A 111,623-nucleotide genomic window follows, 5' to 3' on the forward strand; every position below is an offset into this window, starting at 1 on the left:
TGTGCTTTTAATCGAATAATTTGAGCCAGTAATCTCGCAAACGCCAGGTTGCGAGAAGATAATAAGCACACATGTGACCATCTCGAATATGCGTCTATTAGGACCATAAAGTATCTAAAAGATCCACATGGTGGATGAATAGGTCCACATATATCACCTTGAATCCTTTCTAGGAATTCAGGGGACTCAAGTCCAACCTTTACTGGTAGTGGCCTTAAAATTAACTTTCCCTGAGAACATGCAGCACAACAAAATTCACTAGTTTTAAGAATCTTCTGGTTCTTTAGTGAATGTCCATGAGAGTTTTCAATAATTCTCCTCATCATGGTTGTTCTTGGATGACCTAATCGGTCGTGCCAAGTTATGAACTCATTTGAGTTTAGTAAACTTCTGGTTTACAATGGCATGTGATTCAATTGCACTAATCTTGGTATAATACAACCCAGATGAAAGTGAGGGTAATTTTTCTAATATAACTTTCTTATTTGAATCATGAGTTGTGATACATAAATACTCATGATTTCCCTCATTCATCGTCTCAACATGATATCCATTTCAGCGAATATCTTTGAAACTCAAGAAGTTCCTCAGAGACTTGGCAGATAATAGTGTATTATTTATTATAAATTTTGTTCCTCCAGGAAACAAAATTATAGCTCTTCCGGAGCCTTCTATCACATTGCCTGAGCCAATAATAGTATTAACATATTCCTCTTTTGGCACAAGATGGGTAAAATATATATCACTTTTGAGAATAGTGTGCGAACTTGCACTATCTGCAAGACATACATCTTCATTACATATCCTTGCCATTCTCTTCAAAAACAAATAATAATAAAATGAGTAGTATGCACAGTTAAATTGAATACTTGATCAAAATTATTTTTCTAAGAAACACTGTACATAAAATAATGTCATATACTAAAATTTTATTTTAAAATTTGACACATTTAATAATTTCAAAATTCATAAACATTAATATTTCATTATTTATGTACATCACATTTGAAACTTAAATACATAGAAAATAAAACTTAACAATAAGTTCTTTACATTATTTATTTACATAGATACTTCACAATCCCACATATTAAACTATTCCATCATTGATCAAATGACCAATATTTCCTTCAGGATCCTCAAAGAAATCAGATACATCATAATGAGTGGTGAAGTTCTCAGCATCATTTGAAACAAAATTTGTTTCCTTTCCTTTGTCGTCCTTTTTCAAAGATGTCTGGTAAAGATCGACTAGGTGCCTTGGGGTACGACAGGTACGAGACCAATGGCCCTTTCCACCACAACGGAAACACTTATTCCCTGTTGATTTATTCTGCCTGATATTCCTTTCTTTATCCCACTTCTGGTGAGATCCTCTCTTTTGAACATAATTCTTTTTCCTTCCATAATTTTTCTTATTATTAAAACCTTACCATTTACCTCTTCTGGGGTAATTTGCCACATTTACTTCAGGAAATGGGGCAGCGCCAGCTGGGCGCGCTTCATGATTTTTCAATAACAACTCATTGTTGCGTTCAGCAACAAGAAGGCAAGAAATTAACTCAGAATATTTTTTAAATCCTTTCTCTCGATACTGCTGCTGCAGGAGCACATTCGAGGCATGGAAGGTTGAGAAAGTTTTCTCCAACATATCATGATCAGTTATTTTTTCCCCACACAATTTCATTCGTGAGGTGATTCGAAACATTGCAGAATTATATTCATTTATAGATTTAAAATCTTGTAAACGCAAATGCGTCCATTCATATCGGGCTTGAGGAAGTATCACCGTTTTCTGATGATTATACCTTTCTTCAAGGTCTTTCCAAAGATCTGCAGGATCTTTTAATGTAAGATATTCATTTTTCAATCCTTCGTCAAGATGACGACGAAGAAAAATCATGGCTTTAGCTTTATCCTTTTGGGATGCATTATTTTCAACCTTAATGGTATCTCCAAGATCCATTGAATCAAGATGGATTTCAGCATCTAGTATCCATGATAAATAATTGTTTCCAGATATATCAAGAGCATTGAATTCAAGATGAGAGAGTTTCGACATAATGAAAATTTGTTACCTGAGTCTTCCTAAAAATTTGATCAGAGTCTCGTGTCGTGCTGATAACGTGTTGTGAAAAAAATAAAAGATATATTAAATATAAAATAAAGATGTATTAATATAAGACTCTAGCATTAAAATAATTAGCTCAATAATGATTTGTATATATATAATAATATTATATGTTGTAATATATATATATATATATGTATATATATATATATATATAGAAAATAGTATAAAAAGTAAAGAGAGAGAGAGAATTGCATAAATATATATATAAAGATAGAAAGAAGTATTAAAAGTAAGAAGAGAGAAAATTGAATTTGTTTATAGTAAGAGAAAGAAAGAGAATATTATTATATTGCTCTGTGTGTAATCTATTTGCCTCGTCCATGCTTTTAGAGGCAAATAAATTCAACCTTTCAAACCATATTAATTATGCTGTCATGAGAATTTATTTCTTTCACCATAAAAAATCAGATCCATCATCAATGAGCATCCATCCTTATCCTTGTTGTAACAGAGATATTGATATTAAAGTTAAAGAGAAATTCATTTCAGACACTCAAGTAGGAGTAGATATATGCCACTTTTTAATTGATATTTTTTTATTTTTACATTATATATATATAAAGATAGAAAATAGTATAAAAAGTAAAGAGAGAGAAATTTGCATAAATATATATATATATATATATATATATATATATATATATATATATATATATATATATATATATATATATATATATATATATATATATATATATATATATATATATATATATATATAGAAAGAAGTATTAAAAGTAAGAAGAGAGAAAATTGCATTTGTTTATAGTAAGAGAAAGAAAGAGAATATTATTATATTGCTCTGTGTGTAATCTATTTGCTTCGCCCATGCTTTTATAGGCAAATGAATTCAACCTTTTAAACCATATTAATTGTGCTGTCATGAGAATTTGTTTCTTTCACCATAAGAAATCAGATCCATCATCAATGAGCATCCATCTTTATCCTTGTTGTAACAGAGATACTGATATTAAAGTTAAAGAGAAATTCATTTCAAACACTCAAGTAGGAGTAGATATATACCACTTTTTAATTGATATTTTTTATTTTTACATTATTCACATAATAACATTTTAAAAAATTTAATTATAAAAAAATTATTAAAAGATCATCAAATTTATTATTTGACCATTATTTATCTATTAACTCAATTTTATTAATCTAATTTTTTAATTGACAAATAATTTTGCCCTATTTTAAGAGCAATTGTTTTTCTTTTGTCATATTTTATTAAATGTTTTCTTTTATTAATTCCTTAAAGTACCCTTAATCAAATCCAAATTTTATTTTCATCATTTAGTCCGCATCACTACAAGAGAAACTAGAGAAGAGATAACTAAACATCATTTAGGACAATTTACTATAATAAATAATGTAGGATCTTTTATTATCAGAATGTATAAAATGAAAAATAAATACTAAAATATATATTTTTTTATAATTTATATAAATTGTGATAGGAGTTCTACGGTTTACAAATACACGTAATTCGTTATAGGGATGTCGCGGATTACGTGCTAGGGGAAATAAGCATAAACCGCGACAGGGGTGTCGCAGTTTATGCGTGAATGACTATTGTGCATAAACCACAACAGGGGTCTAGCAGTTTATGCGTTAGTGAGCAGTTTGCATAAACATAAACTAAAGTAAGTCTATTGTTAACAAAAACATACATAACACACACCTAATTCCATGGAAATAAACTAAGTACAAACACATATAATACAAAAGTACATAACAAATCTGATATACAAATCTGACTGATTTCCTCGGCTCTAGGATCGGCAATCAAAGAATCCGGTGATAGAAACCTATGGATCATTCTGTACCACCATCACAGAAAGTCTGCGGAGGACCTGGGATCAGACACCCGTGGGATACTTAGGACAGCATCAACCCTGTTCTGGTAACTAAGGTGCCATACCTAATAATAACTCGGGAACCATCTGTCCCTACCCCTCCCATCCTTGGCATGGAGCCAGTCTATATTCGAGGCCGGCTCAGGCTCGTGCTGAACGCCACCCAGCTGTGACAGCATCCTATCCTCCTGGTGCCACTCAATGACGGCAAAGTATATCAAGCAAGTACAGCACCCTATCCATGATTACAGTAGCTGTAGGGGGCCTGTCAAGTTTATCACATTTATGTTGCCCATCCGACACATGCAACGATATAGCCAGGCCAACGCTGTCGACCCCCAGCTATAACTGCCCATATCATCAAGTCTCGCCACAAAAGGACAACCACCGTATATGAACCTGATTTCCACTCTTGTCAACGAACAACTGAGTGGAAAGCAGCATCATAATATAAGCCCGTGCATATATGCGTACGGTCTCCTCCGCAGCATCATCTGGCAGCATCCTAAACCTCTCATGAAACCAGGTGAAGTAGACTGTATACTGCTTTATCTTATTCTGTGGTGGAAGCTCGCCAAACAGTTCCTGAAACCACTCCCACACCGGTTTGCCTTCTTCCATAAGCTTCTAAAAATTTGTAAGGCACCGGATACAGGTAAGCCATCCACGGGCAGCTCCAGCTGGTATGTTACATCCTGCAGCGTGATTATGCACTCTCTAAAGGGCATATGAAAGGTATGCGTCTCAGAGCGACACCTCTCAATGAAAGCGCTGGCTAAGGCCTTGTCCAACCAGAACCACCTGGCATTGAGTCTCGCTAGATGGTACAAACTAGCCCTCTCCAGATAGGGTACAATCCTGTCAAGCAGAGGCATGTTCTGCTGCCTTCGGACACTATAAATACACCTAGTCGGTTGGAGCATGTGACATAAAAAACCAAACATATAAAAAATCCAACACTAATTTAAAGTAATATAACACAAAAAATACAATATTAAAGTTTAAACAGGTAATATACAGTTCTTATTTTCTAAATCACAAAATTCAATGAAAGGCATACCTTAATCTAAATTAATTAAATACTAAATTTTATGATTTAAAATAATAATTTAAATCTAAATTTAAATACTTAAATCACAGTCATAGGAAAAAATATTATACGAAATACATTAACTAAAAATAACCAAACTAACCTCTTCGTTTATGCTGTCAGCAACGTGCGCAACGCCGTTGAGTCTGTAAAGACTATGTGCTTCCGTCGTAGTCCCGACTCCGATCTCAACTCAACAAACCCACACTTTTCTCTCTTTTCCTCTATCTAGAAAACCTCTCTTTTTCTCTCTAAAAAATTTTACAACCACCACAAATGTAATCCACGAGGCTCCTAAAGCGTATTTATACTAACGCATAAATCGCTAAACCCTGTCGCGGTTTATACACAATAATCATTCACACATAAACTGCGACACCCCTATAAGCTATAGCGAATTACGTGTATTCGTAAATTGCGAGATCACTGTCGCGATTTATATAAATTATGAAAAAAATGCATTTTGATATCCATTTTCTATTTTATCCATTATGGTAATAAAGAATCCTACATTATTTATTATAGTAAATTGCTCCAACATTTATTTTACTTTTCACACAATAATAGAACATTTACACCATAATTGTTTGAGAAAGTATCTTAAAAAATAATTTTATAATTACTTCCTAATTTATTTAATTCAATTAGTTTAACTACCATTATGAATTTAGATCTTCCAAAATTAAAATTCATAAATTGATAAAATAAAAAATTAATTATAATCAAATATGTAATTCTCATCCTATATAAACTCCATTGTCTAAATCTAAAAAATAAAAATAATTAACTTGTACTTTACGAGTTTAGAAATCTTATCCAACAATTATAGTATGTTAGAAGAAGTAAATTTTCAACCCTTTGTAAGAGATTTTCTGGGTATTAAAACCTCGAACTTTTTGGATGAACAAAACTTACTTTAGAGTTTAGATAATCCCATAAAATGGTCAAAACCAAAAAAGATAATCCCACAAAAAAAAAAAAAAAAATTGAAGTGATTGGGGGAATTGCAGAGTAGAAAGAAGCAAAGAAGAAGAAGAAGATGGTGATCAGAGTAAGATAGATAAGAGCTCAAGAGTGAAGAGTGAAAACTGAAAAGTGAAGAGCTTCAAGTGTTTGTCTAACCCTAACAATAATCTTAAGTCCTCTTCCTCTTTCTCCATGCGCACTTCCACCCACACCCTCTCACTCTCACTCTCCCTCTCCCTCTCCCTCTCACATCTCCGCCACTCCCCCTGCCGCATCTCCCTTCCGCCTCCGTTACTTTCCCGCCGTCCCCGCCAATTTCCCCGCCTCTCCGCTTCCTCCGGCACTTCCGCCGCCTCCGTACAACAACAAGAAGAAGAGTATGAATCGCTGCTGCCGGAAATCGAGGCGTTCGAATTCGAGAGAAGCGCGGGGGCGGCGGAAGATATGAGGAAGGTGTCAAGTGCGGCGGAGGTAGAGGTGAAGGAGCTGAATGAGCTGCCGGAGGAGTGGCGAAGGGCGAGGCTGGCGTGGCTGTGCAAGGACCTTCCGGCTCACAAGTCGACGGCTGTGAAGATACTGAATGGGCAGAGGAAATGGATGAGGCAGGAAGATGCCACGTATCTCGCCGTCCATTGCATGCGCATTCGCGAGAATGAAACTGCTTTTAGGGTCAGTTCACTTTTCCTCTTCACACTTAATTTCTTATTACTGCAACTCTTATTTACATGTTGGGAAATTTAATTGCTTTAATTCACTCTCAAGGTATACAAGTGGATGATGCAACAGAGTTGGTACCGATTTGATTTTGCTCTTGCCACTAAGCTAGCTGATTTTCTTGGTAGAGACCGAAAGTTTTCAAAGTGCCGCGAGGTATTTGATGATATTATCAATCAAGGTCGTGTTCCTAGTGAGTCAACTTTCCATATATTAGTTGTTGCTTATCTTAGTGCTCCTGTTCAAGGTTGTTTGGATGAAGCATGCAGCATTTACAATCGTATGATTCAGTTGGGTGGTTACCAGCCTCGTCTCAGCTTGCATAATTCCCTCTTCAAAGCTCTTGTCAGCAAACCCGGGATGCTTTCGAAACATTACCTTAGGCAAGCTGAGTTTGTATATCATCATTTGGTTACAAGCGGTTTTCAAGTGCATAAAGATATTTATGGTGGCTTAATTTGGCTGCATAGTTATCAGGATTCCGTAGATAAAGAACGGATAGATGAAATAAGGGAAGAGATGGTACGTGCCGGAATTGAGCAGGGAGGGGAGGTGCTAATATCCATCTTGAGGGTTTGTGCAAAGGTGGGGGATGCGGAGGAAGCTGAGAAGACTTGGTCCAAACTTCTTCAGCTTGAGATTGATCCCCCGCCTCATGCGTTTGTGTATAAAATGGAAGTCTACTCGAAGGTTGGTATGCCTAAGAAGTCTTTGGAGATATTTAAAGAGATGCAGGAGAAACTAGAGACAACAAGTGCTGCAGCATATAACAAAATAATAGAGATACTATGCAAAGCACAAGAATTGGAATCTGCGGAATCCATTATGACAGAATTTTTGAATAGTGGTTTGAAGCCACTGACACCATCTTATATTAGTTTACTAAACATGTACTACAATTTGGAATTACATGATAAACTCGAAGAGGCATTCTTCCAGTGCCAGGAGAAATGTCGTCATAGCTGTACTGTATACAGTATATATTTGGATTCATTGGTGAAGGTTGGTAATCTTGAAAAGGCTGAGAATATATTTAACCAAATGAATCGCGATGGATCTGTCGGTGTTAATGGCCGATCATGCAACATTATCTTGAGTGGATACCTGTCCTCTGGAAATCACTTGAAGGCTGCAAAGATCTATGACTTCATGTGCCTGAAAAAGTACGAGATTGAAGCCCCATTGATGGAAAAGCTTGACCATCTCTTGAGCTTGAATAGGAAAGTTGTTAAAAGACCAATGAGCCTGAAGCTAACCAAAGAGCAGAGGGAAATATTAATTGGGTTGCTTTTGGGTGGTTTGCAGATTGATTCTGATGACCAAAGGAAGAATCACACTATCCGTTTCGATTTTAAGGTTAATTCTAGCTACCATTATGTCCTGAAGAGTCATATACATCGCCAGTTCTATGAGTGGCTGCATCCTTCTTTTAAGCCGAGTGGTGACATTGACAATGAGAAGATACCAAACAAGTTTTGTACCATTGCGAGCTCTCATTTTGGCTTCTATGCAGAACAGTTTTGGTCAAAGGGTCAGCCAACGATTCCAACACTTGTCCATAGGTGGTTGTCACCATGTGTTCTTGCATACTGGTACATGTATGGAGGCTGTCGAAATTCGTCAGGGGATATCCTGCTGAAGATAAAGGGAAGGCGCGAGGGGGTTGAGAACATTGTCAGAAAGTTCAAAGCCATGTCCTTGGACTGTAAGGTAAAGAGGAAAGGGAGGGTATTTTGGATTGGTTTTCTGGGAAGCAATTCATCTTCCTTCTGGAAATTGGTTGAACCTTATGTTTTAGAAGATGTAAGGGTGTTTCCTGAAGCAGGTGACCACACATTGGAGGGGGGTTCAATGGAAAATGAGAACATTAATTTCAATAGTGATTCTGACTGATAAACATACACCACATTCATGAATCATGATCGGATTTGGAGCTGCTTTTAGTCATCTCACTGACACTGAAGTGGCTGCTATGTTGCAAACTTCTGAAATACCCCTTTTGTATATTCTTAATCCCCAATTGCATAGAGAATGGACTTTCATTGTATTAGTTATAAAAATAAATTGAACTATTATTGTTATTCTACATATTAATCAATCAATAATATTATGTAGCACTTCTTGGGATATTCATGAATCTTATTAAGACTAGATTTTTATTTCATTTATTTCAAGTAATAATAGTAATGTTCAATTATTTTTTTGATTAATTTTTTTATATTTTATATTTTCATAAATAAATAAAATGACGAAAATAAACAGGTTTTTATTTTTTATTTTCCAAAAAATCCTAAAATTAGGAAATACCGTAGCTGAAAATAAAATAAAAAAACATGGAAATGAATAGTTCTAAAGAAATACAAGTTTGGGCTTTTAATATAATTTTAATCTATTTCTTAAAAAATATATATAATTCCCTAAAGCTTTAAGTTAAATGTTTCATTTTTTTATTTAATTTAATAGCGACAGCGATATTTCTTTGGGTTAATTAGGAGGAATTTGGGTTTCGTGGTTATTTCAAATCAAAAGAGCAAGGATTCACTATTTTTCAGTTTTCACACTACTTGCGCTTCTTTGCCATTAAGTTTGGTCGAAGATTCTAGAAGGTCTTTAAAGTTTCTACTGCCATCTCAACTCTTCATCCTCTTCCTTCTACCCTAACACCGAACTTGAACTTGACTTCACTGAATCTCAGACGGAGACGCAGAGGCAGGGGCAGAAAGGGTAAATCAATAAACGGAATTGAAGATGGGAAGACCAAGGTGCTTTTTGGACATTAGCATTGGAGACGAATTAGAAGGAAGAATAGTGATTGAACTCTTCGATGACGTGGTTCCCAAAACCGCTGAGAATTTTAGGGCTCTCTGCATTGGCAACAAAGGCATTGCTCCTAACACTCATGTGCCCCTTCATTTCAAGGTCTTTACTTTCTTTCCTTCCTTCTATTTTCCCACTAACTATAAAGGTAATAACTTTTCCTTTCAATAACATGTAAGGAGGTTCCTTCCAACTATGAAGATTCTGTATCTGTTTTAATTTGTGATGTTTTCTTTGCTGTTGCGGTTGCAGAAAGGGTTTAAGTTGAAGGTTCCTCTTTTTTCCAATTGTTTTTGAAAGAGGACGTTGGAAAAGACGATTGTGCCCTTGACTATGTGTTTATACTACTATTTGCTATCTTATTTTGATTTTGAGGTGGTTTATGAGACTCCTTTGCTGGAAAAAGTGTTCTTTGATGGAAAATAAGATAAACATCAAACACTAATGCTAAGCTATAGGGAAAAAAAAAAATCCAGAGCATAGTATAAGAGTATCACATTATTCTCTTATTAGTAATGTATGCTTTTTGAATTATAATTTATGCTTTATGATGATTTTACATTATATGTTAGGATATGATTTGTGAGTTATTATTGTATGCATTTTGCTTTGCTCATAATAATACAAATGGGACGGACTACTTCCTGTTATTACTTCCTTCCTAGTGTAATTTTTTTGTTCTGACATTTTTTGGACATCTGAAGACTAATTGCATCTGGTTGTTGTCTGTTTAAAATGTTGAGGTAATGTGGGTTCGGTGAAAGCTAAATAGAGACTGGCTTGTGCCCAAATCACAGGGTTCTAATGAAGTTACAATGGTTCCTTCTTGAAAACAATGATATCAATTCGAAACTTTAATTCATATTGGTTATCTTTTCAGGGTTCTTGCTTTCACCGTGTTATTAAGGGCTTTATGATCCAAGGAGGTGATATATCTGCTGGAGATGGTACTGGAGGAGAGTCGATTTATGGACTGAAGTTTGAAGATGAAAATTTTGAGTTGAAGCATGAAAGGAAAGGGATGTTATCCATGGCGAATTGTGGTCCCAATACAAATGGGTCTCAATTTTTTATCACAACTACCCGAACTCCTCATCTAGACGGCAAACATGTTGTATTTGGGAAGGTAGTCAAAGGAATGGGAGTAGTCCGCTCGGTTGAGCATGTGACAACTGGAGATAATGATCGTCCTACACTTGATGTTAAAATCGTAGATTGTGGAGAAATTCCCGAAGGAGAAGATGATGGAATACTTGACTTTTTCAAGGATGGTGATACTTTCCCTGATTGGCCAGCAGACCTTGACGAGAGACCTGATGAGCTTCAGTGGTGGATGTATGCTGTAGACTCTATTAAAACTTTTGGAAATGGGTATTACAAGGTATCGCTTGTTATGATTCATCTCATGTTGTTAGTTTTGTTGTATTATTCCATACTGTTAAATAAATGATCTCTTTAAGAGTTTGAATGGGAGATTGTTCTTCAGCCTATAATTGTTCCTTGATTATTATTGTTGGCTCAATTTCCTTCCGGGGAATTTTTTCTTTTTTTCTGATAGAAGCAAGACTATAAAATGGCTCAAAGAAAGTATCGCAAGGCTTTGCGCTACTTGGATGTTTGTTGGGAGAAAGAAGGGATTGATGGAGGTATGCTAGCTTTTCCAACAAATGAATGAATGGATTATATAGTGATTATTCTGCAGATGCTCACCACTTCATCCACTTATGGTAACATCCTTATGATTTTGCAGAGAAAAGCATAGCCTTGAGGAAAACTAAGTCTCAAATTTTTACAAACAGTTCTGTAAGTTTAAGTTACTATTTCTATACTTCAAAATGCATTCATTTTAATGCATTTTCCATCAAGTCCTGTTTCTAATCTGCATAATAGAACTGATTCTCTTCCCCTGCCCCCCCCCCCCCCCCCTTTTCTTTTTTTTTCTCTGTTGTGTTTGTGCTTCTCGTTAATGTTGTTTTTCTGCTATACAATTTTGTAGGCATGTAAATTAAAATTAGGAGATCTTAAAGGAGCATTATTCGATGCTGAGTTTGCACTGCGTGAAGAGGACAACAATGTCAAAGCATTATTCCGGCAAGGACAGGTTGATATCTGAATTGAGGAGGTTTTTTGGCTGTATTTTATTAAATCTATCCAACTTTCCTTTATGATAACTGTGTGGCTTTGAACTTACCAGGCACATATGGCACTCCATGACATAGATGCTGCAGTTGAAAGCTTTAAAAATGCACTGGTCTTAGAGCCAAATGATGGTAAGTTGTGATTTTGTATAAGGCTTTAGTTAGACAAGAACTACTAGGTAGCGTTTGTTTTCGGAGACAGAACATAAAGACATGGACAACTAATGTTTAAAACGTATTTGGAGGCAGAGACATGGACACGGAACACATTGTCTTCAGGACACTATTTTATATTTTTGTGTCCACTCTTTTACGAAGGAAAATGATGGACACGGGATTTGAGAAGGTGGACACGGACTTTTTTATCAAAATTTTTTCTCTTTCTATCTATAGATATTTTTTATTATTCTACTATTATCTCTTCTTATTTTAGCGTCTTCTCTACATCGTAGTTCTTCTTTCTCTGCGTTCTTTTTTTTCAGATACTCTCTTTTTTTGGTAGAATTTTTTACTTGACTAGATAATTAATTTATTCCTCTTCGTTAATTCTCTTCTCTATGGCATGCTATATTAACAGAGACTTAATTCACTCTTCTACTTTACGTTACTTTATTTATTCTTAATTTTGTTACTTTAATACCATTTTTATCTTATTAGTTCATAAACCAATTCTTCTTGTAATTTTCTGTACTCCTACATACTCTTATTTTTTATTAAATTAATTTGTACTTGATGTAAAAAATTTGGAATCACATGACTATTTTAGTCATTTTGCATAATATTTTAGTTTTGTCCATATCTATTCAAACATAATACAGGACATTACATTAGTGTCTTGTCCATCGTATCCAAACACAATACACAAAAAATAATTTTTAGTGTCCCCGTTCTATTGCCTCTGTCTTAGTGTCATGTCCGGTCCTGTCTCCAAAAACAAACGCAGCCCTAGTTGTACTTATATAGGTGGACATTTAATTTTGTCATCTATCTGGTAGGTTCATGATTTATCAGAAGTGTTCAATTATTATTTTCTTTATATGAAACACCTTTTCAATACAATCTGAACATAAATGAAATTAACTGTCATTTTTATTAAGATTTGAATCTGAACAATAAGTAATAAATATCTCTTTAATAATGATGAATGAAATTTTCCACTGAACTCGAGATAAAATGTCTTCCAAATTTGATTGCTTACTTGATACCTTGTTACTTACAGCTGGGATTAAGAAGGAACTTGCTGCTGCCAGGAAGAAGGTGAGTGTATATCTAAGTTGAGCAATCATGAAGGTGCATTATAAGCGTATTGCGAATTTAACTGGTTATATTATGTTGTAGGTTGCTGATAGGCGTGACCAGGAGAAAAAGGCATATAGCAAGATGTTTCAATAAGCATTTCCCGTAGGCTAAGCAAGGTAACACTCAAATAAACTTTTAGGGATATGAATTACCTTGAACCTGAAAGACAATTTACTGTAAAGATATCAATTTGCATGTTACCTAAACTTCAAAAGTAATTCATGTGAAGCATTGAGATCTACTTGATTTCCTTTTTCATTTTCAGTACTTTAGGGCGGAATTGGTATTTGCTTTCATTTTCTATCTTCCATTATTGTTTATATTTTTTGTTCTTATTCAGTGATTTATTTTTTACAAGATTTTGTATTTAAAAAGTGAAAGCATGATATAAAAATAGAAAATAGGTAATCTTTTGTTGACTTTAAAAATAGAGAATTGGTTTATGTGAAGGAAAGATTGAAAGATATTCTTATTTTCGTTTTTTATTTTCACTATTTATGTAACAATTGAGAACAAAAACAACAAATGCGTGAAGTTTTCAATTTCGAATAAGTTCATTTCAGTCTGCACTAATAAATCATTTGGTTCCAATTAGTTTTCATATAGCCTTCCATGACTGATATTTGTGTTTCTTCCTTTCAGGCTCATCTTCAAGGGTGGAAAGCTGCATGGAATGCAAAAGATACTATCTTGATCCCATCGTTATTAGAAGTACCAGAAATTAAACTGAGGACTAACAAGTGGATTATGGATTGTTACTATTCTTAGATGAAATTTTCTGCTAACAATTTTGCCTTGGCGATTCTATTTTTTGAAAAGCTTTCAAGCTTTATGGGTCATCAAAATTCCCAAGTTCGGTTTTTGTACACTTCTCATTTTATGATTTTAGAGAATTACCAAGTTACTTAAAGATCTATTAGGAATTCAGTCCCTGAAAAATGCAATTGACATGAGCTTTAAAAAAAAACATATCATAGATTTTAACCCGTAATATTCATATTGTAGAGGTTTTGGACATTTATTTCCTGCTATAGAATTTTTAAGGGTTTCAAGTCATGTAAAATTTATAAATTTAGGGTTTTATATACTAAAAAATATGCTCATCTTGTAAGGGTTTTAGCACCCTACTACTGAATTGTTTGGGATTTCAAAAGCTTAAATACAAATTTAGGATTTTAAGCCCAAAAAAATATACTAAAACAATATTGCAAGTTTTGAAAATTTATTACTATAAATTTTTTAAATGAACAAATTATTTTTGTAATCAAGTTTAACAAAATCTTCTTTTCTTTTTATGCATATCTTTCTTCTTTTCAATTGGTTTTTATTATGCCAATAAGTTAATACCAACTTTGTTAAGCTTCGTTTCCAAAATGACTTAATCATGTAACATCGTTGTAAATTTATTTCGGATTCAAAGAGTAAGTGTATAAATTTGGAGTTCTAAAAACATATCTTGCTGAGTTTTGAAAGTCCTACCACTAATTATTTAGGATTTTGGATTTTGGATTTTGAATCTCATGAATATATGATTTTGTGCAAGTGTTATCCAAACAACATGAAAAGATGAAAAAAGTCGGGAAGCGTATTATCCAAACAAGCCTATTATAGCCTCAACTTTGTACACCGAATCCCGCGTCAGTCACATATCCGCACTCATTCTTTCACATAAGCACCCAAAATAATAATAACAAAAAAAAGAACAAGTTTCATGTTAGAAATAAAGCAATAATACACACACAGAAAACAAAAATGGCACCTACAAGTTGTAACCATCAACACCCAAATCCCTGAGCGCATCAGTGGCAGCATCCTTACAATTAGCGTGTGTTTGCTTGGCCTTCCTTATGTATTTCTCAACTCCATTATTCAGCAGTACAGTCCTGTCCAAAGGGAACTTTGTTAGTGTTTAATTAAGAAAACTATGACGGAAAGAAAGAATGATTTGCATTGTTTATAAAACTTGCCTGTTCTCGGGATTTCTTGCTACTAGATTTCTGATCATAAGACAGGAGTTTCTTTGCATTTGGGCTGCTGCAGGGAATTTCTGCATGGCCTGAATAGCAAGGTCACCAGCGCCTGCTTCAACAGCACGGGCTGCATTTTCTGGAGATCTTAACGAAAGCACAGAAATGATGGACATAATCTGCATCACAAATAAAACCGATAAAATGGAAAGCTTTGAGATGCAAGATATGATACAAATCCAAGTATATCAGGAAACTTTTTTGTAAAAGTCTCTGCAGGACATGCACTGGATTTTATAAATATTGGCAATTATAAGGATCAAATCTATCAAAAGACAGGAATCTGCATAATAAATCTGAATTTCAGCATTTCCTTCCACATTTCAAAAGTAACAGTAGAATCAGTTAATTCACATCCTTTGGAGTTTGGATTAATAAAGCTACCGAAGCATAATGATACAATTAAGCATAATAAAGAAGTAAAACCATTTGGAGCAGCACAATTTACATTAAACCAGGAAATTTTCACTAAATCTCTACAAAATAGTGTCATTAATAGTTTGAACTATTTCACACAAGCTCTCAACAGAAATTGCAGGTTTGTACCTCTTGCAAAACAGAAGGGTCATCATTAAACCTGGCTGAAAGTTTGATTAGCTTATCCATCCCGCCTTTCCCAACAATTTCACTCTTATTTGTATCACTTCCTGCCAACTGATTAATTAAACATTTAAGATACAAGGTGAGTCTTTCAACATTAAAAAAGAATGATGTTACATTCAAATTTAGAAAGATGTTTTGCTAAAGTTGACAATATCTTCAAAGTTGGGTGTAGTGTGGAAAATGGCAATCATGTAACATATGCGAGGACCTTACGGTTATAACAGACTCAGCTCCAAGTGATATAGCTTCCTTTTAACAAATAAAAATCTAAATACCAAAATAAACTTTGGCTCAAAAGAACCATAGGCAGTAGGAAGACTATTATTTTGCATAGAACCGCCCCCCCCCCCTCCTCTCTCTCTTCTTTTTCTCTTTTTTTCCCCCTCCAGGTGCCTTTGAGGAGAAATGGTTTCAACTTATACCTTCGAAAGTAATGAGCAACACACTTTGGCCACAGCTTTGTTGCCTTGCTCACCACTGTCCTCTATACATCTGAGTATTGCATCAATACCACCTATTTCAGAAATGGATTTACATATTTCATCCTGCAACGTAGAATATAAATACTCAACAAAAGCAGCACAATAAAATGCAGAATTATGTCTCAATTTGAAGATGTTAGACAACCTACTGTTTATGACAACATAGCAACTCCAAATAGTGAAAAACTATATAAATATAACAAATCAAAATTAAAGCCATAGATTGATCCATGATTACGATGCATCAATTTCTATTTCTATATTGTCAAATATGTCCATTTATCCAACAAATCATCTTTTGTATTGCAATATAAATCTGATATTTCTGGTTAGCTTATTATCATACAACAGAACCAATCTTATAGGTGCGAAGGGAAATCTTCCCATAAGCTCAAGTGAAATCTCCTTTATAACAATTCACAAAAAAGAAATGCCAAAAGAAAACAAATAAAATAAAATTGCAGCAACTCAACCCTTGGAATCATACATTCATATTCATATGCATAGACAGCATACATAAAAAGATTACGGGCTTTCAATGGGAATGTTGAGACTATCAAGGATAATGATGACAATTTTGTAGGACCAGTCACCCACAAATATCACCTAAAATCACCCAACTGAATTACTATGATCTAATAGTGATTTTTCCATTAGTTTTTCAAACCTCCTCAATATTTCATAGCTAATATAGGATTAGATTTTAATTCACTTACATTTACAGCAATGGCCTTCAAAGTGATGCATGCTGAAACTAGGTCAGGGGAGCTGAGTCCTGCACGCAGAGAATCCACAAGAGCTTCTGCAATACCAATCTTTGCAAATTTTCTTGCATAACCATAGACCTGAAAATGGAATATGATACTTTTAAGTCATGATATAGCATAATGCAAAACCTGAAGTTAGGATAAATGGAGAATACCTATTCACTAATCATTAATCACTAATCACCAAATTATTTTTCTAAGTACGTATATTTCTTCTTGTATCTATGCCTGACACTATTTCTTCAACCCTGAACATATACATATTCAGGGGAAACTTACTTGTGAAGCTACAACTCGACTATCATCGGGTGTTAACAATACACGAATAGCATCATATAAATTTTGAATGCCAGCATTCTTATGTATGGACATTATCTCCATGATTAGCTCATCAACTTTCAACTCCATGAATGATTCCTTGAGAATCTCATCACCAGTTGCTGCTGAAGCCACAACGCCAAATCCACTATTTAAGACATCTATATTTTGCTTGTTATCATTTAGGAAACCAATTATCATCCTTGGTCCATTGCTGATCTTAAATGTTCCTGTACTTTGAACATCTGCAGTAACAAGGACATACAATTTATGGTAGAAAGAAGCATGATATAAGCAATATATATTGAATTTGAAGATCAGCAAATTAAAAAATCAAATACAATACTAAGGCCAGAACTTTCCAAGACTTAAATTGTAATTTCAGATAATACTATGACATGATACTTTTGTTAAAACAAGATACAACACCCAAGAAAATATTGCTTTGACAAGTGGAAATGAAAATTGTAACAACTTCAATTAAGAAAATTTTGCATTTTTGGGAATGGAAAATGAAAAATTATTAAAGAGGAAGCAATTAGTCAACAACCATTTGAACAGCTCATCAGCCTCATTCAATCATCCTGCTTGAATAACGAAATCATCGTCACACATAACCAATTCTTATTCTTAGTATATATAACATCTGAACCATTTTAAGTGTAACTACTGAGTTCCTGAAAACAATAAATCACAACTATACAACCAAGTCTTACATTGCCTATAAATCACTGTCTCACACAAACAGAATCATTCTGTTTTATCTAACTTTTGGATCGGCTACTAAAGATTTACATCAAAGCAGAGCATGAACAGATTTCCTCAGACAATGAATTAAAATTTCAACTTCTTTGGAAATAGAAAACAAGAAACTGAAGAAGCATCAAGAACATCAGGTGATCCTCACCATGAAGCAAAGCTGTCAAAGCATTGAAAGCCGAAAGAAGCGCCGCTTGAGAAGTAGCAGCGGGAATCTTAGAAGAAAGAGAGCAAAGCAACTCCACCGCACCATTCTTAGTGGCAATAGCAGCATTGGCTTTGTCTTGAGAGCACAAAGCTCTAAGCTCATCAAACGACACCCCGATGTCAGTCCAAACGACGTCGTCTACTGGATCACGAAGCTGAGAAGGCAGCTGCTGCTTGAGCTTATCGAGGCACCGGATGACGGGACTGGTCTCTCCCGGAAGGCAAGTCACAATACCTACAAAAAGAAAAAAGTAAGAAGGCAAAACGACAGCGGGAAATGAGAAACGACACGAGAAGAGAGAGAGAGAGACCGGAGAGGTTGACGCCTTGGAGAGAGAGGGTGTGGATGGCGTCTTGGAGGGCCTCCGAAGGCTCCATTCCGAGGTCGTCAATGTTCTCTCTCACCAGCTCGTCGAACGCTTCTTGCGAGATCGAACGAGCCATCGCTATTCTCTCTCTTCTCTCTCACTCACTCACTCACTTCACCTTCCGCTTCAAATCTTTTTGAATTCTTAGCCTTTTTTATTTCTTAAACTTTTGGTCATTCATATAAAAGAAATCTTCAAAAAAAAAAAACTATTTAAGTATAAAATCATCAAATTAAAAGATTAAAATATCTTAATTTTTTATACAAACTCGTATAAAATTGCGTTAAAATATAATGATTTTTAGAAACTCTTCTAGAATATGCATTCTTATATTTTATAAATTTTGTCTGACAAAATCGACCTTTAAGAGGCTAAAATATTTCTTTAGATTCATTTTGTCAAAAAAAAAGTTAATCTTTACTAGTTCCACTTCTACTTATATATATATTTTTCAATATTTCATTTCATTTCCTAAGTAACCCAAGCCACACTTTTACCTGAGGTTTTGCATAATTTCTCAAATTGTTTCTCAGGTTCTTTCCTTTCCATCATGAACTAGAAACATGACAAAATGGAGATCCACAGCACAAGTATCCTTAGATGTTGATTTCGGAATTTCTGGCAATAAAGAATTCAAAACTATGACCAATGGATGATATATAATAAAAGACACTTAACATTATGAATTAAGAGAAAAAAGCGAAAGAATCCAATTGCATAGTTTTAGTGCAAGGGAAAATGAATGAAATAGCAAGAGCCAAGAGGGGACTCAGTAATGGTTACTTGTTAGTTAGTTAGTTAGTTAATTAGGCAATGCAAGTTGCAACATAACTGATAAGCTATATATATGTTAGTTTGGATTCATTATTTTCACCTTCTCAAATTACACCAAATTTTACAAGGATAACAAGTTACAGAAGGGAATTCATTTTTATTTGTAAAACTCCATCACTGCATCAATGGCACTTGAATCATTGCAAGCAACCTTAAATCTGGAGAATCCCGACCTCTTGCATAATTTCTCATATTGTTTCTCGGTTCTTTCCTTTCCACCATGAACTAGAAACATACTGTAATCCATGTCCACAGCACAAATATCCTTTGATGTCGACTTGGGAATTTCTGGCACTAAAATTTCCAAAACTATAACCTTCCCATCTGCTGGCAAAGCTTCGTAGCACTTTCTCAAAAACTTGACACATTCTTCATCTCCCCAGTTATGACATACATGCTGATCAAATAATGACTTATTTTAATGGATAGATTGATAAAGAAATTTGAATGATTCTTTTGCAGCTACAAACCTTGATCAAAATGGCATCACCTTTTGGAACACTTTCAAACATGTCTCCCCCGATATGCTCTATCCCTTCATGTGTAAAATAAAATAATTACCTGAGGGTGGAAACTTCAGGTGAAGTCGATTTGAAGTCGATTTTAGGTGAAGTTATCAACTTACATGAGATCATCAAATAAATTAGTGAATATAATAATGTGGACATTACCTGGATGAGGGGGTGCGTTTTTCACAACATGAGGCAAATCAAAATTAATTCCTTTAATTGATGGATATTGGAAGAGAATTTGTTTGAGGACTTGTCCATATCCACCTCCTACATCAATTAACGTTGATATTCCATCAAAGCCTCCTTTATATGCATCAAGGATTGATTTCACTCCTAAAGGCCCTGCTTGAGACATTGCTTCTCCGAAAAGGTTACCTAACTCTCTGTCTGTTTCCATATATTCAAATGCCATCTTTCCATACATTCTTTGGAAATGGTTGTGATTGTTAGCATCCAATATTGCATCTTTTGTATCTTTCCTATTTTGAAGAAAATAAAAATTATTTAATTATCCTCCTAATTACTGTGATGCTTTTGTTTTATACAGATTTCATCTTTAATGTATATTTTGAATTCCAACACGTATTTTATATTAGTGACTAATTTTCATGGCTAATTTTAGTGTACACGATATTTATCGATCGAGGAGATCACATATTTTAATTTGTTTAGTTATAATAAAAATTGTGATACATATGAGTTTGTTTGGGCACCATTCTTGAGAAAAAAAATTAAAATGATATTTTTTTAAAAGATTTTTTACAAAAATAAAAGTGATTTTATATAAAAAAAAAATTTTCTATCAATTAATATTTAGATAAAATAAGATAAAAGTACTTTTTTTTCATTTATTACGTGAAAAACATATTTTTTTAATAAAAAAAGTGCTTGTTTGGCACTCATTATTTTGGTAAATTTTTTTTTTTCAATAAAAATGTTTTTTTTAGTATGTTTGACAAATTTTTAATAGTAAAAGTAAAAGTACTAAAAAAAATATTTTTTTTGAAAAGCTATAATTTACATCTTTTTTAAAAAGATTTTTTTCATGTAATAAATAAACAAAAAAGTATTTTTATATTGTTATACCCAAACATAATTGATAAATAAAAAGATCTTTTTGTATCATATACCCAAACATAAAATTACTTTTACTTCTTGATAAGATCTTTAAGAAAAACTAAAAAAAAATTGTTAGAAGTTCACTTAAACAAACCCAAAGATCTTTTAAAAAAAAGATGTAAATTGTAACTTCTCAAAAATAATATATTTTTTATTTTTTAATACTTTTATTTTTACTATTAAAAATTTATCAAAAATACTAAAAAATATAAAAAAAATTATTGATTTAATGGCACCCAAACAAGCACCTAGTCTTGTCAATAGCAATATTTTTAGTAGAAAAAAAATGAGAAGCTAACTAGTATTAACTGTAAGACAAATGCAATAAAAAATGGTAATGATCTAATTAAAATGCTTAATATTGAATAAATAATTAATAATAGAATTTGAGAAACAGTTACCAAACATGACGATATCCTCGATAGATTAAAGTTGAGAGTGCAGCCAAGGAGTTTTCCGATTGATCATGACTACGTCTAAAGTATTGTCCAACAGGGGAAACTGCATAAACCCTCTCAGTGTCACCGTCTTCATTAATGGTGCGAATGGAGCAAGAGAGAAGAGAATGAGCCACCAATGATGGCAGCATGCGTTCAAGTCTACTACCCATCTCACTGTGTTGCTTTGGAAGCTTAGACGCAATCTCAGAAGCTGACATGCCTAACGAGCTCTCTGCCTTTGATATGATCTCAAACAAGTTCATATCAACAGCAGCCTCCAAGACTGAAGAAAACACTTGAGCAAGTGCTACTGAAGAAGCTTTAGTCAAAGCATCATGGTCAACCTCCTTCTGGGAATTATTATTGCTGGAACTCATATTGTTATATAATATATATATACTGATTTATACTTTTATAGCCTCTCTTTCTATGATCTTGCTTAATTCACAAACGCTCACTTTATATATAAGCATATTACCAAACTAGCCTACAAGCTAGAAATATTTAAACAAACTTTTCTACATATTTTTTCCTCACTTAGCTTGTTATCAGTTATATTAGTAATTAAAAAATTTGTTTACAAAAATAAAATTTTAATTTTTTGTGAATTTATTTTTTCGTTAAACTAAAAGGTTTAAAAAAATTAAATAATAATAATAACTAAAGATTATATATTTACTAAATCGTTAAAAAAACAATTAATAATGTTATAAAGTCAACTTAACTTGTGTGTATTTATGATGATAATACTTAATAGTGATAATGACGACTTAGATTTTATAAGAATTTAGTTAACATGTGTCTTAAAAATATATGATAAAATTATTGTTAGTGAAATTTTTTAAATATTTTTCTAATAAATACAAAATAAATATATTAAAAATTTAAATTTTTTGTATTTTTAATAAAAAAAATTAATTTATTATTTTAACATATACTTTTAAAACATCAATTAACTAAATCCTATATTAAATAATGATTATTGGTGGTTGTTATGCATTGGACATGGTGGAAATTCTTCGTTTATTTAATTAAAATACTATATATATATATGGTTTAATTTATTTTTAATATATATTTTATATTTAACATAAATTTTATATTAAGGGTAAAGTACTAAATTAGTTCTTTACGTTTGGGCATAATCCTATTTTGGTCTTTAAGGTTTAAAGTGTCTTATTTAAATCCAAAAAAGTTTCATTTAACTTCAATTTAATCCCACCATGAGGTCAAAGACAAATATATAATTAACGAAATGTCCTACATAACAGCAATATAAGAACAAAGTCGATAATTTGGAGAATAAGTACAAGTTATAGAGGCACAAAATCAACCGTAGATGCATCAATACATGTATTTACATTTTTTTTAGTTTTATAGAAAATATTTCATTTTAATTATAAGAAAAATAATAAATAAATGTATTGATGCATTCCCGGTTGATTTTGTGCCTCTAGAACTTGTACTTATTGTCCAAATTATCGACTTTGTTCTTATAATGTAGGACATTTCGTTAATTATTTATCTTTGACCTACAGTGAGACTAAATTGAAGCTAAATAATTTTTTTTGGATTCAAATAGAACACTTTAAATCTTAAGGATCAAAACATGATTACTTCCAAACGTAGGGAATCAATTTAGCATTTTACCCTTATATTAATAACTAATTTTAGTAATTAATTTTAATATATACTTAATTTAATTATTTTCTATACATAAATTAATATACAAAATTTGAGGCATGTCACACGTTATATTTTAAAATACATACCGTTGAAAGTTGAAGCACTCATTTATCCTTGTTAGGTGCAAATGCAATGCGTATATTCGTGGTTGCCCATATTATTTATGGAGTAATATTACTGAAATTGGTTATTAAAGTCAATTATCAGTATAAAATATGTATTAGAATATAAATACACATTAATTTTATAAATACATATTAAAAATAAATTAAATCTCATATATATTTATACATAAATACATTAATAATTAATTTTAGTAATTAATTTTATCAGTATACAAATAGTATTTTTATTATTTATGTGCGTTGATTATTGAGCACTTTGAAAAATATAATTGAGGATAATTTAGTGCAAAACTAATATTAAAATCAATTATTAGTATAGAATACATATTAAAATAAAATATATATTAAAAATAAATTAAATTATACATATATTTATATATAAATATATAATAACTGATTTTAGTAATTAATTTTAATACACAAATAATATTTTTGAATTGAGAAAGTGCTTATGAATAATCATGTCATCAAAGATTAATTAAATTGGACGGCATCCTAATAAATATGTATGTATATATAAAGAGGGTGAATAATATAAATTAAATGAGCTTTCTTGCTTATACATCATTGCAGGTCACGAGATAGTGAGATACACATTGTAGCCTTTTCTTAATTTCGGATGCTAACAACAGAAAACTCATCTATCAATCTTCATCATTAATCATGTGTGGTGGGTAAACTCTATGTTACAAAAAAATAAAGATTGAATTCCATGCAATTTAGTAGCCACAGAGTTTGTTTCAATGTTTTGCAGAAGAATTTATTAAAAAAAAAATTGAAGAGGAATGAAAAGCAAGAAATTAAGAAGCAAATTAATGCAAGTGGATAAGGATTTTAATGTGGGACAACCTGAATAGTAGAACTAGACATATATGAAACTTTAATTTGACGCCATCATCATTATTCAGAATTAATACATATATTTAAAACATAAACTTTTAAAAATTAAAGTTGCCATTTTATTCTAATTTTTATTTGTAAAACTCCATGACTGCAACGATAATTGAGGAATCATTGCAAGCAACCTGAAACCGTGAAAATCCTGAGGCCTTGCATAATTTCTCAAATTGTTTTTCAGTTCTTTCCTTTCCACCATGAAATAGAAAGATAAGAAAATCCAGATCCACAGCTTGAGTATCCTTAGACGATGTTGATTTCGGAATTTCTGGCAATAAAGTATCCAAAACTATGACCTTCCCATGTGGTGGCAAAGCTTCATAGCAGTTTCTTAAAACCTTGACACATTCTTCATCTCCAAAATTATGACATACATGCTGAAATAATAACATGTCAACTTGTTAGATTTTATTAATATAAAATATATTGATGACTTAGATAATAAATAAATTTGAATTATTATAAAATGCTAACCTTGAGTAAAATGGCATCACCTTTTGGAACATTTTTAAACATGTCTCCTCCAATATGCTCTATCCCTGATCAATGATCATGCAAAATAGTGCATGCTATCTAAATCAATAATATTTTTTCATTTTGTATTTGGCATACATGAGATAAAATTAGTGATAAAAAATTGATAAAAATCCAGGTGCAGTCAACTTCACATAAAGTTAATAGTTAAGAACGGTTAAATAATTTAACTAATTTAATTGAATTTTCATCTAACAACTCTCAATTATTAACTTCACATGAAGTCGATAAATTTCCATCTAAAGAATTACCTGGATGAGGGGGTGCATTTGTGACAACACGAGGCAAATCAAAATTAATTGCTTTTTGAATTGATGGATAGTGGAAGAGAATTTGTTTGAGGACTTGTCCGTATCCACCTCCAACATCAACTAACGTTGATACTCCCTCAAAGCCTTTATATGCATCAAGGGTTGATTTCATTCCTAAAGAGCCAGCTTGTGACATTGCTTGCTCGTAAATATTACCTAACTCTTTATCTGTCTCCATATATTCAAATGGCAACTTTCCATACACTTTTTCGAAATGATTGTCATTGTTAGCATCCAATATTGCATCCTTTGTATCTGTCCTGTTTTTTTTTTTTTTTAAATAAGAATCATTAAAATATAGTAATATACATATTTTCTTTCTTTTCAATTTTTATAACTTTTCTTCATATGATACTCCTAGTCTATATATATTGTGTTATTTGGTTTCTGACAAGTAAATTGAAATTAAAATGTGGTCAATAATGTAAAGGACAAGACATAAATAAAGAATCGATCTCACTAAGAATCAATTAAGGTAGTTAATTAGTTAAAAAATAAGTCCATTATAAAAAAAAACAACTCTCTATTATATTATTTTTTTAAATTTTAAAATTAAAAATAAATTATTTTTCAACTAGTTGGTTTTAAGTTGGCTACACCTTAGATAGTCCTTTAGGGGTTATAAAATTTATTATTTTTAGTTATTATTTTGTCATTAATTCAATTTTTTTTAGTCTAGTAATCCAACAAGATATTTTATCCTATATTTATAAACATTTATTATTAACTGAAGGTCAAAGCCAATAAATTTTGATGACCCTTTAATATTACTTATTAAATAAGAAAAAGTATAGGGTATCAATATACTATCTACTAATTTATTATCAATAATAATTAATTATTATATTTTAAACACATGTATAAGAAGACACATTCAGAAAATACATATATAAAGACACTTCCATTAGACACAACCATAAAAAAAAACATTTTTATTAGACACATTCACAAAGACACTTACATTAAACATAATCATAAACAAGAGTTATAGCATAAGTTGACAGAAATGTTATTGGTAATATAGCAGAATTGATTAAGTAATAGCAACTATATTATATGTATACCAAAATTAAATACTAAAGTCAATTATCAGTACAAAATATACTTAGAATATAAATACATATGAAAAATAAATTAAACCAAACGTATAATTATAAAAACTCATTTTAGTGTATGGATAATATTTTATGTAGTAATATGTAAGATTACCAAAGATGACGGTATCCTCGATAGACTAAAGTTGACATTGCAGCCAAGGAGCCTCGTTGTTCATGAGTAGTATAGTATTGTCCAACAGGAGAAACTGCATAAACTCTTTCAGTGTCACCGTCTTCATTAATGGTGCGAATGGAGCAAGTCAGAAGAGAATGAGCCACCAAAGATGGCAGCATGCGTTCAAGTCTGCTACCCATCTCACTGTGTTGCTTTGGAATCTTAGATGCAATCTCAGAAGCTGACATGCCTAACGAACTCTCTGCCTTTGATATGATATCAAACAAGTTCATATCAATAGCAGCGTTCAAGATTGCAGGAAACACCTGAGCAAATGCGAAGGAAGAAGCTTTGGTGAAAGCATCATCATAATCCTCCTTGGTGGTTATTGAACTCATCATATTCATATATGCTACCTACTTTAATTATTATTACTCTTTAATTAAACTCACTCTAATTTAGTGTATGTAGTAGTCAGTACTCACTCATCACACTCTCTCTCTCTCTCTCTCTCTCTCTCTCTCTATATATATATATATATATATATATATATATATATATATATATATATATATATATATATATATATACGCTAAGAGATTTTTTATTCCATAAAATTTGACTACATGCTCTTTCAATTAAATATTTGTTTGTGATGAATGACAATTTTAAAATAATGAATGAATGTTTCAAATTAGAGGAGGGAGTAATAATAATCTACCTAAATCATTTATCATATATATATAAATAGGAAAAGTATGAGGAGCTAATAGAATATTTGTAACGGAGGTTTATGGAATATTAGAAATATAATAATTAGTATTACCTTTTTCTGTCAGTTGAAGCTTTTGGGATGAGTAGTATCATGACATGGTATTAGAGAGCTAGATTCGAAAGATAAAGAGTTTGATTCTTGGTGAACTCCAAAATCAGTTTAAGTTTTTGGAAAGATGTTTATTATCCGTAGTACTTAGATGATTATTCTAGATATTATGGGAGATGCTCATTTTATAACTCAATAGCCCATTATACACATTGTATAAATAGTCCATTGTCTCTTTAGCGGGATCCGTATAAATATACCGTTTAAAAGTTGAAACATTCACTTAGCTTGTTGGTACTGTTATTCGATGAATTATTGAGCACTTTGTCAAAGATTAAATTGAACGGCATCCTAATAATTCATTAAAAAGTTGAATATAAACGTAATGGAGCTTTCATTGTAGCCTTTCGTCAATTGCGGAGGATAACATTTAACAGCAGAAAAGTCATCTTTCTAGATTATTCTAGACTGAGCTCATGCATATGGACTTTAATTTGTTTGGTTTCTGTTTTTCTTGTTTATTTTTATTTTTCAGATCCTGTCAACGAGAAAAAAAAGGAAAAATAATATAAAATATGATTTTATTATTTTTATTATTGTCTCTTTTCTTTTATAAAGCAACAAAACTTTTAATAAAAATAAATATAAAAATTGAAAATAAAAATAAAACACACACCGAATATATGTTAAATTATTTTTGAAGGTTTCATTTTTTGAAGAATATTCCAAAAGGATATACTGTAAAATTTTCTTAAATATTGTAAGTATTTTTAATTTTCGTAATTATGAAAAATATTTGAATCCATTTTACTATGTGGTGAAATGGAGTGTGTGAAAATTATGGAACATCTATCTTTGATCAACACAGTTAAATTGGGAACTTGAGATTATCTTATCTATATATACATAAAGTTGATAGTGGGTAATAAACAATATGGCCAAGTCTTTGGTATAGACACCAACGTAGTATCTATATGTGTAGATAATGGGTGGCAAGCTGTGGCGATGACATGTGGTATATGGAGGGGACAACGTGATCAGGCCTTTACAGGAGTTGCAGGAAAAGCTGATGGGAGCACGTGAGAGAAGGTCTTTGGTTAGATGGGGTAATTAGGTATTAAAACTAGTAATCAGTTTTTGCTGATTAGGGGCCCAAGCCTTGTGGCCCGTTTTTTGTTGTTGGACAAAAATATTTTGATGCCTTTTTTTAATCTGTTAATAAAAAAAAAGGACCCAGGTAAACCCCAAACCTTCCTCGTGACCCAACCCCCTCCCATTGTTCCCTGAAACAATCATTCATACACGTACAGGAGAAAGCAGATTCAAAGAAACCCTCACGGTGTTGACCTCCGCCTAGCCCCGCATGGTCGCCGACTGAGAAAGGTCCTCGGCGCCGACGCCGTCCAAGGTACCAAGCACCGCAGCTTCTTCCTCCATCCTCGTCGCCTAACCCAGATCCTCCATTGTCACCGCCTGACCCAGTAACTCGGCAGGTCCTCGCTGGGTCTTCATCTTTGCTGGCTTCTCGGCACGGACCCAGGTTAGTGGCTTATCGTCCTCATCTTCACTGAGGGTGTGGTCTTCTTCTTGAATTTTTGTTTCTTTTTTTCTTCAAGTCTTCTTCGGTCTTGCCTTGCATTTTTGTTTTGAAGTTCGGGTCTTGGATTCTTCTTCTTCTTCGATCTTCGGTTGGGTCTTGGTTTGAAGTTTGATTCCGTCTGTTATTTGCAAAATTAGTACTGTGGAAATTTATATGTATGGTTGCTATGGGTGAAAACTCACTCTGTTAGGCGGAGTTTACACTGTAAGGTTGCTAATGGCAGAAGTTTACTCTTATGCTAATGGTGGAAATTTGTATATTGTTGAATGCTATAAGCAGAATTTGAATGTCTCTGAAGTACTTGGATTATTGGATTTGAATGTCTCTGATTCATTGAGTATTGATTTCTGTTTTTGATATGAAATTTGTGATAAAAGGTAACTGGCTTCTCGTGATTATGAAATTTGTGTTTTCCCTCAAGTTAATTTTGGTTAATGTGATTTAATTGGGGTTTAGGGCAGGAACCGAAGAGGTTTTTTTAATTGGATTTGGAAGGTGAAATTTGGTTGACTTTTGGTTTAATTTGGTAACAGTGTTTATGATTGGGTTTATCTGGTTTTAATTCTTTTTGAAGTTGGTAACAGTGTGATTTCCCTAAATATTTTTTAATTCTGGTTTATCTGGTTTATCTGGTTTATCTGGTTTTAATTCTGGTTTTACTAAAATATTTTTTAATAAATTATTTTTTTATTGGTTAAATTGTATTTTTTAAAAAATTTAATAATTATATTATTTTTTTCTAAAATATCCTTCAATAATTTTTTAATTATTAAATTATAATTTTACCAAAATTTTCGTTAACAATTTTTTTATATTTTACTATTAATTTTTCGATATCTATATATATTATTTTAACATTAAATAAAAAATTTTAGTAAGATTATTTTTCAATATCAATATATATTAATTGTTATATATATTAACAGTGGTAAAAAATTTTTATTTAATGTTAAAATAATATATATTGATATCAAAAAATTAATAGTAAAATATAAAAATAATTGTTCATAAAAATTTTGGTAAAATCACAATTTAATAATAAAAAAATTATTGAAGGATAGATATCTTAGAAAAATAATTTAATTATTATTTTTTTTAAAAGTATTTTAATAAAAATACAATTCAATCAATAAAAAATAATTTATTAAAGGGTATTTTGGTAAGTAAAATTTAATGATAAAAATAAAATTTTTGTTAATGGATATTTTTTTAAAAAATAATTTATTTTTTCTTAAAAATGGATAAAGTTAACACAAAAAGTTTTAAATGGATTAAAGATGAGGTTTTTTAAAAGTTAGAAGGGAGGAAAATGTACATTTATAAAATAGAGGGGAGAGGAGTGTCATTTTAACATCTCGCAGGGGAGGGGAGTGGAATTTTCCCTAAATTTTATGTTACAAATATTCAAATTCCATACTATTTAAATTACTTATATAAGTCTCTTATCACTATTCCTTCAAATAACATCAAATTTAGCACTAAAAATTTATTTTCAACTACACAACATCTCAAACTTAATCAATGGAGATAATTATGTTAAATGTGAAAAGTGTAAGAAGAAAGTATATGAAAAATGAGATAACTACATTTGTAGCACATGTAATCAAACACCACAATACTCTGTATACTTTTCATAATCCCATCTATCAAATTATTAATTACTAACCAAATACTTATTTTAGGTTCAAAATTCAATTAAAGGTTTCAGATCAAAATGGTACAACTTTTATACTATTTGATGGCGAAGCAAAAAAAATTATTGGGTATAACTACTTCAAATTTAATGGCACTTCAGAAAAGTAATGACATTAAAGCATCACCCTAATTAAAAAATCTGTACAACCTCACTTATATTTGAAGTCAATGTAAATGATTTTAATCTTAAAGAAAGTTTTCAACAATACACGATTACAAAGATATTTGTTCCAACAAAAAATACTAAACTTCAACACCTATTATAACAAATAAAACATGTAATACTAAAAAAATTACTTATTTTAAACATTATTTTTATTTCTAATTTAAATTATTCATTGATTATAGGAACCAACTTCGTCAACACTAATATCATCAGACGAAGATCACATATCCATCAAGAGATTAGGGAGAAAGAAAATCATACAAATTCAAGACACATCTTCGGAAGAAGAACATATTTGCAAAGATGGAACAAACAACACAATAAAAAGTGCATATAACTCAACAATTTATAAAAAACATGCCTTCACAAGTACCTACGATAGAAAGAAGAAAATAACAACTCTAACAACAACTAATAAGAAAAAGAGGACGAGCGTCACATAAGAAGACTAAATTTATCAACTAAAACAAATGCAAAAATCAAACTACCAAATAAAAATGTCATTCTGTACATATAGTTTTAATATCCAAATCTTTTGTATTACAAATTATTTTAAATAAAATACCTTTTAAATTTAACTTTAATTTATACATTTAATTTAATTCTACAAAATATAACAATTTTTAATATTTATTACCTACTATTATTAATTTATCATTAATTTACCGCCCAATTGCGCGGGTTTCATTCTAGTTAATGTTAAAATGAGATGTATTATTTTATTTGGGCCACTTTTTTTCTTTTATTTACAGGTAAAAATTCAGTGAAGTCAACTTCACGTGAAGTTGATATCTGAGAATCGTTAGATGAAAATTTAGTTAAATCAGTTAAATCATCTAATAGCTCTCAGGTGTCAACTTTATGTGAAGTCGACTGGACCTGAGTTTCCACCTAATTTACACCGTAAACTTTAAACTAAAGAAATACAAAAGACACAACATTACTTAAAAAGGTTAATGCAACTTGCGTATTATTTTCCGTCAAAAAAACCTTTAAAATTATATGAAAGGCACCCTCTTATTGGGGGGTCAATTATGAAACTATTTACATGAATGTCTAGAATATACATGTACAGTTGATTAATCTCTTATCAAACTATATATAGCGAGAATACATCAAGTGAAGAGTTAGCCAAGTTCCCCAATGGAACGGAACTTGAAGAATGTCCTCAAATGATTCATGGACGGAAAATTCTAATAGCCTTCGTGACCTGAAGCCGACAAAAGGGACACTTCGATACTGCTGATGAACATCTTCTACACAATACGTGACCACAAGGAACTATAGTTATATCAACCTCATTACTCAGACAAACCCGACAAACCCATGCTGCTTTTGCTGTATCAGCTTCTTTTGTTGCTTTTTCAACCTTTTCCTGTACAAATCATTGCATTATGATGTGTCATCTCAAAGTTGCATCAGATTTAATTCAACCAGTACTAATGAGCATTGCTAAAAATCAGGAAACGACTCTCTTGAATCACAGCAAAATGAAGGTTTAAAAAAACAGTATTTTAAGCTAATCAAGTAGCACATGACCCATCTAGCCACAAATTGCAAATTGCAAATTGCAAACTGCAAATGCTACTTCAAACACAATCCATGCAATTGCATGGCTCCATGCGATTCATCATACAGTATATATGGCAGGCTCCGGGAATCACATCAAATCGTGAGTATCATATTGCAATTCAAGCAATAATAAACACTTTGGAAAAAATTAAGCCTTTTTCCACATCACATAGTCACAGATCACTCAACATAAAAGGGACAGCCCCGTGCATAAGTACTATGTGTGCGTTGACACAGAGACCGGGGAAGGGTATAATGTACACAGCCTAACTTGATACTCACTCAGAAAATACTACTAAAAGAATGAAAAACACCAACCTGCTCCAGCAGAAGTGCTGCCTGAGATTCTCTAAGATTTTCTTGCAAATTTATTGTTCTCTGAAGAAGGGCCTGCTTCTCCACATCCATACTGATGCCAGCAGCTGAGAGTATTTCATTCACAGCCTGCACCAGTTCTCCAGCTGAAACTCTGCCAGATTTTTCTTTCTGAGGTTGTGCCTGTTCACATAGCTTTGTCATTCAGACATACAAGCAACGGAAGGCATGTCACAATATGAACAGAGACTTCTAGGCCAGGACTAACAAGATATGCATAGAGCACAAAAAAAAAAAAAAAAGAACTCCTAATTAGTAAAAAGATCAGAGGGATGAACCTGAGAGTAGATTTCTCTCCTTGATGAACTCTCCGGGAGTCCATCTTGAGGCCTGTTACTGTCAAATACTACTGGGCTTTCATGCACCAATGCTTCTTGCAGGGTACTGGTTGCTGATACACTTTTAAATGAAAATACTTGTGATGAAAGGAAAAGTTGTGTAACCCCTGGTGCAACTTCAATCTTAAATCTGTACAGAGCTTGACCTGCTGATGGCCTTACATCCTCAGGAACCTTACCATATTTCAGTTTGTCTCCCTGTTGAGAGCGCCAAGCCACTATTTCACCAGAGTAGAAGGGCCTCAACGGATGCAGCTGAACAAGACGAGCATCTTGTGGCAATATTTCTTTGCCGACAAAATGACTGGTTCCATTTATGTGTTCAACTTCTTTCTTGTCAGAGCAAAGGTTTAAAACATTAACAACTGAAATCTCAGATCCTTCAGGACATACAAACAAGGATCCAATAGGCAATATAATAGGAGACCCTAATACCTGACTTACTACAATAGCAATGAGATCAAAAAGGGAAATATAAGTTGGTGGTTCAGCAACTATAATACAGGATTTTGATTGATTCGTAAAATAGAGAGTTTGATGTGCAGAATCATTCTCCCACTCCGGGATAATGAAATCTTTGGCTGCACGTGTGACATCTACCAAATTGGGCATGAGGAAAAACCTTGTTTTGAGATGCTTAACAAATTGCAGCTTTTCTGCACAAGAGTTCAATAAACATTCTATTGCATCCAATGAAGGGCTTTTGAATCCAGGAATGTGACTGTCCATGCTATTAACAACAGTCCATACAGCACTTTGAAGAAATCTGCTTAATAACTTCTGCTTGACAGTTCCCAGTGAAACAGATCTAATTGATCCCAAAGATTCCAACTTGTGATTCTCATCTAGTTGCTGAAAGTCCAAACAGAAACTTCCAGTAAGTAAAATCCATATACAAGACAAATCATAGAAATAAGAAAAAATGATTACTAGCAGGTGAGAAGGATATCTTAACACAGGGAAAAGATTCTGAATTGTTGCTACCTCTATGACAACTTCAGACAATTTTTTGATTCCCAAAACAACACAAACTCTCTCGGGAAGATCCTCATGGACAAATCTAATTCTGGAAGTATCAATACATTTGACATATCGAGAACCATAAGAATCAACGTAGACACAAGAAGCTGAATGAACAAGTCTACAGCCATCATCAGGTACAATGGCTTCTGATTTCCAGTTGGATCGATCAAATGAATTTCCCTCAACAATCTGATCACAAATAAAATTCAAAATTTCCATCACAGCACGGAGCTCATTTGGATTTAGATGCTGATATCCACATGCTTTTTGAAGATTTAAGAGAAGATCTTTTGCAGCAGAAAGTGTTAGCATTTCCTGAAGTCCCAAATCTTTAAGAATCTTCACAAATGGGAGATATACGGAAGGAAGTTCAAAAGCAAAGGGAGACAAATTAATAGTTAAACGAGCAAATAAAACATCAGCAGTCACCAGGCGTGTTCCATTTGCAGCAGGTACAAAGGCCACTTTCCGTAGCTCTGCCACATCTGTAAATGCACGAGTGATTTTAATTTCATTATCATATGCATTCATATTTCACAATGTAAATACCATCTTTTATGCTTTTATACATTTAGTTTGGTGTCATTATATCACCAGTTTCAGCAAAACAACTTAATCAACAGTGCATTTAGCATTGTTCATAATTTTATTCAACATAATAGGACTTGGAATATTGAGATTGATTTCAGCAAAACAACTTAATCAACAGTGCATTTAGCATTGTTCATAATTTTATTCAACATAATAGGACTTCGAATATTGAGATTGACTGACCCTTCCTAAATGTGTGTGTGTGTGTGTAAGGGGAATTGGGCCAAGACTATTGTGATATTGAAAATAAGTAAGCAAGAAAGGTCAAGATGCATGAATGTGGATTGTGTGTGAAAGGATATGGTCTATATGGTATAAGTGTAAGACATTCCTTTCCACTAGAGCTAGCTTTTGGGGTTCTTCTAATCTGATATCATTCACATATCAGCATTGTAGTGTGAATAATACACGCTATTCATCTTGTTTCTTGCCTATCTTTGTGTGGCTTCTATTAGTATTATTTTAATATTTTTTGGGATCACAGACGAATTGATGGTTTGCTTTTGATCCACCCATTTTGACCAAATCCAACACATTCAATTCCTACATCAGTTATCAGTATCTGAAACGTTATGAGCAGCTTCATTTCTAAAACTGGAAATCCACGAGCCTCAGCTCAAGAGTTTCCAACTTCCTTTGTAACCATTAAAGTAGACAAAAAAATGAGAAAATTAGTTCAGCCTGAAATATTATCATAAAATCACAAGTGCAATGTAGTATTAAATATCAACTGTAGTTTATCATACTTCAGCATGAAAGACACAGACAACGTATTGTTTAATCTACATTGAGCCCAAACGTAATTATGAGAAAAGTGAAGCACCTGAAGAAGACAGGGAACCCCATATTTTGTCCAAATATTTCAAAATTTCACAGGTACATTCTTCAATGTTCATTGCTGAAGCAATGGGCCAATGAGAAAGAGTATCTTCACCTCCATTTTCCCCGATTACCTGGGGAGAAACAATGTAAATATGTAAACAAAAATATAAGTTCTACAAATAGAAAAAGCAAAACAAAAGTATGATTATTACTTGCAAGTGCTTTAGGACTGTAGAAAAAGCTGGAGGACTCTTTAGATGGAGTGATCCCCAAGAATATTCTGGGGGAGCAACATATTGTCTAGATAGAATGGGAGCACTACTCCATCCCAAAGGCCAATCTTTGAATATCATAGCTTCACTATATGAAGCAAGCACCCTCTTGCAACCACCATTGGGAAATCCCAGTTCAGCAGGTACACATGCAATCTTGCGAAGAAGATCACAGAAGTTGTTGCTAAAGAAAAGAGCAAAGTTGGAGAAAACAAATTCAATTACAGATCCCCCTAATGCCCACACTTCCGCTGAAACTTCACTACGAGAGTTGGAACTGTCACCCTCAAAATCATCCAAATCACCTGATTTTGTGCATTCAATTCCAAGAAACTCAACTCTTTTGGCACATTCAATTATTATATCTACTTCAGTTGCAGTTCGAAGGCCAAGTTTCCTTAAAATTCGAAGCCAGCCATCTGTACCAAACCTTTCTCCAGGAAATTTTCTCCTCTCACCAAAGAAAACAGATATCAAAATGGCATCACCAGGATCAAATAGTTCCATGGGCTTCAACAAATCTGATGAAAATTCATCAGAATTTCTTACAAACCTTGTCTCTTTCAAAGCATCAACCACTGACTGATCTGATTGAAGATCATGCCAATTTTTTAAAACATATATTAAAATTTCGTCCTGCTCATTCTGAGGCTTACTCTCAAAGACTGGTAAGCCAAACCGTACTAAGATCTGTTGATCCTGCAACTCGAGCACCCCAAGGGCTCTAAGAAATGAACCCTCCTTTGAATTTGTGGCATATGAAAGGCAACGCTCATCATGTGGTTTGAAAAATGAATTTGAAGGGATCATACACTGATCTTGACCTTGCAACTTGGTGTAAGAACCAAGAACTGTTTTATATATTGGGAGAGAACGCAAAACTTCAATTTCTTCCCTTGTGTAGCTGACTCCATTTGAAAAGAATTCACCAGAAAAAAGTGAGAAAAGTTCACCACAATTTGAAGCTGAGATGTTGGTGGGCTCAGTGAAATATCCAGCTTGCTTAGCTGCCACGAGTTTGGATGCAATAACTTGGCCTAGTGATTTACCCAGCATTGGAAGACAATTGCATGAAGCAGCACAATCTATAAATTCCTCATCAAATACAGGTATGTTACACTGGTTTAACAATGGCAACAACCAGGGGTAACTACTTTTGAATCTTCCAAAAACTGAAATGTACGGATCAGCTGTTTCAGCATCAGAATTATTATTTGTAGATGTACTAACCCTTTCTGTAGAACTCTCTCTGGATTCCCTTTCTATAGTCTCATTCATTAATGGTGGGTGCTCCAAATGAGGAGGAACAAAGACAAGATTCCGCTCTCTTACACGGCATAAGACTGGCCTGCCAAGGAAAGCAGGTATTAGAGGCCAATCAGAGAATAGAGATAACTCTTGTGATCCCCTCATACTCTTCCAGAATACTCTAATCCATTCAGGTGAAGGACCTCCTTGACCACCAGAACTAGTCACCTTCTCCCATGAAAGCCAGGGGGCCATATTAGAACCCATTACATGGGTCACCCAATCTTCATGAAAAATTAGCTTCATGTGATTGGCCAGAAGATTAAGGGAAAAGTTCTGTAGTTTCAATAGTGCCTGAAGGTAAAAATTACAGAAAATGTCTACCAAGAGAGGTCTGTCTAATACTTTAGGATGAATAAATTTTTCTCCCAGGGCAACCATTAATGATTGCTGCTCCTTATTCCCAACCCAAAGTTCAGTTAAGCCCAATTTTTTCAGATGGCTAGTTGCAGTTGGACATGGTAAGCCTTTAAGTTCTGCAGCAACTGATAAAAGCCTCGGGTCCCTATTTTGACTTATGCCCATCATAGAATTCCTGTAAGCCAAGGGTGCTCCTGCCCTGCCAATATCTTCAACAACTCCCCGACCAAAATCAAATAAAGCCTTCCCTAAACTTGTCATCACTTCCAATGCATCGCCAGAACTAGCAGCCCCCTGAGCATGAGTAGATATACCAGTGGAGGTATGGATATAAGATTCCTGCTGAGAAGTGCTTCTCACATCAGTTTCTTGACCAAAAGCATTTGCGGTTACAGGGTCAGTTGGTGCATTATCTCTGGGCAAGCTGGTTTGCTGAAAATCTGATAAGCAGTACTCAAGAACATCTATATACATATCAACTGATCGCAAAACAATTGACTTTGAAGACACTTTAAGGAGATCGCGAACCATCTTTGGTCTAATTTCTCGCACTGAAAAACCTACGGCTTGAATTTCAGTCACCAATTCCCAGGGTACTGAAAAAACAGGATAATGCTCCTTTACAAAGCTGCAAACGGTTGCTGGAAGTAGATTACCACTCATCCCATTCCCAGGTTGTGAAAGAAACATGCCTTCTTCGGCCTTCACTAAGTTTCCTGAGTATAGCTGCCATACAGGAAGTTCAACAATACGAGAATAAAATGGATGTATCACCCGCTCTTTTAGGCATTCCCAATCTGCTTTAGGAACTAGCGTCACAGGAGAAGCAGTGTCACTGTGATCACCGACTTGGTCACTCTGACCAAGCCTTTCAAAAGATCGTGGCCAGAAGGAGTATATCTGATCTCCATATGCCTTCGAAGAGACACTGATTGCAGGATAAGCACTAGAATCAATTACAGAACTTGAAATGTCCTTTCTAAGCTTTTGAATTTCCAAAATCATTTCAACATAAGAATCACATACACAAGACATCAGCTCTCTGTTCCAAGATTCGATTAATTGATTTCCAGCATCATATCGCCCCTCGGCAGAAGCTCTTCTGTCTTGGTATTTAAAAAGATAACGGCCTCTGCTATGACGCACAAGAAAGCAACCAACCACGGTAACAGGCATGTTCATACAGCCAGACAAAGGAAGAGGGGACATGATTGAGCTCACTGAATAAACATTGGCATGCTGACCATTTCTTGATATAAGTGCTGCTATTCCAGCAACAGGAGTCAAGTTATAAGCAAGATACCGCCTATGCAGAAAATTTAAATATTAAATAATGATAATATGGTAATTATAAGATAAATCACTTCAAACACACATATCATCAAACAATACCTATCAAGAGCCATATTTCTAGTTTGCCCAGAACCCAAGCTGAGTACTAGAAGCCATCGATCAATGATTGTAGCTCCTTCTGAATATAAACTCACATCAATGACATGCATCTTTATAGCAGAATTGGAGCTGCCAAACAGTCTTGACAATTGGAACTTTCTCCATTTCTTTTCCGAAAATGGATTCCTCATAACAGAGGATGATGGATCAATGCTTACTGAAAAATTCTGCAATGGTTGTGAACTTCCTTCTTCCCATGTTGATATTGACACCTGATGGCATGAAAATTTCAAGTTAGTACAAAATATTTGATGAAAAGAATTCCTGATAAGAACTCTCTTACAGGTAAAAATAATTAGCAAGACAGGTAAAAAGATATTTTTTTAGAAGAAATTTGCAATCACAATAGAATAAAGAGTGATTAATATTACTTGAGAATAAAGAGACGAAGAGTTATTAGTGAATTACTAGATAATCTCCAATCAACATACAAGAAAATATGTATGAGGTATTAACTACTATTTATAAGACTGCAATAATGAAGTTAAGCTATCCCAATATCTTATATACATGATTATATCGTTATTATTCTTACTATATAACTATTATTATTTTGCCTACATAATCAACATTGAGCAGATTAGTAATCACATCAACACATGATAAGAAAATAAGGAAATGACGAAAATTCCCTTCTGAACACGTATCAACAAAAGATTCTTGAGGCATTAATATTCCATTAATCACTTCACTAATTGTTAGTAATTGCACTTGCAAAATTCACAACACATCTATTCAGCAGGAGAAAGAGAGACATCAAATTGAGAACTTTTTTTATGAAATCACTATGGATATGACTCACATTTCTTCTTTCCCTTTAATACAAATGCCTGAAAACCTAGTATGCTATGTGTCATCTATGTCATTGTTCGGTGTATTTGAGTGGAACAAAACTCTCATATTTGTACTAGATTGGCCGTCTTGCTTCAAATTAGTGCACACGATCAATTTTTTAGGGCATTCTCTCAAATATGTAGAGATTGGAGAGTATTAGAAATCGGGATAAGATCGTACCAAATAAAAAATATGATCTCTTACGATTAGTTCTGATTTTTACTATTACTATAAATAGAGGCTAGCATTCCTCTCATGTAACACATCATAAGAGTAATATGCTCTTTATTATTTTCTTGGTTAATCATGGATTTTAACAGAAAGCATTGTCCTTATGATGTTTTTATGTCTCTCACTTCATCTGTTGTTAATCTCTTGTCCTCCAAGCTCTATGTATTATTCTTCTCCTCTTGTAAATAGTATTTATTCTTTTAACTCCCAAAAAAGAGGACGCAATGGCAATGCTATCTATCTATCTATCTATCTATCTATCTATCTATTTATAACATATAAAAGTTGATACCAACGAGTTTAAGCCATCTTTTCTTTACTAATGATGCCACGCTAGCAATCCTAATGACTTGGCAAAAGATGAAAATCAACCAATCACCTTTTAATAAAATATTTTTAAAAAATTAATATTATTCAATTGAAACATAAAGTACTAATTAAATGCAATAAGCATACATTAAAAATTTCATAATAATAATTATAAAAAATTTTAGTTACAAATATTCAAATTCTACAACTTATACATGTTAATTATTACTCTTCATTTCTTAATCTCTCATACCAATTGTCAAAAACACTTATTAAAATACATTGTATAGTATAAATAATTTAGCTCTCCGCGTATCGCGCGGGTCTCACTCTAGTTTTTTCTTTAATCTTGAACAGAAATTTTGTTATCGAGTTTTTTACCTACAATGCAATCTCATTTCCCTAGCAAAAAGCATTACGCCTTCACCACATCAAATCCCTAGCTATCCCTTGCCTAAATTTATCCTAAACCTAGCATCCACTGATCACAACCAAATAGACCCTCAACCTAATGCTTGTCCACATATATCCTATATGAATGTTTAATAACCCAACCGCATACCCATATTTCCTAATTCTTTTCCTATCCTGCACCAATCTACAATATAATAGTTGTAAAGCTACCTGCAAAACTGACTTCAGAAATAGGAGTGCTCTAGATCCATACTCCATGAATATTTCAGTAATATGCTTTATTTTGTCTGATCCATGGTCAGGCCCAACCTTCAAGTGATTAGATGATAGCGGCATCCGGATAATGGTAGAATCCGATAGCGACCACAAATCATGCTGATCAATGAGCATTGGACTAAATTGATCACAAAAGCGTCGTGTCAGATCAGTACCTGAAACCTCAATGAAACACCAAAAAGTTATACAGTACTTAAGTGAGCATTATAATAGAAAAAATATATATTTTTTAAAAAAGGTGGAAATAATAAGTATGTCAAATTTAGAGAAGGGGGGGGGGGGGATAATTATGTGCTTGTGAAACAAATCATTCGTCCAAGGAAGAAATAAAGAAGTGCAACATAACTGCTAATATAAACTCCAGAAAGGGACTAAACAGCAGTTCTTTTAAGTGACAAAATCTAAAAACCACAAATAAAACATCAATGAAAGGAACTAAATTCTAGAACCATTTGCCCCTACCTTTAGCATCAAGTAACAACTCAAATGATTGTGTCAAAAATCTTTTACTTAATAGGCTCAATTTGATTATCATTAACAAACTGGGTCCAATTTAGGATTTCATTATTTCAACTTTATTTATCAAAATAACTTTGAGAAATATTTGGATTATATGATTAAGATGTTCTGAATCCAAAACAAACTAATCCATACACAATAGGTGGTTAACTTTTAAACTTAAAACAATTTGGCCAAAATTATAGTTTTTGAGAGATAATGACAAGAATTTCTTGTGAATTGTAAGTTTCTTAACATTAACTAGGACAAACTGTGGAACATTGATATATATGGGCAAAGAGGTATAGAATGAAAGAAAACGACTAAAATGAACTATCACCATTGGAGTTTTATCCTCTCCCCATTCTAAGAATTATTGAACTATATTGCCCTAATATTACCAATTTCCTAATTGTACTGAAGACGTACATGTTTTAAATAATCAGATGATATTGGCACCATAGTATCCTTAGAACCAACAATATCACACCTAGATAACAACATAGAGTACTTAAAGATGAAAATGTCATGTTGCAAGAAGTAACACCATAAAAAACAACAAATCAAGCTGAGAATGGAGTAACCAAAACTAATTTACATGAATTTAGATGAAGAACATGCCGCATAGTAGCATACCTATCAAAGAAAACATCTTTGCTGAAGGGGCATTAGTTGAAGGTGCAGCAAGTACCATACCATGAGGATCAAACATGTAAAAGTAGCCACCAGAAATGACTGAGAGAAGGTCACATATAGAATAGCAGCAAACTAGTCCTAAACCATAGTTTAGTGTGTTCCCCCGTATTCTCCATGGAGGATGGAGCTGGAAATTGCTAAATTCCTCTCTACTCAAGCAGGCACCTTCGAAGATCGCTATCAGAGCAGGACCTTGGTATTCACCTGAACAAAATTCCACGTTAAGAGCAATTTAGGAAAGTTATCATAAACAGAATGCAGCATCATCATTTCACAGGCAAGAAACAGATAAACTTTGAAAAGACATTAGCTGATATACAACTTCGATTCAACCAGAAGGGCATAATGAGCTTGTTGACACTCTGCATAATTGATGTTTGAAACTTTTGTGCTTTCTAAGAAAAGGACACCAGTGTACAATGCTGTTCCCATTGTACATTTAGGAATAAAAAATGTTGCAAAATCATACCCGCTTAGGTGAAGAAGCAATTTTTGTGACTACAGTTAGTAGCCACTAAGTTAAAAAGTAGCAACCTCCCTGTTTTATGAGGACTGGAAACATATTATGCCACTTGATGTGTTAAGTGTTTAATGGTCACATATGGAGAAGGCCAGGTTGAAGCAGCTTAGAAGGCTCAACAGGAAATGTGAACTTAAAAGGCTGTGGCCTGCTATCTCCCAAATGTAGGGAGTTTGAGACAATCACTTAGCTATGAACCCATCCAAATGGCTGCACTCTTGTGGGGCAGTGCTTCATTGATTCCTTTCTTTCCCTTTTTTCTTTTTTAAAAACAAATCATGTAATTTTTTTCATTTTGACACAATGTTCTGTTTTTGCATTTTCATGTGGTTGACTTTTTAATGAACACTTAGTTTGGAATCTCTATCTTTTAAGTGTTGGGGGTACACCTTACAACCTTAGATTGTCACTGTGAAGTATCTGGTTGGAGCATAACTCTTATTTCAAACAAGCTTATTTTATGGGATAGACAGTTGGCCTCTGATGTAAACTGGTAATCTTTTAGACAAAGTCCCCTCTCAGATGCGTTGAGAGATTGGAAAGCTATGTTTTTTTTTTTTTGTTCTTTTTTCTCTTGTTAGGGCGTATATAGAAAGAAATTTCATTAGAAGGGCAGAAAAATAATCGAAAAGTGCCTTAGACAGCTCACAATGATACAAAAATAACAACTATGTGAGCCAGCCCATATTCTACTTATGGGATCTTCTTGTTGGTTTAGAATTTGTGAGGAAACAAAAAAATAAATTGATATCTGCATTCCTGTTGAAAGAATTGCATACATATCCAAAAAAAAATTGCATATACATCTACCTTGGAAGAAATATGGAAAGTTAATTGAAAAATAAATAAGAACATTACCTAAATTGTGCTGCAGCAAAGACTGACGAGGATGTTCCCTTTTATCATAAATCAGGTGCAATCTCTTTGCATTGCAGCAATCTGCCAACTCAAGGAGGTCAAACAACAAAAACTCAGTGCTCCCATACAGGGCCAAAAGATCATTTACTTTATTATAATCCATGCAGGGTAGATCTTTAGTCATATCTTCATTGACTAAAGAGAGGCAACGAACTGACTGTACACCCAGCCTGTCTGCCAAATCATTGCTGATACTTGGATGTACAAAGTGTCTGCCAATAAGAGAACTGTTTTCCAGCCAAGGTGCGTCATTATACACAAGATCTCCTGCTGGCATCAGAATTCCAAAAGTATCAGGAATCAGCAAGGGCCCATCAACAGGCTCAACAAGTGGCTTCTCCAGGCAACATTCTGCTATGGCTTCAAGGACACAACAGACAAAATTTAGCTGATCCATTGAAAGAGGAAGTCGTTGCACATCATTCTGCAACCTTTGTAATACATGAATATAATCGGTAATACCAAAACTCAATCTGACTCCTAACTTTAGCAACAATTCTTTATACTCTGTGAGTTCAGATGGAACAACATACAAATAAGGAGTAAATTTTACAGGGGAATCAAATGCAAGTGCATTTGGTGATACAAAATCATCACCAATCCAGACCCATGAAACACCACTTAATCCTGCTTTCAGTTCATTGAACTTATCGCTGCTAATATATTCTTGCAATTTTGAATAAAGGCAAGGTATTTCCTTTTGTAACTGAGCATCAAAACCAGGATCCAGCAATGAATTCATCTTAAGCTGCTTATAGGACTCAGATAGCTCAATTAACTGTCTTGATAAAACTGCAATTTCTGGGCAATCCATCCACCCAAGTTTAGTTTGTAGATATGTCATGTCACATTCACCGTCTAATATGTGCATTGAAGACGACACTATCCACATTTGTGATATAGGCCTCACAATCATGGGGGGTGCAATTTGGTTATTGGATTTCAACCATGGAAGTCCCCTAACAGGTGGATCAGAAATTACTGGACACCAAGAGATTTGCTTCAGTTCAGACCAAAATTCCTCCTCTGCCATATCATCAGTTAAGCTGCATACAAAAGAATCAACATCTGTTGGGGAGTTCACATCCTCTTTAGGAAAGCCTTCATATACAACAGTATCATCAATTATACTGCTGCTTCTCACAACCATGGCAACCTGTTGATCACCATTATAACTTTCACCTTTATTTGAGAGCCTACGGGCTAGTTTAGCCAAAAAAACCAGTAACACTCTACCATGGTTGGAGGCTTCAATAGCCCCGGAATCATGCAACATGCCAACTGATCTAGCGCAGTCAAGCAAACCAGTAAATCCCAGAGTTGTCCTAAGTCCAAGGGTAACTAAAGTATCTAAAATTTCAGGGTCTGAAAATTTGTCAGAGGGGAAAAAAGCATCCCCATGCAGCATCTTTTTAAGCTGAGGAACACGAGGATCATAAAGCCTGCAATAACAATCTAATCAGCAATTCAAAACAAAATCACTTCTAAGCAACTAAAGTATTTGTCATGCAATTCAGGATAAAATATAATATCTGATACAATTACAGTACATTTTTCTATTAAGTAATGGATCTATAACCCATTCTTGTTGAGTCCAACTCCAAGTCTCCAACGTGAGCTTAAACATACATTGTTATCAAAGCAGGACTATTTCCCATAAAATTTAACCTGCATATCACAGATATACCTTGAATTGTAGACCATAACCCACTCTCGTTAATAACAGTAACTGAAATCAGTAATATGCCTTTGTGTTTGCTGAGAGAATTATAGTTCACAAGCAATTACATGTAAGGGAGAATAGCAGCATGTTCAAAGGGTAAAAAGCAGAATGGTTTCATTTATGAGCTTCATGATGTAGTGGATTTTTAATAGTGAGTATAAGTCAGATACCAAGAATCTGCAAGGAAACTGAAAAAGATGAAGTGTGCAAAAATTGATTGTACACCAAATATTGTATATGCAAGAGACAACTAACACCATAAAGTAATCCATAAAATGGAAAATACATCTCAAGTCTCAGCAACTATGGAAGGTCAGAAAAAAAAATAATAAATAAAAAAAACCTTGTAGATATCTAAGATGTTTTTCTACCATAATTTTTATGATTAAAATACTCAAAATGTAATAAAACCATCAATTATTCCAAGAAATAAAATAAGATCTATCAAATAAATAAAGAATTTAAACAAGATCTAAATAATAATAATAATAATAATAATAATAATAATAATAATAATAATAATAATAATAATAATAAAATCTACCGAAGCAACTGTGTCAACCATCAACATATAAATTCATCTGAATAATTTCAACTATGGTTTTTCTTGACCTTCTTCTACATCTACCTATTAGACTAACATGTTCTACTATCCTTACTAGAGTTTTCACTGCCATTTCACACACATGACCAAACCACCAATGATAAGACTTTACCATCATTTCAAAAAGGGTCAAATCCCAACATTTCTAATAAATTCTTCGTAATTCTATCTTGTCTACTATCCATTTTTCTAATGTAACATTCTCATCTCTATAACATTAAGGGCTTTTCTTCTTGTTTTCCTTTTTATATTTTCAGTCTCACTAATTTAATTGTAAATATGATTAACAACATTACGGGTGAGAGATATAAAGATACGTTACATTGCAAATTTGCATAATGTTATTCCTTCAAAATAACTGTGGCACACTGGCAATAATTGCATTCAGAAGTAAAATCACATAAGTCATTTATATAATAAATGAAAACATCTTTAAGATTTATTTTCACAGAGAAAAACTTCTAAAATTACCTAGACGGTTGTTGCCAAGTTCCATTAGCTGCCATCACAAATGGTATGGTTGGAAGTGAAGATTTGAGAGAGGTATCCTCTTTAATTAAAAGCTGCACATCATGCAGAATAACTGAAATGACTTCTTGCTTCAAAAGGAACTCTGACATGTGATTGATTATGTGATCTTTGTAGAATTCCACCTTTGTTGGTTCTTTTATCTTTAAATACCTTCTCATAATGATCCTTTCTGTTTCTGATTCAGTTCTTATGAAGCTATCATTTAAAAGATCTTCACGAACACCAGTGGGACCAAGCCATTTCACAGGGTTACACAAATTTACTAGTTTCCTGCTTTTGTATGACTCAAATATAGGGAGGTGTTTGATGGTATCAACATGTGTGTTATCAATTTGCTCTTCAGAGAACCATTTTGACTGGAGAACAAAACTCCGCAGTTCATGTAGTTCCCCTTCAGATGCATCTTTGAAAATCCCCTCAATATTCTGCGGGTCTCCAGCAACAGCCATGAACACATTCAATACACCCCTTGCGGTTGATGGCTGGACAAAATGTTCCAGTTTTGGATGATCTAACTGCAGGTCATTTCTCAAAAATAAACATCCAACCTTCAACAACAAAGAATACATCTTTTCACTCCATCCATCATTTTTTATCACATTAGAATTTGGTATTAACTGCATCAAGTATTCATCTCCAACAGGCAATATAGGCCACTTAGAGAACATTAAAAGATCATCACAATATGATTTCAGATAATTCCATAGTAGTTGCAACCATTCTAAACTGGGTTGGCCATGAATACCAGGAGTCCAGCTTACTTGTCTAGCATGTTGCCACTCTCCAGGCAGTATTTTCACCAGAAGCTTCTCAAGTAACTGGCATGACAAGAAAGAAATATTTGTACCATCTGTTTGGGCAATGTAGCAAAGTTTTCTATGAACCTCTTCTGGAATAACGCAATCTATAAGCTGATGTGGAATCGAATCCTTGAGAAGGCCGTACTCATCACCACGTGCAATGTAAACTCTTTCTCCAACACCCTTCTTATCAACTGATGTAAAGGAACCATCTGCGAGTGGTAACAACGGCAAGCCCAACAGACTATCGCACTGCATGTTTTCTTGCAAGTCATGTAAGCAATACTCAAGGGACAAAATCATTGCAACCCTGTCCTTGAACTCACGCTTCCTTTTGATCAACAAAATCCTTAACAGCTTTGGTGTTAGAAAATGCAACGATGGACAGATCTCCTTAAACCTTTCTACAAGTGATTGCGGAAGCGAAATGACAGGCAAAGAAGCACTCGCCAATGCTTTAATAAGTTCTGCTGCCTTAAGGAAAGAAAAATCTGGAAATATAGCATGTTTGGTTGAGATCCATTGGCCACCTCTAGCTTCTGTATATAATACACAAAGATTGAATTCAGCAATAAATTGGTAAAGTTTCCGCACTACGGATGCCCAAGGTTCTAACCCTAATGTTGTTGGCCACAATGAGAAGAACAAATTGCAAGGACCAATCTCTGATGCTACCTTCTCAAGTAAACGACCATAGGCAGGGGCAACAACATTTTCAAGGAGGTAAATATTCCACTCTGAGCGTTTTCTTCCAACCCCAGTCATATCAGAACCAAACCAGATATCCCTGCGATTCGATGATAGTTCAAAATATGCATTTACATGTGCAGGAAGACCAGTAGTTATGGGTAAAGGTAAAAAGCAGAATGCACGACCTTCAAAATTTTCTGGTAGATGCATTGGCAAATTGGCAGCTTGTAATAGATCAGGAAAAACCAGACAACGATCCTCCCCCCCAGAACTATCAGCCAGGTCATCACCAAACTTAACAGTTTTCAAATATACAGCAACACATGCCCAGGGAATAAAATTCTGACTCTGACCATTGGATGCTTCAGAGGTTCCCTTTTGAGCATTCCTGCCACCTAAACATTCTGTGGTTATCCAATAGTGTGAACTACGATTAGATGTGCTTTGCTCCTCAATTAGGATCTTCTGGCATTTATACGGCAAATTTCTGTCAATAGAGCTTAGCTTCTTCAGAAATTGAACTCTATTCATTCTAATGTGCTTCTCCTCCTTGAAAAAGTTAAACATATCCTGGGCTTCACTAGCTCTGATTTCAGGCTCATCGACACAGGTTCTGCGTACACGGTGCAGTAGGTGCATTTCATGCCCTGTCCCTTCTTTCACAAAAATAGAAATAGATTTCACATTACGCAGAAAAAGTAATGTTTCAGAAACAACCTCAGAAAAAGCAGCAAAGAGAGATCTGACATCTTCAGGTGTATAAACTTCCTTTTTAATTTGGCTGCGAGAGGCAACACCTGCAGTTCTAAGAGGGAACCGAAACAGAGTACCTGGAAATGGGTGTTGCAAATCACAGCCAAAATGTAGCAATGAAGAAAATTGATCGGGAAATTGCTCCAAAATCTGCCTCCCCACAAACTTAATTCGTAAACCCGGGTGGGAAGGAGATATTCCAGGCAAATTACAGGCATGAGGGTCAAACATTACAATATTTTCTCCAGAGACAAACATGGGAATGTCTGTAAAGTGGTAGACACAATTAAATCCTAGTCCAAATCTTCCAATTGCAAAAGCCTTCTCAAGTTTACTCTCTTGGCCAATACGAGAAATGGCATAAAGATCTTGTGGACTAAAAACAGAGTCATTGAAACAATATAAAGCAGGACCTTGCCAGTCAGCCATTTCTGGAGAAAGAATAGAAGAAGTCCCGTATTGAGACTTATCCAAAAGAAATATTACTTCAGAAGCACCTGCATCTTCTGCATTTTGTACCATCTCAAACAGAGTCCCAGGTCCATCAGCATACATTTCAAGTATGTGCTTAAGCCTTGTTGTCAAAGCTTCATGCTGTCCAAAAGCCTCAGCAGCTCCGGACAAACCAAAATTCACTGAGTCTGCACTCTCGGCCAGTAACATCCTTCGAAGAGACCGAACACCAAGTTTTTCTGCTACATCATTAGATATGTTTCCATGCACAAATTTTTGAACTGTTCTCTTTGCATTCCAATTTACAGTCGCTGCATTGCCAAAAGAACCATTCGGATCTTCTGAACTTAGCAACCAGGGTGCATCATTAAAGACCAAGTCATCGGCAAGAAACAGTCTACCTGATATATCTGGTAGATATACCTTGACATTCTGTTCATGAAGATAGACTTCAGCTAGCTGGTGAACTATTAGAGTGACTGCCCGAATCTCATTTGGGTCAAGCGGAGATGATCCTTTCTTTACTGCCATCCTAGCAAGGATATTGGCATAGTCAGCATGTTGCAAGCATTCCCGGATACCAAGTTTTAGAAACAGATTTTTGAAAACTGCCAAGTCAACTGGAATAACACGAATATACGGAGCCAAATGGAGAGGACCATCAAGGACTACCTCATCAGAGGTTGCAAATCCATCTCCCACCCATATCCACCGACAGCCTTCAAGAACAGCTTTAACAATCTCAATCTCATCCGATGATATCATTCCTGTCAAAATTGAGTATATCCTTGGCATTGCCAGGGCTAATTCCTGCCTAAGTACTTGATCAGTCACAATCTCATTATTTTTTCCAAGCTCAAGTAGTTGAGCAGCAATTACACCACCTCCTGGTGGAGACATCCATCCCAGGTTATATGACAAAGCTGTGGAAGAGCATTCACCATCCAATATCCGCATGCTAGCCGAGACTAGCCACAAATCACTTAGTGGCCTCACAACTTTTGGAGGAGCAACTACAGATGATGTAACCGGCCATGGTAATGAGCCAAATGGGGCAGAAACTAAAACTGGGCACCAAGAAATCAACCTAAGATCATTCCAGAACTTTTCAAGATCAGATTTTGGGGTGCGCGACCTAAAGGCAGTTGCTGCTCGTGACAACATTCGGTTAACTGCTCGTTTATCATCAACTTGATCAGGAAACCATTTCAATGCATTAACTTCTAGGTATGAGAAAAGCACTTTCCCTCTCAAATATGCCTTTTGTTGATCCCCATGCATCAAATGCTCTATACACCGGGCACTTTCTAAAACTGTATCTGGAGAGACAGAAGTTCTGAGCCCCAGGCTGCGCAGAATATCAAGTGTTTCAGACTCCTGGAAAGCACCAGAAGGGAAACTATCAGAGTCTTCTAGTAATGCATATAGTTCTTCATTCCTTGGATCATACAAGACTGAGGGACGCTTAAGAGCACCGGTGAGTGTTGGGATAAATTCCAAATTTCTCAAAGAGTCTCTGATCGATATGTCCTCAAGAGATAAAAGTGCCAAATTTTGCAGAACAGATAACATTATGCTATCACGGACCTCAGCTTCCAATTCCCCAATTCTGTTAAACACGTGCTGCTTGTAAAATAGTGCTTTCCCCATTCTCTCAACTCCAAAATACCTTGACAGAATATCCTCTTCAATATGTGGGGATCTGACAATGAACTCTGCACCCAGAATAAACTCTGGCACATCCAATGGTGATAAGTACTTACGAGGATTTTCTAGGTCAGAGAAAAGGGAATCTTGAGCAGACTCTCTGTTGTAGACTTCGAATATATGTAACCTCTTGCAAAACCTTATGCTAACTTCATCCACAGAGCGTCCAACATACCATTTAGGATCTAAAAGAAACCTGCGGAGCTCATTTCGCTCTTCAGCAATCAGGTTATCCATTGAAACTTGCACAATGTCATTATTTGAAACTGCATTAGAAATTGATTCCAAAACACCCGATGCACTTCCGTTGCATATATAACTAGATAAATCCAGATATTCAACTACATAACTTGAATTCAATATATCACATCCAATTTTGACAAGGATATTCTGCAGTGTATCAGACAGATTGCTTCCACTGATAATTTTCCGTTGTTCAGAAGGTCTTAACAAATGTCCAGATGTGGATGGTAAAATTGGCCAATCACTGAACAATGGTAATTTTTTACTCTGCTTTCCTAGATACTGCCAAAATAGCAAAAACCATGACGATGTTGGCTTTTGACAGAGTTTAGGATCCCATAACACTTTACTTTTATATTTCCAGTCAGCTGGCATAAATGCAGGGAATAACTGAGCAAAATGGTGAATGCTACAAAGGGAAATATTGGTCTTTGAGGACTTTGCAATAGCAGAGAGTCTGGTCAATATATCGGGAGGAATGGCTCTATCAATTACTCTACCTGAAACTGGCTCCATTAGTTTATATTCTAATTCATCGCAAACAAGATAAGAAATTCCTTTCGATGCTTCCGAAAATGCGGCAAAATCACCATTTGCTAAAGGAAGTAAGGGCAAGTTGCACATCTCTTTACCAACATCATCGTCAACCAAGTCCTCTATGCAATATTCCAACAATAGAAGCTTGTCTGGTTTGCTCAAGTTAAATGTTTCACATTGCCTAAGATATTGGCGTACTGTACTAGGAGTAACCACCATGCTGGAATTATATTCTAAAAGCATGTCAAACAATGAGTTAGGCAAATGCACAACTGGCATTCCTATTTGAATCAGAGCCAAACCTAGGTCCTTGCTTTTAGTGAATTTTTCATCATGAAGAAAAGCTTCACTTGGTGACACCCATCTTCCTCCATCAATATCTGAATGTATAAGGGGAGCATTGCCAATGTTTTTGTATATTTGTTGAACCAAAATGCTCCATGGTTCGTCAAAAGAACCAGTAGGCCATAAAGAATAGTACATTTCTGTAGGCCCTAGTAAATCTGTCAAACCAAGCAGCATACGGATAAAAGTGGGAGCCACAACATCTTCCAGAAGAAGCCTATTCCAGGTAGAACGAACTCTTCCGCCTCTATCCATGTCATCCCCATACCAAATGCCACGACGGTTTGATGAGACTTCAAAGAATCCATTGATATGTACACTAAGCCCCGTTCTAACAGGCAATGGAAGGAAACAGAATGCACGACCAGTTCTGAGAGCATTTTTCTGTAAAATATAATGCAATATGAGGCATTGACCATAGAGGTATATTTAAAAAGACATTCAAAAAAAGCATGTGGAAATTTTGATTGCACCACAATTATCTTTCACCAAAACTTGGTGAACATTTTATGCCAACAATTTTTATTTCATAAATCAGATGCAAGAGAAGAATGATTGCTTAGTCAGGACCCTCCTAGTGCCACCTTGAAGACCCAGACAAGACTTCAATTTTCACTTCTCCAATGCAACACATTGTTCAAGCTACAGTGGCACAACCATGTAGAGGCTTAATTTTAGTTTTTATTCTGACACTATATATGAGTTAGACTATAAATGCTTTTCAGATCTAGAATTCCATGTTTAAGACCTCTGTTCTATATTACGCAGTGTCAAATGTCTAACAGATAAGGTTTAGTTTCCTAGCATAAGGTATCAGAAAGAGATATATTCACTTCAGTTACAGCAACAGAAAATAGGGGTGTCAAGCAACAGTCAGCAGGTAACAGCCAGAAGGGATAGATCAAACAAAAATACCAATTTCAATACCAAAAGTGAAGCACAAGCCTACAATGGAAAGGAATTAGCCATATATAAGAAGTTTGCGAATATAATGGCCAGTTTGTTTTAAGGTTTCTGTTTTCATTTATAGCGTTTTATTTTTTTAATCTTTTGTAAAGAAAACAAAAAGCTAAAACAATGAAAGGGATAAGATTTGACTTTTTGTTTTTATTTTGTTTTCTTTGTTGTTCCTATTTCATCTTTTCTTTAACAGAATCTTAAAAATAGAAAAGACTGGGGAAAAAAAATTAAAAAAAGGGCCATGAGCAACCATTTATTTGCCTCTACCGAGGCACCCAACATCTTAAGCTTTTGAAAGAGATCATTCTCAATTAGAATCAAAGTTTTAATGGACTAAGTGATCTACAAATTTACCCTTGCTAGCCTCATTCTTCTTAAAATAATAAGTTGAATTTCAGCACAAAGACAGTGCAACTATGTATTGTAAGCACTGCAACCTGAAGGGCTCTTGCATGAGAGGGCATATGAAGATATAAAATCATCAATTTCAAATATATAAAGTGGGTACAATATCCTACAAGCAAAAAGTAAGGAAGAGAGCAAAAATCTAAAAACAGAAATGTCTCAAATATTAGGGAAGAGCTCAAATCTCGTTTGCTCTACCAAGCATACACCTCTTGTTTGAACAGCACCATCAGCGCATTATTGAGATGAAGAAAAATACATTTTAAAAACATTCAATTCAATAATATTAAGAGAATGAACATGTATTCAAGATTATAGTATTCCTCTATTACTTAGACCCAAAAGTGACAGCAATCCTTGCACTGCTCTACAAAACCCCTTGGAATTGTTAGACTAAACAGTCATGTATGCCTATAAGGAAAAAAAAAAAGCTGCAATAAAATCAATTGCTGCACTGGACAAACAACAAAGGCAGCAAAATGAGGAACTACTTTCAACTGTATTCGGATTCACGACACAGATGGAAGCTAATCCTACGCATGCTGCTAGAACCAAAAGCATGGTGACTGTTAGATATAAAAGTTATTCATATAACTGCCAAATTAACCGTTAGAAGAGAAGGTTCATGACATGATATCAAAATCCATACTATCAATAACATTAACACACAAATGGTTGTTCAATTACAAAAATGGTATGCTCCAAATGTCCAATCCTATGTGTGAGAAGGGATGTGAATTCCCACATTGCTGAAGATTTAAGAATATAGTCAAGATTTAGTTTTAGATAATTCATGCATCCCTACTCCCCCAAGCTAAACTTTTACGGTGGAGTTAGGCCCACAAGATTAAGAGTAATAACCTGAATTATGTATCGCAATGCATATTTTCTAACAAGCAAGTTTTAAGAAATAGGAGTAGACATTTGGCATCCATTTGGTGTAAAGCTCATGATCTTTATAGAGGAGTTTCCCTCTTAGACATGTATAGAGCTTGGAAAGGTATGCTTCATACATATCACATATTTTGATTGTTTTTTTCACTTGTATGGAGGACCTCGCATCCTCTTACTTGTATTTTTTTTTTTTTAATAAACAAATAACATGACTAATGTGCATATGTGCAGAGAAGAGAGAGAGAGCACGAGCAACAATGAAAGATAATAAGATATGCAAATTACATTCAGTGAATTATCAGAAATGCATGCCGCAATTGATGCCCATGGCAGCAAGTGAATGTCATACTCTTTGGATGCAGTAGAAGCAAAAGAGCCAATCCTGCTTGATTTTGGGGACATGGTTTGCACCACATAAAATCTCTCAGTTTGCCTCTCAGTTTCAACTCCTCTTAGTGACTCACTTAAGAAGTTCAATGAGAATGCATCAACTTCATTACTGGTGTTTGAAACTTTGGATAATCTGAGCAGTGCCTGCCGGTGCCACACTAAGTCATTTGTCACTGAACTAACAGAACATGAATGAATTTTCTTGGGTTCAGGTTCTCCAGTATCCCATACATATATTTCAATGCGCAGTACACTCTTTAGAAAGAGAAGAGTCAATATTCCTTCTTCAAAGAGCTGATCAAACATGGATGAAATGTCTTTGGGTGTATATGCTTGTCTTGAGAGCTTACTACTGGCAGCCTGGTCTGCATTCCTCAAAGGAAAACGGAACAAAGTTCCGGCAAAAGGACGCTGCATGTCACACCCAAAACCACAATAGGGGAAGAACTGGTCCTCATATAAGGAGAGCACGGATGAACTGGTGAAGTCAATCCGCTTCCCAGGATTTGCCGCCGAAACTTTTGGAAGATAAACACCCTGAGGATCAAATAACACCACATATTTGCCACTCACAAAGGAAGGAAGATCTGTCAAATGGTAAACTGAGTTGAATCCAACCCTGGAAAACAGCATGAGAACAAGAATGAAGCCAAAAACTATGAACACCAGTGATACATGAAGTAAAACCACACTCATTATCTCAGATTCGGCCATGCATTATTGCGTACAGTAAAGTTCCAACTACAGCAACTTCACAGATATCAACACAACACAACAAAAAAAAAGCAGAAAATCACTAAAGGCAAACAAATTCAGCTCAAGGAATCAAAACGAAGCAGAAGAGAAGAGAGGCGAAGTTAGTATACCCGAAGCGGCCGGTCTTCCAGGCCTGGCCGTGCTTGCTGCTGCCTCCAATCTTGGAGATGCTGACGAAATCCTCCTCGGTGAAAACGGCGTCGTTATAGGCGAGGAGGGCGGGGCCCTGCCACTGGGCGAGGGTGTCGGAGAGAAGTGAGTCGCGGCGGTGGGAGCGGCAGTCGAGGCAAAGGGAGACGGTAGTGGCGCCAGCATCGTCGGCGTTCTGGATTAGCTCCTTGAGGACGGTGGTTCCCTCGGGGTAGTTCACAAGCACCTCCCTGATTCGGCGCGTGAGGTCCACCGTCTGACCGAAGTCTTCTAGAAAGATGGAATCAGAAGACGTCATTGCGAGAATCAAATCGGTGGAGTTTGAAAGGAAGGGAGCTGGGTTGGTTGGTTGGTTCTATGGGTTTCGAAATCGATTGTACATTGAATTACGAATGTGACTGTAATGAGAATTTGCTTTGATCTTTTCTTTATTTTCAAGTTATTGTTTCTGTGGTGAGACAGAAGAAGTGGTTGAAGGGGAGGAAGAAGAGTTGGGTTTCGGGGTGTGAATGATCTACCGTCTTCCCATCATGAAGGAGCCAAACAGCATCAAGCGTGTTGAACTCATCATATACGAATCTTTTCAAAAATATAGTCAATAAATATTATATTACACGTCTGTCTAAGATACATAATAAATGAACACAATCTTTCTTTACTTAGGTTAATATAAGTGTTTTTTATTTTTTTCTACTAGAGATATCTTGCCTTATAAACATTAAAAATGCTATTCGTATAAACATAGATATTGCTCCAAATCAACTAATCTTCCTACTCTCTGGGAGCTAGTTTGGAAAGACGCATGAGCCATCAGCAGAAAGATATCTCATCACTTGTTCCAAATTCAATGCAAACTGTTAGAAACAAAATATTTTTCGAATGGATTTTATTTGATTTTAAATCAATTGAAATGAATTAAATTGGAAATAAATTATTGCGTTTAGAATTAATTTGATTTAAAAATGATATAATTATCTAATTTTATAGTTTTATTTTAAAGTTACCACGTCAATTTTTATTACCAATAATGATTATAATTTTTTATTTAAATTAAATAAATATATAAATTACAGAAATACATAAAATATGAGGTGTTCCGTCCTGAGTACGCCGAGGTATGTAGCTTTCAGTTGAACACTGGAACCATAGACCAAGCTATACGTCGTCCAGGCGCAACGGTGTGGTTCGACCCCGGCTCTCTGAAACACGGCGATGGGAGCACCTGCAAAAAGCACTCCGACGCTCAAGTAAGTATTTGAGGAGAATGAAGAATAATGAAGTGAGAATGAATTCTGTGACCTGCCTTTTGTGAGTTAGAGGACTTAGATTTATAGGCATGTTGTGTTAATGATGGAATTTGCTTCCTCCGAGATCCTTGGCGAATGCAGTTATTAGTATCTTTGACTGGTGTAGAGTCGTCCTTGGATAGTGTAGTCTGTTTTGAGGATAAGGTTTGGGAGATAATCGTTGGGCTTACGATTGGTGATGTGCTGCTTTGATTGTTTCCGTTCTTTAAGGTCGGTCCACAATCTTGGGTTAACCGATTTGATAGGGGTACACGTCATAGCCCCCAAGGTCGTCTAGTGTTTTGTATGAAACGGTAGGCGAGCTTTTGACTTTCGCACGTGGCTAACTTGTGATTTTGTTTTGAAAAAATTTTGAAAAAGGGTTTGAATGGTTTTACTTGCGTGTCTTCGTGAGTCGTGTCACCTTTATTGTTTCTTTATTGCCTTTTGGGTTTCCCACGTTTCTTAGTGGGTGTATATTAACTTACCTTCTACAATAGTGGGCTTTGCAATAATAGTTACCTTGTGTGTTTTGGAAATTACGCTATATTGCTTCCTCTTCTTGCCGTTTTATTCTCGCTATGTCTGCGAAAGGTTAGATTTTCTTCTATTTTCTTTTACTGCTACTGTTTCTTTTTTCATGGCGGGGAAAAGTTAAAAGAGAAATTGAAGGCGGTTGAAGTTAGAGAAGATGATCCATATCATTGGGTTCATGATGATGTCAGAACCCGTTCTTCTTCTTTTATTAGTGTCGAGTCCCTTTCTGAGTTGAGGGGTCTGAATTTTGTTAGGGGTGGTTCGGGTGTTGTCATTGAACTTCAGCCTTGTTCCAGTAGTGATAGGGTTTGTGAGAGGAGGGGTGATTGGGAGTATTTTTATATGTATACCCCGTGTATGATTGAGCTTGATATCAAGTTCCCCTTTTCTTCTTTCGAGTGTGATGTCCTTACTCAGCTCAACTGTGCATCGTCTCAGTTGCACCCCAATTATTGGGCTTTCCTTCGTGCTTTTCAATGTTTGATGGATTACCTTTCATTTCCCTATTCGTTGTCGTTATTCTTCTCGCTTTTTCAAGCGAAAGGCGTGCGTAAGGGTTTGTGGGTCTGTCTTAGCAATTTTCCGGGTCGATCTCTCTTCCTTCTTTACAAATCATCTTTTAAAAATTTCAAATCTCTCTTTGTTAAAGTCCGTTCAGCCGAGTCTGAGTATCCTTTCTATTTGGACGATGAACTTAGTGAAAAATTTCCTCTTTATTGGTGTTCTGAGCCGTGCCAGATCCTTGAAGCCTCCGAACGGAGTGAGGAGGAGGAGTTTATGATGGATTTTCTTGTTGAGAGTGTTGCTGCTGGGGAGTGTATGTCCGTTTCTGATATTTTGCATTTGTGTGATTCGGGTGATAGTGAGGGTTTGAAGGCTTACATAGGTAATGTTTTTGGCTATACGTTGTTTATGTTGGTTCTTGAGTTTTTCTGACCTTGATGTTTTTTTGTAGGTGGCCGAGCTCCCTTGTTGGATCCTAACAGGTTGCAATCTTTTTTGAATAAGAAGAAAGAGAAGGGTGTTGGTGGTTTTGGTGACCGAAAGGGTGCTGGGGAGCAAGCCCTTTCTTCCGTTGCCCATCCTGCTTCTTCGTTCAAGAGAAAGAGGGATGATGAGTCCTTGGAGGTTATTTCAGAGGGCGGTCAGGAGGCTTTGGGTGGTGGAAAGCTTGCTTTTGATCGTCAGAGGAAGATTCATGGCTTCATTGCTGGATCTAGTTTCCAATCCCTTTAGAGTGAGCAGTTCAACTTTGCTTAACTCTCTGAGAGGGCGTCACAGTATCCTAGTGACATGCTTATGACTCGTCGAGTTGGTGTGGAGTCGCTTGGCAAGTTTGTTCAGGTGGTCTTTTTTGTGCTCGCGTTGGTTTCCTTTGTGTTTCTTAATTTTGTTTTTTACCTTGGATGAGTTTTTGTAGGTTGTTGCCTCTCGCTTACTCTGTGTTGGCCGTACTGCCGAGCTCATTGGTGCCGAGCAGCAGGAGGTAGTGGATAAGGCTGCTGTTTTGGAAAAATCGTATAAAACGAAAATTGCCGAATTGGAAAAAGTAGTGAAAGAGAAAGAGGATGCTATTGTTAGTGCTACTGCCCGAGCAAAGGAATCTGAAGAGGATGTGACCCGACTGAGGGGTCAGATTCGTCTGTTACAGGCTGAGGTGAAGGGTAACGACGTTGCTAAAGGAGAACTCACAGCCCGAGTCCATGAGTTAGAAGAAAATGGAATGGAGATGTTTTCGTATGGCATCGAGCGTGCTGTGAGCCAAATCGCTTTATTGGCTCCGGATTTTGATAAGGATCAGCTTGATATGACCAAAATTGTGGTGGGCAATAAATTAGTTGTGGATGGGACTGTGGAGGAGCATGGCGAGAATGTTCCTCCTTCTTAGTTGTAATTTGATTGTTTGGTAGATTTTGTGATGACTTTGAGTTTTGGCAGGCCGATGTCTTGCCTTTTGGACTTGTGTTATTTTTTGTTTGTAAAAATGACGCTTTGTTTTGGCTGACGTTTGGTAGTATGACTTCGTAAGTGCATATTTTGTTGATTTCGTTTTTTATTGGTAGGCAGTTTTGTGATTGAAGTATTGAGCCACGATTAAATATGTTTGAACATTTTGTGCGTCCGGCCTCGTTAAAACCCTCCTTAGGCAAAACCCTCCTTTCGGGAAAAAAGCTCTAAGGGGAAAAAAGAGTACCTTCATTCGCTAAATTATACAAACTATGATCTGTACATTTTTAGTGAAGAGATGTTCCAGTTTTCTGGTATTGTGTTGCCTTGCAACGTTTGAAGTTGATATGCTCCCAAGCCGAGCACTTTTATTACTTGAAATGGGCCTTCCCAATTTGCGGCGAGCTTGCCGTGTGCTGGAGGTCATCTAGCTTCTTCTGTTCGTCGGAGTACTAGATCGCCTTCCATAAAAGTTCTCGGTATTACCTTCTTATTGTGCTTTCTTTCTGCAAGTTGTTTCTGGGCTCTTTGTCTAATGGCGGCGATTTCCCTATCCTCCTCGGCGAGGTCGAGTTCGGCCCTTCTAATATTATGGTTGTGTTGGTCGTTGCATAATTCGGCTCTTAATGTCGGCACCCCGATTTCCACTGGGATCAATGCTTCTGAGCCATAGACTAATTTGAAGGGTGTTTCGCCCGTAGTGTTGTGTATTGTGGTGTTATAACTCCACAGGATTTCCGGGATCAGCTCGGCCCATTCTTCCTTCGCGTTATCGAGCTTTCTCTTTATTGCCTGCAGTACAACTCGGTTAGCGGCTTCGGCCTGCCCATTAGTTTGTGGGTGTTCGACCGAGCTAAAATGGTGCTGTATATTGAAATTTCTTAAAAATGAGCCGAGTTTATTGTCTGTAAATTGTCTACCATTGTCTGATATAATTTCTTTTGGTATTCCAAATCGGCATATTATGTTTTTCCATATAAAAGATCGTACCTTTTCGGCTGTTATCCTTGCTAAGGGTTGTGGTTCTATCCATTTTGAGAAGTAGTCTATAGATACTAAAAGGAATTTTACCTGTCCTGGCGCTAATGGGAATGGGCCGAGGATGTCGAGCCCCCATCTGTGAAAAGGCCGGCTTACCTCCATGCAGTGCAATACCTCGGCCGGTTTTGTGGAGATGGCTTCGTGTTTCTGGCATTTGTCACATGCCTTGACTTTTGCTAAGCAGTCTCTCTTCATGGTCGGCCAGTAATATCCTGTCCTAGCTATTTTTGCTGCGAGAGCTCGTCCTCCTATGTGATTTCCGCATACACCCTCGTGGATTTCGCTCATCACTTCTCTTGCTTCATCTTTGTTTAAGCATTTTAGCAATGGTTGCGAAAAACGGCGCCTGTATAGCTCTCCTGCTATATTTGTATAGAAGCTTGCTTTACGTCTGAACTGTTGTTGGTTGGGCTTGGTACTGGGTATGGTACCTGTATTTATGTACTCCAAAAAAGGTGCTCTCCAATCATGGAGGCGGTTAATGTTTTCTATGTGTAGTAGTTTAGTGCTTGGTTTCGTGAGTGTGAGTTGTGATAGTGCCGATGTTTGTGTATCTGCTCTAGTGGCGGCAAGTTTGGACAATATGTCCGCCCTAACATTTTGTTCCCTATGCACATGCAGTATAGTAAATGAGCTGAATTTTGAAATGAGATCCTTTGCTATGAGCCAGTATTGCTCTAGCAAGGGATCTTTTACCTGGAATTCACCTCGGATCTGTTGAACCACCATGAGGGAGTCACAATGTGCTGTCAGGCTTTGTACTTGGTGGCTTAGTGCGAGCTTGAGTCCTGCTATAAGGGCCTCATACTCGGCCTGGTTGTTGCTTGCTGGGAAGTGGAACTGGAGTGCCTGTTCGGCTATTACGTTGTCCCCTTCTTTGAGGATGACCCCTGCTCCACTTCCTTCTCGGCTCGATGCTTCATCGACGTGCAGTTCCCAAAACTTGTCGTGTTCGTCGGTTGTTAGTTTTGAGATGAAGTCGGCCAGTACTTGTGCTTTTAAGGCCGACCTGGGTTGGAACTGAATGTCGAATTCTGAAAGTTCAATGGACCATTTGGTGAGACGTCCGGCCAGTTCTGGTTTCGTTAGTATTTGTCGTAATGGTTGGTTCGTCCTAACTACAATTGTGTGGCTTTGGAAGTAGTGTCTTAGTCTCCTCGCAGTGGTTATCAGTGCCAGGGCGAGTTGTTCTATCTTCGGATATCGTTGTTCTGTTGGTTGCAGGACTCTGCTGACGAAGTACACTGGCCTTTGTATTTTCCCTGTTTCGAGGACAAGAGCCGAACTTATAGAATAATTTGAAATAGATAAATATAAATATAAAGGTTTACCAATTTCTGGCCTTTGCAGCACGGGTGGTGCTGATAAGATCGCTTTGAGCTCGGAGAAAGCCTTCTCGCCCTCTTCTGTCCAGTGAAATTTTTTGTTCTTCGACATTGTTTGGAAAAGGTGATGTGCTCGGTTTGATGCCGCGGGTATGAATCGAGATAATGCATCTATCCTTCCTGCTAGTTGTTGCACTTCTTTTATTGTTTTAGGGCTCGCCATATTGAGTACTGCCGAACACTTTTCGGGGTTTGCCTCGATTCCTCGTGAGTTGAGCATGAATCCGAGGAACTTTCCTCCTTTTACCCCAAAAGCACACTTTTCCGGGTTCAACCTCATATTGTATGCTCGGATTTGTCTGAATAGCTCGCTGAGATCATCACAATGTGGTTTTTCTTTGATGGTCTTGGCGACCATGTCGTCTACATAGATTTTCATGTTACGTCCTATTTGGTGATGGAAGACCTTGTCCATCAAGCGTTGATAGGTTGCACCTGCATTCTTTAAGCCAAACGGCATTACTCGATAACAAAAGTTTCCATGTTCCGTTATGAATGCTGTCTTGCTTTGGTCTTCAGGATGCATGAGTATTTGATTATACCCAGAGTATGCATCCATGAAGCTTAAGCTTTTGAAACCTGATGCGTTGTCTACAAGCTTGTCAATGCATGGTAAGGGGTAGGCATCTTTAGGGCATGCTTTATTTAAATTTGTAAAATCGACGCACATGCGCCATTTACCTGAGTTTTTTCTTACCATTACCACATTTGAGAGCCATGTGGTGAAGCGGATTTCTCTGATGAAGTTGGCTTGTAAGAGTTTGCTGGTTTCTTCTAAGGCTGCTTTTGATTTCTCCCCTCCTAGGTTTCTTTTCTTTTAAGCTATAGGTCGGCTTGTTGAGTTGGTGGCAAGTTTGTGACAGATGACGTCTGGACTTATTCCAGGCATGTCCGCTGGGGTCCAAGCGAACAGGTCAGAGTTGGCTTGTAGTAACTTTATGAGATCCGACCTTTCTTGGTCTTGTAGCGCCTGACCGATGTATGTTACCTGTTCTGGTTTTGATGTCAGTTGGATTTTCTGGAGTTCATCCGTTGGTTGCGGTCTTTCTTGTGAGTCTCCTTGGGGATCAAGCTCGGCTAGGGATAAGACTTCCTCCATAGTTTGTACTGTTTTGACCTCATGTTGTTTCCTTCTTGTATCTGACCTTTTTAGGCTTGAGTTGTAACACTGCCAAGCTTGTTGTCGGTCTGAGTGGTTTGTTGCTATTCTGCCGTCTTGTGCCTGAAACTTAGCACATATATGAAAAGTTGATATTACTGCTCTGAACATGTTCAGAGCAGGTCTCCCGAGAATAATATTGTAAGGACTAATGCAGTCAACTATCAGGTATTGTATGTCGAGGGTTCTGGATGATGGATTTTCACCTATTGTCGTTTTTAGCCATATATAGCCTTTTATTGGTACTCTTTCTCCGGAGAATCCTACTAGTTCTCCGGAGGAGGGTTGTATGAGTTTTTCAGATAAGTTCATTTTTAAAAATGTAGAATAAAAGAGAACGTCTGCACTGCTACCTGGGTCCAGAAGGACTTTTCTTACCAGTAACTCCCCTGTTTGGATGGAAATCACCACTGGGTCGTCTGCATGTAGTGCGGCCGAGGATATGTCTACTTGGTTAAAAGTGATCTCAAGGTCCTCCGCCTCTTTGTTATTGTGTGGAGTTGTTCCTTCGATTGCTAGCATAGTGCGGTAGCTTCGTTTTCGTGCTGAGGCTGTTTCTCCGCCACATGCGAATCCTCCTGATATGCAATTAATGACTCCTTTTGGGGGATTGTTGTTCGGCCATCTGTCAGTTTCTTTGTTCCTCGGAGTTTGTTCCTCATCTTTATCTGTCCTTGCTCCTTTGTGCCTCGTGCCTTCGATGTATTTGTCAAGGAGTCCTTGTCGGGCTAATCTTTCCAGCAAGTCTTTGGCTATGATGCACTCGTCGGTGGTATGACCATATTTCTGATGGAAGGCGCAGTGCTTGGTCCTGTCCACGAATCGTTGGTCCTAGTAGCTTCCGGCCCTAACGGGGGGTTTGATGATTTTGGCGTTGAGTATTTCCTTGATGATCCTTTCTCTCTTTGTGTTGAACCTGGTGTAGTTGTCAAACTTCGGTGTAAGTTTAAACATTTTTCTGGCGTCTCTGTTGTCCTCTGATCTGATTGCTCGGTTCTCTTCTTTTCAGGGTTGCCTTCTGTCTACTTTCTCAGCCTCGCGGAGTTCTTCAATTTCCATCTGTCCTGCGGCCCTTTCTCGAAATTCCTCCAGGGTTCTAGGTTTTGTGACGGCAATCGTTTCTCTGAATTTTCCGGGCTTGAGGCCGGCTTTTATGGCATGGAGATGGACGGCAGGATCTAGATCAGGTATCTCCATTGTTGCGTCAGCGAATCTAGTTAAATAGTCCTTCAGGCTTTCTTGTGGACCTTGGCGGATGGTGCCGAGGTAATCTGACCCGTGGACATAAATGCGTGCAGCCACAAAGTAGACTGTGAAGGATCTTGCCAATTCCTCGAAGGAAGAGATTGATCCTTCAGGTAGTTTTGAGAACCAAAGGAGGGCCGCACCGTCGAGGTAGGTTGGAAAAGCCCTGCAAAGAACAGGTTCATTTTTAGGTCCATTAGGTAGTGTTTGTTTTGAGGTACTGAAACAGAGACTGAGAGACTGAGACTCAATATCATGTTTGTTGGTTCAGAGACTGGTACTAAAATTTGTGTCTCTATCCCTAAAATTTCAGTATTTCAATACCTCCAAAAAGTAGGGACACAAGGGACTAAAATTTTTAGAGATGAAAACTGAAACTTTAATAACATTTTATACCTAAAATACCCTCATTTCAATTAATTAATTCTAATTTTACTGTTTGTGCAAATTAAATTAGAATTTTATTTTTGTTTTAGTTTCTGTCTCTCATTTTGCTCCAAACAGAATACTGAGATTTATTTCAATCTCTGTCTCTCAGTCTCTGTCTCTCAGTCTCAGTCTTTCCGTCTCTGTCTCTCCACCAAACGCTACCTTAAAGAACATCATAGACTGAAATTTCTTAATGTGAGCCCGAGGGTCACCAATCCCCTTATATGGCTCGAGTGAGGAAGGTAATGTAAAATGTTTTGGCATTTGGTAATTGGTAATCTCCTCGGAAAATGTGTTATCCAAGGTCAGTTTCTCCTTTGGCGGGTCGATGCTCAGTAAGCTCGTGTTGCCTTTTCCGTTGTGTCCATTGTCCTCTTGCTTGTTGGTATTATTCTGATTGGATAGCTCAGTAAGTCTTTTTACTTCTGCTTGTAGGTCAGTTAACTGGGCCATAAGTTTAGCCTGAGAGGGTTGAAAGACTCCGTTGTCAGCCATAGGAGCTGTGCAATCCTGCGTGTAAAAATATGAAGCAATATGTGGTTAAACAAAAGTGGGGTTAGCGTAATTTTCTGGCCCCACGGTGGGCGCCAAATGTTCTGTCCTGAGTACGCTGAGGTATGTAGCTTTCAGTTGAACACTGGAACCATAGACCGAGCTATACGTCGTCCAGGCGCAACGGTGTGGTTCGACCCCGGCTCTCTGAAACACGACGGTGGGAGCACCTACAAAAAGCACTCCGACGCTCAAGTAAGTATTTGAGGAGAATGAAGAATAATGAAGTGAGAATGAATTCTATGACCTGCCTTTTGTGAGTTGGAGGACTTAGATTTATAGGCGTGTTGTGTTAATGATGGAACTTGCTTCCTCCGAGATCCTTGGCGAATGCAGTTATTAGTATCTTTGACTGGTGTGGAGTCGTCCTTGGGTAGTGTAGTCTGTTTTGAGGATAAGGTTTGGGAGATAATCGTTGGGCTTACGATTGGTGATGTGCTGCTTTGATTGTTTCCGTTCTTTAAGGTCGGTCCACAATCTTGGGTTTGTTAGCCGATTTGATAGGGGTACACGTCATGAGGTATTTACAAAAAGAAAAGTATAGAAAGACGATGAGTTTAGTGAACAATATGAACAATAGAATTAAAAAAGAAATTAAATCAGATGGTAATTAATTTAATTAATTTCTAATCATTTTAAATTTTGAATTTTTAAAAAATAAGGATTTGCAAATGGTGCAGTTAAGTATATGGTAACCTCCTTTCTCCGCGCGTGATTTTCGTTCTGTAGAGCTTTTCTCTCGTCCATTCTCTTCGTTCTAAAGCCGCCAAAAACACCAGTCGCCGCCGCCCAAAACACCAGCCGATGCCGCGCAGCTCTCCACGAACGTTCGAGCAGGCACTCCCTTCGTGCACATTGCGTCCCTCGCACAGCCCACCAACACGTCGACCATGCAAGCTCCACCACAGGCCGCCGCCTCCCGTTGTGCTGTTCGTACGCCGCCCTTCCTCTCACCGATTCGACTCCTCCTCCTCTTCCATCTCTGGCCGCTGCGCATTCGAGTTCGAAGCCCACGGAGCAGATTCGCAACCTCGTCTAGCCGAAGTTGTCGTTGCGTCGCTGCTCCATCGCTGGATCTCCTCCCATGCTTCCATGCGTCAGCGTCGACGCTCTCCACCCCGCAAATGTGTTCGATATTCAATTCATTAGGTATGTAAATGGTTATTTTAATTCTTAATTGGATGGTTATTTTGTTTGATTCAGTTTAAGTATATACAATTAACAAATGTTGGATGGTCATTTCACTAGGTAACCGGATGATTATTTTTATAACTACATAAATGGTTGTTTGATGATGATCCCGTGATGATGATGGGGGAGGGGGCTACATGGGGTGGACGATAATGGCCAGTGAGGGAGCTTCTAACAGCCGGAGAGGTGAAATGATTGATGAGGGTGGGGTGGCAGACGGTTTGGGGGGAAGAGGGTGTTTAGTTGAACTCCTTCGATAAATTAGAGTAGGAATAGTTACTTTTTTGAAATAACTGTTTGAGTTTTTTTCTTCTTCTTATATTGGACCAAATTCAAAGCTCATTGTTCACATTGTTAAGATTTTTCATTGTCTCCCTAGAAGAGTTGTTATAAAAATATGTTCTCGTACACATCTCGGATGCTGAGGGCCATATTAAAATTGAGCATGTCTCGGCATTTGAGACCTCGTGCTATGACCGGGCGACGCCGAGACATATCTTGGGTGCACCTAGGATATGTGTTACCATAAAGATCGAAGACTGAGCACCCGTGATATATGGAAACTAAGAAAGGGATCTCAGCACCCGAGATAAATACAACTTCTTAATTGGAGTCTCAACATTCGAGATATAGTCAAGGGTGTAATTTGGGTCTCAGCACCTGTGATATGTATATTATGGTTTAGGTGTCTTTACACCTAAGATATACTGGAGAATAACTCTATTTATAGAGCTCATTCCTCAACCCTCTCTCACAATTCACATATCAATCTTTTCTTCCTCTTATTTCTGTTTTGTTCATATGGAGAATAATCAATTCTTTTTTGTTGTGGTTTATCCCAATGGAATAGTCAAACACGGTGATGAAGGAGTAATTTTCGAGTCTAATAAGACTGTCATGTTGCGCACCAACCAGGTTGATACCTTACATGCGCTAAAGACGGTCATACTGAGTAATATGGAGGGAATATGTACCAAGGAGGTTGGGCAGGTTGCATATATATTTCTGCACGTGTTTCCGAACGATGGATTTATCAATAAGTCATTTTGGATTGATAGGGATCAGCATGTGAGGATAATGTTTGACGTACATGCACAGCTAATGCCACAACATGTGATGGAGTTGTATGCTGCGGTCTGTGACGTGGCTGTTGGTGGTGGCCATCTCCTTCGAGTTCTGAAGTTGTCCCATTGGAGACCACACCGATCCACTACGCCTAGCCTCATGATAGTGTCGACGAGTACGACAGTAAGGGCGATTCAACTTATGTTGCTGGGTTCGGGTTGTCTAGTGATACAACTTTCGCTGATGAGTATGTGTTGGAGACTCCCACCGACGGTGTTGGTCAGCTTCTCCTACCTCCCTCTTTGGCCATTCCTCGATTATCAGAAGTTCCTAGTCATTATCTCACTTTGAATTTGAACACAATGCAGCCAAACTATCTTTTGAATGTCGATGACTGGGAGGATTACAATATGGATGGTGGAGTGGAATTTCGAGTTGGCCATAAGGTCGATCAGGAAATGTGATGTAGTTCTAATGGCAGTGAAGAACTATAATATTCGATGGAATGTGGAGTACAGAATTTTAGAGTCGAATAAGCTTAAATACCACTATCGTTGCAAATAATTCACCAACAATTATCCATGAATTCTTCATGTGGCACTACACCAAAATTTGAATTACTGGTAACGTTACAATTTATTTTAAATGCATTAAAGTCTATTACGTTAATTTTGTGTTTTACTAAATGTTGACATCCACAAGTAATTTGTAAGAAGATGCATAAGTTTGATGGAGCACACACCTCGTTAACACCAATCATGCCTCAATATCATGCTTAGCTAATAGTAGTTTAATTTGCAAGTGCTGAAAAGGATTTATTTGAAGAAGAAGATAAAGAAGAATGGTAGAGAATAATAGCAGACATCAATTGTGAACCTTAGCTCTTCATCATTCTCAAGAGGTTTCTGCATCTTTACCACTCCTATCATCTATCATAATTCCAAGTCTAAAGCTAAAATTTTAGTCTCTTCAATATTTTTAAAAATTTAAATTTTTTTTTTTAAAATTAAAATTTTTTAGTAAATATTATTTTATATTCATATTTATTTTGAATCAAATAGAATATTGAGATATAATTCAGTTATGTATATTTTATACTAAATATAAGATGCACTTTATATCAAATATAATACATAAACTTAATTTACTTTTGTCGATTTTTCTTTCAAACGCAGTCTTATAATATATTATTTTGATTACAAGCACTACAATATAGATAAAAATCATGACCATAGATATATAATAATGCCAGAATAAATTACAATAATGCCAAAATAAATTACAGTTGAAAAGTCGTGACCTAAAGTAAAAAATAATAATCATAAAATATATGGTCACGCTTTTTACTTCATGATCATAAACAAAAAATGTACATTGAAGATTATTTAATGGTGTTAATTCTTAATTCTAAATCATAAATTATATATTTAAACATTAAATTGATTAATATTAATTAAGCAAAAGTTGGTTATTTATATTTTTTATTTAATTAGTATTTTATTATTTAAAAGGGATAAATAGCAAAGTAAAACAATAATATATCCTTTGAAATAAATAATTTTGTTAATGATATAAAGTTGCTTTATATATATAAATATATGGGAGCCACTTAAATAAAGATGTTAAAAACATCTTTTTCTAAAGATGTTTTTTAAAAATTAAAATTTAACACATATAATCAGTTAAATTATATTATTTTTATTAAAATTAGAGTGGACAAATCAGTTTAGCACAAAAATTAATAAATTAAATTTTGAATTGGTGTAAATTAATATTTTTTATAAAAAATTACTATAATATTCCTATTATAAAACACAACTAAAATATCTCTATTATATATATATATATATATATATATATATATATATATATATATATATATATATATATATATATATATATTAATTTTAAAAACTTTAAATTCTAACCTTATAACAATAGAGAAAAAGGGCTAGAATTTAGAATTTTCAAAATTAATATATATAATAAGAGTATTTTAATCATTTTATATAATAGGGGTATTGTAGTAATTTTTTATAAAAAATAATATTAATTTAGACATATTCAAAATTTGATTCACTATTCATTTATCAAATTAATTTTTCTGACCTAATTTTGATAAAAAAAACATAATTTAAATTATTATATGTGTTAAATTTTAATTATTAAAAAATATCTTTAAAAAAAGACGTTTTCTGCATCTTTATGAAAGCATCCCCCTAAATATATATACCAAGTCATTGGTTTACCGGCTTCATGTTGAATAGAATAACCTCAGAAAATGAAAGGATGATTGATGAATTAATTAGTAGTTTAGTACAGAAAATGGCTACAACATAATAACATGAACAATTATCAATCAAATAAAAATACACTATACTTTTAAATTATGCACTTAAATCTTAATAATATTAGAATAACTATTCGCACACATAGTAAAATGAACATATGTTATATTTATTGTTTACATTGTTTCGTATTTTTATTGTCTAGCTATACTTTTTCATTAAAAAAAAAAAGAAAAAGTGAGTTACCAAACTAAGCAGCTAATTGGAGGGGAATAACACGCACAGGTTGAGCCTTCTCCAAAGTAAGACCAAACTTTTCATCCATGTCCATATCCTCAGCTTCAAGCTTCCAATCAAAACAGTTGATAAACAAACCCAACATCAAGAACAACATCCTCATGGCCAACGGCAAACCGGGGCATATCCTTCTTCCAGCACCAAACGGCGTGAGCTCGAAATTGCGGCCTCTGAAGTCGATCTGGGATCCTAAGAAGCGCTCAGGCGAGAACACATGCGGATTTTCCCACACGTTTGGATCCCTTCCAATAGCCCAGACGTTAACAAGAACTTGTGCCCCCTTTTGCACCGTGTATCCCTGGATCTCAACATCCATTTCTGCTTCGCGAGGGAGCAGCAGGGGAACTGCCGGGTGCTTTCGGAGTGTTTCTTTTATTACTGCCTGCAAGTATGGCAGTCTTGCCATGTCTGATTCTTCCACTACCTTACCTTTTCCAACTATTTCCTCTACTTCTGACTTCGCCTTTGACATCACCTTTGGATTCTGCAGTAACTCTGCCATCGCCCATTCCACTGTAGATGTTATTGTGTCTGTTCCAGCCAGAAACAAGTCCTATACTAGCACAATAATGCAATCAATTACAAGTGTATCTCTGAAAAGAAAAATGGTAATCCGAGGATGAGAAAGATTCCAGAGCCAGCACTTTTATTAAAATCTAGTTAGCATTTAACTATTAAGAAAAGAACGTGTAATTTCACACCATTAGATATAATTTCATACCATTAAAAATACTAATGATGGTTAATTGATGGCTACAACTCACAAAATGTGCTCGTGTGAAGATAGCATACCAGCGAGAGACGCTCAATCTTGTCCTTATACATGTCTTGAGCATTCTCATTGTGGAGCATGAGATCCAATACATCATTCCTGGGACAGTAACCACCGTCACTCCGGAGGCGCAACCTCTCACGAACCAACCCTTTAAAGATTTCCAGCAGCCTCCCAAAGTAATTGCCCGTCCGCCTCCTTATGCCCAGGGGGTCCACCGCCTTCAGCAGCGGAAAACAATCCGCCACGTTGGGCCTCCCAACCTCTTTCATTATGTTGGTCACGAGCTGCTTGAACTCCCCCGCCACGTCGGACGACCTAACAAGGTCCTGAGAGTAGAAGGTGTTGGACAACAAGTTGATTGTGGTCATGAAAGCGAGCCTACCAATATCCACTACTTCGCCTCTAGAGCTGCTGTCTTGAACGTCCGCCAAAAGTTGTCTTATCTTTCTTTGCCTCAGCTCTTGGCTGGCATCCAGGTTCTTGCTGGAGAAGATCAAGTTGTTGCATATCTTTCTCAGGTCTCGCCAGCGTGGCGAAACCGGCATAAACGGGATGCTGTAAGCGTCGTGGCCGGCGCCTTTCATTGCATCTGGCATCTTCCGGTTCGAAAGGTGCTGGTCGTGGATTTGGAGGGCTGACTTGGCTGTTTCGGCGGAGGACATGACGACGGTGGTTACTTGGCCTAGCTGGAGGCGCATGATTGGGCCGTGGATGGTGGCGAGTGTGGCGAGAGTTTGGTGTGGCTTATTGCCGAGCTGAAGGAGGTTTCCGAAGATGGGGATGCCCTTGGGTGCTGGTGGAAGCTTGTGTTTTGATGGTTTGGTGGAAAGGGAACGACCAATGAGATGGACGACGGTTGCGGTTAACAGGAACAGGAGTACGGAACTCATCACTGCGTCCATGTTATTCTACCCAGATCTGTATGTTTGAGATAGACAGAAAGAAAGAAAGAGCTGGAGTGGTGAGGAATTGAGGACCATTCCATTAATTGTGGGGGTTCGAATGCAACAATTAATAAATGTAAAGTTTGGCTGTTTTCTGATAATTTTTTACCAAACATTTTCATTTATATTATTTTTATTTGAAAGTGATAAATAAGACATACACATTACATTATTAAACATTTTTGTATAAAATATTTTGACATGAGAAATGTTTTTGTATAAATTAATTTTACTGTGATAGTCCTCGAATACAAATTAAAATAATTATTGAAAATTTCACCCCTTCAAATATAAGTTTAATTTGTATGAGTTTTGATAAGAATCTTGTTTCTTATTACTCCATATGATGTTGATGATAATTAATGTCAGAAATGATAGTTTGCGTTGACAGAGATATGATAAAGATGGAAGAATCAAACACTTGAGAGGTTCTCTCGACAAACCAGCAGCATATTTTATGATTTATAATCATCAATTAGTTATTAATAGTATTTTTAATAATGTAAAATTTCATCTAATAATAGATAATTATTTATTTTTCTTTTATTAACTAAATGTTGGCCAAAATTTAATAAAAGTGTTTGGTAGACTTTCACTATCTTTTTTATTGTTTATGTCTGTTCTATGTGCTCTACCGTTTTGGTGGTTGTGCTGAGCTTTTTCTTGTGTTAAAATTCAATAACTCAACTTCTGGAACACATGGCTTCCTTAGAAATCTGTTGAGACTCGTACACTACAGAAGCACGTGTGATTAAACAAACAATAATTATGTGCACTTGCAGTTTTTAATTCTTATATACTAGTTAGTCAACTTTTTTGGAGTCTAGATAGCAACACTAAAATTAATTAAAAGTATGAATTGTTTTTATTACAACAAGTAGTTATTACAGGCATGAATGGGATAAAAAGAATCAACTAAAAATCTCTTAGTCTAGGTAGAAATTGTTTTTTGCCCTGACTGAACTATTTGTCATTTTTTGTCTCTTTAGCATTCCTGTAAATATATATATGTTAAATTGTTAACTATTGAAAAGTGCCACCTATATATCTTTGCTCTGTCATAATTTCCTGAGCTTACTAACCTTTGGAGTGAATCAAGATGACGAAAATGTATAAAGTAAGATAATCTATATGATATGATGTTGGAAATTTAAATCAAGCTTATCTACTAACATACACAAACATAACCTCGTTACTTTTTCTTTCATACATTTGACACATACTTTAAAACAAAAGAAGTTCTCTTTTCTAATTTCTAATTCAAAACATTTTCTTTCGTTGATATTACTAGCACACACGTACAAAACATAAAGGAAGAGGCTTTCCGTCAACTCATCAATTCAATTTCATATTGCACTCACAACGCACCAATCTCTATACTAGATACATTCTCCAGTAAAAAAGAAGTGAAAAGTCTCAACATGATTCACTTCACATTCGGTACAACTTCACTTGAAGAACAAAATCATATGCAAGCCGGTATTTGTGGGTAAAAGTTAAAGGACTGATTTAATTGGTAGCTTTTAAATAAAGGTAGAAACTCACGTGGACTTATATTTATTATATTCATGTGAAATTGTTGGTTAAAAATTGATAGATAATAATTTAATTAAATATGTTAGATTATCTAACGGTTTTCGACTAATAATTTCACATGAAAACAAATGTATGTGAGTTTTCATCTTAAATAAATGGGGTTAAGTATGATTTTAGTCTCTATCGTAGACACCAAAAATTTATTTCGTCTTCGATCTTTTTTTTTGTTACAAAATAGTTTTGAAGATTTCAGTTTGTTTTAAAATCATCATTTTTACCAAATTTTTTATTTTTATTACCATTTTATCTCTAACTAAAAAAATTATAAAATAAAATAAAGAAAAAAGAAAGAAAGAGAACGATCGGGGAGAGAAAGAGAATCGGAGGGGGAAAATGAGAGGGGGGCGGGAAGAAAGAGAGTCGGGGTGGGAAAGGTAGCGCCGCCACCTGTGATGGAGGGTGGAGATTCTCCATGTCGCCGTCATCCCTGCTCCTTTCTTCCTCAGCACACACTCACGTCGCTGCCACCACCGCATTGCCATTCTCGTCGCAATTTGCGGCGTCGCCACCACTGCCGCAGTCCTTTCCACGCGATTTGCCACTACCACCGCAACTCTCCTCCCCTCGCGATTCGCAGTTCACCGCCGTAACTCCTCCTCTCCCACCACCGCCACAACCCTTTTTTCTTTAATTTTTCTGTTTTTGCTTCTGCTTCTGGTGTTGCTTTTGTTGTTGCTCTTATTTCATTATCCATTATTATTGTTGGTGTTGTTCTTCTAGGTATTGTTTTATTGTTGTTGTTGTTTTACTGTATTCTACTTTTGTTTCTGTTTCTGCTTCTGTCTGTTTCTGTTTCTATTTTTATATTTTGCAGAAAAAAAGGGAAAGGTATTTTTGTCCAAAGGACAATTTTAAAACAAACTAAAATCTTTGGAACCATTTTGTAGTGAAAAAAAGATCGAAGACAAAAAAAATTTTCAACCTATACCTTAAGATAAAAATCGTACTTAACCCTAAATAAATGTCTAGCAAATTAACGTAAATCCTAATTTTAAAACCTACAGAATATCTAAAAGGCTACAATTTATACCAGCAAAATTTTGATTCTCTCAACTATCTATTTTTAGATTACCGTAACAACCTTTTCAACTAACAAATTTAATTTATAGCACCCTACTAAACTACAAGAGTGAATACCCCAGATATATTATTATAATTATAGTATATACATTCCTATGAATGAAACTAAACTAATTAAAAGTAATAAACTTAAAATATTCTACTTAAAGAAAAAAAATCTAACTTAAAAAGTGTAGATTAAAATAAAAAAAACCCTTAAGTTAAAAGCTAAAAATGATTAAATTAGATTTGTATAATAATAATAATAATAATCTATAACAATATATGAAGCCAATACAGAGAGTTGACCATGACTTTGGTGTCCAATTTTTTTGGACTATATTAACCCTACAATAAATTATTTAATAAAGCAAATTATAAGGACAAAATAGACATAAAATTTGTTTTAAAAAATCTAATAACTTCCCACTAAAATAAAAACAGTTTTGTTACTTCTATTAACTTCCCACTAAAATGAAAACAGTTTTGTTACTTCTATAAATATAACAACGCATCTTCCATTGCCTCCATCCACTGCAGTTTGGATTTTACTTTTCTATATTTTTCTTGCTGTTCTGTTCTTCTCCTTTCTTCAACACTCTCGCCTCCATCTTCTTCCAATGCATTCATCCATTGCAGTTGCAAATTTCATTGAGTTACTACTTTTACGCATAACATTCACTTATATCTCTTCTTTTTAGTTTACTTATCTAATTTATATTTTCAGTCATTTCTATGCTTTTTTAATTTATTCCCAACTTTTGACGTATGAAAATAGTACTGTATCTCCTTTTATTTTTATCAATTTAATGTAAAAAAAATTATTTTTTTTGTCTTATCAATTTGATGCAGAAAGAAAACAGTTTCTTTTTATTTGATATCTGTTTTTATTTTTTTATATGTCTTTGACTATTAATGATTGAATGAAAAGTTTCATAAATATTTTGTTAATTATTTTTAAATGCTTTGTAATAATTTTTTTTTATTTTCTAAAATATTGATTATGTAGAATATTATGTTCGAAATTTGAATACATAAATATTTACTTTAAAACTAAATTAAATTATTAATTTTGTCTACCACGATATTATTTTTTATTAATTATTAGTTTGACAGTGATTTTTCAAATAATTTGGCGACCTAAAATAAGAATTTTGTTAATTGATTTTATTAATTTCTTTTTTATTTTTAATCTATTTTACATTAGATAATATTATTTTTTATTAATTATTAGATTGACATATAACATTTAAATGTGGCAAGATAAGAACTATGATATACATTTTTTATTGTTTCAACCTTTATGATTATTTTCTTCTGTTTATTTTTCTATTTCATGAGCCATGTAAGTTTTAATTTATTATTTTTTCTATATATATATATATATATATATATATATATATATATATATATATATATATTATACGTCTAACAACAATATATAAAGCCAATACAGAGAGTTGACTATGATTTTGGTGTCCAATTTTTTGGACTATATTAATCCTACAATAAACTATTTTGGAAACTAAATTATAATGACAAAATAGACATAAATTTTATTTTGAAAAATCCAATAACTTCCCACTAAAATGACAGTTTTAAAAAATGTAAGACAGTCTGTAAATTGCTAATAAATACAAAGAAAATGGACTGGTATGAATATCAATATCTTCACATTCTTCATCATCTTCATGCTTTGTTTAATTCTATGTTAGTTTTAGTTTATATCGTTTGTTCTATCAATATCTTCATGCTCTGTTAGTTTTAGTTTATATCGTTTGTTCTGTCATTGTCTTCATTCTTTATCATGTTCATATTTTGTTTAATCTTATATTAATTTTAATTTATATCCTTTTGTTTTGAGTACGTTATCCTTTCAGTAGTTTAGTTTTTACTTTTCTGTATTTTTCTTGCTATTCTATTATTCTCCTTTCTTCAACACTCTCGCCTTCGTCTTCTTTCATTGCCTTCGTCAACTGCAGTTGTTAATTTCATTTAGTCTTACAGCGGTTACTATTTTCACATATAACATCCACTTATATCTTTTCTTCTCTTTAGTTTACTTATCTAATCTATATTTTCAATCATTTATCTGCTTTTTTAATTTATTCTCAACTTTTGACATATGAAAATACTACTATGTCTTTTTTTATAAATTTAATGTAGAAAGAAATATTTTTTTTGTCTTATCAATTTGATGCAGAAAGAAAACAGTTTCTTTTTATTTGATATGTGTTTTATGTTTTTTATATGTCCTTACCTATCAGTAATTGAATTAAAGAGTTCTATAAATATTTTGTTAACTTATTTTTTTTAAATTACTTTGTAATAATATTTTTTTAATTTTTTAAATATTGATTATGTAGAGTATTATGTTCAAAATTTGAATACATAAATATTTATTTTGAAAATAAATTAAATTATTAATTTTGTCTACCACAATATTATTTATTTTACATATTGGCTAAGTTATTTGATTGGCATATATATAGGACGCAAGAAAATTCGCACCCATCAAAGATTCGTTAAAAACATTAATATGTTAATTTCCTAAACTATCTAAGCTATTAATTATGTAGAGTACTGGATTTGATATTTAATTATATAGAGTACTATGGTTGACATTTATTAATTTCCTAAATTGTATTGCAAAAAAATTAGTTAATTTTATATTTTTTATTTATCACATAATTAACATATAAAAGATAAAAAAAGCCTACACCTATCAATAGAATGAAAATTTCTCACACATATTTTGTTAACTTCTTTTTTTTTATTTGTATTCTATTTTACATTAGATAATATTATTTTTATTAATTATTAGTTCGACATATCACACAACAAATGTAGCAATATAAAAACTTTGTTAATTAATTTTTTAGAATTTTGTTAATTGATTTTGTTAATCTCTTTTTATTTTTAATCTATTTTACATTAGATAATATTATTTTTTACTAATTATTAGATTTACATATAATAACATTTAAATGTGACAAAATAAAAATTATGTTATACATTTTTTATTATTTCAACCTTTATAATTATTTTCTTCTCTTTATTTGTCTAACTCATGAGCCATGTAATGTAAGTTTTAATTTATTAGTTTATATATATATATATATATATATATATATATATATATATATATTCTATTTTGTAAACCATTTTATTTTAATAGATTTTTTAATTAATTTATTTTATTGTATTTTTCTTTTACTTTAAAAACTTTAAGGGTCTAATGATCTTCCGTTTAAACGATTCTAATTGTACGATCAAGAAGTAGTTTAAGAGAATAGGTTTGAATTTTGGTAATTTATTAAGTCTAACCTTTATACAAAAAGTTAAAAATATTCTGAAATCTGAACTTAAAAAACTATTTAATAATAAAATTGAGTTTGTTCAAGATTGGAGAGAGAGAAAGAAAAAGTTAAATTTTTTAACTAATTACAAAAATTCACTACCATCAAAGCCATTAAATTTGAGTATATTAAGTAAGGATTAATAAGAAGCAAACCAGAACGATAAATCTAAAAGTTTTTTTATCTCTCTTTAAGTAACTATTTTAAATAGATAGTATTCAAATAACAAACAAAATAATAAAAAGATTCGCATTAGATTATGAAAGTTAATCTCATCCTTATAATACAATGGCATTATTTCAAAACATGTAAAATAAAATAATAAAGTACACTTAAATTAATGTGCACAATAAAATAAATGTAAAACTTAGATAATATCAGTCAAATATGAATAGCAATGGTTGCCTTTTTGTTCCAATGTACTATATTAAATTGCGACTTAAATTTATAATTATTAGTTTAAAAACTTACAATTATGTATTTTTTTATTATTTTAGTTAAAAGTAATATATTTTGATATTGTTTTTTAGGATTATTGACATCAAATTTTGATAATTTGAAAAAAAAAATTAAATGCTTTATGTCTTACTTCTTTTAACAAAACTTCAACAACTCATAAAAGTTAACAGAATAGATAGTTATAAATCAAAGTGATAGACAAGATTGAAAGTTGCGATAATAATACTTGGTGATAATTAATTACGGTCGGGTGAAGAGAAGGTGGAAGGAGAAGAAAAAAAACGAGAAAGGAGAACAAGGTAATATAATAATGGCGATGAGACCATGACAAGTATGTGTATAAGGAATAATAATAAGAAAAAAAAAAGTGTTTGATATAGTAAAGGGATATAATAAAAATATAAAGTAATAATTTTGAAAAATAACAAAATTAAAGATAATTTAAAAAAATTAAATATAAAATTAAAAAGAAAATTAAAATATTTTTTATCAATTAAAAATATGCATGAAGATAAATAGTGTTTTAAATATAAATTTTTATCTTGACCTCAAATTAAATACTATTAAAAAATAAATAACTAAACTTAATGCCGTTTATAAATAGTTAATTTGTAAATAATGCTTTTAAATTTTTATTTTGATTTTGTTACCTATAATAACAACATACTAAATTTGTTTAATATCTTATTTAATTTAAATTTATGTTTTATACGTTCTAAAAGTTAATTTCATAATTTGGATAAAAATTTTAAATGCTTTATTTCTTACTTCTTTTAGCGAAATTTCAACAACTCATAAAAGTTAATATAATAGATGGTTATAAATCGAAGTGATAGACAAAATTAAAAGTTGCGATAATAATACTTGGTAATAATTAATTACGGTCGGGTGAAGAGAAGGTGGAAGGAGAAGGAAAAAATGAGAAAGGAAAACAAGAAAATATAATAATGGTGATGAGACAATGACAAGTATGTGTTTAGAGAGAGATAGTAAGAGAAAGAATAGTGTTTAATATAGTAAGGGGATATAATAAAAATATAAATTAAAAATTTTAAAAAAATAATGAGATTAAAAAAATCTAAAAATTAAATATAAAATTTAAAAAAATAAAATATTTTTTAACAATTGGAATTATGCACGAAGATAATGAGTTTTTTGAATATAAATTTTTATCTCGGTCTCAAATTAAATACTATTAAAAATAAATAATTAAACTTAATAACGTTTATAAATATTAAATTTGTAAATAATATTTTTAAATTTATATTTTGATTTTGTTATACATAATTTTTAATTGAATAATATTGAAGCGGTTATATAATTATTTTTATGGTCAATAAATCTGACAGTTTTTCAAAACTCGAAAAGTTATTGATAAGAAGATGTATAATGAATTATGAATGATTTTTTCTAAATACACAATTTTTATACTCTTCTATTTTTTTTATTAATTATTCTTACAGTTTGATATTTAAAACGAAAAAAATAAGCATTCATATTTCTTCTATCTTTCACTATTTATAAAAAAATGAAAGCCTCTTCATATTTAGATTCATATTTTGACCTACCACTTAAAAATTAAAATATATGAAGACAAATATGAATATTCATGACATTTAAGTAAAAATTATTTTTTGTAAATAACTAACATATATTTTAGTTTATGTATACTCTTTTTAAATTAGAATAATGTTATTATCATTTTTTAAATTATATTTTTTCTGATAATATATATACCTCTCTATTGCGAGCTTTTATAATTTAATATTTAAATATTTTTTATAGAAATTTTAATTTTAATAAAATATGATATAAATAAGATCACATCAATATTAAAATAAAAAAATACTTATCTAATAAATTTAAAAAAAAAATAATATATTAACAAAAAAATAAAATTAATTTCTTAAAAATAATAGAAAAGCGGCTGAACAGGCACGATAGTGCCTGTTGAGCCGCTAGTAATAATAATAATAATAATAATAATAATAATAATAATTACGTGTACATTGAACTGAAGTGTCTAACAATATGTTCATTGTAACTTATGTAAAATGCGCGAAAAATAATAACTTATAATGCGGGAAAATATATTTTTGGATGCGGGAAAAAAAGAGAAAAAGAAAGAAAGAAGAAGCAGCAATTGCAGCTTCCTTCCAGTTTCATTTGTTTTTCCCGAGAAAGTGGAACAAAACGCTGACCGGTATTCAGGAAACACAAAAAGCCACCCAGAAAACCTCCACAACGCGATTCGATTCACGAAAGGGATGATCCCTCATTCTCCAAAGAATTCCCAATTCCTCCTCTTGTTTTGTTCGATCTATAATTTTCCCCCCTCTAATAATCCCAATCCCAATCGCAATCCAAATTGATTTCTGAGGAATACGAATCTGAATAAATTAAATTCAATTATCGAAGCAAAACAAACAAAGGAAATCTGAAATGTGTTTGGATGGTTGTTGAATGTTGGATAGGATTAAAGAGATGGAAAACGGAACAGGGAAAGAGCAGAACAATGAGGATCAAAAAGTTTCGTTCTATTTTGATAGTGATCGGGAGGTTAGCCCCCAAGCGATTGGTGCATCAGCATGCATTGAGCACCCTGTCTCCAAGTTTGACACTTTGGCTGGCATTGCAATCAAGTATGGTGTTGAGGTATTCTCATTCATTCTTTTTGACTTTTGAATAATTGATGAGGGAATGGTGATGCTGAAGCTCAAAGTTGCTTTGCAGGTTGCTGACATCAGAAAAATGAACGGACTTGTCACGGATCGTCAAATATTCGCACTTAAAACCATCAACATTCCACTGCCTGGAAGGCACCCTCCTTCTCCTTGTTTATCTTATGATGCAACCTCTCCAGGGTATGTTTTTTCTTATTGGAACATGGAACAGATCAAATAGGTTTTCTTTCTTGCATGGAACATAAACCTTATCATTTCTTCAACAAATTCAATTCAATGTCAGATTTTGAGTAAAGTAATGGTTCATATAAATTTAATTCTGATAATGTATGATTATTGATTACTTTGAGCCATTGATGGCCTTGAATGTTTTAACCTTCTTCAGACAAGGTAACTCCAATCCCCCTTGCACTGATGCTGGCCACCTTGAGCTGTTTGAATCATTCCATTCCTTGAAAGGCAAGCCTTCCGAGCCCAAGGTCTCGCAAGCAATGAGCTCCTTACAAGGTTTCTATGGACTTAAACAGGCCACTAATTCCTCCGAAGACAATTCCCACTCGCCTAACCGACCTCTGCACCAACACCGCAAATCCAGAAGTTTGGTGGATATAATCTTGGCAGAGGTCATGGAAAAGGGGCATGTTGAAGAGGCTGCACAAGTGAGGCAAGAAGGGGAGTTGGAGAAATGGAATGATAAACTTATCCGGAGGCGCCAGAAATCTGAAGCTGACTTTAGTAGGATACCGGAATTGCTGTTGAAAGAGGATAGCAGCAGCGCTTCTGTTGGTCCTCCATCGAGAACAGGAAAGCGCTTGGCTCTGAGGCAGAAAGTGGGTAGCAGAAGTGCATTAACAAGTGATTCTGAATCAAGTGGTATCATGAAAACAGGGGATGCTTCTGAATGGTCATCATCATTATCATCTGGGGTGCGAAAATCATACAGCACACCGTGCTTTCAAGACCAAGATAACAGTTGCACCTCATCCATTTGGCCACCCTCAGTGTGGACCTTGAAACCAGATTTACAGGTTCTACCGAAGCCTCGAAGAAATAAAGCTGCACTTGACTGAATTACATCAATTTATCATAAACAATTTTGATCCCATTTTGTGAGGTTATGGAATCATTAGCTGCTGCAACCTATCAGTGAAGGAGAAGAAAAAGAAAACCAATATGCCACAAGAAATTACATCAATGTGTTGTTTATTGTAACAGTGAGAATGCAATGCAATGCAGGGTCAGGGGATGAAAGGAAAGTATTCCTTACCCTTGCATAGTTGCATTTGCCTTTATATTTTTCTTTGATATTTTTTATTTTTTATGTATAGATTCATGGTGTCACAATCCAAAATAAAAATGGGATACTGTAGGGGTTTTGTTTCCCCTTGTTTCCTTAACAAACCTATGAAAAAATCTCATTCAAATGAACCCTTAAAATGTAAACAAACATCTACACGAGTACACCACTTTCATTAAAGTAATGCATGAATCACAAGAAAGCAATGAGGTCTTTAACGTTTAACATATACAGGATACAACATGAACTTTTAAATTTAAATTAAGATAGGATAAGAACTTTTCCATAAAAATATATTTGTATACTATTAGTTTTCTTTCTTTATTTTCTTCATTATGTGAATAATTTTCTTTTGATTTTATAAACATCTTTTGAGACTTTAGGGGGTAAAATAAATATTTAAATTATATATAATTTACATAATTTTTTTATGGATATAATTTACATAAATTACTATAAGATCATTGTTGTTTAAGTTGAATGTGCTATGGGTTCCGTGGACTTAAGTTTCCATGATTCTTTTGACATAATTAAATTCCTAACCTGAACTTTTTAAAAGACATGATTTTAGTAATTTAAATTTCTTTATTTCTGATTTTTTTCATATAAAAATTAGTGGCAACTTTGTTGCAACTCTCATACCACCCTCCAGACATGAGAGGTGAAACACAAGCTTTTCAATATTTTTCTTATTTTTCCTTGAATTTCTTAATTGCATCAAAACTGATATCATGAATTTGTCGGCAATTGCTCCGGAGGGTAAATTTCACAATGTAATTGAAGCATAGATCCACCTATCTGTATATTTACTTCATATTTCATGCTGTGATAATATTACAAAGGATGATCTCACAAAATAATGGCCAAATTTACTATAGTATAAGTATTTTCTACAAATCATATTTTTATTAAGGCAGAACAACAATAATCTATGGGATCAACTCCTATAATTTACAAATGTTACTTTTCTTACCTTATACAAAAGTTTGTTCCCAAGTGAACATCCATACAATCTAATGAAATATAGATCAAAATAAAATGTTAATTAACAGGAACTCTGAGGCCTATTCTACCTTTTAGCTATCAGAACCAGTACAACATGGATGGCACTTAATAATAGCAAGAAGGGGGGGGGGGGGTAAAGTGGGTGAATTTACAGCATGCATGGTGTTTAATATTTTGAACCTATAATAATATATAGGAAATGAAGCCACCTTGCAAGAGCATTAAGAATAGTCATGTAAAAATTGGAAGCCTGCATTCTCAAGAAGTTCTTCAGGAGGCTTTACTTTTGAAGTAGTCTTATCTTTGAGGGAGCTAGAAATCTCCTCAACAATAATAGGGATACTGTAAATTGATGACGAAATACCAAAGGTTAAACAAATTTAGTTTTTAGTTAAAATTAAATTATAATTTCTTCAAGATTTGATGCATGTATATTTAAGCCTTATATCAATAAAAATTTTAAGTTTACCTTGAATTGTCTTCTAACATGTAGGATTTACTATCATCTTCTACACCATCTGTCATTAGCAGCTTCAAACTAGAGATGACCTACACAAGAAAGTTAATATAAATGATAGAGTAAATGCTAAGCATAGAAAGTATCCTTTATATATATATATACTTTCTCAACTTACTTCAGATGATACACTTTGGCTACTGTCATTTTCATTTCCATCCCAGTAAAGTGTACATATTCTGTAAAGCTGGTGAGAACTAAGAACCTGGAATTAATTACCATATACAAGCAAACATTAGAGTCAGATAAACATTGCATTGCATAAGGATAATACATATATATTTGATACAGCTACACATATTTGATTTCACAGTTAGGTTTACTTGTGTAAATATACTATAAAAATTCATGATTCATCTTTCAAACAGCAAGTAGACTAAAGAGATTTCTTTTTTTTGGTCCAACATAAGAAATGTAAGAAATAAAATAAATTTTTGTTTATAAAGAAGATTTAGACAAAAGTTTAAGTAACAATTCTTTATTAGCTTCATCTCATGAATTAATTATAGTTGTGTATGTAAAGATTAGTTGTTCACATGTTAAGGTTTTGCTTTAAGATATGCCATTCATAGATAGATTTATCTTTCACATGTTGTAACTCATCACATTAAGAGAGGGAGGAAAAAAAGAAAAAAAGAAGAAATGAAACTTACAGGGCATAGCTCATTTGTAAGACCATCATATGATAATTCATCCTTTTTCTCTACAACCTGGAGAAGTAATAGTCGTGCTCCAATTAAAAATAGAATCGGTGTTGAGAATTTGGAATCTTATTTTACAATACAAACTCAAGCATTTAAAGTTATTTTTGTTTTTTAATGATTTCTTGCTAATCTCTTAAGCAATGGAAAAGGAAAAGATCATATGTCTTGAATAATATTTTCATGAACGCAACAAGCTTAGTAGTACCTTTCCACATTGAAATAATTAAGGTATAACTATAAAGAAAAAGAGTAATTAAGTTGAAGCTAATGAAGATATACCAAGAATCTAACGGCTTGTGTTACATGTTTGAGTTCATCCAAAGTTGTGCCAGCATACTGCAATAAAAGTAATTAGTAGGTAAATTAATTATAAATAATGATTATTTATTAGGATATACCTCTTCTGTTGCTTCAGTAGACCACTGTTCTAGTTCAGCCAATCCAGATTTGAGAAGTTGTCCATTGTTGAATGTGCAACATTCTCTTTGTGAAACAAGGCTGCAACCAAATAAAGTATTTCCAATCAAGTCAACTCACATGCTTAGCTTGTGACGAGGTTAATTTGTTATCACACACACACATAAGAAAATTAACTACCTATTAAAGATTTCCGCATTGATATGTTGAAAAACTTGGCTGAATATCTTCTGAACGAGAACTGGATGCACCTGATACAAAATGACAAAGAAAGAAGTAATAAAAGGGTTCGAGAATACAAATTCCATATCATATTTATATTAATATGAAAAGACATACATGGTTTTCTTTGAAAATATTGAGAAATCTGTTAATGCATTGTACAATGGCAGTCCATGAAGCAGCTGGATGGTTGTTATCATCTGACTTTCCATGCGCCTGAAATAATCATAATCATAGGCAATAAGAAAATGCATCAAATAGAATTTATTAATCAATTAATGGATGGTAATTAAATTAATACCTGAATGAAAGCAGAAATTAGAGGAGATATGTCTTTCTTCAAATTTTCTCTAAGAATTCCATAAATCTTCTCAACGTAAGCTGCAAGTTGCTGCTTGAAAAGTAAAGCAGGGTACTTGGCATCAACTTGATGCTCCACATCAAATGAACCACTGGAAAGACTTTTCGATGACCGAAATCCCTGAAAAGTAAGTGTGTATTATTATTATTGTTATTGGAATCCTCAAGTGAATGATTAGATATATATATATATATATATATATATATATATATATATATATATATATATATATATATATATATATATATATATATATATAGTGTGGTGTACTTGAGTGACTCTTCCAAAGAAAGATGTTGGAGTGGGTGGCTTTCGTGCTGTAGGGACTCGAAGAGTTCGCTGGAGATGGAACAACAAAGCAGATGTGTTGGACAACCAATAAGCCATGCAACCATTGTTATCTTGATCCTCTATTGCAGATCCAATCAGCTGAATAAGACGATCAAATATACTTGTCTTTTCTGCTTCAAAACATTTCCAATGTAGCAGACAGTTATAAAGGGTGAATGCTGCCACGGGTTTTCCTTCCGAGAATCCAAGATCTTTTTGGATGCACTTGAAAAGAGTTTCGATGCTCTCCTGCACACAGTAGTCAAACACATGAAAATGTGACTCAGTTAGAATGATTGGAATGTGAAATAATAATTTCTTGTAGAAGCATACAAGATGCCTCTCCATGTGAGATGTCCTTACTTTGCTATCGGCATCGGTTCCAAATGTCTTTGTCTGGCCTGAACTTGCTGATGTTGATGCCTACGCTCACCCAAATAGGATTTTCATCACAACTATATATACATACTACTGTGTCTGTCAGTATATGAGAACAAAAGGCTCAATATCTTATTTAAATATTACCTGATTACTACCATTTTCCGATGACTGTTACACCAACAAGAGGGATTATCAGGATTAGTTTTACGAATATAAAACACTCATGATAGATATTATATTGTTTGTTTGTTTACTACCTGAGATGGATTCTTTTCTGACATTTTCTTTGATGATGAACTCGAAAGGCTTTTCTGCCTTAAAACTTGATTCTCAGTTTCCATATCAGAAACTTTTTCTTCAAGCCTAACATGCATAATACACAAAACAACTTATATATAGCATATATAAGAAAAGGATCAAGTAAGTTAAAAATGAATACTATATATAAAGAACCTTTGCATTGATGTCTTTAGCTCAATTATCTTGCTTTCGGTCTCTATGATTTGATTCATGCGTTCCTCACTAAGTTTGCTACATTCTTCATATTTCCTTTCTGTTTCATTAATTTTCTGTTCAAGTGAACTAACCTGATCCTGTAAAGATTAAAACATAACAATAGCTTTGGATCTTATATTATATATGACATGCAAGCCCAAAAGCTTCAGATTTAATTTGACCATTATTTTTAACATATTGTATACCTTAAGAAGTTCCCTCTCCGAACTAAGCATATTGATCACTTCATTCTCAGTCATATTACTGGGAATCTCTAGCGTGCTTTTCTTTTCCAATGAATTAACCAAACCCTGTAAAAACATCAGATATAACAATATATACTTTGGCTTTTCGTGATTTAACCACAAGAACACTTAAATTATATACCTTGAGTTGTTCATTTTCTGCTGTAAGCTTGCTAATCAATTCAATATCATTATCAGCTCCGTTAGATTGAATAACTTGCATAGGTGTTGTATCGGCAGTTTTAGGGGCCTGACGTTCCTTAAGAAGCAATGACTCCATCTCATGCAAGGAAGCTTGAGTTTCTTTGAGTTGAAGCTCCATCTCATGCAAAGCTGATTGTAGTTTTTCATTTTCCTGTGTCTTGGCTTCCTCAATATCATAATTATTAACCCAAACAATTATGAAAAGTCAGCAATAGTACATACATACATATATACAACTAAAACAAATTTAACTTCATATACTTAGATAAATTACATACCCTCATTCTTCTCTCTGATTCTAGAGACAAACTCAATTCTTCCACTTGCTTTTCAAGTTCTTTTTTTGCAGCTTCAAGAGCCTTGGCTTCCTTAGCAGCCTACAAAAAGTTTAAAATAGATGTGATTTTTTTTTTTGGAGAATATGATATATAAGAGTTAAAACATGTTTTAATGCACTAAATATTTGTTTATAGAGTGAGTGAAAAGGGTAAATTCAAAATATAATCTAAAAAAAAAGAGTGTGAATCACCATTCTAAGCTTTCGAAGTTCTCTACGAGCCATGGTTCTCCTCCATGAACATTGTGCAAAAATAGCGGCTTTCTTTAAACGTTTGTAATGAGAACGAGCTATGTAACCTCTACCGTGTCTCTGAAAGATAGACAATTACATCAAATGAATTGAGAGCATGTGCTTATAATAAGAAAGATTAGAGATTGTCAAACATTTTCAATCATTATTATTGGAAAAAAAAGGTATAGAAATGGTTGAGGTAGATAGTTGTTGGCTGATACCTCAATGATTACAGCAGCTCTGGTTAACTTCCTATATCTGAGTTGATTTCTAGCAGTCTTGCCTCTCATAGCAGTCTGAATAAATACAGCTGAAGCCTTGAGGGCTTGGTAAGCAGTCTTGGAAAGATGCATGCGAAGATTCTTTTGAATTTTCACAGAAGCATCTTCCCTCCTCATTTTTTCATAATGAAAGCGTGCTAGTTGTCCTCTGACTACCCTTTGTAGTTGTATTGCAGACATCCGCAATGTGTTGTAGTGTTTTTGGCAAAGATATGTGCAAACTTTTCTTTGAATAATGGTTGCAGATCTTCCTAATACTTCTGCTCTACAGGCATCTAGTTGTGCCATTTGTCCTACTCTCAAAAACACTTTTGTCTTTCCAATCTGTAATGGCAAATAGTCCAATCAACATCATTTATGATGGTTGACTAGTTAGCAAAGCCAAAGCTACCACTAACATCACCTGATAATCTTTAAGGTTCACTTTGTCAAGAAGCATCTTGCAACTGGTCATTTCATCAGGGCTGTAAATGCATACATCGTTATATTCAATCAGTTCATGATATAATTCAGATAGATGAGATGATCACAATTCACAAAGGGAAAGAAAAACATAAATATATAAAAATACCATGATGTAAGAACCTTAGGTTCTAGGATACTAAATCGTCGAATGAATTCGTCAAAGTTCTTCCTAGTAGGATATCCGGCACAACTAATTCTTATTGCCTCCATTACTCCCTGTAGATAGAATGAATGAATGAAGATATGATGGATGATCTTAACTGATGTATTATGTAGTAGAATTGAATCCTTACCCCGCATCGTAGCTGCTGCAACACATTACTGTTCTCAAATATTCCAGGCTTAAGAAGGTTGTTGGGCTTTACACAGCGAATGTAGTGTGGCTCAGTAGCGTTTAGTGTTTCCAGCAGAGACTGCAGTTGTTGCTTAAACTGAGTTGCAACAGAAGCAAACTTGGTTGATTTGGAAGTTTCCTCAGGCAAAGGAGGGAACAACCCTGAAACGAAGTTGCACTTTGAAGCATTGAGTAAGGCAGCATGCTCTGGAACAACATAGTCTTTGTTCTTATCAAGGAAAAGGTCTGTTTGATAAGTCACCTGTAAATTCATATTAATTAATTAACCATTTTTTATGATATCACCATCATAGCATAGCATAGCATCCTACTTCACTTACATCACCAGCATAGTGGTTTACTGTGAAATCCGTACGAGACAGCTTTGGCTTGCTGAACCGTTTATTGTCTTTAAATGTTTGATACAGCTTTTCGGCAAATGTTTCATGGGTTGATCTTGGAAACATGCTACAAACATTAACCAACATGCATTAATTTTACTATTTCAAGCGTTTGAGATGGTTACCAGAAATTAATTATTATTATTACATACCATGCCTCATCTAGAAGAGCGATAATGCCACCTGGTTTCTGTGGTTATGAATGCATATAAATCAGAAAGGTGAAAAGAAGAAAGACGGTAAATATTAAAGAGTAGTATAGCAAAACTATGCTAGAATGAAAAAGAAATCTTTTATAAATTACACACCTTTTCTATGAGATCAAGAACATCTTGATTATCAACGAACTCTATATAACTCCAATTGATTTCTTCCTTTGTATATTCTTCTTGCTCCATTTTGAAGACATGCTGCATAATGTAATAAGCAAATGCTAAGTCAATTGAAATATTTTACCAAGTGATCAAATTCCAACAAATGGAGAAAAAACAGATTTAAACCTGGTTGAAATGCTGTTGCAATTTCTCGTTAGTCAAATTGATACAGAATTGCTCAAAACTGCATAAGAACCATTTGTAGAGTGTAATTTTTCTAAGTAAGAAGTTAATGATATGAACTAACGCATCATTATCCACACATAAGAAATTAAGAACTTGATCAAGTTTCACATCATTATCCACACACACAGAGCATCTAGGTTCCTTAGCTAGTTAAGCACCTGTTCGTCTTGAAACTTTCAAATCCGTATATATCTAAGACTCCGATTAAGTTCTTTGAATGTGGATCTTGCCCAATAGAATTGTTAATCTTGTCCACAATCCTGGAACAAGAGATATTTATATGAGTTCAATAAAACAAAAAGGTGAGGCATATCTCCTAAAAGAAAGAACATATAACAGAGAGAAATGACCAGTCAAAAAGCCTTGAATAAATAATTTTAGCCAAAGCATCTCTGCTGAGACTTGCAGCAACGGGATCAAGTGACTTTGTTATTTTATCGCCGCGAGTGACCATAACACGTTTGCAAAATGAATCCTCAAGGGATTTCTCGTCGCACCTACACATATAAATACATGAGTATCTTATCTATAAGCTTTGTATTTAATTGAAACAATTTTTAACTTAGCTTACATCAAAAGCTCAGCTGCAGTTTTAAGGTGGAAACGAGATTTGTCATCCTTAGGTTGAGAGGAATCAGTCTCTTCATCGTCCCCCTTAACAAATTCAATATTTCCCAAGTGCAACACTGCAGCTACTATTCGAAATATGGCATCCTGAGAAGAGCAAATCACAATAACTTGTGAAATTACATTAATTCAAAATCTATGAATTCCGTATATTATTGTGTTATATTACCTGCTCATTACCATTGATCCCAACAACATCCATAGCTCTTCTAGTTGCAAGGTATTCCTTAGAATCATCCAACCCTTGCAACTCAATGCAATTTGATTGATTTAGGTAATGAAAAGTTCTTGGGTTTCCCAATTTGTACTTTTCAACATCCTATACACATACATACATGCATGCAATATATATTTTGTCAAATAGGTGAAAGAACTAGTTCAGTTCATTCAGTTCCTAGAAGGTAAGGGAATTATTATTATTATTATTATGTACCTCTTTTGGTGCAGCACAAAGCATATAAAAGCAATGATAGTTTCTCTCAGGATCAGAAACCTGACAGACACGAGACCGTTCCAGCAAATAAGTTCTGATAGCAGCTCCTGAAATTCTCCCCTTTTGATCAAACTGAATCTCCACAAACTTACCAAAACGACTGAAATTATGTATAATACAACAAACTTTAAATCAATCCAATTAAGACTAGAAAATACAAGATACAAGTCTTTTTGAGTACCTTGAATTATTGTTCCTAACAGTCTTGGCGTTGCCAAATGCTTCTAAAACAGGATTGGACTAGGAAAATAATAAATTGTGCAATGAGTAATTACTTAATAAAAAGATCCAAATAGAATTCATACTCTTGGAATAAATATTATCATTACCTCCAAGACTTGTTGCTCAACTGAGCGTCCTTCATTAGCTGCTCTGCCTCCCATATAAGCAAGATAACACATAAGCATTTTTGTACTTTCTGTTTTACCAGCTCCACTTTCTCCACTAACTAAAATGGATTGGCTTGTTTCTTCATTTATCATCTTCCTGTATGCAGAATCAGCAATGGCAAAGGGGTTTGGGCTCTTCTCACCGAAAGCCGCGCCTTTATACTTCTCCATTGTTTCCCTCGAATATAAATGAGGTAATCTTTGGAAAGGGTTTACAGCTATCAATATGTTTCCTGTGTAAGTCTGGAACCGTACCATAAGAGACATTACTCAAACATATACATACATATAGAGAGTCAGAGAGAGAGAGAGAGAGAGGTGAATGATGATGAGGTCTTACATATATTTCATTTACTTCATATCGAACATGCAAATTCTGAAGTACCCCTGGTTCATGCAGATATGCCAACCTTGTCATATCATCCACTCCATTTGGTGGGAACTCAGGATCTTTGGGATAGATATGAGACGATTTACTAATAACCTGCAAAAGGCACCATTACATGAATGCATGCAGTATAATCACACAAGTAAAGTAACTAGTTCTTCACCTTTGTCCCTGAAGCACAATTAACTGTGATCTCATTGCCCTTAGATTCCAATATTTCTCCTTCAATCCAAGCTTCATCAGGGTCCTCAATCCAAATATGAGATCCAACTACGAAACTTAGTTGAGCAGTCTGTACATTCAATAAGGAATGTGTTTGTATAAGTGACCAATACATTAGAAAGAAACTAACACAATGACAAGTTGTAGATAATTACCATTGTTAAGGGAATGCTGGGTTTGAGGTTGAATTGATCAAACAAGTGGTTCCATGTTCAGAACTGTTTTCACTAACTTGTAATTCTTGTTGGAGTGACCTCAGGAAAGTGTCGTTGCAGAAGATTCACAAAGAAAGAAGAAGAATCTCCAACCTATGCTAACTAGCTAACCGAACCCTAATTAAGCACTCCTCTGCAACTCTCTCTCCCTTTGCTTCTAACTAATCAATCAATAACGTTATGTAACTGGTATGCCAAGAAATCTAGCTTGATATGCTGCCCAATTCCAGTCACAATAAGATGATGCCATATATAATTACAACAACTGAAGAAAAATCTTTCTGTTTCTTCGCACGCATGCACTTAATTTCTTGAATCAAACAGGCTTCAACCTCGATGATACATAGCCAAAGTCAAACATCTTCTCGATCTCATCCTAATGAATTCATAATTGGGGATCGGACGGAATCAATCAATCTACACCTTCCTTGAATCAAAGCCCATCGTCGTCGTCGTTGCATGCATGAAGATGCATCATCGCCACTGTGATAACTTTTTAGCCATTAAATTGGAAAATGAATATTATATATTCAATGGTTAGGAAAACATTACATATTACTACACGTCGTTTTAATTATTATTGGTGCAACCATTTCTCCTTCACAATGCAAAAACGAATCATGCATTGTATTACTGTTACTTGTATTCAAGAAAAGATCGGAGATTTAACTAATTTTTCTCAAGTGGTTAATTCTTAACTCTTTTCTATTTTAACACTACTTTGATGTATCTTAAATGTATGTTATATATAGCGATATTATTACAAAATTTAAATCTTCAATAATTACTTACATACATTTACGCACTATATCTCATATATACTTATAAACATGACATGCTGCCCATTCATTATTATGTACGAATCACTATCACAGGTGGAACAATTATTATAACTGAAATATACTTAGCAATGCATGATTTTATATATCATAGTACCTTATTATGCTCAGTAATATCGTGTTGAGCACTTAATATCATGCTATGTTAGGAAATAGAAAAAAGGCGGGGATGGGTTGGTATTTCCTTAAGGAAAAGTATAAACCCTGTTTTATATTCAGATATGAATCTAATTTTCATACACAATTTTAAACATACATATATTATCATATGTCAAAAAAATAATTAATTTTTAAACTTATTATTTTAAAAGTTATCTAAACGAACTCTCTTCGTATTATCATTGCAATAAAATTAAAATGAAGACTCATATACAGTTATTTTTATATGTAGTTGATAGTTAAAAATCGTAAACAATGATTTAGTATAACCTATCAAATTATTTAATAATTATCAATTATTAACTTCACACAAAAACATACACCACATGTGAGTTTAACTCTTTAAATATACATTAATTTATATTCCATTCGATTTTAAATAATCATTTATTTTTACGGATAATATATTATTTAATAAAAAAAAGTGAATAGACAAAAGAGAGAATAAATAAATGCATATAATAAATTGAAAAGATAAATAATCTTTTATATTTCTCATGTATTAAATACATTAAAAATTAAAATAATATTATTATATATTCTCTTCAAATGTGTCATAATATAAATCCTAATTATAATTACATCTTTATATGAAGAAAAAAATTCTACAAAAGGAATCTGATTAGAAACTGTTACCTATGTTATTTTTTCATTACTTTAATATTTGGTGGTTAATTTTATGTACTCTTGAGAAAAAAAATTAATTTTTAGTTAATCTTATATACTCTTAAAAAAATATTTAATAATTAATATTATGTATTCATTATGTACTCCTATTATAATTAATTATTATTAATATTAAATTAAAAAAAAATAATCTACATACGTAACAAAAATAAAATAATAATAATAATGTACATTTACATAAGTATTTTTTTCACTTCTGACTAACTTTCTTTTTTTTTTCTGGGTTGATCACAAAACTATAAAGTATTTAGCCAGCATTAAAAGGATGGGACTAGATGAGGTCAACAAGCAAGTAACCTACCGAGCTGAGAAAAGGAAGATTTATATAATATTAGTTTGTTTGTTATTTTGTTAGTAGTGACTAGTGAGCCCTCTCTTTCTGTCTAGAAGTCCCTCCATGATCACCTTCTTCTTGTAATCCTTCGAATCTAAATCCACGTCCACGTGGACGATGTCGTGTTGAGAATGAGAAGCAGCAGTTGTGGCAGTCTTGAAATGGGGGATGTAGTATAACCATGCGGAAGTGCAGAGTATGGCACATAAGCGACCCCAAAACACCATTATGACCAGAGTGACCACTATTATGGACATTCCCACGATTGGCTCGAACTTATTAGACTTTTTCTGCTTCGTAATTGTTTCTGTTGGCTCTAGTTTTGCTTCATCATTCAGAGACTCTCTTCGTTGTTGACGCGTGTCCTCCTCTGCTCTCTTTTTGTTCGCCCCGTGCCTTGTCTGAAACATAACACGCAGTATAATAAGTACAAGTGTACAACACCTCCTACCGCTTGCCTCCAATTTATCGACATATATCAACAATACATTGTTTTTTTTAAGAATTTATTTATAAAAAATATTAAAAATCAATAAATTTTGTGATTGATAGTCATTAAATATTTATTATTAATATTTTAAATAATATTAAATTATATCTCATGTGAGATTACTCATTTTTTAATTAAGAACTAACTAAATTTTAATAAAAATACTAACTTTTAAATTATTTTTTTTGTTTATAGGCCCCAGCATAAAATTAAAAAGAAGAGCTATTTTTTCATAGACTTTGATTCTTACAAAAAAAATCATAGACTTTGATTCTTAAAAAAAATAAACATTGGGTAAATTTTTGCAGTGTCGGACATATTATATTATTGCATTATTAGTCTTCCATTAATAATATATACACAACCTTATTCGAATCAATATATAGTAATAATATAGGGTACAGAATTTTACATGAAAGATCCATTACGAGTTAAATATGTACAGTAATACGTACCTGCGAAGGTGTATAATAGGGAGTAGCCGGCTGCGGCGGAAGAGGCAGAGTTGACGATGGCGGTGGTGGAGCTTGAGGCTTATTATTGTGACGGAGAGTTGACTTTGGTGGCTTGGGCTTGGGATTGGAGTAATGATCTTCAAGCGGCACCGTTTTGCAGGAAGTATTTCGGATCCGAATGATGAGCCATGAAATCCAGCTGCGTTTCTTCCTCGTCCGTTTCTTGATTATTGGATCAGTCCTTTTATTATTAGTGGATGCTGCGTCGGGTGGTGGTCCAAAACAGCATAGGAAAAATCGGTTTTTGGTTTTGGCCATGTGGATTTATTAATTAAAAGATGGAAGATCAGGTAAGTTGATTTTAGCTATGGCCTATGGGAAGAATATCATGATGAATTTGATGGAGAGTGGTGGTGGAATAATGGTTGGCTTAGTCCATAGCAATGAATAATGATGTTGTTATTGACGGCATAGTATAGTGATAGAGGTTAGATTAAAATATAACGGATTTTGAGGTATGCATATAGTTTGTAAAAGTAGTGGTTTGGAGGGAAGACTTGGACTTTGTCTTTTAATCAGTCGTCCAACCTAACCTCTTCCCTTCATCCTCACACGCTTACTCCTTCCCCACGTTTCCACTTCCTCTCATTCTATTCCATTCTCTTCTCACACCAATATTATTAATAAGAAAAAGTATAGATAAACAACAAAAATATTAAACAATGTAAACAATAGATATATTAGATGTTCAATTCAACAGGTATGTAGATAATTATGTTTTCAATTTATTAAGTGTACAGATGATTATCCTAATGTTAAAGTTTATGATGTAATTTGAGAGGTGGAGTGTATTTTTATTTTGTTGAGTCAATTCTAGAGCATATTGTTCACATTATTTACAAAAGTCATTGTCTACCTAACAAAATCCTATTAATATAAGAGACAAAATTAACATTTTACATAAAAACGATAACTCATAAAAAATAGTCAAATTTAATATAAATTTTATAAAATTAGTTGACTGAAATAATTGGTGATGCTTTTCGAATCACTTTTTATTGAAAAAATATAAATAACCAACTTTACGTGCAGTCAATTGGAACAACTTTTTAAAAAATATAATTTTAAAATTCCAAAAGCTAAGATTAAGTTTAGAAACATAATCCACCCAAAATCAACTCATACTGTAATTTCCTGTTCTAATTACTCTTTTCGCTGCGACCTCCCCTGCATCGGCTCCCTGCACCGCGTCTTTTGGTGGTGCTGGCCACTCATCATCCAACTCTGATTGTGAACGATGCCCAACCTTTCACTTTTTCTTAGTGCCGCGGACCACCGCAACACATAAACCTCCTTCATGAACGCATTGCCGCCGTTGCACGCACGCTCATCGCGAACGCATCATCTCCATCGAGAACACCACTTGTCCACCACTCCATCGCGCGCCACACCCGCTGCAGCGATGTGACGCTGTCTATTCAGTTTGGGATAATTCTTTTAATTAGTTTTGGTTGTTACTTTTTTTTAAGTTTTGGATGTGTTTTTTTATTATGCTTTTAGATGTTTTTTTTAGGTTTTGGATTTTTTTTAGTAATTTTGGATATTTCTTTTCTTATTTTTTGGATTTTTTTCCAATATTTTTTATGTGTCGTTTTGTTAAGTTTTAGATTTTTTAAAATGATTTTGGATATCTCTTTTTTTTGTTAGATTTTAGATGTTTCTTTTTGTTTAAATTTTAATTTTTTTATTAGGTTTTGGATATTTATTTTAAAATGATTTTGGATTGTTGCTTTTTATTTGGTTTTAGATGTTATTTTAGATTTTGGATTTTTTTAGTTTATTTTAAATATTTTTTATGATAATTTGAATTTATGTTTTTTTCAAAAAAAAAGTCCAATTATATATTTTTATTAATGGGCTTCTTTTTTACTAATGGACGGCAGTTGGCTGCACCTAGGGCTGAAAGTGAGTCAAGCCAACTCATGAGCCAGCTCGAGCTCGGTTCGTTAATAGCTTGATAAGCTAAATTCGTGAGCTGGTGAGCCAAACTTGAGCCTGGAATTGAGCTCATAAATTAAATGAGCTGAGCTTGAGCTTGGATAAGCTCAGCTCATTAGCTCGTGAGCTGGCTCGATTATATATATATATATATATATATATATATATATATATATATATATATATATATATATATTAATACACATATCCTATATGCATTTAGTCTATACTTTTAATATTATATATATACATATGAAATAGTAATATATAATTATATATATTAATGATCTTAATTATTTAAAATTTTATATTTATTTATTACATATAATTTTGATGTAGGACATAAATAATATATAAAATTGTTCTTTTTAAATATTTTTTAAAATATATAAGTTACAATTTATTGATATAAAATTATAGATTTTGTATTTATATTTCTATTATTTGAGCCAGCTCGTGAGCTTTCGGTGAGCCGAGCTTGAGCTTAAGAAATAGGCTCAATTGTTAATGAGTTGAGCCGTGAGTCAAGCTCAACTTTGGTGAGCCGAGCTTGAGTTTGGTCTAGCTCGACTCAGCTCGGCTCACTTCCAGCCCTAGCTGCACCCTTAGTTGGTTACTCAGCGAAATTGCTTTCTGTTTTACAAAACATATGCCTATTCAATGTAAATCATCGGTCTAGTATTTTTAAATTTTCTCCTACACCTGCTATTGAAGACATGCACGATGGCAGAATAAAAAGAGCACTTACTTCTAGTAAATCCGGCTACTCATGATACCATAAGCTCATTTCTCAGCGACTGGTCCTAAAATTTCAATTTCACAGTAAAATGACGACACCAATGCCATCGATAGATAGAACCCTGGCTCTTCCTCAAGGGTTTCCAGTATTTAAATCCTCTCTCTGAAGCTCCTTTTCCATTTTCATCAATAATATTTTTTTATATCTTTATTTTTTTTATTAATTGAACATTTAGAACAAAATCTACTGACAGAAATCAGAGCATTTTAGGCAACAAAACCAATTATTTATTGTGACAACCAAAGTGCAGTTGTTCTCTTAGCAAATCCAATTTTACACAACAAATTAAAATATTTCGCCCTTATTGATCAATCATTTGTCAGAAATTATGTAATAAAAAGGCAATTCATGTTCAACACATCCCAACTCAGGATCAACTGATAGATACATTGACCAAGCCTCTCTCAGCTTCGTTCTTTCTCAAGTTTAAAAATCCACTCAGAGTCTTCGAAACAGAACCTTTGATGACCCTTAGTTTGAGGGAGCATGTTAATATAGTTAAGTAACCCTTTTCCAAATTAGCAAATAGTTAGTTTATTATGACAGTTCAACAAGTTAATTAGTTACTCTCCCTAACCAACTATAGTCACACTTCTCATACCTTACTTCTCAAATATAAATTGTAATCTTGAAATTCACTGCATGATCACTCATCGTTTTATAATCAACAATACTTCATTTATTCTCAAATTTTCTCTTAATTCTATTTTACTTCTTTCTATTTTTCTTCTTTTTTTCCTCTAATATCTTACATGGTATCAGAACTTTACGATTTTGATCCATAGACAATATCACACCTTCCACAGATTAATATTCAATTGTTCAAGCTTGACACAACTTCAGTCAACAACAACAATTACTTCGATTGCTAATTTTTTAACGACAATAAAGTTATATGAAGACAACTTTAAAACATGAAAACGTCAAGCACTAACATCCATCAAGACAAACAAGTTGCAGATTAACATTGTAGCAATATCGATTTCAAAAAAATTCAACACTAATCAAGATCAAACAGAAAACAAAATCTCTCCAAAATTTGAATAATGGGAACAACGATGAGTGTCTAATGGCGTAGATGTTCTCTGCCATGAATGAAACTTTTGTTAATAAAATTGTAGAATATGACTATGCACACAGAATCTAGAATGTTCTAGAAGACTACTTTACAACAAGACTCAAATCAAGGATAAGGTCACTAAAAGTGTAGCTGAAGACAATCAAGAAACATAGATCAACAGTTTTTGAATATATAGGCAATATGAACAAGGTAATCAATTCACTTTCAACTCTTGGAACTCCTTTCTCAATAGAAGAATATTTTAAATGTGCTTTAGGAGGATTGGATGAAGAGTTTAGGAATTTCATTCGGGGAATGCTAGGGGGACAATGATTTTATTGAATAATATGAACAACCACCAATCAAATAAAAACATACTACACCTCCAAATTAACCTTCTAAATTTTAATATTAAAATAACCATTCATACACTCGTAAAATGAACATCCGATATATCTATTGTTTACATTGTTTAATATTTTCATTGTTCACCTATACTTTTCCATTTCATTATTACGATTAATGCAAGAATGTATTCCATGACTATTAGTGATTTCTAGTCACAATTTCTGACACAAAAAGAAGTGAATGAGAAATTTAAAATGGCAAATCTCTTATCATGACTCGTGTGAATTTAGTGCCCAAAGAATCAAATACAGGTAAAGAAACTAGTGACTACATAATACCAGATTTTTATGAGAACTACACAAGAGACTCCAGTAGAGGCCAGAGTGATAAAATAAATAAAGAAAGAAGTTTCAGAGAACATGGTGACAAGAAAACAGACCTCAATGTCAGCTTTGTAAAATAATTGTCCATTTTATCTGACAATGTTACCATATATAGATTCAACGAGAATTACCAACATTCACAACTTTAACATCCTAATTAGGCACCCTACCACCAAATGGTAATTTTTATCAATAAAATAATTAAACTTACTTCAAAAGTTTAAGTTGATAGGAGAAGACAATATGAATAGTTATATCTCTAATACAAAACTCAACTTTAATTTGTTTTTAAGTGAGGGCCAAGGAGGACTGGAGGAGCATGAAGAGGTTCCGTAATAACAAGCTTTGGAGTTTCTACAATAGCTGTTGTGCTCAATGTTCTGAATTCAAACTCGTTTAGACTTTGGATAATTCTTTCGGTTTTTTTTTTTTTTTTAATCACGGGGAAAAAACACCCACTAAACATTTATTGATCGTGCTTGATTAACAAAATTACTGTCCATGCAAGTCAATCAACAGCGTTAACACATGAGACGGCACCAAAGTCTAGCAATATACCCTAATTCTATCACGTGGTTTTATAATTTGCAAGGAACATGTCTTAATTTATTATCTATAGTCATTTCAATAATATAGGTAAAAAAATAAAGGTCTTATGCATATATAATTTTAGTTTTATTTATTCAAGAATTGAACAATTATTTAGCTTCTAATTCACGTGGTTCCAAAAGTACGTAATAGAAGTGGGGTAAATGAAAACTCAGAAATTAATATATATAAAATCATTCATATGAAAATTGTGAAGGTAAAAAATATAATATACATATATATAGCTATATCGGATTTCATATCATAAATTTATAAAACAATATATAATTAAAGTCTACTCTTTGAATTATATTATATACATCCATAACATCTTAGCTTCAAATTAAACTTGAAGAACAATAATCAAGGAGGGAAATGATAGCCTCCTCTAGAATTGAAAAAGCTGACGATCATCTAATTAATAATACGATGAGGAGATAGAGACACAAGAAAAATAATAATTATAAGGAAGGAAAGGATATAAAAAAGAAAATGATGACATAAGATTTCTGAAAATCTAATTGCTGCTTAGGTATTCAATGAGGAATATCTAAATATCGAATCCACCGCCTTGGCTTCTTGTAATTTCGATTAATCAGTCAAGCCAAATTTTAAGAACAAAAGAAACTGGCCGCCGCTGATTAAAGTTTACAATATTACCTTGAATGGATCGATAATCCGATCCATATATATGAAATTGAAGTCAATCTTTAATTTTTTGTAATTTTCATAGATTTTGTTCATTAAAAAAATCAATTCATAAATTAATTGATGGACTAAAATGGAAAAAAAAGTTCCCAATTGATCTAATCTTTTTTTCATTCTTCTTAATTATACTGCTATAAAAATTAAGAAAAGAATATCCGATATCCTCATTGAATATCCACAATTCCACATAAAACTCATCATATTATGTGGGTATTTTATTTGAAATTAAGATTACTTGGGTATACTTGCTTCTTTATATGAAAGAAGCTAAGTGTTGAGGAATGAGAACTACCTACACACACCTATAAAGACAGCAAATATTCCTTTGCGTGCGTTAATTGAAAGGTAAAAAGCTAATCATCATTATATGAATTATTTGTTTTAAAATTAATCTTTGAAGATTTAAATTTAAAAGGAATAGTGGAATACGTACTTCTTTTCTTTTAGTGTTTGGATATATTTCTTATCCGATTGATTTTTATTTCGAAGCTTCCGAATGGAATGTAGAGTCAAATGGGTAGTTTGGAATGGGAACAGAAGCAGGCAAGATCAAAATTCCAAATTAAATTACGTGAACTTTCTTCTTGATTGAATGTAACTTTAGTCTAAATAAACAGATGGATAAAAAGTAAAAACACACAATTAGCATGAATTGAATTCCAGGAAATAATAACATATAAAATGAAATTAAAGCCCATCCAATTGGCTTATTGAGTAAGTTGAATTTTTAATAGGATAATATTAAAAAGATAATATCTAAAGTTATTTTATATAATATAATATTTATAAATATATATTTATTATATTTAAAATTAAATAATTATTTTAATAATAATTAATAAATATTAAATAAGATCATTTTAAATTATTTAAATTAATTTTTTATTTTTTTTAAATATTATTATTTTAATAATGATGATTACATAGTCTTAATTAAGTATTTAAGAAGTAAATCGAATGCGGCTGCAGACTAAAGAGATTTATGTGAGAGGCTAAATATAGGAGAAATGTTGATGTCAAGACGAAGCAGGATAAGAAGGTTGCAGATAACAATAGCTCTTTTGTAGAAGGATTCTTTAATCGTAGAAAAAATCATGTACCCGGAGAAGATTGCTTGAAAAGCATGCAGATAATTGGGCTAGTAACAAAAGGAGTCTCTATTGTTGAACACGACTATACCAAAGATGTTAAAGCACGTAATGAACCGATGAAGCTGCATTGGAATATGGCGGTGGTGATGATGACACAGGGTTCATGGAAGGAGCATCAAGATGAGGGCAGAATGGTCATTACCGTTTGTGGATTTGGATGAATGGGAGCATGGGTTTTTGAAATAGAAAATGGATAATCCTATAATTTGAGTGACAGTTATGGTTTGTGCAGATTTTATGGGATCTCATTTAGGTAATGATGAAGGAGTAAACTTATGGAGATAACATCAAGAAGAGCTTGACACGGGTAGGGAAGGATCGCTGTTTTTTGTGGGAGAGGGGCATGGTTTGGGACGCAATGATAGTGGTATTGCAGTGACATGCAACTACGAGTACTTAGTCCTGTGTCTCCATAAGACTGTGTTGGTGGCTGTCACGAGGGCATGTGACGGAGATACTGCACCATCGAGAAAAAAAAGGGTCGAAGGGTCTGGCCTTTGTGCAGGGAATGTGGAGGGCACGACCCAATGTAGGGCCAATAGGACTGGTGGAGGAGAGGCAATAAAGGGGGTGAGAAGACCGACAAGCGGTAACGGTGACTATATGAAGTTCCGGATAGAGTACGCTGGTATGGTGTGTAGTAGAGAGCGAGAACCTCATGAAGTCACCGCTGAACCAGTCTACTCCGGGTTGTGGTCTGTCAGAGGTGCGAGGAACAATATAGCAACAAAGAAACTGCATTAGGGATGCAGGCACATTCTAATGAGAAGATGATCATGATGCTTGTTGAGATTGATACAGATGCTCACACATATAGTGACGATACGGCAGGGGAACAATGATTAGGAAGGAGATAAGGAGTTTGAATGGTACCTGTGCCACCGCAAATAGGCTGAATGGAAGTGTGAAGATGAACACTGCTCTAAACAGGATGAGGAATGTTAAAGCGGAAGAATTAGATGTAGGGGTTGAAAATTTAGTGATGAATGAAAATTGCTTTGAAGAGGAAGGGAATTAAAGAAACTTGGAGGACTTTGGAGGTCTTGGAATGGATGTAGGCAGTGAGCCAGACCTAGAAAAGCAAGGAAGAAGTTGGAAAGAAGATTTGATTGAAAATAGAGTGACTTGGAATTTGGTAGTGGAATTAGGAGCTGTTCTTTATGATGAGGAAGAAAACATTATGGCATTCTTCAAACTCAAAATGAAGCGAATGCACAGAAAAGGAGGCAAGCAAAACAAAAGAAAAAAGCAGGAAAGATTCATCCTAAAAATCGAAATAAGGTGTGTATACAATGTTTAAATGATTTACAGTTGTTAGAATGTAAGGGGTTTACGGGGTGACGGAAAGCTGGAAATGGTGAAAAATTTTAAGAGAAAAATAAGGTAAACATGCTAGGATTAATAGAAATGAAAAAATAGGTGGTGACTAAGTTTGATGTAGTGCGAATTTGGAAGAATGATGTGGTGGGCTGGAAATTTGTGGGATCAGATGGTGTTCTTGGGGGTTTATTATTGATGTGGGACGACATGATATTTAAGTCGAGTAATTGTTACAAAGAAGAGAGATGGTTGTTTGTAGAAGTGGTGTTGACGAATAATAGTTTCAATTGTGCATTTTGCTTGGTGTACTGTGCGCATGTCAGAGAGTACTGAGTGAGAAGAACTGAGCTTTATCTCTGGGTTATGTCAAGTCTCAATTTGCTACATGAGTGATCTTAATGAGGTTGTGACAGTGGATAAGAGTAAAGGAGCTAGTACATTAACAGTAGTAGCAGCAGATTTTAAACTGAATACAAGATATAGAGTTGGTGGATTTAGAGATGAATGATCGTAAGTTTAATTACTTGGTTTAGGGGCCAATTGTGTAGTCGCATTGATCGGGTGTTTATTAGCGTAAAAGATTGAAAAGTTTTTTAAGACACGGCTTAAGGGTGGACAAACAGGTTTATCAGATTATTGTCCATTAATGGAATTTGTGCTATTATCTAGAATACTCTGCTGCGAAAATTATCAACAAGTCGATTAAGAGTTACAAAAAATAAGCTGATTTTGATTATTCTAATTATTGATGGCAATGCTAAAAATAACTACAGTTTAATTTTTTATTTTATTACCTAGTAATTTATATTTTTTACCTGTTCCACCTTATTGCGCTGAACTTTTTATTTAAAAGAAAAAAATTATTTAAGAAGTGGAGAAGGGTGACTCTTGCGAAGCATATATCGAAGCCATGCTTAAAGAGAGAGAGAGTTTAGGGAGAACAGGGCGGTGTAGGGGAAGAATGACAATGATGGCGGCGGCGTATTTCATCTGATAGTATGGAAAGTCTTTGCCCAAGCAGCGAACTTGTATGCAGACTTAGAAATGAAGCGACTTTGATTTTGACTTTGACTTTAACTTTGACTTTGACCTTGACCTTGAAGCCATATGCTCTCCATTCTGGCCATTGCATAAATTGCGTATATTACCTTTGTACCTTTCTGGCAATCTCTCATCTTCCACCACCTTGGCACCTTCTTATAGCAAATGCAAAATCACATTATACCGAAGATTCTATGAATACTTGTTAACAAAAAGCTCAATTTATTAGGATTACTGTGCTCAATAACGATTTAATGAGAAAGATTTTCAAAGCTACACTACGTTGTACGTACATGACATTACAATTAATTTCAATTTGAAGGATGAAGATGTATATAATTATAAGAAGTTGCATTGAATTTCGACCGAATCCCAAGTTGCATTGAATGCAACGTTGAGTTGTGGGATGTTCTTAATGAGTGCCTGAGCAGATTTTGCAGATTTCAGCATATGTTGCTGTCAAATTTATCAACACATCAGACCTAAGACACACAAAATTCTAACAATATATAAGGCCAAATATACACATTTTTTTCAGCTTTCTTCTTTCACTGCTTTGCATTTTTATTGGTTGCAACATCAGATTTGACTTCTAAGTCTTAACTCTTTGGAGTAAGTAGTACCAAACTACTAGCAATCACAATCTTTATTTATGACCAATTTATTATTCTTGCTCACTCCTACCAACTCTTATTTATTTATTTTGAATGTGAGAAGGTGGACAAAGAATATGTTTGTGAGTTAACATGAAATTGACCCCAAAATATTTATATAGAAATATATATTTTAAAAAAAAATTGTAGCTTGGCGCCTTGGCCCAAGAGTATATAAATTAAAAATCTTATGGCAAGACGATATTTGCACATGGAACAGAAACCATAGAGAAGTTACATAACTAGGAAGGAAACAGTGCAGTTAGTGAGGTAAACTGAAGCTTATTTTTATCTTGCAAATTATGCATATGTCTATTGGTGGAACTAGTATATATGTCTGTGCTTATAGTGATTACTGTGATTATATAAATGTTGTTAAAATTAAAGTTATATTTTTTTTTATTTTAATAAATTTTTTTGAGTAATATTTTTAGAAAATATGGTTAAATAATAAAAAAATATTATTATCATTGGATAAAAATAAATAGATAAAGATAAATAAAAAAGAAAGAGTAGTGTAAATATATGAGATAGTATGAATTATATATTATAAGCTAATTGACCACTACTGTGTTAATAAATTAATAATCAAATTTTAATAACAAGTAACAATAATGGAAGTATATAGTGAATGAGAGTAGTTAAATGGAATATATAGTAGTAGTTAATTTAGTTACCTGTTGGTGATTGAGGGGCACAGAAGGATAGATACATTCTACGAGCTTGAAAGGGAAGGATGCAAATAATGCATCTTCTTAATCTCGAGGCTTAAACCTATAAGAATCTTCTTCCTGTAAGTATTCTCTCCTCACCCTTCATTGTGGATGTGGTGCATGTGTGTCACGTGTGTGGTAACGTAAGCACCACCAATTTCCGAATCAAAAATTATTTTTTGTTCCAAAATTTAAATTAATAAAAGAACATATTTCTTAATTTAATTGAAATTTAACTTCTGGCACCTTAATTTTGGGATTCGAGAAGCTCGTAGATTTATCAAAACAAGCATTGAGGAAATCCGTAATTCTTCTCAGGATTGGGGATGGAAAATAAATCGTAATGTTTATATGCATAATTCTTCTCTTTCTTACATTTTTTTTTCATTTAAATGGAAAAAAAAGCCTTGGAAATCCATGGCATTTGGTAAAAGTAAAAAACAACAACGAAGGTCGCATACTTACCGGACCCGACCCGAAAATAATCCATTTATCTGAGGTTTGTACTTTCTTCAACTGTAGAGATCGCTACAGCTACAGGGGCATAGGTGCCATCACGGACTCGGGACTCTCTCCCCGCACCCACAGCGCGCCGCCGTCCTTTCCGTGCTCTGATCTGATGGTAATGCTAATTCTGTGTTTCTAGTTTCTCTACTCCAGGGTTCATGGGGGTTTACTCTTGCAACTATGCTTCTTGTGTTTTGCAGTGTATTTATTTGTGAACACCAGTTACCAATGGCTCTTTTTTTCAAGAAATTCACCGAGGTATATGCTTATCTTATGACAAAACTAAACTAGTTCACTATATATCATGGAAATCCCACTCTTCTATTGCTCTGGATTTGGTTTAGGGCGCCAAAATCCTTGCAAAACGCCCTTCTTTTTCTAAGGATCCAAGACAACTACAATTTCAAGCTGACATTAACCGCTTGTTCCTTTATTCCAGGTCAGTGCTTTTAATGAGAGTAAATTTATGCTCTCTCTCTCTTGCTGGCTGCTGCTCCTTCAAATTTTATTCCTTTCCGTATCTTCTTCATCAGCTTGCTTTGTTAGCTAATGCAGAGTTCCGTTGCATTCTTCTTTTTCTCTCTCTCTTCCATTCATCCTCTTTACACATTGCTGTTTATAGTTTATTTCATCCCTGAATCAATATTTTTGCATCCCTGAATCTCTTCCATTCATCCACTATGTTTTGCTTATAAGCTATTACTGATGTTCAGAAGTGGCAAATACTACCTTAAATATTAAACTTTTATATTTTTGCTTTGTTACCCTTTTTATATTTAGTGGCTAGATTGTTGATATCTTAGTCCTTGATCTAGCAGAAGCTGTTACTTTTTATATATTTTTAATTGGACCATGGAAATCCACCATAGCTTCTTAGGCAGGATTCTGTTCTGTACCTCCTAATAATCTCAGATATGCTCTTAGGAGAGTGAGTTGTCTTTTGTTGATAAATGAATGTCTCCTAAGTCCTAATAATCAATATATCTGCCTTGCTGTATCTATAGTTCAGGTTTTGCTTTTATTAGGACATCCCCAACTCGAACAACTATCATGCAGCATATTTGAATTGTATTTTTTTATTTGAATTTTGCAAAGCCCAATTTTTCTTTTCTTTCCTTAATTCAAAAAAACACACAATGTTTTTAGTCGAAGAGAAAAGGATGGGATCAGAACTGGAGAGGAGAGTCCTGAGTCCTCCAAAGCAAGAAAAGTTGGGGGGAAAAAGATTGCTCAAGGATTAAGTTAGCATGAGATATGAGATGTTGGTTCCTTAATGTTATGATTACATAAATGGATGAGTATCGTTTATATGCCAACATGGGATTGCATTATGCTGGTTCCAATGATTTCAATTTTGTTGTGTATTTGATGCTTTTCTTTTTCAACATCTTGATATACTCTTCTCATGCAAAGACTTAACTATCCAGCTACAATCAGTTGGGGAAGAGTGCAGATGAAGCAAATGTCGAAGAAATTATTGAAATGGCCAATAAAGCCTCTTTTGCTGATCAACAGATGCAAGTTCAAGAAAATGTTCATTCACAAATCAAAGCATTTTGCACCTTCATGGATGAAATTCTTCTGCCAAACAAAAAGATGGTGAATGATTTCTCTGAATTATCTCGGCAAACGAATACTTTGCCTCATCGAAGTGGGCTTAGTTTTGCTGTGGGTAGGAGCAATACACCTATCAATCCCGGTCAGTTTTTTTCCCCTCTTCTTTTTTATTTAAATTTTGCAATCTTTTCATCTTCTATTGAAATTTCTCATCATTAATAAGTAGTGTCAATTCATTCAGTTGAGGTTATATTATACTTAATTTGAGTGAAAGGAGCCTTAGCAGTTATAAGCCAAGTACAATAGCGCCTGTTCAAAACTGGAATATGAAAACTTTTCTCTAATCAAATTTCCATGCCCATGTTTCATATTTTCATATTTTACTAAAACTATGCAATCATGATATAACCAATTAAGTTCCCTCTTCATGTGGCTGAAATACTATGAAGGCTTTAGGATCATATAAGGTCATGGATATGATACTAGCCTGTGGTCATTACTATTTTCTCCTTTATAAATGAACAGATGCCATTTAGCCATTATTATCGTGGTTCTATGCCTTTGAATTAAGAAATTCCCACACTATCAAGTTGACATGTCTGTTTGTTATGAGCACAACATCTTTCACTTGCTACAAACTCTTTCCCCTCTTCATATACATTGACAAGGTTGTATAGAAAATATCTTATTCTGGTAACAGCTTACCTTTATTTTCTTATAATTTGACATTATTGGAAAACTTTCCTGGTTTATCTGTTTACTATAATAACTCATTGATGTAACTTCTGTGCAGACGTCCCTCAGACAAGGCCATTAAGCCAAGCAGAAGTTTCTCAGAAATTAAAAAATCAACTTGGCTTCACACTTGATGTTAAATCTTCTCAAATACCCCACAAGGATGCTGGCCAGGGTCTATTCTTAGATGGCGCAGCAGATGTTGGTGCTGTAATTGCCTTCTATCCTGGGGTGGTCTATTCTCCAGCTTTCTATCGGTATATTCCCGGATACCCCAAGGTTGATGCACAGAATCCCTATTTGATTACTAGATACGATGGGAATGTCATCAATGCCCAACCTTGGGGCTCTGGAGGTGAAGTGCGAGAACCATGGAGTGGTAGAATAATGGGCGAAATCAAACCCAATGTGAAAGGAGCCGAGAAAGGCTCAGAGAAGTTCTGGAAACTTCTTAGTAAGCCTTTAGAAGGCAACAAACTTGGATCCAAGAATGAAATACTTGAGCGTAGAAACCCTTTAGCTTTAGCTCATTTTGCAAATCACCCTCCAAAAGGGGTGCAACCAAATGTCATGATTTGCCCTTATGACTTCCCATTAACCGAAGACAACATGAGAGTTTACATCCCAAATGTTATGTTTGGAAACGGTGAAGTGAACATGAGGAGATTTGGCAGCTTTTGGTTCAAATCTGGGGTGTCTAGAAAAAGTGCATCATCAACAAATGCTGCGACACTGAAAACTCTTGTTTTGGTAGCTACTAGAGCTCTTGAAGATGAGGAAGTCCTCCTCAACTACAGGCTCAGCAACACCAAAGGGAGACCACAATGGTATGCTCCAGTAGATGAAGAAGAGGACAGGAGAAGATGGAGCTAAAATCACTACACAATCCGGTAGTTCTTTCTCTTTTCTTTTTTTTTTCATCAGACGCCGAATTTGTATTCAGATTTAGTAATTTTTGTGAAAGATGAAGCTAGGGATGATGAAATTTTGTGAGATTGATTATGGCCCATTTTTAATGGTCAAAATACAAGTTGTGATGTACCAAATTCCGATATTCAGCAACCTTTAAATAACAACTCGGTTAGGGAGACAATGGGGAATTTAAACAATGTGAATAATGGGTTGTAGATTTAGTCCAATACATGTTAAAAATAAAAAACACTCCAAAAATCATCCAAATAAAAAAATCTACTTAGTTATTCCAAAAAAATAACTATCCCAAATCCTAATTTATCAAAACATTTCACTTCAATACCCTTTTTTTTCCCCAACCAGCTGTCATCCCTACCTTCATCAATAATCATCCCACTTTGCCGTCATTGCTTGGCTTGCCACACGCCGACACAAGTCACCCCTAGTAAAAATAACCATCCACTTAGTGACAAAGATAATCATCCGCATACCTAATGAATTGAACATCCAACATATTTTAATTATATATAACTAAACTAATCCAATTAAAATAATCATCTACATAAATTAAAATAACCATCTGCATAAAAAAGAAGAACATGAATGAACAGAAGAACCAACAAAATACAAGAAGCCAACAGAGAAGGATGTGGAACAGCGCCCTAAGTGCAGAGGTTATGACCATTGGGAAGACAATGCTTTGGGTTTGCAAGAACATGAGAATGGACTGAAGAAGGCCATGCGCGAAGAGGATTGGGATCAAGCAGCGGGCATACTTGCCAGCTTGGTTGGCTATGCCTTTGTCTTGGCGCATCGCAATTAGAATAGGCTGGTGCGTCAACGGAATCTGCTGCAGTGGTGCCTGGAATTCTTGCCGGCCAGGAAGGGGGAGCACACCAGGAAGTGGGGGATCGGAGATCACCAGAATACGGAGGAACAAGGGCCACAATTTAAGGTGACGGTGGTGTGTGCGGGGAACCACGGCGGCGTCAGTGGGAGATAATGCGAGCGTCGGAACTTTCTGCCGGGAGGGGGGCGGTGGTTGCAATGGCACAGGTGAGACTGCGACGACGAGAAGGGATATCAGACTGGAAGCAAATGAAGGTATTAGAAGTAACTGTGTGTAGTGGGAATGGCTTAAACTATAAATCCTAATTTTTCAAATTTTAAAATTTCATAATTAGATAATTAATCTAAAAATATGAATTTTAATTATAATTGACTTTTTAATTTTAAATCATTGTTCACATTATTCATTCAAGTAATTGTTTTCCCATACTTTCTCTTTAAATAATAAGACGTATATGATACTAGCGAGTATATTTAAGATCAATACATTTACAACATCAAACTCAAAGGCACCATCATGAACTACCTACTGGTTGTGTCAAAATGATGTAACAAGTTCTAAATTAAAATTCATTTCTAGTTGTTGGATAGATTTTTTTTTTTTTTTTTATCGTGAACGGGACAAAAAGCCGAAACAACAAAACAAACTAACTGAAAACTCTCCTAAGGAAAGGAGTTACTTCAAAGTATTGAAAACCAAAAGGGATGTCATGGGCATGCTGCGGAATTAGCCTCGTTGAAGATGTGGGTGATTCTGTAATCTGTAGTCGCCTGGGCTAGCAAGCGAATTTTTTATGGCTCGGATAAGTGAGGTGCTAGCGTGAATTGAAGTGTTCTGTTTTGAATGAGTTGAACCACATTCGCTGAATCTATCTGCACTTCCAACTTTGATTCCAACATACAAACCCCCGAGTTCCGCCATGGTAAAAGATATTTTGCCTATGTTCATCATGAATCCAAACCTTGGTGGTATGAAACTGAAAAACCAAATCTTCCAATAGCACATGTAAAATAGCTTCCCAGTCCTAGATACCCTGGCCAGTCGCGTAAGCAACAACCTTCTTTATCTTCATCCAAATTGATTGAAGCAAACTCTTTTAGCCTCGGTATGCTTGGGAGCCAGTGATCTTCCCAAAAATCGATATTTCGTACATCCCCAATACGCCAAATGAGATTTGTTTTGAACGAACTCCAGACAAATTTATCCCATTCCATGCGTTAGAGTTGTTGGCCCTCATGCGAACAATGGGAATAGCACCATCCCCACAGTTATTGTGAATCATATTCCAAGATAGCTTCATAAGAAAAAGCCGATTAGAATCATGGGTCTTTCTGATACTCAGCCCTCTTTTCTCCTCCGATTGACAGACATAGTCCCAATTTAGGAAGTGCATCTTTCTCGCATCATCCTTGCTTTTCCAAAAAAGTTTATCAATTTTCTTATCGATGATGAACTAAAAGTGGAGCTGGTTGCACTAACAGTGAATAAGAGGCACTCTTAAGTATTTTTTCAAGTTAGTTGTCATATTGATGCTAAGGTCTTCGCTAAGCTGCTGTCTGATAGTATGGTTAACATTTTTAGAAAAGTAGATATAAGACTTGTTGAAGCTAATTTTTTTTTTTCCTGACTTCTTTAATAGTATTTACTTACTTAGTAGTTTTG

At 34.3% G+C, this 111,623-nt stretch overlaps 11 protein-coding genes and 1 long non-coding RNA gene across 19 annotated transcripts; 4 read left to right on the forward strand and 8 right to left on the reverse strand.

The window, feature by feature from the left end:
* The first annotated feature begins 5,908 nt into the window (after positions 1-5,908).
* LOC112717150 (pentatricopeptide repeat-containing protein At2g15820, chloroplastic) lies at positions 5,909-8,890 on the forward strand. Its single transcript, XM_025769254.3, has 2 exons — positions 5,909-6,718; positions 6,812-8,890. The coding sequence occupies exons 1-2, from the start codon at positions 6,242-6,244 to the stop codon at positions 8,654-8,656; spliced, it is 2,322 nt and encodes a 773-aa protein (XP_025625039.1). The 5' UTR covers positions 5,909-6,241; the 3' UTR covers positions 8,657-8,890.
* Positions 8,891-9,201: 311 nt separating this feature from the next.
* LOC112717152 (peptidyl-prolyl cis-trans isomerase CYP40) lies at positions 9,202-13,927 on the forward strand. The gene is made up of 9 exons (XM_025769256.2): positions 9,202-9,682; positions 10,461-10,961; positions 11,139-11,226; positions 11,331-11,383; positions 11,577-11,681; positions 11,775-11,850; positions 12,938-12,975; positions 13,057-13,133; positions 13,660-13,927. The coding sequence occupies exons 1-8, from the start codon at positions 9,512-9,514 to the stop codon at positions 13,108-13,110; spliced, it is 1,086 nt and encodes a 361-aa protein (XP_025625041.1). The 5' UTR covers positions 9,202-9,511; the 3' UTR covers positions 13,111-13,133; positions 13,660-13,927.
* A 678-nt stretch (positions 13,928-14,605) lies between these two features.
* On the reverse strand, positions 14,606-19,536 carry LOC112717151 (uncharacterized). 2 transcript variants are annotated; one of them, XM_072205601.1, is made up of 9 exons: positions 19,423-19,536; positions 19,046-19,166; positions 18,122-18,415; positions 17,176-17,459; positions 16,846-16,974; positions 16,070-16,192; positions 15,591-15,698; positions 14,985-15,163; positions 14,606-14,900 (listed from the first exon to the last, which is right to left on the reverse strand). In XM_072205601.1, exons 2-9 carry the CDS (start codon positions 19,098-19,100, stop codon positions 14,777-14,779), a joined length of 1,296 nt encoding a protein of 431 aa, XP_072061702.1. In that variant the 5' UTR covers positions 19,101-19,166; positions 19,423-19,536; the 3' UTR covers positions 14,606-14,776. The 2 variants fall into 2 exon arrangements, with proteins under 2 accessions (XP_072061702.1, XP_025625040.1); XM_025769255.3 differs by lacking the exons at positions 19,046-19,166; positions 19,423-19,536 and adding an exon at positions 18,492-18,735.
* LOC112717154 (isoliquiritigenin 2'-O-methyltransferase) lies at positions 19,369-21,903 on the reverse strand. Its single transcript, XM_025769257.2, has 4 exons — positions 21,415-21,903; positions 20,054-20,373; positions 19,853-19,917; positions 19,369-19,779 (listed from the first exon to the last, which is right to left on the reverse strand). The coding sequence occupies exons 1-4, from the start codon at positions 21,828-21,830 to the stop codon at positions 19,480-19,482; spliced, it is 1,101 nt and encodes a 366-aa protein (XP_025625042.1). The 5' UTR covers positions 21,831-21,903; the 3' UTR covers positions 19,369-19,479.
* Positions 21,904-24,064: 2,161 nt separating this feature from the next.
* On the reverse strand, positions 24,065-26,738 carry LOC112717155 (isoliquiritigenin 2'-O-methyltransferase). Its single transcript, XM_025769258.3, has 4 exons — positions 26,216-26,738; positions 24,947-25,266; positions 24,636-24,700; positions 24,065-24,538 (listed from the first exon to the last, which is right to left on the reverse strand). The coding sequence occupies exons 1-4, from the start codon at positions 26,623-26,625 to the stop codon at positions 24,236-24,238; spliced, it is 1,098 nt and encodes a 365-aa protein (XP_025625043.1). The 5' UTR covers positions 26,626-26,738; the 3' UTR covers positions 24,065-24,235.
* Positions 26,739-31,472: 4,734 nt separating this feature from the next.
* LOC112717156 (uncharacterized) lies at positions 31,473-55,849 on the reverse strand. 3 transcript variants are annotated; one of them, XM_025769260.2, is made up of 13 exons: positions 55,213-55,849; positions 54,242-54,965; positions 46,110-52,081; positions 43,252-44,753; positions 41,814-42,077; positions 40,614-40,834; positions 38,556-38,827; positions 35,436-38,469; positions 35,225-35,354; positions 33,772-34,295; positions 32,728-33,639; positions 32,393-32,572; positions 31,473-31,877 (listed from the first exon to the last, which is right to left on the reverse strand). In XM_025769260.2, exons 1-13 carry the CDS (start codon positions 55,548-55,550, stop codon positions 31,680-31,682), a joined length of 14,271 nt encoding a protein of 4,756 aa, XP_025625045.1. In that variant the 5' UTR covers positions 55,551-55,849; the 3' UTR covers positions 31,473-31,679. The 3 variants fall into 3 exon arrangements, with proteins under 3 accessions (XP_025625045.1, XP_025625044.1, XP_072061703.1); XM_025769259.2 differs by having other exon boundaries at positions 32,393-32,584; XM_072205602.1 differs by having other exon boundaries at positions 32,393-32,584; positions 54,306-54,965; positions 55,213-55,793.
* Positions 55,850-69,469: 13,620 nt separating this feature from the next.
* LOC112717157 (geraniol 8-hydroxylase) lies at positions 69,470-71,581 on the reverse strand. The gene is made up of 2 exons (XM_025769261.3): positions 70,467-71,581; positions 69,470-70,227 (listed from the first exon to the last, which is right to left on the reverse strand). The coding sequence occupies exons 1-2, from the start codon at positions 71,349-71,351 to the stop codon at positions 69,628-69,630; spliced, it is 1,485 nt and encodes a 494-aa protein (XP_025625046.1). The 5' UTR covers positions 71,352-71,581; the 3' UTR covers positions 69,470-69,627.
* An 8,343-nt stretch (positions 71,582-79,924) lies between these two features.
* Positions 79,925-81,951, forward strand: LOC112717158 (uncharacterized). Its single transcript, XM_025769262.3, has 3 exons — positions 79,925-80,521; positions 80,600-80,730; positions 80,936-81,951. The coding sequence occupies exons 1-3, from the start codon at positions 80,330-80,332 to the stop codon at positions 81,618-81,620; spliced, it is 1,008 nt and encodes a 335-aa protein (XP_025625047.1). The 5' UTR covers positions 79,925-80,329; the 3' UTR covers positions 81,621-81,951.
* Positions 81,952-82,914: 963 nt separating this feature from the next.
* LOC112718392 (myosin-6-like) lies at positions 82,915-91,282 on the reverse strand. Its single transcript, XM_029289453.2, has 33 exons — positions 91,190-91,282; positions 90,790-91,092; positions 90,642-90,700; positions 90,401-90,560; positions 90,137-90,286; positions 89,912-90,054; positions 89,691-89,837; positions 89,499-89,600; positions 89,281-89,338; positions 89,089-89,190; positions 88,933-88,970; positions 88,721-88,847; positions 88,339-88,641; positions 88,152-88,261; positions 87,984-88,044; positions 87,521-87,904; positions 87,258-87,377; positions 87,005-87,105; positions 86,667-86,904; positions 86,238-86,377; positions 86,042-86,147; positions 85,929-85,952; positions 85,737-85,826; positions 85,344-85,652; positions 85,014-85,193; positions 84,830-84,928; positions 84,671-84,741; positions 84,472-84,571; positions 84,353-84,409; positions 84,023-84,079; positions 83,488-83,574; positions 83,322-83,401; positions 82,915-83,194 (listed from the first exon to the last, which is right to left on the reverse strand). Exons 1-33 carry the CDS (start codon positions 91,265-91,267, stop codon positions 83,074-83,076), a joined length of 4,305 nt encoding a protein of 1,434 aa, XP_029145286.1. The 5' UTR covers positions 91,268-91,282; the 3' UTR covers positions 82,915-83,073.
* Positions 91,283-93,495: 2,213 nt separating this feature from the next.
* On the reverse strand, positions 93,496-95,184 carry LOC112717159 (uncharacterized). The gene is made up of 2 exons (XM_025769263.3): positions 94,639-95,184; positions 93,496-94,094 (listed from the first exon to the last, which is right to left on the reverse strand). The coding sequence occupies exons 1-2, from the start codon at positions 94,954-94,956 to the stop codon at positions 93,711-93,713; spliced, it is 702 nt and encodes a 233-aa protein (XP_025625048.1). The 5' UTR covers positions 94,957-95,184; the 3' UTR covers positions 93,496-93,710.
* Positions 95,185-103,680: 8,496 nt separating this feature from the next.
* Positions 103,681-105,654, reverse strand: LOC112717162 (uncharacterized). Its single transcript, XR_003160591.2, has 2 exons — positions 105,365-105,654; positions 103,681-104,186 (listed from the first exon to the last, which is right to left on the reverse strand). It is a non-coding gene; the product is annotated as an uncharacterized lncRNA (long non-coding RNA).
* On the forward strand, positions 104,888-109,245 carry LOC112717161 (uncharacterized). 5 transcript variants are annotated; one of them, XM_072205604.1, is made up of 7 exons: positions 104,888-104,957; positions 105,388-105,480; positions 105,923-106,022; positions 106,108-106,165; positions 106,252-106,346; positions 107,335-107,606; positions 108,258-109,245. In XM_072205604.1, the coding sequence occupies exons 4-7, from the start codon at positions 106,136-106,138 to the stop codon at positions 109,070-109,072; spliced, it is 1,212 nt and encodes a 403-aa protein (XP_072061705.1). In that variant the 5' UTR covers positions 104,888-104,957; positions 105,388-105,480; positions 105,923-106,022; positions 106,108-106,135; the 3' UTR covers positions 109,073-109,245. The 5 variants fall into 5 exon arrangements, with proteins under 5 accessions (XP_072061705.1, XP_072061704.1, XP_025625049.1 ...); XM_072205603.1 differs by lacking the exon at positions 104,888-104,957 and having other exon boundaries at positions 105,369-105,480; XM_025769264.2 differs by lacking the exons at positions 104,888-104,957; positions 105,388-105,480 and adding an exon at positions 105,627-105,740.
* The last annotated feature ends 2,378 nt before the right edge of the window (positions 109,246-111,623 follow it).

Source organism: Arachis hypogaea, chromosome 10 (genome assembly GCF_003086295.3).
Source record: "Arachis hypogaea cultivar Tifrunner chromosome 10, arahy.Tifrunner.gnm2.J5K5, whole genome shotgun sequence".
Lineage (NCBI taxonomy): Eukaryota > Viridiplantae > Streptophyta > Magnoliopsida > Fabales > Fabaceae > Arachis > Arachis hypogaea.

Coding starts and splice junctions, on each gene's coding strand:
- LOC112717150 (XM_025769254.3), top strand. CDS start 6,242: ATGCGCACTTCCACCCACACCCTCTCACTCTCACTCTCCCTCTCCCTC. Junction 6,719..6,811: donor AGAATGAAACTGCTTTTAGG/GTCAGTTCACTT, acceptor TTCACTCTCAAG/GTATACAAGTGGATGATGCA.
- LOC112717152 (XM_025769256.2), top strand. CDS start 9,512: ATGGGAAGACCAAGGTGCTTTTTGGACATTAGCATTGGAGACGAATTA. Junction 9,683..10,460: donor ATGTGCCCCTTCATTTCAAG/GTCTTTACTTTC, acceptor TTATCTTTTCAG/GGTTCTTGCTTTCACCGTGT. Junction 11,851..12,937: donor GGTCTTAGAGCCAAATGATG/GTAAGTTGTGAT, acceptor TGTTACTTACAG/CTGGGATTAAGAAGGAACTT.
- LOC112717151 (XM_025769255.3), bottom strand. CDS start 18,624: ATGGCTCGTTCGATCTCGCAAGAAGCGTTCGACGAGCTGGTGAGAGAG. Junction 18,416..18,491: donor CCAAGGCGTCAACCTCTCCG/GTCTCTCTCTCT, acceptor TTCTTTTTGTAG/GTATTGTGACTTGCCTTCCG. Junction 16,193..16,845: donor TGAAGGCCATTGCTGTAAAT/GTAAGTGAATTA, acceptor TCTACGTTGCAG/GATGAAATATGTAAATCCAT.
- LOC112717154 (XM_025769257.2), bottom strand. CDS start 21,830: ATGAGTTCCAGCAATAATAATTCCCAGAAGGAGGTTGACCATGATGCT. Junction 19,918..20,053: donor AAACGCACCCCCTCATCCAG/GTAATGTCCACA, acceptor TTACACATGAAG/GGATAGAGCATATCGGGGGA. Junction 19,780..19,852: donor GTGATGCCATTTTGATCAAG/GTTTGTAGCTGC, acceptor TTATTTGATCAG/CATGTATGTCATAACTGGGG.
- LOC112717155 (XM_025769258.3), bottom strand. CDS start 26,625: ATGAATATGATGAGTTCAATAACCACCAAGGAGGATTATGATGATGCT. Junction 25,267..26,215: donor CGAGGATACCGTCATCTTTG/GTAATCTTACAT, acceptor AAAAAAAAACAG/GACAGATACAAAGGATGCAA. Junction 24,539..24,635: donor GTGATGCCATTTTACTCAAG/GTTAGCATTTTA, acceptor TTATTATTTCAG/CATGTATGTCATAATTTTGG.
- LOC112717156 (XM_025769259.2), bottom strand. CDS start 55,550: ATGACGTCTTCTGATTCCATCTTTCTAGAAGACTTCGGTCAGACGGTG. Junction 35,355..35,435: donor CAGTCCTAAAGCACTTGCAA/GTAATAATCATA, acceptor GTTTCTCCCCAG/GTAATCGGGGAAAATGGAGG. Junction 32,585..32,727: donor GGAGAGAAATCTACTCTCAG/GTTCATCCCTCT, acceptor TGAATGACAAAG/CTATGTGAACAGGCACAACC.
- LOC112717157 (XM_025769261.3), bottom strand. CDS start 71,351: ATGGACGCAGTGATGAGTTCCGTACTCCTGTTCCTGTTAACCGCAACC. Junction 70,228..70,466: donor AGATTGAGCGTCTCTCGCTG/GTATGCTATCTT, acceptor GTGCTAGTATAG/GACTTGTTTCTGGCTGGAAC.
- LOC112717158 (XM_025769262.3), top strand. CDS start 80,330: ATGTTGGATAGGATTAAAGAGATGGAAAACGGAACAGGGAAAGAGCAG. Junction 80,522..80,599: donor CAATCAAGTATGGTGTTGAG/GTATTCTCATTC, acceptor GTTGCTTTGCAG/GTTGCTGACATCAGAAAAAT. Junction 80,731..80,935: donor TATGATGCAACCTCTCCAGG/GTATGTTTTTTC, acceptor AACCTTCTTCAG/ACAAGGTAACTCCAATCCCC.
- LOC112718392 (XM_029289453.2), bottom strand. CDS start 91,267: ATGACAAGGTTGGCATATCTGCATGAACCAGGGGTACTTCAGAATTTG. Junction 88,045..88,151: donor CCTAAGGTTCTTACATCATG/GTATTTTTATAT, acceptor ATGCATTTACAG/CCCTGATGAAATGACCAGTT. Junction 83,575..84,022: donor TTACAAATGAGCTATGCCCT/GTAAGTTTCATT, acceptor AATTAATTCCAG/GTTCTTAGTTCTCACCAGCT.
- LOC112717159 (XM_025769263.3), bottom strand. CDS start 94,956: ATGGCCAAAACCAAAAACCGATTTTTCCTATGCTGTTTTGGACCACCA. Junction 94,095..94,638: donor CCTATTATACACCTTCGCAG/GTACGTATTACT, acceptor GTTATGTTTCAG/ACAAGGCACGGGGCGAACAA.
- LOC112717161 (XM_072205604.1), top strand. CDS start 106,136: ATGGCTCTTTTTTTCAAGAAATTCACCGAG. Junction 106,166..106,251: donor TTTTCAAGAAATTCACCGAG/GTATATGCTTAT, acceptor GATTTGGTTTAG/GGCGCCAAAATCCTTGCAAA. Junction 106,347..107,334: donor CGCTTGTTCCTTTATTCCAG/GTCAGTGCTTTT, acceptor TTAACTATCCAG/CTACAATCAGTTGGGGAAGA.